Source organism: Oryza glaberrima, chromosome 8, assembly GCF_000147395.1.
Source record: "Oryza glaberrima chromosome 8, OglaRS2, whole genome shotgun sequence".
NCBI classification, from domain to species: domain Eukaryota; kingdom Viridiplantae; phylum Streptophyta; class Magnoliopsida; order Poales; family Poaceae; genus Oryza; species Oryza glaberrima.
In genome coordinates, this window is record NC_068333.1 from 5,082,730 (window position 1) to 5,226,908 (window position 144,179).

Below are 144,179 nucleotides of genomic sequence, written 5' to 3' on the forward strand. Positions count from 1 at the left end.
ACTACACTATTAGTACATGGTCCCACCTGTCATACATACATTTCATCTTGTAGCCCCTGCTGCTGCTGGCTACAAATCTGTAGCCCGCTGCTCATCTCTCTTCCTTTCATCTCATCGATATGTGTTTATAGCTGACATAGCCTACTATTGTACCTGCTCTAATGAGCGGAAGCGATGAGAGAGGATCGAAGGGAGATGAGATTAATGAGCGGAGCCGATAAGGGAGGATTCGACGGCGACGACGCACTACTACGAAAACCATTTTTCGTTGCGGCCATTTTAGGTTTTCACTGGCGGAATTTAGAGCCGCCACAAAGCAAAGGCTAGTGAAGATCACGATTTTCGCTGGCGATTATTGACCGCCAACGATAATTCATTTTCGCTGGTGGTCATCTTAAGCCAGCCACCAGCAAAAATGGATCTTTGCTGGCGGTCATCTTACACCAACCGCTAGCTAAAATTCATTTTCGTTGGCGGCTGTGTTAAATCGGCCGTCAGCGAAAATCTATTTTGGGGCAAAAAAAAAAAAACATGCTGCTGCCTAGCCGCCAGCGAAGGTTTGGAGAAAAGCCCATTGATTCATTTTCAAAATTCAAATCCACATCTAGAGATCTATATTCAAATCCAATTCATATGCATATGGCTGCTCATTTCCAAATTCAAACACAAAATGCAAAATCATCATTAGCACAGATCAAACATCACAACATGCACAAAACATCTGCATCATCTGGATCATATGGAACAACAGGCAAAAAAAAAAAAAATTAGCCGAGCTCGACAGTTCCGTGCCGCCGCCGGCCTCTCGTCGTCGCCACCTCACCGCCGCCGGTGGGGAGGGAGGAGGCGCCGGATCCGCTCCCCGTCGCCCCCTCCCCTGCGCCGCTGACACCGAGAGCCGCTGCCGCCGCCGCTCCCTTCCCCGCGCGGCTGCCGACGCCTCATGGTGGCGGATCCGGCCTCCCCGGTCGTCGTGGCGGCGGATCTGACCACCCCCGTCAGCGTCGGCGGCGGATCCGGCCTCGCCGGTCGTCGACAACGGCGGATCCGGCCCCGAGCTCGCCGCGCATAGAATACCGCCAAGGAGAGGAGAAGACCCCAGTGCCAACCCCGGCGCCTGGAGCGCCGCTGCTCACCGAGGAGGAGTAGGAGGAGAGGGAGAAGGGAGGAGGCAGAGTAGGAGAAGCAGAGAGGAAATGCGGTGTGCATCTATTAATATAGTGAAGGAATTTTTTTGCAATCGGTCTTGGCTGCCGCTAGCGGTTATTTAGGAGGTCCGCTTGTAAAAAGACCTCTATTTTTGTAAGCAGACTTCTTTAAGTAACTGTCAGCGAAAATGGATTTTCGCAATCCCACTCAATTATTTTCACAAGCACATTTTTATTAAACCCACCAGTGAAAATAAAAGTGTAACACTATAAAAAATGATTTTTCTAGTAGTGACGGTGGATCGAGGAGGAAGACGAGGATTCAGGAGAAGGTGTGGAGACGACAGCGGAGGATGGCGAGGAAGACGAGGATTCAGGAGAAGGCGTGGAGACGACAGCGGAGGATGGCACATTGATGGATCGGTGACAGCGACGGTTCTAGGGCGATTGGCGTGAGAGGGGGGGGGGATTTTCTGCTGAGTGAGAGAGAGAGAGGAGGGGTAGAGGCAACGTGATTTTCGGGTGGGCGGCGTGAGAGGGAAATGTGGGATGATCCAAGGTGTTGGTTTCGATGAATTTAGGATGTCGGATTTGATGAATAAGGTCTCTAGGACTGTAGTTCAGTGAATTATACGGTAGATGGAAGAGAAAAGATGCATTTAGTATATTATAGGGTGGAATAAATGAAAATGAAGGATGATTTAGAAGATATTGGATTAACACGAGTATTAACAGGGGTAAAAACACAAGTATAATGTTTAAAAGTAGAGAATTTCTTTATCCTGATACATGGGTAAAGATCTAGTCTTCGGATATATAGTCTTTGAGCTTCTTTTGGTTTTCTTTTCTTTAAGTGCGTGGGTGTGTATCGTGTGCACTTTTGTAGCGCGCAGAAGCCAGGAATATACTCAGGACTTTAGCAGAGATTAGTAAAGCAAGCAACAGTCCTATGAAGTCGAAATTACGACCCAGATAAGGTCAACTTGACACCAGTTCAATCGTCATCTCAGTACACATCTTATACGTGGCGTTGATTAGTCTTCCAAATAATCAATGGCAGTACAAACACATGGTGATCGATTGATTGTCGAGGTCCACTTCCGCTGGAGCTGGTACCTGTCTGGCTGTCTGCAACTTGCTTTTTTTTTGAACGACTTGTCTGCAACTTGCTGGCTGCTGCTCAAGTTGCGCATGGTGCCGACAGGTTGCTGCTTATCTGGAGTAAATGTAAGGGGGTGTTTTAGATCTATAAAGTTTTTCTATGTCACATCAGATATTATATAGAATGTCGCATGAGATGTTTGGACATTAATAAAAAACTAATTATGGAATCCATCAGTAAAGCGCGAAATGAATTTATTAAACCTAATTAATCTATCATTAGCAAATATTTATTGTACCACCACATTGTCAAATCATGGAGCAATTAGGCTTATAAGATTCGTCTCGCAAATTAGTCGCAATTTGTGCAACTTGTTATTTTTTTAGCCTATATTTAATACTCATGCAAGTGTTCAAACGTTTGATGTAACGGTGTGAAAAATTTTGGGGTTCGATCTAAATGCAATGTTTATCTAATATACATATAGCCATACCAAGATTCGATTTTTATAATTTTATGCAGAGGAAGAGGAGAGACGACGACGGAGAGCCTGCCAAGAGATCGATGGGAAGGCGTTGCGGCGGCGGCGGAGGCGGCCATGGTTGGCAGCTCGGCCTGTACTACTGCCTGGTGGTCGCGTGTTCATGTGTTGTAGCAACTCAGGCTCAGGCTCACCAGGCACCAAGAACTGATCCTGTCGAAGGTATATGCTATGTACTACCCCATCCCATAATGTTTTGATCTAACCAACATCATAAAAAAAGAAATGGAGATATATGTACATACAAGTGCTACAAACATGTCAGCTTCTCTTTTCTTTTTTTGTTTCTTTGAGTCTTCAGAGAGATGGAACAGATCAGAGACGTGTTTTGATGTTTGTTTTCTTGTTTTGTCTTTTCGCCGGAACGGAGACTGAACGCTTATCGATTCATTAAGATTAAAAAACAAATTAGTTGAGAATGAAGCGCCTGCTACCAGGCAGAAAAACAGAGGTCGCCGCCTTTGATGTTTGTTTCTTGCGTCTAGCAATTTGGAGTCAGATTCTCCTAGACAAGTTTAAAGACAAATTAGCACCGCAGAGTTGATCCTGTTAGCTTGTTAATCATAATATTCTTTTTTGTGAAAGTAGAATTCTTTTCTTCTTGGCTGTTTCCTGTTCCTTCTTTCAATTATTTTTTTGGACCAAATTCCAGAAGAAACCTCCTTTTTCTCATTGGAAAATAAAGAGTCCTCTTTTTTCCCTCTTCAAGGAAAGGTCACTTAAACCTGCTTCTATTGAAAGCAGAACTAGCCAGATCGATAGTTTCACGATTTTCTTCTACTCTATAGCGTACTAATGCATTACACACAGTTCTGGAAGAAAATTTTAGAGGACAAGTTCCATTATTATATCAGGGTTTAAAATACTCCCCCCCCCCCCCCCCCCCCCTCACAACAACACACACTACATTATTTCGATCGGAATTTTTAAATTTAATATATTCGCAAAATTTTGTAAAAAAGTAAATATTTTTGGACCGAAATAGCCAAAATTTTAGCCATACTGGTGCCTAAAACTACAGATTTAACTCTATTATTAACGCGATGAACAACTTGTGTATTTTAGTAGTAGTACACCTTTTGCACTGTACTTGGTGACTAAAACATGTAATATTATTTCACTTATAGTTGATTATATGCCGTAACATTTAGAAAAAGTATATTTTGTGAATATCTATTATCTTATTAAACGAATAGAAAAAGGAGCCTTCATATTCGCTCTCACAGTCTAGAAATTCTCATATTAAAAAGAAAAAATAGAGTCTATATAGAAATACAGTTAAAAATTGTTGAAATTTGGAATTAAAAAAAAGAATATCGGAAGAGAAGACTAGAGTCCATATAGAAATACAATTTAGAAATAACTGAAATTCGGAATCAAGAAATAAAGAATATTAGAAAAAGAGTAAGAGTCCATATAGAAATACAATTAAGAAATAATAGAAATTCGAAATTAAAAATAATGAAGGAAATAGAGTATAGAGTCCATATAGCAATTTTAAAACTAACTAAAATTCGGAATAAACATAATAAAATTAAAAGTAGAGTTTAGAGTCCGTAAAAAAATACAATTTACAAATAACTAAAATTCGAAATTAAAAAAAAACATGGGAAGAAGAAACTAAAGTCAATATAGGAATACAATTTTGAAATAACTGAAATTCAAAATTCGAAATTAAAAATTAAAGAATATTGAAAGATGAGTTTAGAGTTTACATAAAATACAATTAGAAATAATAAAAATTCAGAATTAAAAATAAATAATATTGGAAGAAGAGCCTAGAGTCTATATAGAAATACAATTTACAGGTAACAAAAATTCGGAATTAAAAAATAAGAAATATTAAAATATGAGTCTAGAGTCCATATAAGAATATAATTTAGAAATAACTAAAATTTGACAATAAAAATAATAATAACTAACACGATATAAAATACAATATGAATATTACACATTAGTAGTTACGTAGTTAGTACAAAATTTAAAATTGTGTTGTCATTTTAATATATTTTAATAATAAATTGAGAAAATATATATATTATTATATGAGATAAAATATAATAATACTAGCCGCGCAATCTGCGTGGGCCACATACTAGTTACTTTTATATACTAGAAGAAGATTAGAAGAAGATTATGAAGGAGATTATGTGTTACCTATTTAAAGAAAAAGCTTGTTGTGTCCTGCCTCCTTGAACCGTGTTGGAACCATAACACAAGCCGGAACACTGACTTGTTGCGTGCCTACCTGCAGAACAAATGAACAGAAAATTAGTAAACATACCCAACACCAAAATGCATTATCTCGTATAAGCATAAAACAAATTATGAATTCTAATTGATTCGATTGGCGTAATGGCATTCTCAACAGCGTGAACCCTTCGAAACCACCAAGCATAACACCCCAATCGGTCAGGAACACCACGGTTGAATCAAAAAAAAAATTATGGGAGAATCAACTTATGACAGAAAAGATCGTATTAATTTCTCAAATTAAGTTGCTCCAAGTCTCCAACCTGTTATTGAATTCCTTAGCGAGCTCTTTCTCTTCGTTATCATTGCCGGTTTGCAATTAGCAAACTCATCATGGTAACCACAAATTAGAAACAAGGATAAAGAAGAGACGCCTGCCATGTGGACTAGTTCCGCTTCTCCCCTCCTGCCCTCTCGTGCAGTGATGGACAACAAAAATTCCTCGATGTAGGAAATGAAGCTTAGGTGGTGTTTGATCAGTGACTTAACTTTATTCTATTTATTTAGATACTAATTTAGAGTATTAAATATAGACTACTTACAAAACTAATTACATAATTTACGAGACAAATTTTTTAAACCTAATTAATCCATAATTAGTGTCTAAACATCCGATGTGATAGAAATTTAAAAGTTTTACTCCCATTTAAACATGGTCTTAGTCTTTTAGTCCTTCCTTTTGCGTATATATGTGTGTTCTTTTTAGTATTGAGGTTTATAATCTAAGAATTCATGTATCTTTTGGTTGTTTATATCTTCAGTATTGAGATATAGAACCCAGATTAATGAAAATTCATGTTCTAAAAGAAAAAATTCACCAGGTCTGTTGCCCTGTTTGGACTATCCTGCTGCCTGCTACGGGTAGCTAAAGCGCTAGTCTTCATCCATGGTCGCCGCAGCTTTGTTTCTTCGTATGTCGTTCTAGAACACGTATTGTATTGACTTGTTTTCAATCTTGTCGCATAAAGGAAAAGATTCTCTAGAAATTAAATTGAATCCGTCTTAATCTAGGGTTAATGGCTTCATGCTACGTGTAAATCAAATGTGTTTAGATACTAGTATGTGCGATGAGGGCAGCTACATAACGGGATCCCGTTGTTACAGATACTTTAAGTAACTCCTCCCTTTCCTTTCTTCTCTATAGGTAAAATTCCACGTGTGCTCCCCCTGGTACTTGGTACCACGTGCCAGAGGCGCGATACCTATCCATTTCCAACTCAGTACCGTGCGCGCAATACCACCTCGCTGGTGCCGCTCCTATGTAGCCGGAGCAGCACAACACATGCAGGTACCTGGTACCTGATACTTGGTTCTAGCTGCCTGATACCTAATACCTGGTATATATCAGTATGGAATCAGCTGCAGAGAATGGTACCTGTAGAATTGGGGGATTCAAGAGGATAGGACAGGGGAATCGATACTATCCATATAAGTCGAAGAAAAAATCAGCAAGAAAACCATCAAGCAAAAAAAAGAAAAAAACACACATAAGGAAGGGATGCAAGCGGCGGTGAAGCACTGCCGGCGTGGGGGTGGAGGAATCAGCCGTAGTAGAATGGAGTTCGAGGGGTACCTGCAGGTATCGAAGGAAGGGATGCAAGTAGCGGCGCAGCACCGCCGGCGTGGGGAGGCGGATGGACGGAGGGGAGCGGCGGCGGTGCAGCACAGCCGCATGGGGGTAGAGGGACAGAGGAGCTCGCGTTCTGTCAGGGTTATAGATACCACATATCCAATAGTAATCGACTAATCTCGGTAGGGCCCACCACATACCATGTCTTATACAGGAACAAACCTTTTATATAAAAGGAGTTCCAGATAAGTAAGGACGAATAGAGTTCTATATGAAAACGACGAGGACTACTTCGATCGTATCCATACTTGACTCCCTAGTTTTACTTGGACAAGGGGCATCTATGGGTATAAATACAAGCCCCCTAGAGGGAGAGAGGACACACCACCATAGACGCACAATACACAAGCCAATATACGTCAAGACAAGTCGTCGGATATCAACATCAGAGATAAGCCTAGATATACCCCATCCGGTACCTACGGAAGCCGGCAAGAGGGATCTAGTGTCATCTCTGATCTCGACGAGTTCGTATTCAAGGAGGAAGACTACCCTGTCGTCGACTACGAGTTAGTTATCCCTGCCGCCAAGTTGACGATAGCTAGATAAGTGTAACGCTCCGCTTCTCGTGAGACGTTAAAAACTAATTCGGCAAAATCCTAATTGCGAAAATTTCGTTCTTTGTGTGCGAGTCTAAGTCGTGCCCTGGATCTCAATTCAAATTCTCGTTGTTCCCTCTCGTCGCCATCAAATCGTCCACCTCAAGATTCCAATTCCGGCTATCAAACTCCGAAATTTAATCGCCTCCTTTTGAATCCCCGCCAAATACCTGTCCCCATTTTCGAAAAATATCAAATTCCCATCTCGAATCCTTTCCTTGAGTCTCCCTTGATTCCTCCCTAAACCCCCGAGATCGAATCTCAAATTTGAAATTTAAACCCAAGCCCCAAATCCCTCCAACTCAAATTCCCTATAAAAGTCTATTTTTCCTCCCTCTATTTTGTGGGCTGAATTCCTTTCCCTCGGCCCATCCCTCCTCTCAGCCTGTTTCCCCCTCCCCTTCGCACGTGCTGAGCACGAGCGTCGTGCCCGAGCCAAGAGAGAGCGCCGCCCTCTCTCTCTCTCGCTCTCTCTGCTTCCCCTCTCCCCGTCGCCGATTCCTGCCACCGCCTTTGGTTCCCGCGCACGCGCCGGTCGTGGCCGACCGCCCGGTCGCCGCCACCGTCAGCGCCTGCGCTGCGCTGCCGCTCGGCCCCGCTGCCTGCCGCGAGCTCTGCAGCGCGTGCCCGAGCCGCTCCACGCGTGTCCTGCCAAAACCGTGAGGCCGAGCTCCCCCCCCCCCAACTCGGCAAAGAGCAGAGCCCCCTTTTTTCCCCCTCCTTTTCCACTTTTGCCCGACACCGCCGGCGTCATCACCTGCCGCCGCCTTGGCTGCACGCGTCGACGACCGCCAGCTCGTCGCCCCTGCATCCCTTGACTGCCAATGTCGGTTTCCCTCCTCCAAACCGACCTCTCCTCCTCGCCTATAAAACCCGAGCCCCCCCCTCAGCGTCTCGACCTCCCACTCGTTTCCTCCCACAACGCCATTGCCACCGGACCACCATCCCCGCCGTGCTGCCGCCGTCCTCGCCTCCCTCCGCCGTCGCGCGTGCTGGTGAAGCCGGCGTGCACACGAGGAGCTCACACGGACTCCGGGCCCGAGGCCGGAGAGCTTGCTCCCGCGCCGCCGCCGCTCGTCACGGCGCCCTGTCCCGACGCGGTAGCCCTCCGTTCCTCTTCTTCGCTCGCCCTCCTCCTCCTTTAACTCGCGTGGTAGCTCGGTTAGCCTTCCGGTGGTTCGTAGGCGCCGCCCCAAGCCCCGCCGCCGCTCGCCATGGCCTTGCCGCCGTCGGCGCCCGCTCCCGGAGGCCGCCTTTCCTCGCTGGACCTCCACGGCGTCGCTCTGCCCCATCCGACGCCGGAAATGAACTCCTTGAACCCCGGAGATGCTCCCATCCCTTTGAATCGAACCCCCGTTGCTCCGGTGAAGTTTCCACCTTTTCTCGCCGCCGGCGTGCGCCGCCACGATTCGTCGTCGCCGGCCTCCCTCCGACGAATCCGATCCGGTGGCTCACTTCCTCTTGTCCGTCCCATCGTTCCAGTTTACTCCCTCTCTCTCGAATCGTCGCGACGAGCTCCGGTGAACTTAGCCGCCGTCCGCCGTCCATCTCGGCCTCCCCTTCTTCCTCCTCCCGCCGGCCCGCGTGGCTGCCACGTAGGCGCCACGTCGGCGCCACCTCGGCTTTGACCGGGCCAAGCCGGTCAGCCGCCCCCTCCCTCCATCTTCCCTCCCGTGCGCGCGGTCCACGGCAAGCCGTGCGGCTGCACGTGGGCCCACCGCCAACCATCCACCCGGCGCGCCGCGCCCGAACCACGCGCACCCGAAACCCTAGCGCCCGCCCCCGCGTGCGCCACTTGCACCGTGCACCGCCTCACCGACAAGCGGGCCCGCTCGGGACCCCGCGAGGTGAGCCCGATCCACCCGGCTCCCCTTCCCCCTCTCTCTCCCCGCGCCCCTCTCTTGGGCCGCCTCCCCGTAGCCCGCGCCGGCCCAATAAGCTCGGCCGAGCCGCGCAAATCCTCTCGGGCCGCGCCAAGCCGCTCGGGAAAGTCTGATTTCTATCCCTCCTTCCTTTTCTTATCCAAAGGGATTAATAAATCCTTTTCCCTTTTTCATAAATCAATTCCTTATTCCCAAAATTCCATGAATCATTTCCTTTGGTCCCGCACGTCAGTGACTGTCAATAATATTCTTGAGAATATTATTTCTATAAATTCCATAAACCATTTCTCGTATTCAGAAAATTCCGATAAATCATTTCCTTGTCTAGAAAATCCAATTAAACTTCCAAAATTCGTATCTCCCGATCCGTAGCTTCGATTGATTCCGTTCCACATCCAGTAATTCCGTAAAATTGAGATCTATTTAATGGCACTATTAATTAGCCTAATAGGATCTTTCTTTTGGTCTTTTGTTTAGGTTTTTGATTGTTTGCGTATAGTTGCTGTCACCGGATTTTCGTCGATCGCGGGTTTTCTCGAAGATTCGTGTAGCTTCGCGAAGACCTTGAGCAAGGCAAGTCACCCTATGATCAATTGCTCCTATAATTGGAAATTCATTATTATTTTGTTTTTAACTTGCATTATTAGAATCACACTTAACTTGCTTGGCCTCGGTTTGTGTGCCAAACCAACGGACCTACCCAGTAGTCGCACTAATTCCTGTAGGCTGTACTACCCTGATTCCTTGTCGCTCCACTCTTGTGGTACCTCGGTATCCGTGCTCTCTGAGCGCGTATACCAAATATCCCACATACATCGTTGATTGTCGAAAAATTGGGAAATGGGTTTGAGAAGCCTTGAAAACCCGACATGTGGTGTCGGTGTGTTTAAAAATAAAATGAATTGTGAAAACTCGCGATGCGGGGGTGGTGCCTGTGTGGTGCTGTCCCGTATTCGCATATAAGGACCGATTCCTGTGGGAAACTCATCAAGCATAACAAAGTGCAACCACAAGGTGGTATGGGACACCCTGGCTAAGTAACTAGTCGGTTCAGGGAAACCTTGCATGCCAATAGTTGGGGAACGCCGGGGCGGGGTCGGTTGGAGCCAACCCAGGTTCCTGGTAAGGCAAGAACACGAAGCTTGCCAGATTACCGATCGAGATGGTTGGAGTTTGATTTGTGAAAACTAAAATGGCCTATATTTATGTGAGGATTTGATCCTTCTATGTGGCATGAGGTAACCCTGGGTCGGCTTGGGAAAGGCTTTGCTGCGAACCTCCGATACCGACGGGTGTTCGGAATAAGTTCGTATCTTGTGGGTAAAGTGTACCCCTCTGCAGAGGTTAACTAACTATTCGAACAGCCGTGCCCACGGTCATGGGCGGATGTGAGGTGGTTCCCGTTGCGTAGATTTGTTTGCCTGTGCTTTGTGAAAAGTTGTTGTGGTATGGGAATCGTAACCAGAATCAGCCTACGTGGCAGATGGATGACCTGAGTGGTCAGAAACGAATCTGTGTGATTCGGGATGTCTACGGGCATCATAGACTAGGCTTCCCGAGTGGAAGCGGATTGCTTTGCTGCTGGGTAGCTGGACTCTGGGAGTCCGAGAAAATGAAAAAGGCTCTGGGAGCCGCTTAATCAAGTGAAATGGCTCTGGGAGCCGATAAGTAATGATCTGACCCGGGAGGTCGGTACATTACCATTTGAGTGGTTGAAAAGCATCTCTTAAGTCGATTTGAGACACAAGTCTCTTTTCGACCCAAACTTAACAAGAAGTAAATCACTTAGTGATTTCAAAATGATTTCAAACAAAGGATTTGCAAAACAACCTTGCCTCTCTTCCAAGCTTGCATTAAACACCTAAATTCCCGTGACTTGCTGAGTACGAAAGTACTCACCCTTGCTCTATATAAATATATATAGTTCCTCCGCCTTGAAGTGAAGATGAAGTGAAGTGAAGATTAGGGTTTCGTCCTGGTTCCCAGCCGTCGCCTGTGGTGTTGGGTGTTAGTTCGTTGGTTCCGCTGCTGCTGCTGTTGTTGGTGTTTCCTCGTCCGTGTCGTCGGTTGCATTCTCGGGTTGTTCTGAGCTGCAACCTAAGTTAAGGTAAATAAGTCCTCTATTTATTTTAAGGATTTGCAATGATTCATATTTGTCACTGTGGGTACCAGCACTATGTCCTGGGACTGGTACCGAAATCGCGGTTTCGTAGGAAGCGGTTCGCGCCGTTATTCCTACGACACGCTCCTATCAGGTGCCGTTGTACGGCGGTGCCGGATTGGGGTGTGACAATAAGTTATACCAAATATTGTATTTGTGTGATTCAGATGAATAAAGGAGCAACACCGGTTTCGGCCAACAGGATGTAGGGCTATTACCTGTCAGATAAGGGGCCCGAACCTGTATAAAAATCTCTGTCTCCATCTCTTTTACCTCAATCTCGCATATACCCTGGTACCAACGATCCCCATACCATCCAAATACCCTAGTCGCAATCTCAAACGTCGATATTGGCGCGCCAGGTAGGGGATTTTGGTGCTTCAAGGTTTCGACGAGATGGGTTTAAGAGATGGATTCTCCAACAACAAGCTACTCGACGACTTCGGCTGTGGGGAGATCTAACCCGACAGGAGTACGTCTTCTGACGAGATCAGAACCATCGCCATCAACTATTCGATCCGGCGAGATCGACCAAGCTTCAAGACGTCGCTGTCATGGATTTCAAGGTTGTCTGTCGTGATGCTTCATCATGGATCGACTAACCCTGCCGCCGCGAAGGACATCGACACCAAACTTTTCATCGTGTTAAAGCCAACCGACTCCGAATATTATGAGGCTAATCCCGAAGCAGATATCTGCTTTGATTAAACTCCTCGGACTCGCAAGCTGCTAAACAGACGGAACACTACAATACATCGCCTCTATTGCCTTTGTGGGATCAGCTTGGACTGCATTACGTACGTGGCTACAATATCATCATACCCACACATATCAGTACAGTGCGTGAATTAAAGGCTCTTTTTGCTGTATATGTTCCCTTACATGTATGGGATATACGTGCGTGCTGATCTCAATGTATTCGATACACACAATCCAAGATGGTTTAGCATCGCTAACAGAGGTAATTAACAAGATTAATTTTTAAAATTAATCTACTAATCTTGTATATATATCCGGCATATATCTACACAGGTACACAATATTTTATACAATTTACTGTACCTATTTTCCAGATTCATATAATATTGTCAGATCCATAATTTATTATGTTTACCTAGAGAATGTATTTTATACAATATCTATTATGTGAGCATTCCCTATATAATAGACCGACAACGGTTTAATGCTGGGCCCCGCTCTATTTTCTTATATATAAATCATGTTATTTTTATAGTTTACATAATACATGATATTTAATCTGCTCGTTATATCCTGATAATACTAGAAGATTCATGCAGTTTTTTGAGTACATATTTGATATTATCTGCTATATATCTCGTCATCTAGAAAATGCTTTTCAGGAACAATTGAGCACTCAAGTAGGTTATGGTCGAGTACACCCCATTATCGAGAACGTTCTCGACAAATGCTGAGTTATCACACCCAACATACCAATAAAGACCAACGACTTATCTCATGTATAGCGCCGGCTACAGCTGGACTATTTGAGAAAATGTTGTTAATGAATAATTCGTCGCAAACGTTGTCGGCTTGATCACCTGACACGATTGCGAACAAACATCCGAATGTGCTATAAGTTAGGTATGTGAGTCATGCTGGCCACGTGAGATGCACATGTAATAACCAACTCTAGCGCCCCTATAGGTGATTAAGAGATGCCTACTCCTGGTTATCGACTAGACAGTTGTAGCGATATCTCACCGCCTATCAAGTTAAATTCACTTGTGGACCGTTGAACTCCATCTATTGTTGTCGAAAACTCCATGTCTCTACGGTCTTACACCGGGATCGACCGAGTGAGTACGACAAATATTGATAAGGGGAATCGTGGATAACAAGAGATGCTTTCACGAATACGATTTGTTTCCGTATACCTATCAGTTGCCTATAGTTGATCGAGATACACCTACTCCTGGTCCTCGACCAATCAGCTACAGCAATCTCTCAACATCTAGCACGACAATCAAAGCTATCGTGATAGTGAAAACCAAGACCGACTAGATCGCCGTTGTCACTGGGGCGACAACGTCCAGGGCTAACGACATCAGGATGACAACGGACAAGGTTAAATGATATCACGACATTACACAATGATGATGAAACTCGAGATCTCTAGACTTCTAGAGGGCCCGAGGATGAGGTAGTAGGTCCAGGAGCCAAACCTCTGACTACGATAATTCCTCATTGTCTTCGTCGTCATTAGGAGGCAGCTCTCGCAGGCCACGAGAATGTTGTCCATCTATTACTCTGGATTTCCTTCAAGTGGACAAGGTACGACTACGACTGGTCTTCCACCAGCAACGTAGCGGTCCTCGCACCACGACTTCAAATGGTCGAGGTACGACTACGACTGGTCTTTCACCGGCAACGTACAGATCCTCGCACCACGACTTCTAATAGTCGAGGTACGACTACAACTGGTCTTCGACCAGCAACGCAGCGATCCCCGTACCACGACTTCTAATGGTCGAGGTACGACTACGACTGGTTTTCTACCAGCAACGTAGCGATCCTCGTACCATGACTTCTAATGGTCGAGGTACAACTACGACTGGTCTTCAACCAGCAACGTAGCGGTCGTCGCACCTCTATTTCAAACGGTTGAGAGATACTCACTTCTGGTTATCAACCAGTAGGATGAAGCGACCTCTCGCACCTTAAACTCCAGTGGTCGAGTTACGACTATAAATGGCCTTCGACCAGCAGTGTAGCGATTCTCCCACTACCTATGTGGTTTGTTAAGTACAACTATACACCTAGTCTTCACCCGGTATGGAAGTCGTCTCATACTTCATATATGTCTACTTTTGTAAGTGTTTATATGTGCAATATTTATCCATTGATCCCTTTTTCTTATATCGCCTTCATCTTGAATTCGGTCATACTGTCCCTTTACACTGTTCTAACAAGCCTCCGAGAAACCTAAGGGAATTTCGGTTGGGAACGCCTAGAGTAGATAAGGTCTTGTTGGATTATAAGAGTCGAACAAACCATGTAAAACCTGATCATGTAAGAGTGCTCAATGGATGCGTATTAACCAAGCCGTGTAATCGGAAATTGATTTTTCCAACTTCACGGCTGGGGGCTAGGATTTGTCAGCTTCAGCATGGTTTGTTATAAGATTCAAGCTGTCTTTGTGGAAAATGGCTTTTCCATAAAAACAGCTGGGGGCTAGGAAGAGTACCAAACTCCGTTTGCTGAGAGCAACTCTAGCGAGAGTACTCTTTTATTGTCGCACGCAGATTCAATTTATTTTCAATTTTTCCACACATATTATATCATGTTACCCTTGAGAGTTCGCTCAGGGGCTATTTCTATTTAATATTCTATCCCGAGTATTGATTTCAGGGAAGTTCTATTCAACATTGTCGAAGACTCCGTGTCTCTACGGTTCTACACCGGGATTGACTGAGCGAGTATGGCAAATGTTCTGAGTATTGATTTAAAAAAAATTAGACATCAGAACAATCAAGTCAAATTTCAAGGCATTGTCGTAGACTCTATGCCTACTCGATTACTCGAGAACGGTTGATGGGGTTCGACAAGTAATATGGAATGAAGCGATGGTGTACCCACCGAGATGGAATTTCTTGACTTCAATCCAAATTCTCGATTACAGCAAGACGGGAGACTTAGTAACATGCTCCGTATCTTCTCGGTCGACATCGGAGATTAACCTAGACAAACCCAATATAGTGCCTACATAGGCCGATAAGAGGAATCTAGCGTTATTTCTGATCACACCGAGAATGGTCAAGCGAGCACGACAATAGTTGTTCCAAAGTCTTCGATTGAGAATCTCAACTCGTTCATTTGCATTGAAGTCGGGGGCTACTGTCAGGGTTATGGATACCACATACCCAATAGTAATCGACTATGCTCGGCAGTGCCCACCACATACCATGTCTTATATGGAAACAAACCTCGTATATAGAAGGAGTTCCGGATAAGGAAGGAAGAATAGAGTTCTATATGGAAACGACGAGGACTACTTAGATCGTATCCATACTTGACTCCCTAGTTTTACTTGGACAAGGGGGCATCTATGGGTATAAATACAAGCCCCCCTAGAGGGAGAGAGGACACACCCACCATAGACGCACAATACACAAGCCAATATACGCCAAGACAAGTCATCGGATATCAACATCAGAGATAAGCCTAGACATACCCCATTCGGTACCTACGGAAGCTGGCAAGAGGGATCTTGCACCATCTCTAATCTCGACGAGTTCGTATTCAAGGAGGAAGACTACCCTGTCGTCGACTACGAGTTAGTTATCCCTGCCGCCAAGTCGACGATAGCTAGATAGGTTATCCCAAATATTGTATTTGTGTGATTCAGATGAATAAAGCAGCAACACCGGCTTCGGTCAACAAGATGTAGGGCTATTACCTGTCAGATAAGGGGCCCGAACCTATATAAAAATCCCTGTCTCCATCTCTTTTATCTCAATCTTGCATATACCCTGGTACCAATGATCCCCATACCATCCAAATACCCTAGTCGCGATCTCAAACGTCGACACGTTCCTCGTCGGCAGGGGCGCGATGATGCGAGTGCTCGCACGCTGCTTCGCGCCGTGCCGCGTGTTACTAAGCCGGCAGGAGCAGCTCCACGCGGCACCGCCTTCCCCATCGCCGGCAGAGGAGGGAGAGCAAGACGCCGGCGAAGCACCGCCGCGCGTAAGTGACAGCGGGGACGGCGGAAGCCGCCAGAGATTCGCCGCCGTGAGCGGCAATGACGCCGATGAAGTCGCCTAGAACACCACCGTTTTTTTAGAGCCACGGGTGGGTGGGGCAAAATGAAACAGGCATTAGATGCTTTTGTTCAGAAAAAATGATTTATACACTAATTAATAGCGGTTAATCGCTATCAGTAATCGCAAGTTAAGTTGTTCCGTTGCAACGGAAAGCCGTGGAGTAGATTTTCTGATGTGCGACGGCATCATTAAGGAATTATTATACTTTGTGCCATACACGACATAGTGCTCTTTAAAAAAAATAAACGACATACTTATATGCATGGTCGATTCCAAAATACGTAGATTGGCATGAACACACGTAAAATGGATCGTTTCTCCATCAGTGTGTTCGATGGGAGCGCAGAGCGTGTGCGAGGAAAAGCATTTTGATGTGGGTTTTTTTTTTTCCATGCGGATATGACCCTCGGATTCAAATGGTTGCCTATGAAAATGTAAACCGGAGTGAAGCTTGTTGTCCGCCTGCGAAGATTAATTTTTCAAGGAGGATCTTTATTTTCACATGCAAACTTCTTAGGTGGTCCGCCTAGAAAAAATATGATTTTGCAGGCGGAAACTTACGTGGTCTACATGCGAAAATCATCCCACCAAAAAAAAATATATCTAAGTCCTTATCCTTATCCTCTCCGCTACTCATTTCCTCTCCCTCCCCCCTCTCTCTCTCTCATTTTGCCACACAAATCCTCCTCCTCGCAGCCTACGCCGCCGGCTCCCCTCCTCGCCTCCGCCGATGGCCGCAATGCGCGACGGCGACGGCAACGGCGATGAGATCTGCTGCTGGCTCCCCTCCTCGCCGCCTTAGCCGACGGGATGATCACCCCACTGCTCTCCTTGGCGGTGACGACGAGCACATCCTTCTTCAGCATCTTCGCCTCCACACACAGGAATTTGGGTGAGGCCAGCTCCGGTGCGGATGCCGGCGCGGCAGTGTGGAGAGGCGGGGTGGAGGGGCAGAGCGGGAGCGTGGCGGGGAGGCAGAGCGGGTCTGCGTGGGGAGGTGGTGCGGGAGGAAGCTCCCCACGTCGCCCGGAGGGGGAGGCAAGTGGCGGCTCTCGTGGGTATGGGTTGGTGCTTCTTTTTTTTTATTCGATGAGATGTTTTTTTTGCAGGCGGTTGAATCTACTGCATGTGAAAATGGAGATGTCACCTATGAAAATGATTTTCGTAGGCCTTTGCGTACAGGTGGTCCTTCCCCTCACACTGCGAAAACTGTTTTTGGCTGCCTATAGAAAAACAATTTTTCTAGTGAAAGCTCGAAGAAAACGAAGCCCATGGCAACGTAGTAGGTACGCTGGGGTGGCTATTTGGCGCGCGCACGCCAGCAACGAAACTGGTGCGCGCGCCAGGCTGGCACCCCTGCACGCTTTTTTCCCCCTATTTTTGTGTTTTTTTTTACTTTCACCTTCTTTTTCGCTTTTTTTCTTTTTTTTCGCCAGCTCTTCTCACGTGTTTCCTTTTTTTCGTTTTCCCCCATTTTTTTAATCGTTAGCCCACAGTGTTTTAAAAATATTGAAAGTTTTCAAATTTTGAGTTGAAAGTTTTCAGTTGGTGTTGAAAGATTTCAGATCTGAGTTGAAAGCTTCAAATCTCGAGTTGAAAGTTTTCAAAGTTTGAGCTGAAAGTTTTTAAAATTTGACTACAATGTTTAAATCTCGAGTCGAAAGTTTTCAAATTTAACTTCAAATATTTTAAAACCGTAAGTTTAGAGTTTCAAATTTTAAGTTGAAAATTTTAAATTTTGAGTGAAGATTTTCAATTTAGGGTAGGGTGAATAGCCAATCCAGTCTTGGAACTTTTACTCATGGGTCAAATTAGTCCTTGATGTTTTACATTGTCCAAACAAATCACTAAAAATCAACATGTGGCTTAATATAGTCTTGGACCCACTTAAAACACTACATGGACATGCCACATCATTCATGCATGTGAAGTCAACATTTAAATATCCATTTCACCCTTACATTTTCTTTAAAAAAGAAAAATAACAATGGGAAAAACATGAAGAAAGCAATCACAAAACGAAAATGCCACATTCTTTAGTTACCAATGCAACATCTTTTTTCCAATGGCCAAATGCCTTTTTTTCTTAATTATTTTTATTTATTTCCTATGGAGAATGTAAGGGTAGAATGGATATTTTAAATGTTGAATTTGCATGGCAGGTGATGTGGCATGTACACATGGCATTTTTAGTGGGTCCAAGGACTATATCAAATCAGACAATAAAGTTTAAGGACATATTTAGACAATACGAAACATCAAGGACTAAATTGATCCTTAAGTGAAAGTTCTAGGATCATATTGGTTATTCACTCTTTAGGGTATGACTTTTAATTTTTATAATTATTTAAAAGTAATTTTCAAACTTTTAGTAAAAAAGGAAAAAGGTTGACTGTAATTACCGGAAACTACTTACGTTCTTTATCCGACTCCTACGCACGTAGAGGTGCGAAAAAAGAAAAAAAACAAAAAAGACGTGGTGGCGTCGTGGCGAATCAATTACGTGAAAAAAATAAGAAAAAAAAGGGAAATTACAGTCATTATTTAAACTAATAAAAGTTGGATGGAAATTTGGATATTCGTGACACGCTTTTCAAACTGCCAAACGGTACGTTTCGTAAAAAAACATTCTATATAAAAGTTCCTCTAAAATATCAGATAAGTATATTTTTAAAGTTTGTAATAAGTAAAACTCAATTAATCAAATGCTAATACCACCTCATTTTACGTAAAACACTTAATTTTTTTCTTTATCTTCATCAAACACCGCTAGCGGTACGCACTTACTATGCCTCTTAGCTATTTAGTTAATAGTATAGCCAACTACTGGCTCGAAATTATTTATAGTCAATTTAATAGCCAATTCATATAATAATAATATATAAACGTGCACTGTACTATTAATACATGGTCCCACCTGTCATACAAATATTTCATCTTGAAGCTCGTGCTGCAGCTGACTACAAATATGTAGCCTACTGCTTATCTCTCTCTTCTTTAATCTTCTCGATATGTGTTTGTAGCTGGCATATAACCTGCTATTGTACCTGCTCTTATCCTGGCGAAAGGCGAACTGAACTTATCCGGAGAAACGCACGCGTGTGGAGCTGTGCGGAAGGACATGAAAATGCACGTGGCCTCTATTCCTGACGCGTATGCGCTAACTAAGATTCCTACGTACGCGAAGTAGACGACGGTAACATGTACTCTGTCTGTTTTAGGTTATAAGACTGTCTAGTATTGCCTAGATTCATACAGAGGTTAATGAATCTAGGCATACATATTTTTTAATAATGGAATAAATAAATATCCCGACCTTTACTCAAAAAAGCTACAACCAATTATTACATAGAAGCGTTTGACGAACATAGTGTAGATCTAATTGAATAGAACACACTGCAAGGAACAATAAAGAATCCAGTCAAACATAAGGAGATTACAATTATTGAAGTCTATTTTTAAATCTCCAACCATAATTGGCAAAAAGTTGCATAACCGTAGTCTCCAACTTCCGACATGCAACTTTCAGAAACTCTTCATCATCTTCACACCTTTGTAGTTGTGCCCAAAACCGAAGCCAATGGGTTGCTCTGAAAATGACCTGCATATAGGAAAATGATGGTGATTTGTCAAAAACTATGTTGTTCCTACTCAGCCATATTGCCCAACAAATGGCAGAAGCTCCAACAAGTATCAGTTTACTCATTTTCTTATCAACTCCCAAAAGCCACCTATCAAAAATATGAGATAAGCTAACTGGAAGATTAATCCCAAAAGAAAACTGAACTGCTCTCCACAGAAACTTCGCAAAATGACAATCGAAAAAGAGATGTTGAATAGACTCATTCTTCAAACAAAACGAACACCTCAAGCTGCCATTCCAATTACGCCTTGCCAAGTTATCCTTAGTTAACACAACCCCTTTAAGCAAGTACCACATAAAAATTTTAATCTTATGTGGTATCTTAAGCTTGCAAATGCACTTATTCCTGTCAATATAACCATTATTAATTAAAGCTAGGTGCATAGACCTCAGCGAGAACAATCCATTTTGATGGAAATTCTATCTAAAAGTATCAGACGAATCATTCAATTGAATATGTACTATAGAGGAACATAACTCATGCCAATAATCAAGATTCTAACCAACTAAAGCTCTTCTGAAAGAAACATTAAGCGGAACAGAAGTATATAAAAGGGAGGAAGTACGAACATAGGTTGGACGTGCTGTTAATTTGCGACCTAAAATCTAGTGTTAAAAATAAAGTACGAAAAAACATCAAAATTAATCTAAAATCGAGATTTAAAATTAAAATTAAACATCAAAATTGATTACCCCCTTCTTCCGGGCGGGCGGCTCACTGTATATAAAGAGATATATAAATGGATTCGTGCGTGTACTGTGTATTTGTGTGGACATGTGAACGCAGCGGCGGCGCTCAGCGCGATCCTGGGGAGATGGGGCACGAAGCCGCCAAAGACGTGGAACATCACCGGCGGCGACCCCTGCACCGGCACCGCCGTCGACGACACCGACATCGACAACAACCCCATCGTCAACCCCGGCATCAAGTGCGACTGCACCTACAACAACAAAACCGTCTGCCATATCATCAAGCTGTACGTATTCATGAGCCTTTGTTTCAACCGCACGCCGGGTGTTCGACGGAATGCCTGAGAGGAAGATCTGGAAAGAGGCCATAGGGTCCTCCAAGATCTGTAGTCTTGTAGTTGCAGGCATAGAATGCTCTCAGACTAATTCACATATCACAATGAATTGGATCTGAAAACTTACAAGAACACCACCCAAATCGTTTAGCAAAGAACACGCTGTTGCATTATCTTTTCTTTTCCTTTTTTTTACTATCATGCAAGGAAACTTTCTGACGTGTTTGTTTATGCAGGAGGGTGTATTCGTTGGATGTTGTCGGTCCGATACCTGCAGAACTGGAGAATCTCACCTATCTAGCTAACTTGTATGTGTCTAATTCTTAAGCCTTAACACCTGTCTTGATGATAAAGCACATTAATTTGTATCACTATCAATCACTGTCAGACTTTTGAAAAATATTCTGCAGTAAATACTAATTTAATTAATCCCATTGAATAATAATTGTTAGTTACCAGGCAAACGAGGATAATAGTAACGTGACCTCAGGTGTACAAACTTGTTGTGCTTGTCTAATTTGCTTAATGTTTTTTATGTTGTTTCAGAAACCTGCAACAGAATTACTTGACAGGCACTGTTCCATCATTCATTGGGAAACTTACTTTCATGCAATACTTGTAAGAGTTAAATTTCAAGTTATCATCAATAATCTGATGGAGTGTACGTTCTCTTAAACATCTTTTTTCTTTCTTTTTTTGTGTTATAACAAAGGACCTTAGGAATCAATTCGCTATCTGGGCCGCTTCCAAAGGAACTTGGAAATCTCACAAATCTCCGATCATTGTAAGTGATCGCTTTTTGCATGGCTTCTCATTCCTCAACAATTGTTTAGCGATCACTTCTGAAGTAATATAATTATATGGAAAAAGGATGCATATGTTCTCACGGAGAAGTTGCCAAAAAAACAATTGCAACGACATCTTAATTGGAGTTTTACCAGATTGACTTGGTGACATCAAGTAATTGTGTAGACAACAAATTCAGATAGAAATAAAAAAAAGTTCAATGTATGAAACGGGATCTTCTCTCTGTTATTATTTGTGCCTGTTCAGAACTCATCGCTTATAGAAGTTCCTCGGCCAATTTGACAGGGAGATATATAAATTAGTCAATCACCTCTATTTTATATTCTGAGTCCCAATTGCATAGCTTTTGCGTTCCCTGAAACGTATCTCCTTTGTGTTTCAGGGGTGTTAGCACGAATAAGTTTGTTGGTCCACTTCCAGAAGAAATACTAACCCTGACCAAACTTGAGCAGCTGTTGGTCTTTGTTCCGCTTGACTAGCACTTCCCTTCCAATATCCATGTGTAATTGAGCAGCAATTAATTTCTCTTTTCCAAGTGCAGGTATATTGATAGTTGCGGTTTAAGTGGGGAGCTGCCTCCATCCTTTTCGAAATTTAGGAGCCTAAAAATTCTGTAAATTCTAAGAACATGTTTTCTGCTTAAATCTTATTTGGCATCATCATTTCATCTCAACTTTATTCCTACATATCCAGATGGGCATCAGATAACGAACTCACTGGGTTCATCCCAGATTATTTTGGAAGCTTTTCAGATATGGAAGATCTGTAAGATGCCGCTTGATTAACTACATTTTCACAATTTATAGAAAGAGTTGATAATTTTCAATCCTAATATGATCTATATATATGTCAATGCAGAAGAATACAGGGGAATAATTTTGATGGTCCTATTCCTGCAAGCCTTTCTAATCTTAGCAAATTAAGAAACTTGTATGTTCTTTCTTTAGTTTATGTGACACGGGAAACTATTTTGATCCCTCGAGGGGCTGTCCCCTTGTTTGTTTAAAAATCATCCAAACGGTTATGAAAAATTCTGTAAAAGTTTGACAACACTCACATGGTATATCTATACAACTTCACAAAAATCTTAAGTCCAAACTAAACTCACATGTCGAGATATAAAAAATACAAATTCAGCGTATGAATAGTAGCGTACTATTTACATCTGAATTTGCCTATTTTTTCCTCGATGTGTAGGTCGAATTTGAACTTGATTTTTGGTGAACCGATAAATATCACTGTACTCTATGTTGTCAATGTCCTTCAAAATTTTTCATAACTATTTGTATCGAATTTAGAAGAAAAAGGTACACGAGGGGACATCCCCTCGAGGGATTAGAATCCACTCCCTATGTGACACTATTGTGTGCTTATTGCAAAGATCATGCTTGTGGTTCATTAATTTCTATATTGTGAAGGCGCATAGGTGATTTAATTGGTGGGATTTCTTCAATGGATTTTCTGTCCAACATGACATATTTGATTGTTCTGTACGGTGACATCACATGAACTTAACAACCTAGTCTTTTGTTTTGGCCTATGTGTGATATCCTAAAGCATTTTAATTATTTTCTTCTTACAGAATTCTGAGAAACTGCAGGATTTATGACAACCTTACTACAGTGAATTTCTCAAATTTTCCAGAACTCACATACCTGTATGCTTTCTCTCAAATTTATTAGAGAAAATTTTGAAATCTTTTTGTTACTTGAGAGTAAAGTAAATGTGACGGTTTTTAACATTTTTCTTAATCTGTGTATGTTTGAAGCAGGGATTTAAGTTTTAATAGTATCACAGGCAAAATTCCACCAACCCTTTTTAACATGAGTATCCTTGAATCCCTGTAAGAAAATCTATATACAATATAATGCCTTTATTAGTTAAATTATAGGTAGTACTTTGGAATTTTCCCAGACTAACAATTTTAGGAACCAGATTTCTTGGGAACAATAACCTCTCTGGGAACCTGCCTGACAGCATAGGCCCTTCACTCAGTACTATGTAAGTTGTTTTATTTAATTTTATTAGTATCAAACATGCACATACTACATTATGCATACTACTATATGCAAAGTTAGGTTATATTTATATTATTACTTTAGAATGATTTTATTTACTTCCTCTGTTTCACATTATAAGGTGCTTTTGGTTTTGAGTAGATTCATGCATGGATTATTGTATGTGTTTCATATATGTATCCAAATTCATATGGATTTTAGTGAATCTAGACGAGAGGTGGGGAGGCCGAAACGTCTTATAGTGTGGAACAGAGAGCGTATTATTTTCTGATGTACCATTGGCATTTCGTTTTCCCTTTCTTGTGATAATATGTCTTCATTTCTCTTACAGAGATCTATCATACAATAGACTTTCAGGAATATTTCCGCCTTGGATTAGCACAAACAATATACATGTGTAGGTTTCCCTTACCTCGTTTCTAAAAGGCAAACACAATCAGCGCATGTCTTCTGTATTTTCAAAATGGATTCTTAAACTATTTTATAATTAAGCTGTGATGCTGAAGTGAGCAAGGAATTTTTAATCTAACTTTCTGCATTGTATTTTGTCTTAGGAATTTGGTGTGGAACAACTTTGTAGTAGATAGCTCCAACAGCAGGTTTATTTTCTTGTGCCTTATAGTTCCTCTTCCGTTTATGCAATACTGAAGCACCTAATCTCTGACTATCTTTTTGAACAATATATTGTGTCTACAGTATTTTGCCTCTTGGACTAAATTGTCTTCAGAGAGATACTCCATGTTTTCATGATTCCCCAGAGTGTGAGCTCTTATCTCTTCTTCATAGAAATGCCTATGTTGGGTAACACTAAACACTTCTGTCACTTCTATGTTTCTGTTAACTTGTAGATTCCTTTGCAATAGACTCTGGTGGTGAGTCATTCACCAGAGGATCAGACAAAAATAGCTATGAACGCAACACTGGGAAATTCACGGATGCACCTAATGCAAGTTACCTAATATACACCCCGTATCAGTTTAACAACACACTTGATAGTAAACTATTCCAGACAGCTAGAATGTCACCCTCCTCATTGAGGTACTATGGCATTGGGCTCAAGAATGGTTTTTATGATGTTAAACTCCAATTCGCAGAGATATTCTTCCCAGATGACCAAACCTGGAAAAGCGTAGGAAAGAGGATTTTCGATATATACATCCAGGTGACTTATTCTTGACTGTAACCATAAATGATAATTTCCACTGTGCATTGTTTGCTAAATTGATTCCAATATCATTCGTTTTCCTTTTGTGAAAATTAAAATCTCTTATCAATGTGCTTGGTGCAGGGAGAGCTCAGAGAAAAGGACTTTGACATAAAGAAAGACACAAATGGAAAATCTTATACTGTTGTTCAGAGGCAGTATAATGTTGAAGTTACGAAAAATTTCATGGAGATTCATCCCTTTTGGGCTGGAAAGGGCACTTGTTGCATTCCTTCACAGGGTTACTATGGGCCATCTATCTCAGCGTTAAGTGTATCTTCTTATGGTACTATTACTTACTCCCTCCGTCCCAAAAAAGTCCAATTCTATGCATGAATCTGGGTCCCAAAAAAAGTCCAATTCTAGGGATGAATCAAATTCATGCATAGAATTGGACTTTTTTGGGACGGAGGGAGTATCTTGCTAAGGAGACAATTCATCGATATCATCATACATTAATCTTATGGGTGTTGGTAGTGTAGAATTAGCATTAGAAAGGAGTTCACCTTCCACAATAATAATAATATGTATCGCCATAAATTGTTAGTTATCAAGAATAGAGATTACTAAATTTGTATCGTATCTATTAGCGATATGAAGGTATCGGTTCAGTTAGGAGTAAGGAATTAGAGGTATGGTTTATCAGGAAAATAGAGATCACAGGGCATGTTATTACTCATGATATTTTTCATGTGAATAGTACCCAAGAAACTCTAGTAGATGAACCTCCCTATATGAGGGCCTCATGCTCCTCAAGGTTGACAAGAGTTTCCTAGCGATTAGGACAAGTCAGATTCCAATGAAAGCGATTTTGCCTTTATCCTGATGTTTGAAGCTGACCCTCTCGATGACGGCATTCATAACAAATTATCTATAATCGTACTCTTGGTGTAGGAGAAGAGGATCCTGGTCAAAGCAAAAACAACACCAGTGGTGAGAACACAAGTAGCGGCAAAAGAGGTTTGGTTGTTGGCCTTGTAGTTGGTGCTATTATTTTAGGATCATTAGCACTTACAGGAACATTTGTTTGGAGACAAAGAAGTAAAAGGCTAGAAGTGGAGATGGAAGGTAATGTGCATTTTAAAAACTGCCGTGGTAATCTCATGAAGAAATATTTAAGTACTTACTTTCTGTGTGATAATGTGAAATATTGCAGAGCTTCTCAGCATAGTGGGAAGGCCCGATATATTCAGTTACAGAGAAATAAAATCTGCTACTAACAACTTTAGTCCTCAAAATATTCTTGGAAAAGGCGGGTATGGACATGTTTACAAGGTCAGTTTCATTTCCTCAAACTCCAAGACAGGACTGCAAATTAAAAACATGTTTCCCAGCCTTAAAAACAGAGCAGTCAGTGAGTCGGTGTAAAGTTTTTTTTGTTTTTTTTTTTTTTGAGGAGAACGTTGGCAGGAGATCTGTCGGAATTTAAATTAGGGGAGAAAATAAATTGTTTACAAAGCCTGGTGAGGGAGGGGGAAACAACTAGAAAAAAGATAAAAATCAAGGAGGCTTGAAAGCCGACCTGCGCAGATCAAGGTCCTGTTTTACAAGGTAGGCTACCTCACAAACCGAACTAACTGAATTTTGGAAAATTCTTCTGTTTCTTTCTAACCATACGTTCCACCAAGTAGTTAGAAGCGAACCTCTGATCGCCTGTTTTTTTTTATAACAGATCAAGCATTGACCCGGCTTTATAAGAAAACCCATAAAGATAACAAAGTTCTTACAGGAAATAGAAAAACTGAAAAAAGCTAAAACATCTTATTGCTGGGGACTCCAGCTTACACCAGAGGCACAAAAGGAACAAGAACAGCAAAACATCTTAACTATGAAACAGCAACGTCACAGGTCCCCTGGCAACGATTGAGGTCTGACTTGCTTCAGCTCTCTAGGATTGCTTCACGCCAACTTTCCAACACTGCCCGCTCCTCCTCTTTTAGCAAGATACTCCATTTCTGTGCAAAGGATAAAGATTTGTAAACCACCTGCAATGGAGATTTTACCAAAATGTTTTCAAACACCTAATCATTCCTAACACCCAATCATTCCTAGTTAACCACAAAGCCCAGCAAAAACAACCTAGTAGAAAAACCCAAAGTCTAATATCCTTTTTAGTTTTCCACAAATCAACACAGTCCCAAAAACTAGTGAGGTAACCAGGGAGGTCCAGGTCCTATTTGACCACACAACAAGAAAAAACTGCTAAAGGGCAACCAAACATAATGTGAGCAGTAGTTTCAATTTTGTTACACATCTTATAAAATTCAGAACCCCCTTTTCACTTTCTTTTCACCCGCTGTTTTGCACAGGGAAGTCTACCCTTCCCCACCAGATAAAGGAAATGCTTAATCTTGAGTGGCAACCTAGAACCTACTCTTCCAAATCTCCCACATCTCAGCATCTTTCACTCCCCCCCCCCCCCTCCCAAAAAAAAAAGTCAGAATCCTATACATTGATTTGGTGGTGAAAAGGTTCTTCTTGTTATGAGGTCACACAATCTGATCCATACCCCCATCTAACTGAACCCCCTGAATCATTGCTCTCAAATGAACCAGCACACACTCTCTCTCTCTCTCTGCTCATTCAGATTCCTTCTAAAATTTGCCCCCATCAAAGATATCACTCACACTAGCTCCCTGTTGATAACTGATCTCATACAATTCAGGGAATTGAACCCTCAAGGGAACTATCCCACACCACACATCTTTCCAAAAATACACAGAGACCCCATTGTGTACCTTCTCTTAATCAGCCTTTCAAACCATTTCTTACAGAAATGCAACCCTTTCCAGAATTGAGACCCCCCATAGCTGAGCTCCCAAAGAAATTATTATTATTCAGATACTTTTTTCCTAAGTTTCTCAAAACACATATCTGGACACCCATTTTCTAATTAATGATCCTTTTACTTAGAAGACAAATTTTCATGACCTTAGTGTCCAAAAAACCCATCCCACCAAACTCTTTTAGTGTGCACAAAGCCTCTCATTTCACCATGTCATATGTCCTCTTCTCCCCCAGACCTTGCCAGTAAAATCTACTTCCTAAAGCATCCATTTTATGGTGAAAACCATCAGGAAGTAAATAGAAGCCCATAGAATACATTGGAACACTGGACAGGTAAGAATTAATTTTTATCTCTCTACCCCCATATATCAAATAGCCACTCTTCCAAGATTGAAGCCTTTTTTCCACTTTCTGAGTGGTACTGTATAATTCCCTCATACAAATCTTTTCCACATGCATAGGCAAAACCAAATCAGTAAAAGGTAATTCACCCACTTTGCAATTCAACCATCAGCAAACTTAAGCTCTGTATTCTTGTTCATCCCAAAACCATAAACCTCACTTTTTTGATAGTTTATTTTCATCCCTGACATTTCCTCAAAACAAAACAGAACGAATTTGAGCACTAGGATATTATGATCACCAGCGTTAACAAACAGAATGGTATCATCAACATATTGCAATTGTGTAAAACCGCCATCAATTAAATCATGAACCAAACCCTCAAGAGTTCCACTTTCCTTAGCTTTATCCAGAATAGCAGCCAATGCATCTCCCACCAAATTGAACAAAATAGGGGACAAAGGATCTCGCTGCCTCAATCCTCTGTAGGTCTTAAAGAAAGGGCCATGTTCTCCATTTATATTTATAGGCACCTTCCCTCCCTCAGTTATTTTTTTTGATCCACCCAGTCATACAAGAGTCAAAGTTTTTGTTCAGCATTACTTCATACAAAAAGTCCCATTTGACTCTGTCATATGCCTTTTCAAAGTCTATTTTAAAAATGACACTAGCATCCCCCCTTATCTTTAAAGTATGCATCACCTCATGCAAAATAACACAACCCTCCAGAATATTCCTCCCAGGGATAAAAGCAGTTTGTGACCAGCTAATAACCCTATCCGCCACCTCTATGAATCTCTGAGTTATAGCTTTAGTAATAATCAAATGCAAGCAAATGGGCCTATATTGCTTGATGGTATTAGCATCTTTGATTTTTGGTAAAAAGAGAAATTACTCCATAATTAACTACATCCACATCTAAAACCCCACTATGAAGATCATCTAGCATTTCCTTAATCAGATCTTTGAACTGTGGCCACATTTGTTTATAAAAACCCACAGAAAACCCATCAGATCCAGGAGCTGTATTGGATTTAATACTTCTAATTACAGCTTCCACCTCATTCATAGTGAAAGGTCTGACAATAGCCATTTTCTCCTCATCAGATAATCTTAACTTATCTGCCCAAACACTGTCATGCAAGTGAACCTCCTTGTAGTGATCCCTGCGAAAAAGCTTTTTGTAATAGTCATAGATGTGTTGTTGAATCTACTTCAAATCTGTGATAACCTCTTCCCCTGTTGCAAGGAAAATACTCCCTCTATATTTTAATGTATGACGCCGTTGACTTTTTATCCAACGTTTGACCATTTGTCTTATTCAAAAAAATTTATGTAATTATCATTTCTTTTATTGTGACTTGATTCATCATCAAATGTCCTTTAAGCATGCATAAATATTTTCATACTTGCACAAAAATTTTGAATAAAACGAATGGTCAAATGTTGGTTAAAAAGTCAATGGCGTCATACATTGAAATACAGAGGGAGTATATGACTCTTTCTTTTCCTCCCATTAGCAGCCATATGGAAGAAAGATGTATTAGAATCCGCTTAAAATCCAATTCTCACCACACCTCCTTTGCCACCAAATTTATTCCTGCACACAAATATTTTTAGTTCCTTTTCCAACTCATATCTTTCCCTCCATTCAGATTCAAACAACTCCCTCTCATCTGATCTCTGATCAATCTCTGTCAATTTATGTTCTGATTCCTTCCTCTTTGTCTGAATGCTACTCATATTTGCACTCTATTTTCTCAACCATCTTATCAGGAAAAGGCATCAAGTAATGCCAAAATCTAAAACCCTTGTTGATATCTGATAGGCCAAACTGAAATTAGTTGTTCTTTAAAACCCTGTTTTTGAAACCAACACATTTTAAATCTAAAGACATTACCTTTCTGTCATGGCTATGGATACCACATACCTAATAGTAGTTAACTAAATCTCGGCAGGACCCACCACATACCATGTCCTATACAGAAACAACCTGCGGATATGGAGGGAGTTCTGGATAAGGAAAGACAACCAGAGTTCTACATGGAAACGACAAGAACTACTCGGATTGTATCCATATTGGTTTCCCTAGTTCTACTTGGACAAGGAGACACCTATGGGTATAAATACAAGCCCCCCTAGGAGGACAGGGGGACAGACAGACTCACCATGAGACGATCAACACGATCACCACGATCGGGATGACCACCTCATCGACGACCACCATGAGACCATGGAAGACACCCACCAGGGAGAACCATGACAATCAACATACACCCACCAGAAGCCACAACATACAAGCCAACATGCGCCAAGACACGCTGCCGGATATTGACTTCAGGATAGGCATGGCTATTCCCCTACGGTTCCTCCGGATACCGTCAGGAGATACGAAAGCGCTATCTCTGATCTCGCCGGGCACGGATTCGAGGAGGAAGACTACCCTATTGTCGACTACGAGTCAGACCTTCAGACCGACATGTCGACAACAGTTAGATAGGCTGCCCACATATTGTACTGGTGTGATTATGGTGAATAAGAGCAACATCGGCTCCGGCCAATAGGATGTAGGGTTATTACCTGACCACTCAGGGGCCCGAACCTGTATAAAAATCCCTGTCTCCATCTCTTTTACCTCAGACTCGCGTATATCCTAGCACCAACGATTCCCATACTGTCCAAATACCGTAGTCGAGACATCACTCGTCGACACTTTCATCCTCTCCTCATCTCTGGTATCCATCCACATATCTTGTATCTAGCAACAAAGGACAGTGATAAGAGCCCACACTAAGTAAGAAAGTAAAAAAAAAAAGGTAAAGGATACTTTTGTTCCCAGATAGCAGAAGTGAACACCCTATCCAAAACTACTCTAATAGGACAAATTTGATTGTTTGTCCAAGTAAATTTATGTTAGGAGTGTAGATGAATCGCTCCCAACCCACACACTCACAAACTCACAAGGAACAGAGAGTAGAGAACAGAGGAAGAACAAAGGGATTCGGTAGGATTAGATTGGATTAATTTCTGCTTCAGTAGGATTAGATTGGATTAATTTCTGCTTGTCATTAACCATAACTTCGTGGCTTTAAATAGCCTTACATCCGAACTAACATAAGCTAAATTAAAGGGATAACAAAACTAACTAAACAACTAGATAACAGCACAGCTATTCTTCCTCCTCACGCGCCACTATAGCGCGTCCGGCATGTTGATCATCCCTATGGCGGCGGAAGGGAATTCCCCATATACCATCTCTCCCTGCCTCGGCAAGCAGCTCGTTCGCGAGCTGGAATTCAGGATATCGCTGTCGAAAATCATCCAGGTCTTCCCACGATGTCGACAAAGCCGGAAAGCCCTCCCATTGAACCAAGAGCTGACGAACCCCACGAGCGAGGCGGGCTCGTAGGACTTGGCGCGGGGAGGGAAGTGCTGCACCATGCTGAACCGGCAGCAGAGCTGGTGGCGACGTTGGCGGCACTCCCACAAACGGCTTAAGCAAGCCCACATGGAAGACATCATGCAGCCGTGTCCCTGGCAGCAACTCCAAATAGTACGCCACCTCATTGACGACGGCGACAATCCGATATGGCCCATAAAAACGAGGCCGTAGCTTCCCCTTCGTCGCATCAGGCAACGAGGCCGGCACACAGTGGCGAACACGAAGCCCGACCCAGTCCCTGACGGCAAACGAGATGTCCCTGTGCTTCTTGTCATAATACTGCTTGGCATGTTGTTGCGCCTGCTCCAAGCGAATACGGGCATCAGCGAGAAAGGCGTCCCTCTCCTCCATTGATTTGGCCACAGCCACCACGCGAGTTTAACTGGCATCATACACGGATGGATGGGGGGGCTCTGCTATAAACTAGGTTGAAGGGTGTCGTATGGAGCGCCGCATGGAAGGAGGTGTTGTAGACATACTCCGCCCATGGAAGCCAGCGGAACCATTGGCGCGGCCGATCGCCCGGAAGCAGCGGAGGTACATGGCGATGGTCTTGTTCACCACCTCCGATTGGCCGTCCGACTGCGGATGAAAAGCAGAGCTGCGATGAAGCTTGGTTCCGGCCGCCGTGAAGAGGGCCGTCCAGAACGCCGATGTGAACACGGGGTCCTGATCGGAGAAGATCGATGTGGGCACGCCGTGCAACCTGACGATGTCCGCGAAGAACGCGCGCGCCACCGTCTCCGCCGTGTAGGGGTGCGCCAGGGTGATGAAGTGGGCGTACTTGGAGAAGCAATCCACGAGCGCCAAAATGACCGTCTTGCCGGCGACGCGCGGTAGGCCCTCGATGAAGTTCATGGCGACGTCGGACCACACGGCCTTCGGGACCGACAGTGGAAGCAGCAGTCCCGCCGAATGCAGATGGTTGGTCTTGTTGCGTTGACACGTGAGGCAGCTCTAGACAAAGTCGCTGACGAGGCGGCGGTCGATGGGCGTGTGGAAGTCGCGGCGAAGTCGGTGGAGCGTCTTCTAGATCCCCTTGTGTCCCTCGTCGTGGGTGGCCACCGTGATCGCTAGGAGCCATGGCGAACCCGGTGGCACGTATACGCTCCGCTTGTAGGTGACGAAGCCGTCAGTGACTGCCCATGGTGCGCCACGTGTGCAGGGGGCAATCTCGTCATGGAGAGCCACTAGCGCCGGGTCAGAAGATGTCGCTGTGTGCAAGTCATGGAGGAGATCGAACATCGGCGCTGACAACGCGCACGTCGCCACCGTGCTTGGCATCACCACCCAGGGCCTCCTCGCTGTCGACGCCGAGAATGCCGTCCTCCGCACCCAGGCCGCCGAGCTCACCGCGCGCCTCGCCTCGCCACTGAAGCTGCCATGGCAGAGACCAACAACAAGAAGAAGAAAATATACTTGCCATTGGGGGCAATATTGTCATTTCGAAAAAATACTCACCACTTTCAGCCGGAAAATAATAAAATAATGCATTCGGTGTCCTACAGCAAATTTCACATATTATGCAGTGTCCTCGGCAGTTTCACATTTTCTCGGTGTCCCTCAGCTAATTACGTGTTTTTTGTGTGTCCTGTAGCAAATTTTGCCTTAATATTTCCAATTTGCTAATGCGCTACACGTCTATACTCTTACACTTATATCTTTTGATGTACTTGATGATACCGTTGTTTGTATGTTCTGTGTACAGGGTAAACTGCTTGACGGAAGAATAGTAGCTGTAAAGCAGTTATCTACAACATCTCATCAAGGGAAAAAGGAGTTCATGACAGAAATTGCAACAATATCCGCAGTTCAACACCGAAACCTTGTGAGGTTGCACGGTTGTTGCACTGAGAGTAATACTCCACTTTTGGTGTATGAATACCTGGAAAAGGGGAGTCTTGATCGAGCAATATTTGGTATTCTTTTCTTTTCTTGATCTCCTAATCTTGAGCTGTGATGAAATTTGCACCAGACAACTTCCTAGGTGCATAAAGCGTTTTGGTATACATGCAAGCAAGACGAACTTGAACCTAGATTGGAGATCCCGTTTTGAGATATGTGTAGGTATCGCAAGAGGCCTAGCATATCTCCATGAGGAATCCAATATGCGAATAGTGCATAGGGATATCAAAACCAGCAATGTCTTGCTTGATGCTGATCTCAATCCCAAGATCTCAGACTTTGGGCTGGCTAGGCATTACAATGACAGCATGACTCACCTTAGCACTGGAGTTGCTGGCACACTGTAAGAATATTTTTCTTGCATATCTTTTCATATTGCCTTCATAACTGAAAACCAATGGATTTATGGCAATTTTAGAGGTTATCTCGCACCCGAGTATGCCATGATGGGCCATCTGACAGAGAAAGCTGACGTTTTTGCATTTGGAATCGTGGCAATGGAGATCCTTGCGGGGAGGACAAATTTTGATGACAGCCTTGAGGATGATAAGAAATATCTACTTGGATGGGTACGTCTGTTAAGGCTTACTTTCTGAACACTTACACATCAAATCATCTTCTTTAATTCATTTAATAAACTAACTTAAATCACACTACCACTATATATAGGCCTGGCGTTTGCATGAGAACAACCAGACACTTGAAATATTAGACCCAAAACTCGCAGAATTCAACCAGGAAGAGGTCATGCGAGTCATCAACGTCATTCTTCTTTGCACAATGGGCTTGCCTCATCAACGCCCACCAATGTCAAAGGCCGTGTCCATTCTTACTGAAGATATCGAGATGGCTGAAGTGGACGCGAATGCGAGGCCTAGCTACATCCCTCAATGGCAGATCAAGAGTGAGAATGATGGCATCATAGCAGGCTACTTGTCAGGATCATCGATACAGCAATCTTCAGGTACCCAAGGGAGTATGCCATCAAGCTCATGCAGCAAACCCAAATTTCACAGGGACACCTCCCCTTTAGCACTGTCGCCTTGTTCTAGCTCTGAGATTGATGAGGGATGATAGATGATGATGGTTAACTCCACAATGCCTCTGTTTTATGGTTTGAGGAGAGGGCTGTGTTCTGCAGTTAGCAGAAGTGTGCCTTAGATTTAATTTCTTGATCGACAGGGTTGCATAATGTTTCTAGTGCTTTTTTTTTGAGAAAATTTCCAGTGCATCCTGATGAGTCCTCCAAACAATATTTTCGAAATGATTGTGAAAAATTGTGAAATAATTATAGAATGTTGACAAAACATGCACGGATGTAAGACACGTCAAATTATATGGTCTGTCTGCTAAGGTAGGGACAATAATGACCTCCATGCTACGATGTGATGATATTTATGCATGTCTCTTCTCGGACCCTTGGTATTAACGTTTGATCATTTTATCTAATTTTAAAAAACACATAATTATTATTTATTTTGTTGTGAGTTATTTATTACTAAAAATACTCTCAATATGATTTATATCTTATGTATTTGCTTAAATACTTTTAGTAAAACAAATAATCAAACATGTATCAAAAGTAAACGGCTTAATCTATTAAAATGTGGAGGAGTACTTTATTCATTAATTCATTTATTCCAGTAAAAAGTTTAGGTCAATTTAGTCAAAACCAGTAAAAGTCCCCATCCCTTTCTCTGTTTTTTTTCTCGGGCGCCAAGGTGGATCTCCTCTCCCTCCTCTCCTGGTCCTGGAGAAGCGACAATGCTCCCATTCGTCCTGCCGCCGTTTCGTCGCTCGGTAGCGGCTCCGCCGCATTCTTCCCGCCGCGCGAGTTGATGGACAATTGCAGTTTAATTCGGCTAATTAAATTTGTTTAAATTTTAAAGTTTTTTTTAAAAAAAATCATTCCACTGTTCCGAGATAATTTGGAACTTTGCCACAACGAAATAAGTACTACTCTATGTTCCAAAATATAAATAAAAATAGGATTGAATGTGACATTTGCTAGTACATCTGATTTTAGTACATTGAATGTGACATTTGCTAGTACATCTGATTTTAGTTTTTTTACTTCATCCATTTTATAATGTAAGACTTTATGTATCATTGACCACATTTATTTAGATGTTAATGAATCTATGTATAGATTCAAGCATCTATACGTATATGGGCAATGCTACAAAGTCTTACATTGTGAAACGGATGGAGTATATTTTAGGGTGGAGGCAATGAGGTACTCCCTCTGTCCCATAATATAAGGGATTTTGATTTTGTGCTTACACTGTTTGACCATTCGCCTTATTCAAAAAGTTTGTGTAAATATAAAAAACGAAAAGTTGTGCTTGAAATACTTTAGATAATAAAGTAAGTCACAAATAAAATAAATAATAATTTCAAAATTTTTTAAATAAAACGAATGGTCAAACAATGAAGTAAAAAGTCAAAATATCTTATATTATAATATGGATGGAGTAGTAAGTAGCAGTAACAACTGGCACACGGAAGTGTGTTTTCCCTTATCTTGTAGCGGCATGATTCTCGACAAAAGCCAGTTGATTTCACTCTCCGCCAATGTGGACAGCCCAATTATTGGTTAGCTGTTCATGGAAAAAGTCATATACCGACTGCGTAGAGAATCTTGCTGCTTATTGGACTTATCTCCTTCCTGTTTTTCCTTGTTAAGAATCTTCACTTTCAATTTATATTACGACCTCCTCACAAGTTTTTCGATTTAAAGAGTAGAGTTCATACCTATGTATATGGTATGTATGTGAAGATAGATTGATAGGAGTAGAAATTTTTTTTCAGGTTTACACATCGAGGCTGTGACTGTGACTGCGAATGACTAGGTCGTCAGTCAACAATATCTCCTGAGCACGTGTTGGTTCAATGAACAGAAATGGCGAAGTCAGCGCAAACCTGCTCCAATCCTCTCTATGTTGCCGTTTTATGCCAGAGATGAATATGCAGTATTGCAGATTATTTGCAGTCTCTTGGTGGGAAGAACGATGATGATGAGGCGGCACCAGATCAGGTTCGTTTCCTTCTCCTGCTGCCTTGGCTTGGCTCTGCTGCTACACTACTCCTTATCATCTGCACGAGCTCAGCCTCAGCAGCAGGCGAGGACGGACCCATCCGAAGGTACGAACACGTACATGCATGTAAACAATGGCATTCGCACCATATCTATATACTAATATACATAGGGAGAGCTTGTTTGGACAAGTTTCTCTCATATATAATCAGAAGTTTTCCAAACAATTTAATTTTTTGTTCAAATTCTTAGAACTTGTAGGTATATTTAGAATCCAGAAAATGAATTAGAAGGTAGAAACCGAAAAACCTGAAAGGAAAAAAAAACTATCTATCAACTAACTGCTCTTTAAAATCTTAAAGAGACCCATATGCATGCTAGCTTATCGATCATCTTGTGCTCATGCAGTGGCAGCGGTGAACGCAATATTCCGGCAATGGGGCCTGAGGGCGTCACCGGCGTGGAACATCAGCGGGGAGCCCTGCAGCGGCGTCGCCCTCAACCAAACCTTTGACTTCGACGTCTCGTATCCCGGCCGTAACCCCGGCATCATTTGTGACTGCTCCCACAACAACAGCAAAGTTTGCCACATCACTAAACTGTGAGATATACACCTTGTTTTTCTAAAGTTTTTCTTCAAACTTCCAGCTTTTTTATCACATCAAAACTTTCCTACACACATAAACTTCCAACTTTTCCGTTATATCGTTCCAACTTCAACTAAACTTTAAACTTCTAATTTCGGTGTGAACTAAACACAACAATAGTACAACTCTATTTCTAGCTAGACCAACTGTTATTTTATTTCCTTTCTTTTGCGGGAGACCAACTGTTAATTTTTAGCAGCCTTCATTACAGCTTCAGCTTGAATTTTGTGGTTCTGGTATACCCCTAGAAAAAAATTGAACATTTTGGTCTACAATGTAGGCTTCATTTGAAGTTTTGTTGATTCTATCATAAATTAAAATTGCAGCCAAATTTCACAAAAAAGATTCAAGAAATTTCGGTCAATTTACTAATCTCCAATTTTTAAAACAAAAAATCATGTTCTCTTTATAGCTCAAGGAACCGTAAGTTCATACTTTTTTGTATTACTTGTCCATGGTTATTCCGAAACGACCTATAGATAACAGAACCATGGAATGGATTTTCACAAAGGTTGCATAATAGAACTAATAGTTATTCCAAAGAGACATTTACATATCAGAATCATGAAATGAATTTTCGCAAAGGTTGCATAATAGAACTATTTCATTATATTGGATCACTAAAACACCCTAAAGTATTTGTTTATCATTATACACCCTAAACTATTAATAGGGAAAATATATAATGCACACTACAATATAATAAAAACCTGGAAAATACTATTGGATCTAAAAATAAACACATGAGATTTGTCCACGTCATACAGAGTAAAAATTTTACTCCCAAATTCAACCATGAGTAAAAAATTTACTAGGAGTAAACTTTTTAATCTGGATGATGTGGACAAATATCAAGTGTCCATTTTATATCCAACAGTAGTAGTTTTCAGATTTCCACTACATATGTGGTTTGCATTAGATATTTTTCCCTATTAATAATAGTTCACTTTACTCTCCTTAGTAGCACGTCTCCTTTTTGTTTCTGTTTATACAATATGCATGCATTTCAAACTCAAACATTTTTACAGCCATAGATGGCACAATTATAAGAGTTCCAAATATTTTCATGACTGGTTGTTTGAATTTTCAGATTGTGAGTTGGCCCTATCAATTCTAGCCCAATTGTTAATTTGTTACTTTTTAGCGCTTAGCATGGCTCGCTGGTGGTTTTTGTAACCATGAAAATGGAGCAAATATTATTGTGTAATAGATTACATGCACACAATTTGTGTAAAAAAGTTGTTAAAAAAACAATTTGTGTAAAGTATCACAAACTTGCATGTTCAAATTCTATCTATAGCGCCCAAGACTCTAGTAGTCTACTTGTGAAAGAGTACGTGTGCATGTGCTACCTAGGTGGTTACGTTGTGACCGAGGGGCGCAATCTAAAGAGAAAACAATAGACGCATGGTGGGATTTTCGGAAGTGTGTGAATGATGAGGCAATTAATCTGAAGAGCTATATCATTCCAGTGGCCTGAAACAAATTATATATGAAAAGAACAAGCATAAAAAACTAAAACTGCAAATAAAGAAATGGCATAGACCAATATTTTCCATTATAGAATTTCTTTGAGATAGCAGCAGCGGATACCCGACCAACCCCAGCCTGTCCTTGCAAATGCACAATAGAATTTTGCTATTATTGTAGATATTAAAAATAGCATTTCCATAGCAAAAACTGCACCTAATTAATATAGTTAGATTTGGCCATACTCCAAAAATTTATTAGGTCTGCCATGTGACAAACAGTTATGTATATACGAAATGCATCTATTTGATTATGATACAATATTAGATTGCTTCTACATCTATCTGCGAAATAGTCTTATGTAGTCTATGCTGGACAATGCTTTTTAACTTGGAATTTTGCAACTTACTGTTCTGCTTCTTGTTCATGCAGGACGGTGTATTCACTAGATATTGTTGGTCAGATTCCAGGGGAACTGCAAAATCTAACCTACCTGACTGAATTGTACGAACTATGACCAACACTTTAAATTTTGAAGTTAAGTGGTACTGGTCAAATATGACAAACTCGTACTAGTATCAGAGAATAATTATGACAAACTCGTCCACTCTTATCTTCAATGTGTGCCATTAGACAGATCAAATGAAAACAGTAGATTTCACTTTGGTTCACCTTCTTTTTTTTTTGCCGATGTTTTAATTTGTATATACTATCCTTTTAACCAATGTTTTTACTTTGGACCAACTAATATTACCTTTCTTTCATGTTGGACCACCCCGACTCTCTTATCAAGTATATAAACGATTTTGAATACACCGGCTTCTACTAATCAATGAACTCCCATAGTTATATTTAGATTATTGCTTTGACATATGAAAAGTTGATATACATATATATGAATAAAATAGTTGAGGGGTGGTCCAAAGTGCCACAAAGGTAAATTTACCCATTCCAAAGTGAACATTTGTTAGATAATATTCACATCTGAACAACAACATCATCACATCATTGTCATAGACATACCAAATGCCACCAAACAATATTTTTCTCCAATTAAAGAAAAGTAAATATATTAGACCAGTTGTCATTAACAACTCAGCCACAGTTATACAAAAGGAAGCCATCTCCTAAAAAAATGATCTGCCTGCAAGCTGATACCACACCATTGACCAATTGATCCTTGGCCACCTTATCAGTTCTTAAGTCAAATATGAAAATTTTGAATTCTTTAGTTCACCGTCTATAATCAAATGGTTAAACATTTTTTTATTTTTCTATAGCAATTCAAATTAGTTAATGGTACTGGTTTAGTTAAACTATAATATGTGGGTTTCCATTAAGATACATATTTTACCTCGGTTTCCATTAGCACACTTTTCAAACGGTTAAAACGGTGTGTTTTGTACGAAAAAATTCTATATAGAAGTTGGTTTGAAATATCAAATAAATATTTTTTAAAATTTGTAATAATTAAAACTTAATTAATCATGCACTAATAGCGTTTTCATTTTATGTGCATAACTTAATCTTCATCTTCATGGGTTTCAAACGATGCCACATGTCAAAACATGTGGTTTTGTGCTGCTTAGACTATATACTGAGGGTTTTATGAAATTTACTCTTAATTTTTATGTAAAAAATAATGTTGGGCAATTGCCTGGCAATAATCTCTTAAAAGTTGCTCTTTTCATAACATCTAACACGATCCTTCCAATTTTCTATTGCATGCAAGCTTTATGTAATGGATGTACACATGCTCTTCTTTTCCTTCCTGCCAATAAGACTATCTTCTGTGTTCAAATTTCTTAATTTATATACTTTAAAATTGTTGTTCTTTCAGGAATTTAGCGTATAATTACTTGACAGGGTCTTTACCATCATTTATTGGAGAATTGACATCATTGGAGTATCTGTAAGAATTACAATTTAAAATTTTTTACATACGTATTTCAACACAAAACTTGCTATTACATGGTACCTTTTGTGTAGCACATTACTTGACATGTTCTTCTTTGAAATACGAGGACTGTGGCATTCAATGCATTAGACGGAGTTTTACCAAGAGAGCTTGGCAACCTCAAGAATCTCCTTTCGTTGTAAGTAGTATTATTTTATTTTAGAAAAATTTTACCATCCTTAAAGAGACACATGTACCATGAGGTACGAAATCTGAGCCATTGAACTGTGATGATCGGATGGCTAGGAAGAATCGGTATGTGTTAGTACCGGCACTCAATCCGTATGGTAGTGACCCTTCCGAAGGGTAAAGCCGTATTTTCGCGTTTAGGTGGTGTTTGAATCTCTTAAGATGAAAATAAAGATTTAAGTGTTTCACGCAAAACGAGGTAATAATAATTAACGTGTGGTTAATTGAGTTTTAATAATTAAAAACTTAAAAAATAGATTAATCTAATATTTTAGAGCAACTTTTATATAGAAAGTTTGAAAAGCGTGACATGAATATAATATGCAAAATTTCATCCAACTCGTCAATGGCAATGAACATTCCCAACCTGGATTTTTTTTTTTTTGAGCACGTCAATCAGCCCCGGCAATAGGGGCGGGCGCTGCATCCATCCAGCGTTGTGGCACTGTGGAGTGCAAGAGCTCGTGCAGGTGATCAGTAAAATAATCGAGAGTACCCGGCCGGCAGCCACTCGCGTGCAATGGGAACGGCGGCGACCGGCTCTCCCAGTGGCGGTGTGACCGCGCGATGGATAGGAGGGATTACTATGGAGGTGCTCTGCCACCGTTATCAATAATGATACCGATAGCATATCTCAAACTTCGTAAAATTATAATGGCATGGTTCCAAATTACCCTATCAATAACTAGCGTGTGACGGAAGTCGGAAAGGGGATTGCGGCGCTATTGGCGATTTGGCGGGTGCCGACCAGGCCAATGAATGCTTATCTTTCTCTAAAGGAGAAAAGCCGATCACGTCCCTCCTGAATTGACGGCTAGGTTAGATTTGTATCTCAGGTACCTCGTACCTTATAGTATCTCATGGTACCTTCTGAAAAATAGCTCGTTATTTTAAGTGAATATCTCTTTTGCATTATATAAAAAAAAGCGTACAAATTAATATTCAAACCATATGGAAACTTCTTGAATTTTTATCTGTATGCGGGTTGGCGAGAAGCTCATTGCCTGTAAGAGTAGTTTGCCAAGTAATAAAACAAAATGTTGGCTTCATACAAGCAATTATATTAATTTCTTTTGATGTTTGATCATATTATATTTGTATTTTTTTTTGAAACCCCATCGTCACTTGTGTTTCAGGGGCATTAGCACAAATAAGTTTGTTGGTCCACTTCCTGAAATACTGGAAAACCTGACCAATCTCAAGCAACTGTAATGCCTTAATTTTCTTCTGCTTCAGCTATTTTCCTGCCTATGTATTTATACTAAATTCAAGGATAACCATTTCTCTTCCCATCGCAGATATCTAGACAGTTGTGGTTTAAGCGGGGAGCTACCATCTGCCTTGTCCAAACTTACAAACCTGAAAATTTTGTAAATTGACTTGTGAACATAACTTCAATTTTCAAGTTATTTGGTACATCAGAATGCCAACATTGTTATTATCGGTCCAGATATGCATCGGATAATGATTTCACTGGGAGAATACCTGATTATATTGGGAGCTTGTCAAATTTGATAGCGCTGTAAGCTATTTCTTGATCGACTACTTTCTCAATTACACATCGTTAATGTTTTCTTGTAGGTGAATGTAAATAAAACTATGTCAAAAATGATAGGCTTCTGGTTTTTATGTTCATTAATTACAAACTAGGAAGATAGCCCGCGCATTCACGTGGACATGCACGGTAGACTATGTTTAAACACTTAAAAGGGTAAAATATTAATAGGAACTTATGAAAGATAATTTTGTTTATTTGGACTATTTTAGCACACTTAGAAAAAAAACAAGTAATTGGAATATTTTCTCTAATTAAAGGCACTCGATTTTTTATGCAGTGGCTCAAACTATTCTTGTTTGCGTAGTGTACGTTTAATTTAGCTATACTTCAAAACATGTCATGGTGCGACTCTGTGTTGTTGAATTATTTCTTTTCCTTTTGGAAAATTAATTTTTTTTAGATAATGTTTTGGAAAATTAAATATGAAAATTTTGCTCCGATACTATTGATTTAATTTAGCTACGCATGTTTGTATAATTTTTCATCATGAAAGTGTGAAGAATATGGCGCATAGAATAACACGTATCTTGAATTAAATAAGACATGTAACTATTGAAATTGAAGATTAGAAAAGGGAAGAGGAGATGAGGAGAGATAGGGAGTACGTACAAGAGGTGAGGAGGAGAACGTAGATGAGCCCAGGAGGGGAACGCAGACGAGGTGGGGACCGGTGTAGAGAGGAGGATTTTATTTTTTTTATTTGATCTAATGTTTGGTAATATTGGACCTACCAATTTAAAGGAAAATTAATTGTTAGATTTTAGACTGCCACTTGGCAACTTAGGAGCGTTTGTAGGAGGACATGTGGCGGCTTAGGAGCTAATCCTTTAATACAGAGATTTAGAAAGAGGCGAGAGAGAACTGTGTCTCATCTAACTGCATTTTTCACAAGGTCTGAAAGGCATTGATTCATCCTCTTAGCGCTAATGGTATGTTGGTATGTATGCATCAATCTAGGAGACTTCAAGGCAATAATTTTGATGGTCCTATTCCAGCAAGCTTTTCTAATCTTGTCAATTGACATATTTGTAAGTGCTTTCATGCTTTTATTTTTTTTTTCACACATGTCGCATGCTTACCACAAAGGTCTTGCTGTTGTACATAACTCTTTTTGTACAGGCAAATAGGTGATCTAGTGGGCGGGAGTTCTTCATTGACTTTTTTGCGAAACATGACATCCTTGTCGACTCTGTATGGTGCACTTACCTTAATGGATAAGCAATTCTACGGTCCTTGAGGAGGTACCATGAGGTACCAAAAATTTAGTGTAAAATTTGGTACCTCATGGTACCTCATAGTACCTAGGTATCAAGAGGTACCAAATTTATAATAGAAAAAGTGGTACCTCATGGTACCTCCTCAAGGACTGTAAAATTGCTCTTAATGGATAGCTATGCCTTGATAAATGTGGAAGAACTTAACTGTATATTTTTCTCTTTCAGAATACTAAGGAATTGCCGAATATCTGATAACCTTGCTTCAGTAGACTTCTCAAAATTTGTACAGCTTCGTTACTTGTAAGAATTTAGCTACCGCAAACTGTAACAACTCCATTACGGCCAATTGTTTGCATTCAATTACTTACATTTACTTAAAAGTGATGTGAGTGCTTTGCTCTTTTTCCACTTGTGTTACTGGAATGATGCAGGGACTTAAGCTTTAACAACATCACAGGCAAAGTACCTACAATCCTTTTGAATCTGAGCTTGCTCGTATCGCTGTAAGGAAATATTTATAGGATTAAATTCCTTCTTAGTTCTGTTTCAAGTAGTATTTAAAATATCTATACATAATTTTATGGGACTCAGATTTCTTGGAAACAATAGCCTCTCTGGGAGCTTGCCAGACACAAAGAGCACTTCCCTTCATACTATGTAAGTTTAGCTATTTGTAAATTGTTGTTCTGAGCATTATACTGACAATATGTATACACACCATTTAGTGTAAAATGTTAAATGGGATTTTGCTTGGCCCATAAATAAATCTTGGGGTGGCAAAGTTCGGGGTGCATGACTCCAGTTATCAGAGTACAAATCTAGCGTCCAACTGTCCACAATTAAATATATCTGGGAACCTATATATAGTTGGTGTAGAGGCAGAAACTACTTCTATATAAAAAATATAAATAAATCTTGCTCTGGTTTTTCCTAATGAAAATATGTCTTGATCATTTACTTCAAAAATATATGTCTTGGTCTTTATTTTCAGAGATCTCTCGTATAACATGCTCTTTGGGGAACTTCCTTCATGGTTGAGCGAAGAAAATTTACATGTGTAAGTTTTTCTCAAAAATTTCCATTTGAAAGCAAACAATCAATGCATGTCCACCACGCTTTCAGTCTGGATTGTGGATTAAGAAATTACAAATAATATGTATGATCATGGTAGCTTGAGACCTTGCTGTTTATATTGTATTTGTCTTAATAGGAATTTGGTGTGGAACAACTTCATGATAGAAAGCTCCAACAGAAGGTTTTTTTCTCTACTTCATTTAACTAGTTTTTCTTCATCTCTATGAAAATATTCTAAATATTTTGTGTATGCAGTGTTTTGCCTTCAGGCCTAAATTGCCTTCAGCGAAATACGCCATGTTTTCCTGCTTCTCCAGACAGTTAGCACTATCTCTTCAGCATTAGCAGTAGCAGCTCAATTTGAGCAACAATAAAATCTGTACACTTATTTGTATGTTCTGTTAACTTGCAGATTCCTCCTTTGCAGTAGACTCTGGTGGTAAGAGACTGATTAGAGGCTCAGATAAATCTAATTACGAACCAGATGATGCCGATCTTCAAGGAGCATCATACTATGTTACGGATACAAAAAGATGGGGTGTTAGCAACTCTGGGAGATACGACGTTGACTCCAGTAATGAGAGTTTCACAGTTTACACTTCGCAGAAGTTTGCCAACACACTTGATAGTGACCTATTCCAGACAGCTAGAATGTCACCCTCTTCATTGAGATGCTATGGCATTGGGCTCAAGAATGGAGTTTACAATGTCGACCTTCAGTTTGCAGAGATCTTCTTCCCAGATAATCAAACATGGAAAAGCGTGGGAAGAAGGATTTTCAACATATACATTCAGGTGGCTTGTTCTTAATGTACCAGTGAAAGTTTTTTTTTTTTGGCAATGGATATACCTGACAATAGCATGGCATAGTTTTTTTTTTTTTTTTTTTACTTAAATTACTGCCAGGACTTTGTCTCATGGCATAGTTTTATTGCACGTTTCCTGTCAAAGATTTTACAAAATCTCCCCTTTACTCTTCTGGATTTACGAGTTCTACTCTCACTGCAGGGGGAACTCAGAGAAAAGGATTTCGATATAAAAAAACAAACAAATGGAAAATCTTACACTGCTGTTCGGAGGCAATATATTTTCAATGTTACGGAAAATTTCATGGAGATTCATTTATTTTGGGCTGGAAAAGGAACTTGTTGCATTCCTAAACAGGGGCACTATGGGCCATCTATCTCAGCATTAAGTGTAGTTCCTTATGGTAATTTTTGCTTATCTAACCCAAGAGCCATGTCATTCCTAGTAATTAATCAGATTATAACATCCATTTTCGTATCATCTTTTCTATTACAGGTAACAACTATGAGGTGGATCAAAGTACTGGTAGTAAGAATACAAGAAACAGTAAGACGGGTTTGGTTGTTGGAGTTACAGTCAGTGCTATAATTTTAGGACTTTTAGCGATAGGAACATTTGTTTGGAGACAGAAAAGAAAAAAGTTGGAGGTGGAGATGGGAGGTAGTTTAACTACAAAACTATTTAATCATTGAAAAAGTGGCACTTGTGTTCTTCGCTTTCTTGCCTGACAATATGACTTGTTATGCAGAGCTTCTTAGTGTAGTTGGAAGGCCTAATGTCTTCAGTTATGGTGAAATAAAATCAGCTACCAACAACTTTAGCCAGAGTAATATTCTAGGAAGAGGGGGATATGGACTTGTTTACAAGGTCAGTTCCATTTCGACCACAAAAAATCATGAACTTGTTAGTTGACTTGCTTACTAAACTAGAAATGGTTCCTCAAAAGAAAAATATAGAACTGCACAAATTTCTGCATGCAGTTATTAGCTTCTCTTTTTTTCTTTTTTTTTCTTTTTTCTTTTGCTTTTCAAGATATCAGTTGTTGTTAGAGCTAATCTTTCCATGTTTAATCAGGAATTTTCATGATGCAAGTGACCAATGGTAGCACTTCAATTGTATGCTTAGTCAAATGTAGCCCAAAAACATCCAAATTATTATGGCATGGTACAATTTGGTTATATATTTTCTAGTATTTTCCAGAGTCATTGTGGCTTAAAGTAACTCCTTACTGTTCATAATCTTCTATATACTAATAACTTTTTATCATTCTGAGTCATGATTTGAATCGTTTGTGGGACAGGGTAAGCTACATGATGGAAGAATAATAGCTGTGAAGCAGTTATCTCCAACATCTCATCAAGGGAAACGGGAGTTCATGACAGAAATTGCAACCATATCTGCTGTTCAACACCGAAACCTTGTGAAGTTGCATGGTTGTTGCATCGAGAGTAAAGCTCCACTTCTTGTCTACGAATTCCTAGAAAATGGGAGCCTTGATCAAGCTATCTTTGCTACTGGTTTGCTTCTCTTGACTTCCTAAACTACTGTTATGATGAAATATACACCATCAACAAATTCCAAGGTGCCTAAAATTTAAGTTCACTTGTAGGCAAGACGAATCTAAACCTAGATTGGAGAACCCGCTTTGACATATGCATAAGCATCGCAAGGGGCCTAGCATATCTCCATGAGGAGTCCAGCACACGGATAGTTCACAGGGACATCAAAACCAGCAATGTCTTGCTTGATAGTGATCTCAATCCAAAAATCTCTAACTTTGGGTTAGCTAGGCATTATGAGGACAACATGACTCACCTTAGTACTGGAGTAGCTGGCACGCTGTAAGAAACTCTCCTGACAATATTATTTTAATTAACCTATAACAGAAAATGATCATTGACATATATTTGGTTTCTTACCTTTAGTGGTTATCTAGCACCCGAGTATGCAATGATGGGCCACTTGACAGAGAAGGCTGATGTCTTCGCTTACGGTGTTGTGGCAATGGAGACTATTGCAGGAAGGCCAAATTTTGATGAGAGCCTCGAGGATGATAAGAAGTATCTGCTTGGATGGGTGAGTTGATTAAGAGAAGTACTTTTCCATGGTTAATCATCAAATCCTCTGTTTTAATTTGTTTAATGAATTGACATCCTAAACTAAACTGATTTTAATAGGCTTGGCGGCTACATGAGCGAAGGCAGACTCTTGAAATGTTGGACCCAAAACTTGCAAAATTCGACAAAGAAGAGGTTGTGCGAGTCATCAACATCATTCTTCTTTGCACTGTGGGCTTGCCTGAGCAACGCCCACCGATGTCGAAAGTTGTCTCCATGCTTACTGAAGATACCGAGATGAGTGAAGTGGATATGAGTATGTGGCCTAGCTATGTGCCTCAATGGCAGAGGAAGAGCGGAAGTGATAGTTTCTTCGCGTCATCGATGCAGCAATCTTCAGGCACCGAATCTAGTATGCCATCAAGCTCAGGAAACAACACAAAATCCCACGGGGAAACCTTCCCACTTATTTTGTCGGCTAATTCTATCAGTGAGTTTGCTGAGGGAAGGTGATAGATAAGTCCCCAAGGGTGCTGTTTTTAAGTTTGAGTGAATCTTGGTTCGTTTTTCTCCTTCAAACATTGTGCCCTTGATTAACTTTCACGAGAACAAGACGTTTGGTTTCATATCTTAGGATTGTAATTCATATCATCAAGTTTGCTTAATTTTTCTTATTTTAGAACAATTTGTGTATTTCTTTTCTTCCATGAAGATCAAACACTGCATGCACATGGTGTTGTAATATCTGGTCTGTAATTCTTGACCAATTACATTTGAAACATAAACAATCTATGGGTACAGTAAATTTTGTAGGAGTTTGCAAATGTATTTGTCACCAATTTTGTGTGTGCTCTTTTTTTGAGTTTGGAATTAACAAAAACATAGGTGGAATTTTCTCTTGGAACGGAGTGGCTGAAAAGAGGGAAATGATCCCTTCCTCCACTTTTTGAAGGATTTCAAGCATGAGCTTAATTTAAACCTTTTATTTCTTTTAGAAAACATTAAGACCTTTTATTAACATTCTCTTGAGAAGTCTAGTGCAAACCTTACTCTCTCTAGTTAAGAAACATCTTCCTTCAAAATTCCTCTAGCACGTTCAAACAGCTTTATCGATCGCACGACATTCGCATCTACAACATAAATATTTTCGCCCACAACAGCATCCTTGATTTGTATAGCTCCACAAATTCAGGTCACAACAGTTCTACATATTTTGCAACAATTGCACCTCAGGTATGAGAAAATAGGACAATGAGTGAGGCAGTATTTTTTTTTCTCTTCAAAATTTGCTACATGACATTGTGGCTTCATGGTTTTAGTTGTTGGACATTGCACAAAGTGAATTTTGACGGAAGATACTCTCTAAACGTGAAAATTAGCTCATGAGCACCATGCCCAATATAATATTCATTTATGATCGAATAGAAGAGAAAAATCACATAAAAGTTCTAAAATATCCCTGAGCCCATATTGTCAGGTCTACCATCTCTCTATCTCTCTTGCACATGAGCCGTAAAATGCAGTAACATGGTGGAGCCACAATCACCGCAAGACTTGCACGCCCACATGGAGGACGCCGCTGAGGTGGCGGCCATGTCGGCGGATGCCATAGCGCATGCCTTTGTCATGAAGCAGTAGGACTATGTGTTGTCAGACGTAACAGCCATGGCACTGCTGGTGGTGTGGGAGTCGGAGTCACCGAAGCCCTCAACGGCTTGGATGGGGGAGGTATGGAGGAGGTGGTCGAAGATGGTGTAGAGCTCCACCGCAACAACCTCGTTGCTCCGTGTAAACCCACCACACGCTTGGATCTTAGGCTACCACTTGCTGGTGCCACTTCTCTAGGTTGGTCGCGTGGCGCCGAGTGGCCTCTAGCTCAATCTCCTTCTCCCGTCGCCACCATTGGCGTCGCATGCACTCGCACCTAGCACCACTGCTTTCGTGCAGCTCCAACCTGACCTGCGTGCATCCACTTGCACTCTATTTGCAGTTTTGCACCACCATGTCGATCTCCATACGCTCCGCTCTTGCTCGGCGTTGTCCACCGTGGCTTGCCTGGCACTTGCATGCTCCAGCACATTCTTGCACCACTTGCTCCTCCTTGCCTTGACTTCCAGAGAGAGAGAGAGAGAGATAGAGATAGGGGGACTTGACATGTGGGCCTAGCCGCCTAGAGATATTTTAAAACTTTTAGGTGGTTTCTCTCTTCTATTCAACTAGAAATGAATATTCTAATATACGCGTTCTCCATGAGCTAATTTTCATATTTATGGAGTGTCTTCTCATAAAAGTCACTTCGTGTAGTATCCTACAGCTAAAACTATGAAGCCACGATGTCCTATTTTATCTTCTTAATTTTTCCGGACATTTAACTTTATGCCACTCTTAGATTTAGTGTTTAATCATTTACCATCTATATGTCTATAATATAACATGTAGATCCTCATGTATGTATGACATATGGGTCTAGGTGACAAGTGATTAATTGCCACATCTAAGAGCGGTAAATAGTTAAATATCTCCCTTTTCTTCCTGTGGGAAGCAAGATGATGTGCATTGTCCAAATATCGCGTACAACAAAAAAGGTAAACTTAGAACAGAAATGCACAATATAAATTTAGAAAAAAGAATGTAATTCAGGAGAAACAAAGCAGAAACTCTATGACAAGTAAAACTGTGACGGATTAAAGAGTTGCACTTATGAGGCTACTCCTCCGGATGCGGGCGAAATGCAGGTAAGGTTCAGCACCACCGCGGCTTGTATGTGCTCTTATAGCTTCTGTGAATGCAAGCCTGATACATTCGGCATCTACTGTTGTCTCAGTAGCCGGAAATAGATCACTACAAGATATCTTATGATAGGTGACGTTTCATTTACGTCATGAAAATTAAATTTTATGTCATGTTGTGAAATTTGTGATGTTCGCGTGACGAATATTCATTCGTCACCTATCATATGTCTCTAATGGTGTTCTATGATGAAAGTTTTTTTTTTTGTTATTAATCTAGTGCAAGCTTATGCCTTATCTCATGTTTTCCCCACAAGGGTTTTTCTGGAGATAAAACAAGGCATGGATTACTCCTTAAACCTTGCAGGTTTCTGATAGAGCAATCACCAATCATATTATTCCTATTTTTCCCACAGGGTTTTTCAAAGGAATTAAAGAACAAGTTGATCTCAAGATGGACTCGATCAAAAGGGGGAATGTTACAAAGGCCATTACTTGGCCAATATTTGATCTCATCAAGGATAGCAATCAAGAGAGTCATGAATCTTGTAACAACCATATTTGAAGGAGAATTTGTGTTCTGTAACAGCCACATTTAGAGGCATGAAACCTCCTTGAATCCTAGGAGAATCCTAGGAATGTAACACACTAAAATCTCCCTATATAATGGGACGTTTGAGATCAGTGAAATTAGAGGTAATTCACACTTTCATGTTCATCCATATTGTACTCTAACACTCATAAACTAACAGCCTCATCTATTCGCTTATGATTTTACTTATCAACCAAAATTTGAATTTTTAACCTTAAATTTAGAGTTGATTTTGAGGTTTTTTATTAAAGTTTATTTTTCAGCCATTGCTTTTAGATCGCTAAGAACACGTATATAAAAATTTTATTCACAAATTATTTTTCATTTGCAAACATATTGTTTGGCTTATTCACGAATAAGCCAAACGATGGGCCGTAACAAGGGTGTGATGCTGTCAATGAAACAGCCATACAATTTCACAAGGTTCCTGTGCTGCACTGCTGAAATAGTTGCAACTTATGTCATGAAATTGCTTTTCCCCTGATGACATGATTGAGAAAGTTGTTTGACAGCTATAATTCTACCAACAGGTAGCTTACCCTGCTAAAGAAAGATCCCTGAGTTACATACATATTTTGATTATATGCTAGTTGAATTGCAAAATAATTGCACTTAGTACCCAATTGGTAAATCTTCATAGATAGGCTGATGAGTTGTGGGAACCACTAACCTTATATTCTGGCGCATATCTGCCGGGTGGGCCTAATGGGCGATCGATCGCCAGGCGATCGCCCAAGCGATCAGATCCCGCCCCCCTCCCCCTATAGGCAATACCTCCTCCCACTTCTCCTTCCTCCTCTCCTTCTTCTCTTCCCACTACAGTACACCACAAATTTTTTTTTAAAAAAACAAAAGTTAGAAAAATTTATGTATAGAAATACTATATATAAAAAATTTGAATTCAAATTCAAATTTGAATCGGGTATATAAACTTTTGACTTATAAACTTTGGGTCTATAAACTTTAGATATATAAACTTTAGATGTATAGAAATAATATATATATAAAATATTTGAATTCAAATTCAAATTTAAATCGGATATAATTCAAATTTAAATTTGAAACGGGTATGTAAACTTTTGACTTATAAACTTTGGATCTATAAACTTTATAGAAATACTATATATAGAAAATAATTGAATTCAAATTCAAATTTGAATCAGATATAATTCAAATTCAAATTTGAAACGGGTATATAAACTTTTTACTTATAAACTTTAGGTCTATAAACTTTAGGTGTATAAACTTTAGATGCATAGAAATGCTATATATGAAAAATATTTGAATTCAAATTCAAATTTGAATCGGATATATAAACTTTTAACTTATAAACTTTGGGTCTCTAAACTTTAGAAGTGTAAACTTGAGGTGTATAAACTTTAGGTGCATAAATTTACTAAAATAGGAAAGTAATGCGGTGCCAAAAAAGAAAACCAGGTGGAGGGAGGGAGGGGGAGGGGGGGCGAATTGATCTCTATCCCCATCGCCAGGCGAGCGATCGCCCATTAGCATTTCCGATATCTGCCTTCTCCAATCACGTTTTGAGAACTGAAATGTCTCCAATCACGTTTTGAGAACTGAAATGTCAGTAGCTAATTTCAGTTCTGCATTAATGAAGATATTAGGCCTTCCAATCAGGTTATATAGTTCTGCATTCATTTCAGGGAACATGGGGAAGAATAAATCATTTTAAAATTTTGATACTGAAAGAGCTGCTGATCCTAAAACTGATGCACCAATTACTATGCCAGCAATTGCACCAGCTTTGATTTACTCTTCTTTTTTGGAACTCCATTTCTCACAGTAGGAGTATAATCTGGAAAATGGGTTTTAGTAATTAGAAAGAACTATAATATGTTCCTCAAGTTAACTAATTCTAGTATTGAGCTTACTTTGGAGTGGTACTTAGTGTAGAGAATATCGGTCCGTAGTAACCTTGAGCAGAAATGCAGCAAGTAACCTTGCCAGCCCAAAACAGATGTATCTCAAGGAAGTTTTTTTTGATACAGTTCCGTTGTATCTTTTGTAAACTGCAGTAAGGGCCTATTTAGATCCCTGGCAAAATTTTACACCCTGTCACATTGAATATTTGGACAAATGTATGGAGTATTAAATATAAAAAATAACTAATTTACACAGATTGTGTGTAAATTACGAGACGGATCTTTTAAGCCTAATTGCGCCATGATTTGACAATGTGGTGTTACAGTAAACATTTGCTAATGACAGATTAATTAGGCTTAATAAATTCGCCGTTTACAGGCGGATTCTGTAATTTGTTTTGTTATTAGACTACATTTAAAACTTTAAATGTGTTCCATATATCCGATGTGACACGCTAAAACTTTACTCTCCTAGATCTAAACACAGTCTAAAAGATTTTCCACCAGCTGTTCTCCTTACATCAAAGTTCTTTTCTTTCAAATCACCCTATGCAAATGCCTAAGTTAGACAAACAAATAATGCTAAGGAAGGGTAAAAACTAGGTAAACAAATTACTGTATTATGTGCTCAATATGTACCTGAACATATATGTCAGAAACTCTCCTTCCAATGCTTTGCCAAGTCTGTGTGTCTGGAAAAGCAAACTTTGCAAATTGAAGAAGAACAGTGTAATTTCCATCCTCAAGCCCTAGGCCATAGTATCTAAGGGACGATGGTGAGTCTGGAACAATTCTGAATTCAACGCATTTTGAAACTGTTGAGAGATGTACATTAGGTGACTTCCATTTGGGGCCTCATTGAATTTTCCTACATTGTTGATACCCCATCATGTTTGCCCCCGTAACATAGGGGGTGTTTGGGAAAGAGGGACTAAACTTTAACCCCATAGTATGACACAAACATGAAGAAGCAAAGACTTTCTTTTTTTTTAATATATAGAAATAGGAAGAAACAAATGTAGGACCGAATAGCAAGAATTAAGCCAACCAGAGGGGGGTGAATGCTTGTGGTACTGGTACCCAAAAACCGAAACTTTTAGCAGAATTAAAAGTTACCCTTGAATCCGATGTAGATTGGTCTAACTAGAGCAGATGCACCGGTCTGACCGGTGTAGTACCTCCGGTCTAACCGCCCAACACGCCGCTATCGCCTGTCACCGCCACCGGTTTAACCGCCGTGTCCCCACCGGTCTGACCGGTGCAATGCCACTGGTCTAACCGCCAATGTAGTCCCATTGGTTGGACCGCCGAACCTGAGCAAACACAAATTAAAGATCTCTCAAAATAAATTGAAATTTTATTACTTTTCTCTGTGTTTACAAAGTGCAACAACAACACTCAACTCTCTCTAAAATGATACCGGGAGGACCCACCCTCCCTCTCTATATATATAGCCGAGGTAGGCAGCCTAAAGTCATGAACCAACCTTATACAAGAAGTCATAATCCCCTATAGGAAACCTTCCCGTACAAGAAACAAACTTTACAAACTCCAATTGTACAAACTTTGGAATCCCCCCAAATTCGACTCCGCATCCCATACGCACAGAATATCTCCATCGTATGCCATATAGAATCTTCACCAACCACGTGCATTAATCTTTAGCCTAAGCATCCCGCATGATATCCTGATCGTTCGGACGTCATATTCTCCCAAGTTGACTCCTGATCCATCACCAGCAATACTCTCCTGAGGCATCAAGACCACCTACACATGCATCAACCAAGAACCATATCTGAGCACAAGTTCTCACCAGCTTGACTCATTGTTAGCAAACAACAGTATTACATACGCATAGTATCCATTTAGAAGTCATAAACATAAATTATCCACAGATATCCAACAAATCAACCCGCAACCAAAACCGACACAGAATCGGCAGGTCAGATCGTGGGCTGGCCGGTCTGACCACTCATGTACCTCTGGTCTGACCGGCTACCACAGCCCGGTCTGACCGGTCATTACCTGTTAGCAACAGTCCTTATAGATCACCTGAAATTTAATCATCTCCAAAACCACTTCGCCAATAATCTCCAAATATCAAAACCAATAATCTCATATACCAATTGTTCGTCACAGAATAAGAATCAAACACACTTTGATTTTACAATATTATAGGATCGTAAAGGGCCTTTCCCACCCTAAAAGCTAGCCATCGAGGTGAGGGGCTCCTCCACTTATATACTAGGTAATTCCCCGCGCTTTGCTGTGGAAATTCCTATGTAACTTTTAATATTTTTTTAATAATTGAGTTAAAAGTAAAAATTACATTAGTTAGTAACAACAAATAAAATTGGTTTCTCAAACTATGTTAAGAGAGAAATACATTTAGTGGACTCTGTATGAGATTGTAGATAAAATATGATATCCCACACTTTGATTATATGGATGAATATATGTTAAGTATTATAAAAATGATATGGATATTTATATGTTAAAAATATTGTGAAAAATAATGTGAAGGAAGATGATTGGATGCTGATTTGTAGAATTCAATGAATTATAGATGACGTTGCATGCTTGCACAAGTTTTATATGTAATTATTGCTAGTGGATGATGAGGTGGCATGTTTGCATGTTGAGTTTTAGGATTAGTGGGTTATATAACTTTATAGTAAGATAGGATTACGTCCCTTGCCCTTCCACAACCAATGTGGGACTATTCAGCAATCTCCCACTTCACACATTGGTATCCCTCAGCCATTCACCACCCCTTCATCGTTTCCCCACGATCCCTCAGGTATGCGGGCCCTGCAGGCACCCACGGTCCATCCGGCCTTCACACACTTTGTTACTCGGGCCAGAGATGTTGAACTAGCCAGACTCCAATACCAATTGTAGGATTGTAAAGGGTCTTTCCCACCCCAAAAGCTAGCTATTGAGGTGAGGGGCTCCTCCACTTGTATATTAGGTCCCTTGCCCTTTCACAACCAATGTAGGACTATTCAAGAAAAAATTTGGATGGTGTATCAAACTTGTACTTGAATTAACTTGGAAAACAAAATCGGTCTGTTGTTCTCATCGCCTTAATGATGGATATTTTTTTGTCTATTCATGGCAAAATATTTGTGTTCTCAACTTTGGCCTTAAAAATAATTACATGTTGTTCTAGCTCTATCCTAAGTCAAACATATCTATCCTTGACCATGAAATTTAGGAAACTCATATAGTTTAATAGCATGCGAGTTGTATATTATAAAAGTAATTCTCACAGTGAAATCTAAAAACAAAAATCTTGTTTTGTTAAACTATACGAGTTAATAAAAACTAAGCGGTCAAAGACAGTATTACAAATCCATTTTCACATATACCCCTTTATTTTTGCAAGCGGGCCAAAAGAAGGCCCAAATGTAAAAATTTATTGGATTCCCCCGGTTAATTAAAGTCGGGCTACGAAAATTTTTTTTTATAGGTGGACCTCCCAAGGTAACCGCATGCGAAAATATTCGGGCTCTTAGGGAGGTGCCTACGAAAATGGAAAAGGCATGCATGCTATAATAGAGATATTTTCGCAGGCGGTGGTATTTTAGTCGACCTGCCGCACCGATGTACACGTAATATAATAGGACGCAACCGACGCTTCCACACACCTGCTCGTTTTCCCTCAGCTCTCCTCTCCTAGTTCTTATCTCCTCGGCACCAAGGATGCCGCCTCGGCTCCTCTTCCCCCTCTCGTTAACGACGGATGGCAGCCTCGGGAGCGGCGGCGTCAGCGGACAACTCTTATATAAAGATCAAAATTAGATGGAGAGAGTATCATCTTAAGATCCTATCAGAAATTACATATAAAAGCACTTAAAATTATTGTGAACAAATTTGGTACTGTAGCAGTTCATCTGGGACGCCCACGGTAGATACTAGATAGGAAAGGTGATGATCCAACCCTAATAATGCCACTGCTGTTTTCCTGTCTTGGCAGAGGACCCAAGTCCTATTAAAATGTTTTTTTTAGCTTTATTACTCAATAACAGAGTCCTCTAGCTAACAAATTTCTCAACAATTTTTTATAGAATCGGAGCTTAATGTGTTCGAAAAACAAGTAAATACATTTATTCAATAAAACTACAGTGGCATACATGCCACTGGCATCTGCAAAATACAAGTACTGTTCTATAGATGAGCATGAAAAAAATTCAGAACAAGTAAATCCCATATATCTGTCGCAACTCAACAGAGCAATACACAACAATTCCATACGCATGAATAATGTCCCAAATTGCCACTTCAAACTAAGACCAGAAAAGTGGTTTGCAACTTATTTGCATTCACCTTCCATTCCACCGTATGTGACCCCGGTTATTGTGGGACAAGGGGTGTGAGGGGCGATCTCCCTCTGCTCTCTGAGCTCACCAGTAGTAGATCCGGAGTAGTTGGTACTGACATAGCTGGTATTCCCTCCCGTGAGTTGCCACTCAGTGATGTAGCTCGGCTTCGTCACAACCTCAGCCAATTCAATATCTCCGGTAAGAATCGCCATGACCTTGGACATTGGTGGTCGCTGGTGCGGTGACCCTTGGGTGCAGAGGAGTGCGGCATTGATGACTCTGAAGGCTTCCTCACTGTCGAACTCATTGAGTTTTGGGTCTACAATTTTAACTGCTTGCTCCCTTTCATACAGCCCCCAGGCCTATAAATCGACATACGCACATTATGTTTATAGTAGTTTCAGGGGTAGGATTAGCCAATGTGTTCTCTTGGATGCAAAGACCATTGATCAGCTTACCCATTCAAAGAGATAGATCTTGTCATGTTCAAGGGAATTGTCAGTGTTTGATCGGCCAACAACTGTCTCCAGCGCGACTACCCCGAATGCAAAAACATCAGCCTTTTCTGTCAAATGGCCTCTCATTGCATACTCTGGTGCCAAGTAGCCACTTGTAAAAGGTAAGATAAAGTTAAAACTATGTCAGGTTTTAAAAGTTAACTTATATGAAGATCAAGGGTGAGATGTTCATACAATGTGCCAGCGATTTTTGTGCTCATATGGGTCTTCTTCTCATCATAGAGCTTGGCAAGTCCAAAATCAGAGATCTTGGGTGTGAGATCAGTGTCAAGTAAAACATTGCTAGCTTTTATGTCCCTATGCACGATGCGAACGCTGGATTCCTTATGAAGATAAGTTAGGCCTCTTGCAATACCTAAAATGATCTCGAAGCGCGTAGGCCAGTCTAGGTTCAAGTTACTACGTCCTGAAGATGGAGGAATAAGGCCTTGAGAATTGAGTTGATGATATAATGCAAAAAAGATAAAAATCTTGAGAGTGCATGAAGCAAGATGCTCCTTGAAGGGTATGTGAGAAAGGGAGACTAGTTTGTGCCTTGTGATGAGCAGAACTGAACTTACCAAAGAGTGCTTGGTCTAAGCTTCCATTTTCGAGATACTCATAAACCAACAAGGGCTTGCTACTGTCAATGCAACAACCATGCAATTTCACAAGGTTTCGGTGCTGCACTGTTGAAATTGTTGCAACTTCTGTCACGAACTCACTTTTCCCCTGATGTGATGATTGAGAAAGTTGTTTGACGGCTATAACTCTTCCATCAGGTAGCTTACCCTGCCAAAGGAAGACCTTTGAGTTACAAACATATTATGATACCAATTAAGTGGGAAACACAGCTGGAATTAGTTCACAATAATGTAAATCTTCATAGGAAATTTTATGGAGTAAATCGGTGAAACCTCTAACCTTATAGACTGGCCCATATCCACCTTCTCCAACCATGTTTTGAGAACTGAAATTCTCTGTAGCTAACTTCAGCTCGGCGGTACTGAAAATATTAGGCCTTCCAGCCAGGTTGTATAGGTCTGTATTTTTCCAGAACAAAGAAAGATAATAAGTCATTTGAAATTTTGATGTTGAAAAGGTGCACTATTAAATAATACCTTCTTTCTTCCTTGCCACCTATCTTCTCTTTTTTATCAACAGAAAGATTCCAGCTAATGCTACCGATCCTAAAATTGATGCACCGATCACAATTGCAACAATGGCACCAGCTTTACTTTTCTTTTTTGGAACTCCATTTCTCATGGTTGGAATAAAATCTAGAAAAAAGGGTTTTAATAATAAGAATAAAATATAATCATCTAATGAAGTTAATTACTCAAGGATTGATCTTACTTGGGGTCACACTTATTGCAGAGATCATCTGTCCATAGTAACCTTGAGTGGGAGTGCAACAAGTGCCCTTGCCAGCCCAAAACAAATGGATCTCAAGGAAGTTTTTTGACACAGTTGTGTTGTATACTTTGTTAACTCTAGTAAAAGATTTTCCACCAGCTGTTTTCCTTATATCGAAGTTCTTTTCTTTCAGATCACCCTATGCAAATGCCATGTTGGAGAAGAGAATATTTTCAGAAAAATAAAAATAAGATAGTAAACGAATACTGCATATGCAACACATATTTACCTGTAAATATATGTCAAAAACTCTCCTCCCATTGCTTTTCCATGTCTGTGAGTCTGGATAAGCAAACTCTGCAAATTGAAGAAGAACATTGTAGTTTCCATTCTCAAGTCCTAGACCATAATATCTCAGTGATGATGGTGACATCCTTGTAGTCTGGAATAGTTCTGAATCCATGGCATTCTGAAACTGCTGGGAGCTATATATTAGGTAACTTCCATTTGGGGCTTCAGAGAATCTTCCTACATTGCTGACACCCCATCTTATTTGGTTGGTAACATAGTATGATGCAGCCCCAAGATTTGTAGAATCTACTTCATATATAGTATTATCAAAGCCTCTTATAGTTCTATTACTGCCACAGTCTACCGCGAAGGAATAGTCTGCAGTTAAGATATGCAAAATTGTAAACATTATTGAAAATCATGAGTCCTTTACTCCTTTAACTGCTAATGATGAAGTGAAAAGTTATACATTCTGGAGAACCGAGGAAACATGGAGTGTCTTGCTGGAGACAATTTAGTCCTGTGGGTAGAATGCTATGCATACAATGGAAAGTTGGAAACAAAGGCAAAACAAATTATGAGTAAGGTTTTGTCAAAAATAGATGCTTGCAAATGAAATTTGATAAATACCTATTATTGTTGCTACGAATATTGAACTTGTTTGCCACCAAATTCCTTGTACAGGATAAAACATGTAAGTTGTCAGTAACAACATCATACAATCAATACCGTGTTTTCTTATTTACCATACCTATAAGAACTTTCAACTTACAATTGCAAATTGCTCTGGGTAGCCCATGAAAGAAAGTTTCCAGTGAGTTGGTTGTATGAAAAATCTCTGTAAAATGGTTAAAGTTACTACATATCGAATGAATATATCATTGAAATGCTCAAATTAAATGATTTGCACTATACTACTATGTTCAATTGAATGGCGTACAAATTGTTTAATGAGGAGCTCTTCGCATCTGGCAAGCTTCCTGTAAGACTATTGTTCCCAAGAAACCTGAATTTTGAGGTACAGTTCAAGATGATGAAACATGCGCAGCAGCTTAAGGGGTGTTTTTATAGTGTAAAAACAATCTAGAAAGGAACTCCTTACAAGCATACAAGTTTGTCCAGATTGAGGATGGACTGAGTAACTTGGCCTGTGATATTGTTAAAGCTCAAATCCCTGTGCCATAGAATAGGAAAATTACTCGAATAAGCCTTCACATTAAACTATAATAAATAATAACTAACAGAATAGAAAAGTGATACTATGCCACAAAAAACATACAGCACGGTTAAATTTTCCAGCTTAGAAAAATCTACTCTTCTGATATTATCAGATATCTTGCAGTTCCTCAATATTCTGAAAGAACAAAAGTCCAAACTCAGAATGTGAGAACTTTTTCAGTAAATAAAACTGTAAGGTGTTTAAAACTGAAAAGCATGTTACATGCATACAGGATATTCAAAGATGTCAGGTTACTGACAAAGGCCAACGAAGAGCTCCCGTTTACAATATCACCAATCCGTCTGCATATGTATATTTAGGACATAGGTTATCATGACAAGCTTGGCATGCCCAACCATTGGGAAGCAAATTACTGAAGAAAAAAAGTACTTACAAGCTTGTCAAGTTGGTTAAATTAGAAAAGCTTGCTGGAATCGGACCTTGAAAAGAATTTCCTTGAAACCTCCTACAAGTTCAATGTAACAAGTATACTATATTTCAAAATCTTGTGTAGATCCGTTAAATATAGTAAAATGAAAATGTATACATTTTGTTGGATTTCTGTTGAGAATGATGATCAGGAAGTCAAAATTTTATTCTCCTAATTCAAATGAAAACAATACATGCAGAATTGTTCAATTGGTCTACTTTGTAGGATACAATACCACTGGTTATATTTAGAAGTTGGCAATATATCTTACAGATCTTGCAACATTGTCAAGCTCCCTATATAGTCAGGTATTTTCCCTGTGAAATCATTATCCGATGCCCACCTGCATGAATAAATTATACAGAATTTGAGCATATGGAAGCTCAATTAATACAAGAGATAGTTGTCTCTGTTACTGAGACTATACAGGGTCTTTAGGTTCTTAAGCTTTGAAAACGTCGAAGGGAATGGGCCACTGAAGCCAGAACTATCGATATACCTGTTATTGAAACATTAGAGTAATTATCATGTTCAACAATAGTTATATAGCTGGCCCCAATTTTAGTTCTATTAGAGGAAATATTTGGCAGTTAAACGGGGGGCATTTTACAATTGTCCGAGTTTGGTCAGGTTGCCCAAATCTTCAGGAAGTTCACCAGTAAAATTGTTTGATCCTATGCCTCTGAAACAAAATGAAATAGTTCAGGAGTGACACAATTTACTTGCCTGCGCTGCAAATAGTAGAAAAGAAAAGTGAAACAGTTTTCCTGATGATACACAATATTCATTATTTTCGGATTTCATTATGGTTCAAGTTAATGAAACATCACTTGAAAAGGGAAATTACGTTGTCTTGCCTAAGATATGAGTTATGCTTTTATTTTTGGAAATTCTCCTTGAGAACTTGTGCAATTATATTTTGCAGATATAGTTATACTACTTCAGGAGTGACGAATGAATTGTTGAGGAATAAGCCATGCAAGAAGGGATCTCATACAATGAGCGAAGATCCAAGAGTTTTCCAAATTCCTTTGGAAGTGATCCAGACAACGAGTTGATCGCTAAGGTCCTTTGTTTTCCAAAATAAAAAAGAAGGAAAGGGTTAGGAGAAAGTAGCAACAGATGGATTTGGTAGAAGAATTTATAATTTGAAATTAACTCTGACAAGTATTGCATAGCAGTCAATTTCCCAATGATTGAAGGTACCGGCCCTGTCAAGTAGTTTTGTTGGAGGTTCCTGAAACAACATAAGTACTAAGAAACATCAAGAAAATTAGCCAAACACGTACCATAAACTTGTATAGAACAACAGTTGAACAGCGTTTGATGGCGATATATATACATAATGTTCTTGACAACAAAGATAGGGATGTTACGAATTAGACAACATACAGGTTGGTTAGATAGGTGAGATTCTCTAGCTCTTGTGGTATCGGACCGACAACATCCAACGAATACACCCTCCTGCATAAACAACACGCGCGTCAGGAAAATTCCTTCAATGAGTGCATGACGATCACTAAATTAAGAAAAACTATGCGGCAGCATGTGCTTTGCTAGACGAATTGGCTGTTCTTGCAAGTTTCAAAATCCAATTCATCGTCACATCATATCAGGCCACTCCACGCTTGAAAGTACAGCCAGATTTTGGAGAAGTTCATGGCCCCCTCTCCTTTGCGCATTCCGTCGAACACCTGTGGTGCAGCCGGCGGAATCAAAAGGTTCAGAGTTACGTACAGCTTGGTGATGTGGCAGACGGTGCTGTCGTTGTAGGAGCAGTCGCACTTGATGCCCGGGTTGATGGTTTCGCTGTTATCGATGTCGGTCGTTTCGTCGATGGCGATGCCGCTGCAAGGGTCGCCGGTGATGTTCCATGTCGTCGGCGGCTTCGTGCCCCACCTCCCCAGAATCGCGTTCAGCGCCGCCACTGCATTCACATGTGCACGCACCAATCCATTTCTTCATGCAAAGACTATGCCCAAAAAAAACAGAGAAAAAGCAACTGCGCCAAAAAAAACATAAACATATCCTTTTCAGCAACGAAGCATGCACCAGGTTTGCATAATTGCACTACCGGTTTCACGGTTAAGACTTAAGACAAAAGGCAAATCTAAATGAAATAAGTTTACTTTGGTCCCTTTATTTGTCGCCCAGTCCGATTTCACCCCTCGGTCGCAAAACCGGTACGACGGATACCCCAACTTACAAAACCATTTAAATGATGTCCATCGGCAGTATTGTGTCTGGTTTTAAGTGAGGTGGGCAGGTGGCACCTACGTGTCTCCTTTTGACTAGGTCTTTTTCCAGCGTATCATTGACGTGACGCTTACGTGGCAATTAGATCCGCAAAAAAAAACCGTGAGACCCACATGTCGGTTGCACACACATATAATAAAAAAGAGTAAAGTGCATTGGCAGTCCTTAAACTTGTAGGGTTGTGTCATATAGGTTCCTAAACTCTTAAAATGCATATCCAGATCGCAGAACTTGTCAAAGTGTATCATCTAAGTCCCAAATTGACACATCCCCTCTAAGATCCTACGTAGCGCTGATGTGGCAATGCCACATGGACGTGACGTGTCCTTTTCTTTTCTTTTTATTTTTTGTTTTCTTCTCATTCTTCTTTTTTTCCTTTTTTTCTGCACGGGTCACAGAGAAAGGAGAAGAAAGGGAAAAAAAGAAAAAAAGAAAAAGGGAAAAATTTAAATGGGTCCCAATTGTCAGTCAAAATAATGCCATGTCATGTCCGTGTGGCATGCTACATCAATGCCACGTAGGATCCTGAAGGGGTTGTGGCGATTTAGGACCTAGATGACATACTATGACAAGTTCTGGGACTTGGATATGCAATTTGAGGGTTTAGGGAACTAGATGATATACCCCTACAAGTTCAAGGACCGCCCGTACACTTTAATAAAAAATGGTGGGAAAATGGTGGGCCCATGTGGACCCACACATCATCCTCACAACCCTCTTCTCTCTCTATCCCCTCTCTCTCCAGCCGGCTGAGAAAGGTGGGTGGCTCGGCCGGAGCGGGCGACGGTGTGTAACAGCCCTTCCTCCAGAACCGCGTAGCCAGCCCATCCGACGGGTGGGCCCACTTACACACACTACTCCACTTACACTTTCATCATCGCTTCGTGTAAAAGGGTTAACCCCGGAGTGATATGATTGGATGGCAGAGGCCTTATAAGTGCTTCCACCCTTGCCAAACCTAGCATGGTGGTACTAAACATGCGCACACAGCTCACATGGGCCACATAGGCCTCATCCTAATTGGGCCAGGATGTCACACGGTGGGACGAAGCGGCGGCAAAGCAAAGGGGCGGAGGCTACGTGGGGCGGAGCCGAAGGGCGAAGCGGGGCAGGCAGTGGACAGGATGGGTGACGGGAGGGGCAGTGCTGCGGCAGCCAGAGCAGGCCGGCCGGTGGAGTGGTGAGGACCATCATCATCAACCGCTATAGCACTCGCCACATCTATCATGCTCGCCGGTGACCGCTCGAGCAGGTAGGAGGGGCGGAGCGGCCGAAGCAGCGGCAGGACGCAGCGGAGTAATGGGGCGGAGCGGCGGCGAGCGGATGCCGTCACGGCCGTCAACCTTGCCAAGGTGGGAGAGGAGCGGCGGAGCCGGGTAGGAGAGGAGACACGAGCGGAGAAGCGGAGGATTCGACGGCGACGACGATGACGTCGAAGCGGTGTGCACGCACAAGGCGCTCGCACTGCTCAACTACGCAGTCAAGTCAAGTGATGCTACTCTGGCCATCGGCTGCTCCGCCCTGCTCGTAGCCCCGCTCCAGCCGCCGCCCAACCCACTTCGCCGGCTAGCCGCTACCCACTCCACATGAGAGAGAGGAGGGGGGAAGAGAGGATAGAGAGAAGAGGGTTGTGAGGATGACATGTGGGTCCACATGGGCCCACCATTTTCTATTATTTGTGTGCGCAACCGGCATGTGGGTCCCACGGGTTTTATTATTTTCCGCATCTAATTGCCACGTAAACACCGCGTCAATGACACGTTGGACAAAGACCTAGTCAAAAGGGGCCACGTAAGCGCCACCTCAATCAAAACCAGACACAATACTGCCTAGAGATCTCATTTAAACGGTTTCGTAAGTTGGGGGACTTGTTGTACCCAGTTTTGCGGCGAAGGGATGAAAATCAGACTTGGTGACAAATAGAGGGACCCAAAGTGAACTTATTCCAATCTAAATATGGCATCCGTACTGTTTAGTGCACAGTTTACTTTTTAGCTAGACAATTACTCCCTCCATCCCAAAATAAACCAACATAAGATGAGATGCGATATTACCTGATGTAATAAATCTAGACAGGTGTTTGTCCAGAGTTATTGTCTTAGATAATGTCATATCTCATCCTAGATTCGTTTATTCTATGACATAGAGAGTATATCTTATAAACTGGGTATTATTTTTACGATCCGATTACACGTTATATTTGTTTTTATCAAATCTTTATAAGAAGATATTACACGATTATATTATGATAATATATATACATGTTGTAAATTACCTTTTATCATATCTATAAAAATAAATTCAATAAAGTCTAAAAGTAATTTACATAAATTATAAAAGTAACTTAACACGAAATAAAATTAATTTATCATGGTACTAAAAGTAAATCATTTGTGAGGGTAAAAAATATAAGTCTATCTAAAATTAAACTTAATCAACACAAATCACAGAACTAACTAAAACAAGTAACATTACATAAAAAAAAAACTAAAACAACATATTCACACATTCTGAATGCCTAAAAGGTAAATCATTTCAATCTAAAAGTAATTTTAGATAGACTTATATTTTTTATCCTCACAATTGATTTACTTTTAGTACCATGGTAAATTAATTTTATTTTGTGTTAAATTACTTTTATAATTTATGTAAATTACTTTTAGAAAAAGTGACATATTCGCACATTTTGAATGCCTAAAAAGTAATTTATTTCAATCTAAAAGTATTACGTATATGATAAAAGTAATTACACGTATAATAAAAGTAATCCACCGCCGGTCCACGGGACCGACGGCCTAGATCGCCCTCGGGGCCGATCGGACGGGCGGCGATAGAGGCGGCCGCCAGGCTCGGCTCGGCATCAAAGCCGGCCGGCCGGCCAGGGCTAGCGGCGACGGCACGCGGCTGACGGCGACGGCGACCGGCGGCACGGGAGGCGGCGGCGGCGGCCGAAGGCGACGGCGCGCGACTTGAAGCGGCGGCCCGGCACTAGGAGGGGAGGAAGGGGAAAAGAGGGGAGGGATGCCTCACCGAGGGTGGCCGGCGCGGAGGAAGACGACGGCGAACGGCGACGACGAGCCACGGGAGGACGACGGCAACCGACGGACGGGATTCGGGGTGCCCTAAGGAAGGAGAAGAGAGAGATTAGAGGGAGAGAGATGAACCACGGCGATGGGAAACCATGGCCGAAGGCGGCGGACATGGCGGCTCTCACCGTCGCACGGTGAGAACGGCGCTCCGGCGGCGAACCTCGACGAAGGAGGGGTGGACGGGGTGGATCTCGGCCACGCGAACCCGACGGCGGCGACGGTGCGGTGTGGCGGCGAGCCTAGCGGCGGCTAGCGGTGGCCGGAGCGACGGGAAAGGCGGCGGCGGGTGGGGGCACGGCGCGGGAGCGATGGGGAGCACGAGGGGGTTCGGCGAAATGGGGAAAAAGAGAAAGGGGGCGACGGCGAAGCTTAAATAGGGAGAGAGGGGAGGCGGACGTGGCCGGGAGAGGCGGGAATCGCCGGCCAACGTGGGGGAGTGGGAGAGGAGAGAGAGAGGCGGGATTCGAAAATCGAATCCCGGCCATCTCGGGCGCGGGCGCGGGCGGGAGAGAGAGGGGAGGTGGGCGCGGGAGGCGCGGCGCACGACCGGGGCGGCCGACGTGGCCCGGAGGGGGCGGGACGTGGGCGCGGCGGCGGTTTCGGCGGTGGTGGCGACGTGGGAACGGGCGGCCGGAGGAAGGGGACGACCCCGACAGGTGGGGCCCACCTGTCGGCGTCCCGGGGAGAGAGGAGAGGCGGGCGGCCGGCCCGCGCGGCTTAGCTGGGCCTCGGCCTTCGGCCGGCCCAGCGGGAGGAGGGGGAGAAAAAAAAGAGGAATGGGCCGGCGGCCCATTCAAAGGAAAAAGAGAAAAGAAAAGAAAGAAAAAGGAAAAAGAAGGAAAAAGGATTTTTCCTGGGATTAAAATTGCATGTGCTCAATTTTAATTGGTTAAAATTATTTCTAGGGCTCTGAAAATTCCACTAAAAATCCTGTTAGTGAGTTTTGACATGTAGAGCTCTAGAAAAATTCCACATGCCAATTCCGATTATTATTTGCATTAATTTATTAAGGTTTTCTCTTGATTTACACAAGTATTTTCTTGAGACCATTTATAACTTCAATTTAGGCTTGGGAAAGAACTTTCGGGTGTGACAAATATGTTGACACCAATAACTTTGCGGAAAGACTACATTTATTTTTGAAAATATTAATGGAATCCATTTACGTACCAAATTGCCCAATTGGCTATGACTGCCACTGCACCTACTGGCACTGCTATCATACTATAGCTTAGCTACTGCATTACTTCCTCCGTCCCTTAATATAAGAAATTTTGATATTTTGGTTGCACTGTTTGATCATTCGTTTTATTTAAAAAATGTTAGAATTATTATTATTTTTTTCTTACTTTATTATCCAAAGTACTTTAAGCATAACTTTTCGTTTTTTTATATTTGCACAATTTTTTTTAATAAGACGAGTGGTTAAACAGTATAAGCAAAATGACAAAATCCTCTTATATTATGGGACGGAGAGAGTATATTTCTGCAACTGATGAGAGTTAAACTACTGTTAACTAATTAGTTCCCTGTTATCACGAAGGAACCCTCCTCGCATCCGATCCAGATTTGTTGTTCTAGCCAGTGTCACATCTCCACATAGGCTGATTTTTTTTATAGAGGAAGTATATATTACAGATAGCTCGGAATCATCGTGTGGGGTGATTTTTTTATTTCGGAACTGTTTTGATTGTACACCTTTGATTGTAAAAAACATGAGCACATTTCACAACCGTCACTACTAAACAAATGATTTTTCTAGACAAGCACCACAATAGGTTGTAGACGGCCTATAAGTGCCGGCGTCTGTAAAAATCGACTCATTTTCGCATACGGCTCCTTAAAAGTCCCGTGTGCAAAATTTTATTTTCGTAGACGGCCCTCTTAAGCAACCGCACGAGAAAATATGGCTATTTTTCTAGACAGGCCTCTTAAGCGACTGCACAGAAAAATATATTTTCGCGGACGGGCCTTTTAAAGATCCACCCAGAAGTCTGAGTTACCTCCTATTTCCATCTCAGCGTATTAAAAAAAAATTGAAACCTTACTTGTGAGTTCCTCTCTCCCCTATTTTATTCTCACTTCCTCCCCTCCTTTCATTCTCACCTCCTCTCTCTCTCTATCCCTCACTCCCTCGTAGCAGCGGGAGCGGCCGATGGCGGATCCTGCGGCAACGGCGATAGCGACGGCGGGGGGTGGCGGGCGACGATGGTAACAGCGGCAGTGGGCGGTGGCCAGCTTGGCACTGTCGCCGACAAGGAGGCGCACGACCGGGAGCAGGCGGTGAGGCCGCTAATGAGACGGCAAATGGGAGGGGGCGGGCGACGACTGGGAGCGGGCGGCGGCGGCTCGACGTGACCTCGGGCGATGGCCGGGAACGGGCGGCGGCGGCTAGGCACGACATCGGGCGGCGCCACAGCCGCCGACGAGGCAACGACCGGGAGCGGCACCATCCCCGTCACTCGCCCTGCGCTGCCGACAAGGAGGAGGAAAAGGAGGCGGTCGGGAGGAGGAGGATGAGGAGGTGGCTCGATCTGCCGCCGCTATGAGGACCAGATCCGCGCCGCAGCCGCCACTGGGATGCTAGCGTTTCAGTACTTTTGCAACTTGTTTTTGGATTTTTATTTTTGCGTGTGGACAACATAAGAACCCGCACACGAAAATAACAATTTTCATGTACGGGTGCGCCTCCCGCAAGCAAATATATTGACTTTTGCTGACCCTATAGTACGTGCGGGCTGTGCTACCACACGCGAAAACCTCTTTTGGGCTGTCTGCAAAAAAAAAATCACTTTTGAATTAGTGCGTCCTAGATATAGAAAGAAAATAACATATTGAACTTATTAAGCACAGTCCAGTGTGATTATATATTCTTGCAGTTAACGAAACTTGCGTGCTCGTATTTTTCCTAAAATTTGATCTTAATTTAAAGTGTACCCTGCTAGCTCTATGTAAAGCTAGCTAGCTAGGCCTCTAATAAGACATGTGTCTGTAATTTGGATATACCCACGTACTTTCCTCCGTCCCTAAATATTTGACGCCGCTAATTTTTTTAAATATGTTTGACCGTTCGTCTTATTAAAAATTTTAGGTAACTATTAATTATTTTTCTATCATTTGATTCATTATTAAATATACTTCTATTAATTCTTTTCCTATCATTTGATTTCATTGTTAAATATACTTTTATATATATATATAATTTTATATATTTCATAAAAGTTTTTGATCAATATGACGAACGGCAATGGCATCAAGTATTTAGGGACGGAGGGACTGTATGACTCTGAGTCTAATGTGTAAGTGTAGGTATGCGTCCTAGACGATCGAACTCGGAAAAATAAAATATCACACCGGCCACAAACGGATATAAATCTTAATTATGGCCATATGGCCAAGCCCAGATGTCACGCCGCTAAAGTATGTAAGTGGCCAAGTGGGACATGTCTTAATTTAAGGCTCACGATATCACTATAGTTATTATAGAGAAAACTTATGCATCTGACTTATTTATTTAATTTCTTACTGAATATGAATATGAAATGAAACTAGCATGCCATTTACATTCAGATTTTATATTACCATTTTAAATTTCAAAGTAAAAACCGGTCCCTGTAGGTTTTCCAAAAACTAGCAAAAACAGTTCTGTGCAAAACTGCTCGGATTCACAAACCGGTGTCCAACGGTTTCATGGAAACCAATAAAATTCCATATAGTTTTCAATCGGTATATATTGCAAACATTGCATAATTAATTTCATCCCTGCTGGGGACATCGATGTGGCCAGATCAGTAATCTATCAGGTCGGGGGTCAGGAGGCCCTCGTCCACGCCCGTCATCTTCCGAATACTCTCTTCGTAAAAAAATAAAATCTATGATTGAATGTGACTAGCTAGTAGTATATATAATAAATCTAGATAATTTAAACAGATTTATAGATATATATATATATATATATATATGCAGATTAATTATATTATGAACTCTAGATTTATTTTAGCAGAGAAAGTACGTTAAACACAAAGGTAATTATAGCATGGAGGCACTGCAAGCTGGGACTATGATACTTTGGCTGAGTTTAGTTTCAAACTATTTCTTCAAACTTTCAACTTTTCTATCACATCAAAACTTTCCTACATACATAAACTTTTAACTTTTCCATCACATCGTTTCAATTTTAACTAAACTTTTAATTTTATTTTAGCATTAACTAAACACACCCTTTAGCTAGTAATCCCATCGACGACCTGAGGGTTGACGCGATGGTGTGCATGCATGTGTGATACTATCAAATTAATTAACGAAACGACATTACATGGCGTACGGCTATGTTTGGCCGCGTAACGGGGAGTGGTTAGTTGTAAGGAGGCTCTCTTGGGCTCTTGGCTGTGTTTTGCATGACTATGCAACTAGTTTTTTTAAGCTATATATATTTAATATTTAGTTTTTTTAAGCTATATATATTTAATATCTTGTGTAGGTGTTCAAATCTTCGATGTGATAGGATGTAAAATTTTAGTGTGGGATCTAAACAGGCTCATAGCTACCTCTCGTACACTTCAACAAATATACTTTGTATTGACATTTTTCTAATACGATAGAGACATTTTTAAAATGCCCTCTTGTACACTTAAAAAAATATATCTTATAAAGACATTTTTCTAATGCTATAGAGATATTTTTAAAATGCCTTTACAGTGCTATAGAGATATTTTGAAGAGTGTCTACGAACTAAGAGGTATTTTATAAAGTGTCTCTGTGCAAATAGAAGCACTTTGTAGAGATATTAATATGTTGTAATAACTATAGCAAATCAATATAAAATATTATCCATTACCAATCCTTGAACTCATAACCTCATGAGTTCACTATTTTTATCTTCAATGCACTAACCATCTCCACCTCATATAATTACATGTAAATATGTGATTTGTGTTACTTATATCTAGTTACGTGATATATTTTAATATTTGGAAAAATGCCTTTATATCGTTTTAAATGCCTTAAGAAAATACCTTTACATATGAGCAAATTTTAAAGTGCCGAAAAGATGTCTCTACAAGATAAATTTAATAAAGTATACTAAAAATGTCTCTAAAGTGTTTCTAGAGTAAAAATATTTTAGGCGATTTTGAAAGTGCCTTAAAAAATGTCTCTAGACTATAAAGCTTTAAAACTTAGAGGTATTTCGAAAATTGTCTCCATAAAGAGTCTCTTTATAAGGATTTTGGTGTAGTGGTACTACCATGAGCCATGGGCACTGCAGCTAGCGACTCTTTAATTTGTTGAAATACTTTGCTCACTAGGTCAATCAATTAATGACGACATGACTCATCAGCTAGTTGAATCATATCAATCCGATCGACGACTTGACCCCAGGGCCAGATGCATGCATGTACTGTCCTACATTGAGAAAGACAGAGCTGTAACCGCAGCAACACGTAGTGAAAGGATGAATTAATTAGTTTAGTCAGTTGATCAACTTCTTCAAGCAGACGAACATGAAGGAAGTATTTAATGAGCAATTAGGGGAAATGGATTCTAATCCCTCCATGGGATATGTTGCCTTTGTTGAATTTATAAACACATAATGATTTAATTTATTCTATAAATAAAATATGACATTAATTATAGTTGTAAACTAGTATGAACGTATCATTAGATTTACACATGTAAACTAGATAGTAAAATATGAACATATCAAATATGTGTAACATGTTAAACACGTACCGAGGGTACCGGAAGACCGGTTGCTCAGCAGGAATTACTCGCGGTTGCGGGCGTTGACGACGGCGCTCAGCACGCAAGCGAACAAGAAGACGAGCCGTTGTGGTTGAACAGGGAGTAGTCACGCAAAAACCTTATTGCTACCTTCTCCCGATGCAGGACGCCGAAGGCAGAGATTTCGGAGACTTGCTTTTCCGATCGCCGGTACACGCCACGACGAGCGGGATGGAGTAGACTACGAATGACGGTATAGTATAGAGGAGCAGGCAAACTCTAGATTGATTTCGTATGTAGCGTGGAGGCGGCGGCTCAGCTTATATAGAGATATCAAGACGTATGCATGATCTCCGCTCCACGTAATCGAACCAGATAAGTCGCGCAAAACTTATCCGGACTCCACGCTATTTCACGCACCGGATTTTTCGGAGTGTTTCCAAAACAAAAAAAATCCAAATTTCCCACAGGAAAACAAAACTGCATCTGGGTGAGGAACCAATTTTGGCGAACCATTCGACGCGTACGTCATGCACACGCACGCCTCACCTGGCATGCCAGGCGAGGCAAGCGCGCACGTGTTCCCCCTCTTCTCTCCACATCACATGATTTAAGTGGCTAGGAGAGCATGCTCCCTTATAAGGAGGTCTCTCTCTCCTAGAATAAGCAAAGTGGTACTGAGCTCCAAATCCATGCCATCCCATGAGGTAGGCTTTTGTGATTTTCCAAAGAATTAATCTTCGAATGGGTAAGGCCCATCTATTAATTCTAACAATCCCCCACCAAATCTCAAAATCCCCCTGAGATTTGCCTTTTTCATTGTATTGTTTATATACCATTGATTTGATGGAGACCGATTAAGGTTGAACATCTACCTAGAACTCCAAGCTATACTTACTCACAACCCGAACAATGGACTACGCCTTGAATTGCAAGTCTTGTGCAAGCAAGTTTCACTCAGAGTCTGATCTGGTACTAGACCGTCAATAGACTACCCCTCGGATGGAGCGTATAAGTCATACTCCTTGGTCTATTAGTAAGCTTCCTAGAAGATTCACCCAAAATCTCCATAGACTGCGACCAATAGTCAAGCCTCGATATGAACCGACTTAGGGCAGCCATGCATCCGGTGACACACTGCACATCCCTAAGCTTGCTGGGCGGGCGCATCCTCTCTATCACGCGTATCTTCTCGGGATTAGCTTCTATGCCTCGTGACGAGACTAGAAACCCGAGAAGCTTGCCCGCTGGCACACCGAACACACACTTTTCGGGGTTCAGTTTCATGCGCGTGGACCTAAGGTTATCGAAAGTTTCAGCCAGATACTGAAGCAACGTATCTTGGTGGCGCGTCTTTACCACCAAGTCATAGACGTAAGCCTCAACATTGCGCCCTATCTGATTACTCAAAGTAATGCGAGTCATGCGTTGAAAAGTAGGACCTGCATTCTTTAAACCGAAAGGCATAGTTGTATAACAAAAGGTGCCCACAGGAGTAATGAAAGTAGTTTTTTCCTCATCTTCCTTAGCCATGCGAATCTGATGGTATCCTAAATAAGCATCTAGAAAATACAAAAGGTCGCACCCCGCAGTGGAGTCGACTATTTGATCTATGCGTGGTAAAGGGAAGGGATCCTTGGGACATGCCTTGTTGAGGTCCATGTAGTCGATGCACATCTGGAGCTTGTCGTTGGCTTTCGGGATGACCACCGGGTTCGCCAACCACTCTTGGTGGATGACCTCTCGGATGAAGCCGGCCTCCAGGAGCCGCGTCACCTCCTCGCGAGTGAAGGCTTGTCGCTCCGGGGCCTAGCGTTGTACCTTCTGCTGGATGGGTCGCGCATCCGGCCGCACGGCGAGACGGTGCTCGATCACCTACCTAGGGACCTCGGGCATGTCCGACGGTTTCCAAGCGAAGACATCGGAGTTTGCCCGCAAGAAGGAAACGAGCGCGTCTTCCTATTTGGCGTCCAAGTTACCGCCAATCTTGGTGGTCTTGGACGGATCGCCACCAAGGGCTATCTCTTTGACGGGCACCTCGTCGCCCGAGGTGATCTGCTTCTTGGAGGCGTGTGACGTGGAGGCCTCCGGGGCTCTGCCGCCCTCCTCTGGCCTAGAGGCCGCCGCCAGGGTGTCGGCGCGCTGCTCTGTGCAGGCCAGGGCGATCTTCACATCGCCGCAGATGGTGATGGGGCCGTTGGGGCCCGGCATCTTCAGATGGAGGTAGGCGTAGTGGGTGGCGGCCATGAACTTCACCAACGCGGGCCTTCCCAGGACCGCGTTGTAGGGCAAATTTAGGTTTGCCACATTGAAGTCCAGCCGCTCACTGTGGAAGTTGGTGGGGTCGGCGAAGGTGACTGGGAGCTCGATGTGACCCAGAGGCCACGTGTGTCCCGGCGTCATGCCGATGATCGGCAGCGACGGCTGAAGCTTCATCCCTGGGGCCTTTATGGCTTCAAAGGCCACTGGCGAGATGATGTTCAGAGCCACCCCGCCGTCGATCAGGACGCACCACAGCTTGACGTTGTACACGGTCAGGGAGACCACCAACGCCAACTTCCCTCCACGGGCAAGCACCGTGGGGTGATCGCTCTAATCGAAGGTGAGCTTCACCTCCGACCAGCGCGCCCGGCAGGTCACCTCGTGGGTTGGGGCCGCATCGAGAAGTTTTCGCTTCATGGCCTTGAAGCTGCGACGGGAGGCGTGAATGCACGCCCCTCCATCGAGGGTGGCGACGGTTTGCTGAGGCTCCTGGAATTCTAGGTCCTCACTGTCGTCATCTTCATCGGTGGGGACCTTTTTCTTGGTCTCCCCTTGCCGGTTGCCGGCGGAGGTCGCGGGGGCCTTGCCCTCCCGGCGACTCTGCCGCCTCTCCTCATCGGTCTTCCTGAAGCGCTCGGCCAAGTTCTTGACCGTGCGGCAATCAGCAAGGTTGTGCCGATAAGTGTTGTGCACCGAGCACCACTTGTCCGCCAAGCGGCTTTCGCCGGGGGTGGTGGTGCTCGGCTTGCCGCCGCCGGCCTTCTCCTTTCGCGGGGGCCGGGAGGCACCATCCGTGGCAAGGACGTGGCCCTCGTCATCGGAGCGGGCCGGCTTCCTCTTCTTCCTCTTGTCCCACCGCTTGGAGCGGGAAAAAGGCTCGGGGGCAGCCGCAGCCGCTGCGCCAGAGCCAGTGGAATTCCAGGCCCATGCCTCCTTCTTCCGAGCCACCTTATCCGCCAGCTGGAAAAGCTCGGCGGTGGTCTTGGGCTCCTTGGAGGCAATTTTTTCGAGCATGCGGTTATGCCGCACGCTGTCCCTGAACGCATAGACGACCGCATGTGCTGGTATGCAGGGGATAGTGTTGCGGACCTAGCAGAAACACTGTATGTACAACGTGCAGGTCCGCCTCCTCTCCCGGGCGAGGGTACGTGCCCTGGAAGTTTGTGACAATTTGCTGGCATAGGTCCTCCCAGGAGTAGATGGAGTCAGGGGGCTGGGTCATGAGCCAGCCTCGCGCCTGACCCTTGAGGGCCATGGGAAAGTAGTTTGCCATGACCCGGTCATCGCCCCCCGCAGCCTCGATGATCGTGGTGTAGATCAGGAGGAACTCGGAGGGGTTGACGCTGCCGTCATACTTCTCGGTGAGGTTGGGGCGGAACTTCGGGGGCCACCAGACGTTCCGGAGACTCGCCACGAAGGCCTTGCACCCCGCCGCACTGGACGGGGGTGTGAGGGGCTGGCCGCCTCGCGCGGGGGGACGCGACACTCCGGATGAGGAGGCGCCCTCCCCCATGCGTGCAGCACGACGCTCATCCCTGCGGCGCTCGATGTTGATTCGAGCGTCTTGCTCCCCATAAAGACTATCGTGATGAACTCGGCTTCCTGAGGGCCTCGACGATGTCTAGGCTATCGATCTTCGTGAAATCATGGCCGACTGTCACACCCCAAAGTTCTTTCCCAAGCCTAAATTGAAGTTATAAATGGTCTCAAGAAAATACTTGTGTAAATCAAGAGAAAACCTTAATAAATTAACGCAAATAATAATCGGAATTGGCATGTGGAATTTTTCTTGAGTTCTACATGTCAAAACTCACTAACAGGATTTTTTAGTGGAATTTTCAGAGCCCTAGAAATAATTTTAACCAATTAAAATTGAGCGCATGCAATTTTAATCCCAGGAAAAATCCTTTTTCCTTTTTTTTCCTTTTTCTTTCTTTTCTTTTCTCTTTTTCCTTTGAATGGGCCGCCGGCCCATTCCTCTTTTTTTTTCTCCCCCTCCCCCCCGCTGGGCCGGCCGAAGGCTGAGGCCCAGCTAAGCCGCGCGGGCCGGCCGCCCGCCTCCCCTCTCTCCCTGGGACGCCGACAGGTGGGCCCCACCTGTCGGGGTCGTCCCCTTCCTCCGGCCGCCCGTTAACACGTCGCCACCACCGCCGAAATCACCACCGCGCCCACGTCCCGCCCCCTCCGGGCCACGTCGGCCGCCCTGGTCGTGCGCCGCGCCTCCCGCGCCCACCTCCCCTCTCTACCGCCCGCGCCCGCGCCCGAGATGGCCGGGATTAGATTTTCGAATCCCGCCTCTCTCTCTCCTCTCCCACTCCCCCACGTTGGCCGGCGATTCCCGTCTCTCTCGGCCACGTCCGGTTCCCTCTCTCCCTATTTAAGCTCCGCCGTTGCCCCCTCTCTCTTTTTCCCCATTTCGCCGAACTCCCTCGTGCTCCCCATCGCTCCCGCGCCGTGCATCCACCCGCCGCCGCCTTTCCCGCCGCTCCGGCCGCCGCTAGCCGCCGCTAGGTTCGCCGCAGCACCGCGCCGTCGCCGCCGTCGGGTTCGTGTGGCCGAGATCCACCCCGTCCACCCTCCTTCGTCGAGGTTCGCCGCCGGAGCGCTGTTCCCACCGTGCGACGGTGAGAGCCACCATGTCCGCCGCCTTCGGCCATGGTTTCCGATCGCCGTGGTTCATCTCTCTCCCTCTAACCTCTCTCTTTTCTTCCCTTAGGGCATTCCGGACCTCGTCTGCCCGTCGCCGCCGTTTGCCCGTGGTCGCCGTCGCCGTTCGCCATCGTCTTCCTTCACGCCGACCACCCTCGGTGAGGCTTCCTCTCCCCTCTATTCCCCTTCCTCTCCTTCCTAGCCGCCGCTTAGCGCCGCCGCCTTCGCGTCGCCTTCGCGCCGCCGCCTCCGCCGCCGTTTGCCGTCGCCGGCAACGCGTGCGTGCGCGCGCCGTCGCCGTCACCGTGGCCGGTCGGCCGGCCTTGAGCCGAGCCGAGCCGGGTCGCCGCCGTTCGTCCGATCCGCCCCGGGGGCGATCTGGGCCGTCGGTCCCGTGGACCGGCGGTGGACCACCCGCGTGGTCCCGGTCCACGGTGGACCGCCTCCCCTTTGAGCCGCTGCCGAGTGGGGCCCGCATGTCGGCGCCGCCCCCCTGATGACGTCAGCCCTGGGATTTATTGCGCAATAAATGATTTAAGGACTTTTTGTTATAGTAATAAACACAGTGAATCTTCTAAAATTCATAACTAATTCATCCGTGCTCCGTTTAAGCCCATTCAACTCTCAGTAAATCAAGAAAAATGTGTAGAATCCATTAATAATGAGTTTGTTCTCTGTTTCAGTAGTCTTATAGCCTGTTTGCAATGTTTGCCTTGTATGTCGCTAGATTCCGGTTCTTCCGACGCTCTAGTGTACTTCGAGATAGTCGCCGAGGTTCCTCCAGCAGCAGAGCAAGGCAAGTCATGCTTGTCACTTGATCATGTTGATCCTATATTGCAAATGTCCTAATGTTTTCTTTCAAATACTGCATTTTGTTTTGCAATAATACTACGGGACGATTACCTATTATTACAGCCATGCTATTTTGATACCATGCTCCTTCGTTAGCTTGGGTTATAACATGAATAGATTTTGGACTAGGAATTGCTTAGCCATGCTTAGTTCCACTAGCACACAATGGGGAAAGCTCACTAAAATATAGACTTTAGGTTCAATTGGTAAGGTTGGTTAGTACCACCGTTTTGGTGTTGGTTAATTAAAATGAATCACATGGTGGGCTGTGGGTGCATGGTTTTGCTAGTCGCACCCATGGCAGTTAAGGACCGGTTCGCGGGATGCCCTGGAAGAACTTATCGTACTTACCACAAGCCAGCGTGGGCAACGGCTGGGCTTGTAGTGTAGCTTTCCTCTAGTCGATGCATCCAGGCAAGGGTGGGCGTGATGGAGCAAGGCGGGCCCTGCGACGGCCTCTGTCACTTCCGGATTCACCTAGGCACGAGAGGGGACTGCCCGTTGCCCGCTGGGGACGGGGGTGAAACCTGAGGTGTGGTGTGCTTGGCTAGAGGGGGTTATGCGAAGGGTCCTGTCACGGCCTCTTTCCGGTATGTCATGGTGGCATGTCGGCACACGGAAACGTGTCGTGGGGCTGTGTCTTGTCGGTACAGTTGTACACCTCTGATCAGAGTAAAACTATTCGAATAGCCGTGCCCGCGGTTATGGGCGGTCAACCAGATTCACCGTGATTAGTCTCACCCTAGTTTAGTCTAATGAAATTGGATAGTATAGGTGGATGGTTGGGCCTGTTGCAACGTGGGATAGCGTTGGACAGCGGATGATCAATATTAATATTATTACAACTGTTTAAATCTTCCAACTTCTGTTTATAAATGCTCGCTTTATGCAAATGAACCACGCTAGCTCTCCTTTAATAATTCCCTGCATCATACCCCTATTCCGGTATGACTTGCTGAGTACAGTGGGTAGTACTCAGTCTTGCTCTATTTTTCCCAACCCCAGAGTACGAGTATGTGTCAGATGGAGGTTTCTCCGAGGAGTAGGCTTCGTCTGTGCCGTCGAGGATGCCTGTGGAGTGGTGTTCCCGCTGCAGTTCTAGTCAAGGCTTAGCTCCTGTTGTCTTTCGTTTTCCGCTGCATTTATGTAGGACTTTTATAATGTTTGTAAGGCGTGGATCTGAATGTCAACATTGTCGTTTGTGTACCCCAGCCAGTCCTGGACGGGGATTTTAATGCACATTCTGCTTGGAATTCTATTCGGGAATTTCTGGGCGTAACAACGACCGACGAGCCCTCCTCGCCAACGAGGTGTGGGCAGTGGAGATACGTGAGGTACCAGTGGTCGCGGGCCGACCGTCGGCGGCCAGCTTTCGCTGCGCGGCGGTGACCAGGTTGGCCACGTCGTCCAGCCACCGCTGGACCGGAGTCTCCGGCTCCGGGTTGATGGGAGATGCCGCAAGAGGGCCCCCACCGCCTGAAGCGCACCCTGGGACGTGCCGCCATCGCCGTAGGTGAGGCGGCGATGCACTCCGGCGTGACGTAGCCTCCCCTCATCAGTTGGCGGGGAGAGAGCCGAGCCTCCCGATCGGTCGGGGTTCTCCCGCCGCCGAGGGCTGTGGCGAGGGGGAGTCGGAGAATCGAAGCGGCGGTGGCGGGGATCGCGACTCCCACTACCATCCTTACTCCCGGAAGGAGTGGAGGTGTACGTCACCACCTCTTCCTCCACTATCTCAACCATGGTCGTTGAAGATGGAGGGAAACTTGGGGCGAAAGAAAAACGGCTCCTTCACAAACGCGCGGGCTTCCCTCCTACCTGGCGCGCCAGTTGTCAAGAAGTGATCCTCTCTAGTGGGAGGACGTGAGGACCCCTTTGTGAGTTCGGCCAGGGGATAGGGCGCGATGATCAAGAGCGTATCTTCGCCATGGATCGGGCTAGTGTGGTGGATGGCGATCAAGAGGTAGAGGGATTATCCAGGTTCGGGCCGCTGGGAAGCGTAATACCCTACTCCTGTACGTGGATTTGTGTTTATGCTATTACAAGAGATCCCAAACCCTAGAGAGACGGTTGGCTGGTCTTCTCCTAAGGTTCAAGCTCCCAAGAGTCGTCCCTCTGCTCAGTGGGCAAGGTCCTCCTTTTATAGTTCAAGGGGATACCACATGCACCGCCTCTACAGCACTCATCCTTGGAGGGGGCCCACATCAACCCGGGTTGAGCTGCCACCCATGCCTTAGGCCGGAAGTAAGGTGGCCACTTGCCCTCAGGTGGGTCCCAGCGCCATCTTCGCCTGACATGGGGGACGTCCCCTGTCATTCCCTCATAAATTCCTAGAGACTTTTGTTGGTTCATGCACAGGGGATGCACCGGTCGTTCATTGATCTCTGGCCGTTGATGGGACGGGAGATACCTGCCCCCACGCCACCTGACACAGGGCGGGGCGTGGGTGCGCTGCCGCCCGGCCCATCTGCCTATGACTGGTCACAGGCCGGTCAAGGTCATCTGACGCACGTCAATCACTTGGGCGTCGCACGACCAGCCACGCCGCATTAAATGCGGCAGGAGTGGTTGGGGCGTTGCCCATAAATGCGCCTGGCAGCGCCCCTTCCTTCGCCCACTCAACTGCAACGTGGCAGCCGAGTGAGGGCCTCGGGCTACGTCACCCTGAGGCCCCTTGGCAGTTACGAGCGCCTCATGGCTACTCATTACCCGTGTGCCCGACTCCCCCCTGAGAGGAGGGGGGCCTAGGCCACGCGGCCGCGCGGCTAGGGGAAAGGACCCTTTCCCCTCAGTGTGGGTACCTCAGGCCCATATCACCGACAGGCGCCATAGCACACGCCTTTGTCACGAAGCAACAGGACGGTGTCATCTACCGTAACGGCCATGGCACTGGTGGTGGTGTGGGAGTCGGAGTCACCGAAGCGCTCAACAGCTTGGGCGAGGGTGGCATGGAGGAGAAGGTGGTTGAGGATAGCGTAGAGCCCCATTGCAACAACCTCGTTGCTCCATGCAAACCCCCCACACGCTTGGTTCTCGGGCTACCACTTTCTAGTACCACTCCTCTAGCTCAACCTCCTTCTCCCGTCGCCACCGCTGATGTCGTGCGCACTTAAGCCTAGCACTGCCGCTTCCGCGCAACTCCAACCTGTGTGCATCCACTTGCACTCTGTCCGCACCACCTTGTCGATCTCCACGCACTCTGCTCCTGCTCGACGTTGTCCACTGTGGCCTGCCTAGCACTGGCATGCTCCAGCATATTCTCACACCCCTTGCTCATCCTTGCCGTGACTTCTAGAGGCAAAGATAGGGGAACTTGACATGTGGGCCTAGCCGCAAAGAGGTATTTCATAACTTTCACGTGGTTTCTCTCTTATATTCAAAGAAACAAATATTTTGATAGACATGGTGTCCATGAGCTAATTTACATATTTATAAAGTGTCTTCTTATAAAAGTCACTATGCACGGTAGCCTACAACTAAAACCGTAAAGTATCGATACCCTATTCTTGGGACATTTAACTTAATCCCTCTATTAGATTTGGCATTTAATCATTTACCATCAATGTGTCTATTACATGTAGATCTTATATGTGTATGACATGTGGATTCAGGTAATAAATGATTATTTGCCACATCTAATAGTAGTAAATAATTGATGGGATAATTATATTTTTGCCCCTACTTTCAAAAGCTTTTGTGATTTTGCCTATTCTTTCTAGGGTTTGTGAGTTTACCCCTTCTTTCTAGGGTTTGTGGTTTTTTAAATGAAGCTATGGTTTGCCCTTACTTTGGATGATCATTTGGTGGGCCTAGAATAAAAGTGTGAAAATAATAGATGAAATTGCAAAGAAAGTAGAAATGGACCATTATACCCATTCTGTGGCACCATTCACCCGGTCCCCTGCTCTGAAACCAACGACATGGCAGCTGCGCCGGCGGCTGGGCGGGCCGAGGCGAGGCGAGGAGCAGCAGATGCCTAGAGCTGGGGTTGCTCTAGGCATCAGGCTACGGCCGCGGCTGCGCGAAGCATCCCAGCGTGGCCAGGAGTGAGCAGGTGCCAGGCGGTGAAGGAGGCGCTCCGGCGGCGGCAGTGCGCGAGCTCGCGGCGGCGGCCCTGGCAGCAGCACGCCAGCGCGCGACGATTTGGGCGACGAGGCATCTCGTCCACGGGCAGCTTGCAACGATTGTTCTCTCTCTCTCTCTCTCTCTCTCTCTCTTGTTTTCCCAATCACTACAAGGAATTATTTGGTGATCTTTTTCAAGGTGAATGTGATGAATACTTTTGGAAGATTTTGAACCCGTTGCAAGTTTGTGAAAATCCTGTCAAAAATCTATCAAAATTTGTCAGTGTCTGGTTAAATTTAACGAAATATACAAATCTTGTTAGAAAAAGTATGTGCAAGTGTTAAAGGGTGTATATGTCTTTTTATAGCTGAGTTGGCACCGTTAAGTCATCTTCACAGAGTAGGGTAAACCGGTGCTTGGTTTGAAAAAGGTAAAATCACAAACCTAAAAAAGAGGGATAAAATCACAATTACATATAAAAGTAGGGATAAGAATGTATTTGCCCCATTGTTAAATACTCCATCTCCCTTTCCTTCCCGTAGAAAGCTAAGATGATGGATGTGTTCAAATCCGGCCCACCATGCTAAACGGCCCGTTACAGATGAAAGCGGTCGATCCGATCCAATGGTCAGTCCAGGCTGCAATGCTATTTTGGTCCTCTAAACTTCTCCCCCAGAATCTGGGCCTTTCGTTCCACATGGGCTGCCCATTTCACCAAGACAGGCCGATCCCCGGCAAGATTTCCAGCCCATCATTTAATTTGTTTCCATGCTTACTCGAATAGCCTCTCAACTCTCAATTGTGTCCCGTCCCGTGATTGATTTGCATTTGATTCGGCTTCGGTTCTTTTTTGCCCCTGATTCATATATATGACTATGAATGAGCAGGCGCGGCGCCAGCCCAAAATCCAATCTGTCCGTTTTTTTGAAGAAAAAAAAATTCAACTCGAGGTCACCAACGGATCGTTGTCCAGTATGTTCTTTTGTTGTTAATACTAGTAAACAATCTATGTCCAGCATGTTGCCCATGTATGCAATGGCCAGCTTCTTATTGCAGTGAATATCTTTAACTAATTGTGCATCCAGGACTTTACTTAATTTGTTACCAGAGATGCACGAACAACTACGAGCAGTGACTCCTCCAGTTCTGTAATTCTTTACGTTTTGAACAATATTATCCAAAACGTCAGTAGCTCACTACTAACAGAGAGAACCTTGTTAGTGCCAGGTCATAACTGGCATCACATCAGTGCTCTGCACATTGATTTGTGCCAGTGACCATAGCCAAAGCCATCTCCTGGAATAGTGGAATGAGCAGAGCCGCGGCATGACATGGAGCTGATGAAGAAATGCGAAGGGCACCTACCATTCAACAGAATGTTCTTCAAGGAAACGTTGCTGCAGCTTGAACTAAAAACATGAATGCATCCCCACGCCATTTCAAGATAGAAGGTAGCCGATCAGTCATTCTGAAAGTTGATGAGTTTCCAATAGTCAGCAAGGTAAGCGTACAACCAAAAAGAAATTGTAGAACAGAAATGCACAATACAAATTTAGAAAAAAGAATGGCAAGAATGTGATTCAGGAGACACAAAGCAGAAACTCTATGACAAGTAAAACTGTGCCGGATTAAAGAGTTGCACCTATGAGGCTACCCCTTCGGATGCGGGCGAAGCGCAGGTAAGGTTCAGCACCACCGCGGCTTGTATGTGCTCTTATAGCTTCTGTGAATGCGAGGCTGATACGCTCAGCATCCACTGCTGTGTCAGTAACCGGATGTAATTGGATGTCTCGGAGTCGTTTGTTCAGTAGGTGCTCAATGCCAACTGGTGCGGTGCCGCTCCATTCAATATCTATGTAAAACAGAATGATCTTTTGGAGATTGGGCATAACCCCTGCCTCAAAGCACAGGTGTGACATATCTCCACCGCAAAAGAATTCAAGACACTCCAATGCTGGGAACCCTGCACCGAATACGAGGGATGCGCTGCATGGAGCCAAACGCTTCACGCTCAGGCAGAGTTCAATGAGTGAAGGCAGCTCTCCAAGGAGCCGAACCTCATCAGTTGACATCTCTGTAACATCAAGAACGAGGAAGCAGAGGTTTTGGAGGTGACCATTGATCCATCTAGGAACTCGACGCAACCTCCATCCTCCCAGGTGGAGTCTCTCAATATTGAGAGGAGGATTGGACAATGAACCGAGCCGGTTATCCTCATCATACCAGATACATTCTGCAAACTTAGACATGCGCAGAGATATGAGCTTATGAAGTTTTCCAAGGGAAGTTACCAGTGCATCAATCTCTCTCTCTGACAGAGCCTGTTTACTGTACAGCTCAAGGTCCTTTAGATTGGTCAGCTCACCAAGGCTAATGGCGCTCTTGATATCTAATATCTCAAATTTTTGGAGAGTGCATAGGGACTTCATGCTGCCTATCTTCCCATCAGGTAGCCCTATACCACTTGGAACAATCAGGTGGGACAAGCGGGACAAATGAACAATATCTGATGGCAAACTGTTCTCATTTGTGCAATCTATTTCCAATGTTGACAAATATTGAAGTCCTTGAATTTCAGTAGGAAGCTCTATTACGAGCGCATGATGGAGGCTTACAATCTTCAAATACCTCAACTGGAATAATTGCCCAATTGCGGTCACATCAACTCTTTCATTGCCTCCTGTCCCGGTTTTTCCCAAGTGTAATATCAACACTCGGATATACTTAGACAGTGACAACAAAGACAGGGATACTCCAAACAGCTGAAGTGATCTGAGTTGCAACAATCTACGAGCAGTTGTCCTTGATATTTTGGTATCTCCTGAATCACCAACTCTAGAGTCGACCAATAATCGACGGACTTTGAATTCATGTTTTCCAGACAATTCTTCTAGATTGTATGCCACACAGATAAAATTATCCTCTGCACACCTACTTAAGATCAAATCAAGCATCATATCATGTACTCTACAAGAAACTACCTCCCCATATTTGGTTTCTTCTGGTTGAATTAAGCTTCTATTGATCAGCTCATTGAAATAACTCTTAGCAACTTCATCTGAACTCCCCCCATGGAAATGGTAGACAAAGCCTTCAGCCAGCCATTGTCTAATCAAATCATCCTTCTTGATGGTGAAGTCCTCAGGATAAATACCAAGGTATAGGAAGCATGTCATAAGATGACGAGGAAGATCCTTGTAGCTAAGGTGTAAAATTTGCCTCATCCCTTCCAACGTGGGATTTGTGCCAGACCCCCATGTGCCAATAGAATTACGAATACTCTCCCAATATTCTTTCTTGTGTGGTGCAGGCTGATTAGCCAATAGGCTAGCAATGGTAATGATTGCAAGTGGTAAACCGCTACATTTTTTCAGAATCTGAGCGGAAATTTCTCTAAATTGGGAAGGGCAACCATCTTCCGAGCCAAATATCCTGTTAAAGAATAGCCATCTTGAGTTTTCATCACTGAGGGGCTCCATTCTGTAAATGAATCGTCGATGATTGCAGCATACCCATCTAGCAACATCTTCCGATCGTGTGGTCACAATTATTCTACAGCCCATGCCATTTTCTGGAAAAACAGACCGAATAATATTCCATGTAGGTGCATCCCACAAGTCATCAACAACAAAAAGGTACCTGTTAAATTAAATTATCAAGTGCCATACAATTCTTTGGTATGTGCGATGAATAATTGAAATATATCAACAAATTCAACAATTAATAAGCACATTTGGTTCAAGGAAATTCATGAGTTTTTTTTTCCTTGTACTAACCATGAATTATATTGCTAAATTAGGATATTCATTTAGAACTCAAACCTAAATCGCACCAACATCTGTGCGCTATGCTAATATAGACCTAGATATTTTTGCCCCTCAACTCTGGCACATGACCCATTTAAGAGAAGAGCTTTACTTTTCTAGAAGCCAAAAAGCTGGCAAAGGATGCCTGTCAGCTCCAAACAAGTAATTATGTAGAGCAAAACAGGCACTTTAGATAGAAAACTTCTTAAAACCATATGAACCCTTGAAAACATAGAACGGAAAAAGAATTAATGCCTACCACTATTATAAGTAAATGGATACTGACCTTCTATGCTGTAGATATGCTCTGATGTTGTCAATGATGTCTTTAACTTCACAATATTCAGAAGACAACCTTATCGGAAGTTTTGATTGTATTCCTTTGAGAAATCTTGTTACATCAGGCCTTTGGGAAACTGAAACAAATTCCGTGGTGTTGAATTGCTGTCCAATTTTTTGATAAACCTCCTTGGCGAGCGTAGTTTTACCCAGACCTCCAAAGCCAACAATTGGTAGGACCATTATTTGTTGATCCGCATCTGTCAACCACTTTATAACCTGTTCCCTTGGGCCTTCAATACCCACAAGATTAGCGGCTTCACTGTACAGTGCTGGCAACCGAGGATCAATGGCCACAAAACTAGAACTAGGAGTGCCGTCTAGATTAAATTTGTACCTCTTGTGCCGTTCATTTATCTCTATTAGCTGAATCTTGAGATCCTTGATATGCTCGGCAGTCTCAAGACGGGCCCTCAAAGTTCTGAGAAAGTGAGAAACCTTATCGATGAAGCCAGCTTCCACATCACCACCTCCCACGTGGTGCACAAAGTCATCGATGCAATCTTCAATATCATATGCCATCTCCCTGACCTGGTTCCTCCAAGCCTTCACCACTGGATCAAGTTCATCTGCATCCTCTAGCTTCTCGAGTAGCGCGCTCATGGTTGGGAGCTCATCTTTAAGGAACACAATATTTTTTGACATGCCTACGAGATTGGTGCACTTGTCCTCCACCAGCTTAGTGAGCTTCTCAAAAAGGGCACCTATCACACCCTTAGATGCACTCACCGCGGTTTCTGCCATTGCCCCTCCCAAATATTTTCCTCTGCAAATACGGAAGCAGGTTAGCAAGCATATGACAATCGACTGGTTCTTTAACAAATTGCAACTGGTTTGGAGCTTAGCTCACCGGCTCTCCTTGAATTCGACTAGGAAGCACCAGATCAGGTTGAACCCAAGCAGCCAGCAGCAGAGCAAACCAGCATTTTCGAAGCAGAAACCTAATAATCAGACAACCAAGAAGAACTTAAATGGAAGAAATTGGGAGAATTCGCCATGAAGAATGAACAAAATCACCATCCTCTGTGCTCTACACTTCCCTTGAAACAGTCCCTGACTTGGCTGAATAAGTCCTCAGTGGAGAGTACACATGATGTAGACCCAAGCTTGGGGTTGGTGAGCACCACAACCACAAGTTCTCTGAATTTCTGTAATCTCTAGCACGTATCGAGCTTTATCATCTTTGACCAGTCCTGCCTGTATTTCTTTCCTTGAGCTACACTGAAACGGTTAAATTTGATGATTTGACACTATATTTGTTGCCGCTTTGATCATGTTAACACTCTTGACAATAACATGCGGGTCCATCTGAGTTGATTACAGTGGGTCACGATGTCGAATAATCGAAGCCCAATTTGTGGTGTCAAAATATCACAAATCTCTGAGGACAGATCATGTGGGTGATTCTTCCACGAAAGCTGATTTTAAGAGGATTCTCTGGGCAGCTAGCTAGGGATTGGTCCGCTCCATTCATCTGTACATACACTATACTTCACAAACCAAACCCATTAATCAAAGGCAACACCCGAACCAGCCCGCCCCAAGTGCCAAATTAAAGCTAATCCAAACCGATCCAAACAAGCTAAGAAATGGATTTAAACCCATTCTGAAAATCAAGATTGGATGCTGTTGCCTGCTTGCTGATGGCCGAGCGGGCGAGAAACGAGGGCAAGGCAGCGCGCACCAACCACCGCGTTCTACCCGGACGTCGGCGAGGAGTACACGACGATGAGGTCGAGGTCTGAGACGGCCGCGCGCGGCGAAGGGCTTGGCAACGGCCGACGGCCATGCCCAACGCCAGAGTCCCGAATCGAGGAGAATGAGATGATGATTTAAAGGAATAAGTAAGTCTATTTTGCCTCCCTCTTTTTTTTCTTGTTTTCAAAGGTGGGACCCGCATATCAGTGAGATATAGAAAAACAAACATGGTGGACCCCACTCGTCAGTTCCTTCTCTTCCCCATCTCTCCCCCCCCCCCCCTCTCTCTCTCTTTTCTCGCCGGAGGACATGGCCGGCAGTGGAGAAGCAGCTCACCTGCACCGGCGTCTCCGCCGCGCGCATCAAAATCCAGCGCAAACAGCCAACTCCTCCCTTCCTACTCCAACTCCAGTCGGGTGCCATGTATCACCACCACCATAGCAACCATGAAGAAGGCATCAATGGCGGCGGCGCTGTTCCCGCTCTGCCTCTGCCTCCTTCTACCGCGCGGCGTCTCCGCTCCCCTGGGTGCCACCTCCCCGGGGTTTGCTCTCTCGATCAGCAACAGATTTCGCGCCAACTCGCTCCCTCCGCAGGCGCTGCCAACTCGCCGGCGCTGGCCTCCTGGAACACGACGCATCGTAGGACGGGAATCATGGGATGGCGTATCGAGGGAGGATAAAAACCATCTGTTTGTCATTTGATCTTCTTCGAAGTCAAAATTCTTCGCGTTTGACTAAATTTATAAGAAAAATTAGAAATGTCTATAACGCCGAATTAGTTTTATCAAATTTAACATTGAATATATTTCAATAATATGTTGGTTTTGTATTAAAAATGTTTAAATTTTTCTATAAATCTATCTATCTATTATCTATTATATTATTAAAACAGCTTTAAAAGGAGGCACCACGTTCGCTGTGGGAGCTAGAAATTTCCACATTAATCGGAGAAAAAGAAAAAAAAGAAAAGGAGAGTCCAAGTAGAAGTACAATTTAAAAATAGCCGAAATTCAGAATTAAAAATAAGCAATATTGAAAGAAGTTTTCATATAAGAACCCAATACGAGATTAATCAAAATTCGAAATAAAAATAAAATAAATTCCAAAACTAGAAAAGGAAATGAGAGTCCAAGTAGGAATACAATTTAAAAATAGCTGAAATTCGGAATTAAAAATAAAGAATATTAAAAGAAGAGTCCATATAAGAACCCAATACGAGATTAATTAAAATTCGGAATAAAAATAAATAAATCTGAAATTAGCAAAGGAAAGTAAAAGAGGAGTTTAAGGAGGAATACAATTTAAAATTAGCTGAAATTCGGAATTAAAAATAAGCAATATTGAAAGAAGAATCCACGTAAGAATCCAATACGATATTAATTAAAATTTAGAATAAAAATAAAATAATATCCAAAATTGGAAAAACTAAAAGAGAGTTCAAGTAGGAATACAATTTTGAAACAACTGAAATTGAAAATAAAAAATAAAAACATTAAAATAACACAATACGGTATTAACTAAATCTGAAATTAGAAAAATAAAAATAAGATTTCAATTAGGAATACAACTTATAAATAAGGCAAATTTTGCTACAGGACACCCAAAATTTGTGTAATTTGCTGATAGACATCGAAAAAACGTGTCATGGTTGAAAGACATTCTAAAAAACTGGTAATTTGCTATAGGACACTTTCGGCTCAATTGAAGGGATGCATTCCAAAAAAAGATGAGAATGCCCCTCTGGTCACATGCTTCAAACATGGTGTTAGAGTAAAAAATTAAGAAATTTTCCAACTCTAAATTTGCCATAGCCCAAAGTATATCACTAGCATACACCATATTTCATTTTCACTCTAGTATCGGCTCAAAAAGCTTTTGACCCTAGGGTCATTCTTGTCTTTTTAAAAAAATTTCTCTCCGATTGAGCCGGAAGTGTCCTCCAGCAAATTACCTTTTTTTAGAGTGTCTTTCAGCCATAACACGTTTTCACGATGTCTATCAGCAAATTACACAAATTTTGAGTGTCCTGTAGCAAATTTTGCCTATAAATAACTAAAATTTGTGATAAAAATAAAGATTATTAAAAGAAAAAACCATCTAAAACACATGACGAGTTAAATTAAATAACATGCCTATAAAGGAGTAAAGTGGTGGCAGTTGATACGACATATAAAAATTATTAATAAAACACCAAATAGAAACCTAATGATGATTAAAAGGAGGGACGTCAGGCAGGCTGTGAAGCAAACAAGTAAAGCGGTTGCCGGGACTTCTAGAAAGTGAAAAAAAAAAACAAACCCCATTGATAATCATATTCGATTTTTAGAATCTCAATGACAATAAAAAGGAGAAGTAGCGGGCGGGGTGTATAAGAGTATAGTTGCAGAGTCACCGACGGTTGACGAGACTTCTAGAAAATAAAAAAAGAATTCCAACGATAGTTATGTTCAATTTTTAGAATCACAATGACAATAAAGAGTAGGCGGCGGATGAGCTGTAGAGGGGCATAGTGGCATCGTTTGATGGGACTTCTAAAAATTATAAAAAAATAAAACTACAAGTTCAATTTTTAAAGGTTCGGAACTTCTAAAAATTAAAAAAAAACCAATGATAATCATGTTCGATTTTAAAATTTCAATGACAATAAAGAAGGGAGGCAGCGGGCGAGCTGTAGAGGAGTGAAAATGAACCAAAACGATAATTATGTTTGATTTTTAAAATCTTAATGACAACAAAGAGAAGAGTCAGTGGATGGCCGTAGAGGAGTATAATGGCAACGTTTGATGGGACATCTAAAAATTATAAACATGAAACCCAACGTGACAATAAACGCTAAAAACTATAAAATCCAATTTATAAAGGTTCCAAGAAGAATGAATAGAAATAGTGGTAGATCGAGCAAACAAATAAAGAAGGAGATGGCATAAGGGGTAGCAACTGGTGTGACTTTTAAAACTATATAATTAGAAACACAAGGATGATAAGGTTTGGTCTTTCAAAATCTTAAGACAATGAGATAACTATTTAATAAATTTTAAGTAAAATCATACTAAACAATATATAATTTTGTTTGGGTGCTAGCCGTGTAACTACGCGGGCCACCAAGCTAGTTTGATTAAATTTAAAGAAGTTTGATTAAGAAAAAAATCAAATAACTTAAAATATTAAAACGGAGGGATTACTTGATTTAATTATGTTCAGGAGGAGGGGTTGGGAACCCCTACTCTCTGGCACGCAAAACAAAGCACGCATTAGCGCTTGATTAATTATGTATTAACTAAAATAAACTTAAAAATAGATTAATATGATTTTTTTAAAGCATCTTTTCTATAGAAAACACATCGATTAATAGTTTGGAAAGCTTGCGTGCGGAAAATGAGGAAGGTGAGGTGGGAAAAAAGGGAGAAGAACACATTATGTATCTCCATGTAACTCTCCTAGAGCAAAATCAATAGTGTAGCCAGCTGCTAGCTGCACTCATGTTATGTTATTTTGTAACTGATACTAGAGCCAACTTGTACCATAGATTAGCTATTATGCCACAACATCTCATTATTCAACCAAATAATTCTGCACACGCAAATCAATATACACAACCAAAACTAAACTTAATCGATGTGGTCATATGTGTTGTGCCATATACATTTATCTCTCCAACCATATAGAAAAATATACAAGTCATAGGAATCAGAAATATGCATTCGATGAACTACAAATGGCATTCAACAGGGGAGAGGAAGAAAACAAAAATGAAAGAGATTAGACGACGAGAACTCAAATTAAGAGCTTGTTTGCTGCTCTCATCACTGATGAGATCCGTTGCACAGTTCGTAGATCCATCAGCGTTGCCCTTGATGAGGTCTGTCGTGGCCTTCCAGGAGGCCGGCAGGAGGCCCTCCTCGACGCCACGTCGTTGTCGTCGACATCTCCACGTAGAACCGCCGCTCCCCGAGGCGGCGACAACTTAGAGCAAATACTATGGACATCTAAGCACAAGCTATAAGATGACACATAGGACTAAATGATAAAGTGGAGGAGAGAACAAGGATGAGAGAGAAATAGTCACCTCTCATGCAAGGAGCAACCTCTACACAAACTTTAATAAACAAGTGAGAGTGTTAGAGATATTGGTAATTGTGTGATAGAGGTAACCTATAATTTAATGATGTATGTCATGCATGAAATTGGAAGATCTAGTCACCTCTACTAATAAAACTTACTGTCCACCCAATCCTCAAGGCCGGCCCTCGTCTTTCCCATCGATCGATCGATCTCCTCCGTTGCACGCATGAGGAGCTTGAAGCACGCGACAGCGGGCTATTGGTTGGCACTTGGCACTGGCAGGCCAGTGGTAGCATGGGAGCGGTGAAGGAGCTCCAGCACCCCACCCAAAAGCCATCACCAATGGTGCGGGAGGACCAGACCGGCATCGAGCTCTGCATCTGAAGAACGAGCTAGGGAGAGGAAGGAGAAGAAGAGGAGATAGCTAGATATGTCACTGACAAGTGGGACTCACAAATTATTTTTATTATTTTATATGACAATAATAGAACAAAACCATGGTTCAAAACAGGACTCGATTTATACTTGTTTTAATAGCTGATTTGCACTCTATATAGTCTATACTCGGTTTTGTGTTTAAAGGGCACAAATGAAACTCGATCGACCGAGGGACCAAAAGTGGACTTTTTTTCCTATAGCAGTATATGACTCGAACTTCACCAAATCAACCTTTTCTGTACGCTACTGGCTCGCAATTAAGCGGCTGCTCGCTGGGTCGCTACCCTAGTTGTACATGCATAGAAAATCATGATCATCTGCTATATATACACACACACATACGTGTAGAGTCGTTCAATTCTCATACGCTTAATTTTACTCTATATTAATTGTTGAAATAATTTTATGCATGCTCAATTGGTCAAGTCTTGATTTAATTTATTGTCAACGTATTAGTCCTTTCTCCTACACATCTAACATAATTTAACCCATATGACTAACATATTACCATGTCTTCGTGACGACAAAGGTGGCATCTTAATTAATTTGCTCGTACGCTGCAACGAAACAATCAACACAAATACTATGGGCTATGATCAAAACCGTCGCTAGCAGGCTAATATATATATATCCCAACGTGAGTACATCGATCCAAAAAACTAGGTAGCTCGAACATCACTCTACATCGATCCAACAATTCCAGCAGGTTGCCCAAATGCATGGCCATCTTGTTAATTACTCCCTCCATTCCAAATTGATCTACATATAATTTTTTTAGATTATTTCTAAATAATCTATATATTTGTATTCATTTATTAAGTCTATTCGTTATTTGTGCATTGCAGTAAATGGACATTGATGCATGTATCCATGCACACAAATATTTATAACCCACATGCAATATCTTGATTTGCTATTGGCTAGGAAATAGTGGAGATGGTGCATGTATTGAGTTTGTTGCTAGAGTAAATATAGTACGAGAGATTTATTAACTTTTCTTGGTCTTGGTGTATCTATGAAATATGTAGATCAATTTGAAATGTAAGGAGTATTACAGTGGTTGGTTACTTAACTAAGCCTCTAGCTACGATCGACTTGTCTCTTTCTTAATTGACCAGAGATGCATGCATGCACAACTAGTATAGCAGGTAGTAGTGGTACTGGTCGATCCAAAACTTTATGTCGCAGTCTGTAATGTAGACGCATGCATTCAACTCATGGATGGCTTACTTCTTCTTCTCAGGGTAGTCGATTTAGAATTTTAGATATGGGCACAATTGAAGTCATATTTGGCATCATATATATCCCCGATGCATGTATCCTAGGAACTGAAACTCCTGATAATATTTTCAAACAAGTCACTGTCCACCAGTTATGTCAGAACTCAAAACTAAACTAATTAACCTCTTGATTCTTGTAAAGCCAATTACTGAAACAAAAAAAGAATGCATATCTGTGCGATGACCTGTGCTCTTGGAATTGGTTCATGTTCGGATCAAAGTAATTAAGTACCGTACTGTTATGAAAGTCAGAATTACTCTACTAATTAACAAAAGAAGGTCAACTTGAGACCAGTTCGTCGTCAGTACACGTCGTCTACACGGCTTTTTTCGCGTTGAATATTAATCTTCCAACTAATGGCATTACAAACACATGGTGATCAGACAATTGAATTCTCGGAGGTCCTCTTCATCTGGAAACTGGAGAGCTGCTGCTGCTATCTGTCAGCAAGCAACTTGCTGATGGTTGCTGCTGCAAGTTGCGCATCCATGCTGCCGACTGATGCTTCTAGGTATCAACTTATGTGTGTACATATATACATTCGTTGGCAGGCTTAGCTGCAGAGAATTTCAGGGAGAGGAGAGACTGAGAGGTTAGCCAAAAGAGATGGGGAGGATGATGCGTTGCAGCGGCGGCGGCGGCGGCCATGGTTGGCAGCTCCTGTATTGGCTGGTGCTCGCGTGTTCTTGGGTTGCTGCAGTCCATGCTCAAGCTCAGAAAGCAGCAAGAACTGATCCAGTCGAAGGTATGTTACTACTTACTACCCGGCGTTAATTTGCATACATGCATGCTAGCTTCTCTCTCTCTCTCTCTCTCTCTCTCTCTGTGCTTCGTTTTATGAGAATTCAGGGACAGGGAGACAGGAAGGAGACATACATGTTTGATGCTTGTTTCTTGTGTGCAGCACTGCAGCATACTGGCATTAATATTAGCATATGTTGTTTGCTGGTTGCAATAGTTGAAAGACGATTTTTTTTTGACGAGTTTAAAGGCAGATTAGCAGTTTAGTACTGCAGAGTTTACTATCAAGTTCTCGGTTGTTTCATGTCCTTCTTTAGATTATCTCTTTTAGACCAAATGTCTGCACAGCCTCTTTGTTTGTGCTTACCCGTACGACTTATTATAAAAAAAAATTATGAGTATAGGTATCATTACCGATTCCTATAAAATAAAACCACAAAATGAACTCCAAAAATTAAGTTACAAGTTTTAAACATCGAAATATAAGAATATAAACATAAGCACAACAATAAAGATATTTTTTCCTCGTTAAGAAAGAGACCTATTTTTTCCTATTAACTAACTTTTCGTGTGTAAAGATCAGGATGTTCTATTCCATTATGTAAAAAAAACTAACTTTTTTTTTTGTCTTAGGTTGGTGACTAAAAATGTTTCTTTTTTCAAGAGAAGGGTATGACTGAAAATGTTGTTATCTTTTGTTTCTGCTCTTCCTCTGTTTTTTTTCTTCTTAGTCTCTGCATATAACCCTAAAAGATGTGGATATGTATATAATGGTGTGGGCACGTGTCCAACACAGCGGCGGCGCTGAACGCGATCCTGGGGAGATGGGGCACGAGCCCGCCCAAGACATGGAACACCACCGGCGACCCCTGCAGTGGCACCGCCGTCGACGACACCAACATCGACAGAAGCCAGACCATCAACCCCGGCATCAAGTGCGACTGCTCCGACAAGAACAACACCGTCTGCCACATCACCAAGCTGTACGTATCCAGTATCAAACAACCCAATCTAAAATTCGTTCCATAGAAGATTTGAACTCAGGACCTTGGGTACTACTCAGGTCACTATAACCACTAGGCAACATGCCCTTTCGTTCATGCGCTGTGTTGCATATTGTGCTTCTAGTTACTTTCGTTCATGCAAAGAATTTTTCTGACGTGTTGTTTATGCAGGAGGGTGAACTCGTTGAGTGTTGTTGGTCCGATACCTGCAGAGCTGGAGAATCTCACCCATCTAACTAACTTGTATGATGTCTGATTCTTAAGCTTAACATCTATATCTTAATGATGAAACATATCTTTATCACTGTCAACCACTTTAAACTGTTGACAGTGTTTTGCAGTAAAAAATAATTCGATCCCATGTTTTGAGTACTCAATTGTTGGAATAAATGGATAAGTAGTAATCAGAACTCAGCTATACAAGCTTATCGTGTTCGGCTAATTTGTTTGATGTTTCTTATGTGGTTTCAGGGACCTCCAACAAAATTACTTGACAGGTCCTCTGCCATCATTCATTGGGAAATTGACTGCCATGCAATACATGTCAGAGTTAATTAATTTCAAGTTATAGATTTAAGTACTATCCATCCGCCTGTGCTTTCTCCTAACCTTCTTTCATTCTGTTTTTGAAACAAAAAAGGACTTTAGCAATCAATTCGCTATCTGGACCACTTCCAAAGGAACTTGGAAATCTCACAGATCTCCGCTCACTGTAAGAGACACCTTCTTGCATGGCTTCTCATTCCTAACAGTTGATTAGTGACTTCTGAAGTTATATAGTTATATGGCATAAAAATAATTGCACAAGTTCTAAAGGAGAAGTTCCAAAAGAAAAGCATAACTCAGATGATAGGCATGTCAGTGCAATTGTCCTTTTCAAATGGTGATTCATACGCTTAAATCCAAATGAAACCTAAAATTGGTGAATACTATTCCACTTTTCTGCTGTTTGCAGTGCAGACACGTAAGTTTATGTCACTCCTGATCTATTTTGTTTTGTTTCAGAGGGATCGGTTCGAACAAGTTTACTGGTGGACTTCCTGAAGAATTTGGCAACTTGACAAAACTCGACCAATTGTAAATGCACTCCCCTTTGACTATCAAAGTCTACTTCTAAAAATCCTAAAATGTGGACAAGTAATATCTCTATTGTTGAACATGATAATTACTAAATGTTTCAATACAGGTACATTGACAGTTCTGGCTTGAGTGGTCCAATCCCTTCGACATTCTCAAAGCTTAAGAACCTGAATACTCTGTATGTTCAATAATAGAGCCACAATTGAAATATTAATTGTTCATTCATATGCTTAGATTTGTTGTTCTCGCAGGTGGGCATCGGATAATGATTTCACAGGGAAAATACCTGATTATTTAGGAAGCTTCACAAACTTGGAAGAACTGTAAGATTTGTTGTCAACTTCTAAATAAAATATTTGTTATTGTATCCTGTAGAGGAGATGGACATAAATTGTGCAACATAATTATTCTGCAAATATTCTTCTCATTTTGAATTACGAGAGTAACATTTTCACTTTCCAGTCCTTAGTCTCAACATAAATCCGACGAAATGAGTACATTGGCATTTTATTTAAGAGAAATACTATATTACAGGATACGCGACTCAAAACAGGCATGTAAACACTGAGGATATCCATAATACCTTCATAAAAAACCACCGACACCTTTTATTCCTCGAGACATCTATGGTGCCACGATAATTTTGTAAAAATACAGAGGATAACTATGGCATATAAGAAACGTTAAAGATACCTTTTCTTGCTACCATGACGTGGCTTCTCTTTATTTAACTGATCTGTACAAGATTTCTGGATGTGAACATACTTCTTCTTATGTTAAACTAGAGTGTGCATATTCCTAATTTATCTTAAAGTACGAACTTGTAGGAGGTTTCAAGGAAATTCTTTTCAAGGCCCGATTCCGGCAAGTTTTTCCAGATTAACCAAATTGACAAGCTTGTGAGTTTTTTTTTCCTTTGGTGAAATATGTCCCTCAATGGTTGGGAGGGCCAAGCTTGTCATCATAACTTATGTGCTAAATATCCATATGCAGACGGATTGGTGATATTGTAAATGGGACCTCTTCATTGGCCTTTGTCAGTAACCTGACCTCTCTGAGCGTCCTGTATGTGACATGCTTTTAAGTTCGACATTTTACAGTTTTATATACCGAGAAAGTTTTTATTAACTGAGTTTTTTTTCTTTTAGAATATTGAGGAATTGCAAGATATCCGATGATCTTGGGACAGTAAATTTTTCCAAGCTGTCTGGATTATCCTTGCTGTAAGTTTTTCATACATAGTGACACTTCCTGTTTCTATAGGCAATTGTTTATTATAGTTTAATGTGAAGTGTTTATTCGAGAAATACTGCTATTCTATGGCACAGGGACTTGAGCTTTAACAATATCACAGGCCAAATTCCTCAGTCAATCCTCAATCTGGACAAGCTTGTATACTTGTAAGGAGTTCCTTTTTTTTCTCTGAAGATTACTTCCACTACAAAAACAATTCACAAGCCAATGTTTCATCATCTTGAACTGTACTTCGTTTTAGGTTTCTTGGGAACAATAGCCTTACAGGAAGCTTACCAGCTGTGAAGAGCTCCTCACTGAACAATTTGTACGCCATTCAATTGAACATAGTAGCATAGTAAAAATAATTTTCAGTGCTGCATTGATATTCATTTCATATGTGGTAATTCTAGCCATTTTGCAGAGATTTTTCATACAACCAACTCACGGGAAGCTTTCCTTCATGGGCTACTGAGAACAATTTGCAACTGTAAGTTGAAAGTACTGATAAATATGGAAATAAGGACACACTCAGTACTGATTCTATGAAGTTGCTGCCTAACAATCTACACGTTTTGTTTTGTTCAAGGAATTTGGTGGCAAACAAGTTCAATATTCGCAGCAACAACAATAGGTACTTGTGACATTTCATTTGCAACCATATATTTTAACAAAATCTTTGTCACAATTTTTTAAATTTTTGTTTCCACTATACGCACAGTATTCTACCATCAGGACTAAACTGTCTCCAGCAGGACACTCCATGTTTCCTTGGCTCTCCAGAATGTATACTTCTTCATTCTTCATGTTTTGTAGCAGTCAAACAGACTCACGAATTTAAATAGTGATTATGATTTTTTACATCTTAACTGTAGACTATTCCTTTGCGGTAGACTGTGGCACTAATAGATCTATGAGAAGTTCAGATAATACAATCTATGAAGCAGATCCTACAAATCTTGGAGCTGCATCGTATTATGTTACCAAGGAAACAAGATGGGCAGTCAGCAATGTAGGGAGATTCTATGATGCTCCAAATGGAAGTTATATAATATCTAGTCCCCAGCAGTTTCAAAATGCAAAGGATTCAGAACTGTTCCAGACTGCGAGGATGTCACCATCATCACTGCGCTACTATGGCCTAGGACTTGAGAATGGAAATTACACTGTTCTTCTTCGATTTGCAGAGTTTGTTTTTCCGGACTCACAGACTTGGCAAAGCAATGGAAGGAGAGTTTTTGACATATATGTGCAGGTACATATATATTACATAGGGAAGTAATTCATTTACCAGCTTTTTCTATTTTTTTATCTGAAAATATTCTCTTATCCTGCTTGGCATTTGCTTAGGGCGATCTGAAAGAGAAGAACTTCGATGTAAGGAAAACAGCGGGTGGAAAATCTTTTACTGCAGTTAACAAAGTATACAATGCAACTGTGTCGAAGAACTTCCTTGAGATACATTTCTTTTGGGCTGGCAAGGGCACTTGTTGCACTCCCACTCAAGGTTACTATGGACCAATGATCTCTGCCATAAGTGTGACCCCAAGTAAGCTAAATCATTAAAAAAATAACTTCAAGAGAGGAATATATTTGATTCTAATTATTGTAACACTATTTCCAGATTTTACTCCAACGGTGAGAAATGGAGTTCCAAAAAGGAAAAGTAAAGCAGGTGCAATTGCTGGAATAGTGATTGGTGCATCAGTTTTAGGAGCAGCAGCCTTAGTTGGAATCTTTCTGTTGATTAAGAAGAAAAGAAAAACTGCGCAGCAACAAGAAGGTATCATTTAGAAGTACAAGTATTCAGATATAAAATTTTTCAAATGATTTACTCTTGGCAAAATCCTTTGCATGTGCGCTGGAAAAATAAAGAACTGTACAACCTTGCTGGAAGGCCTAATGTCTTCAGTAATGCTGAACTAAAGTTAGCTACAGAGAATTTTAGTTCTCAAAATATGGTGGGAGAAGGTGGATATGGGCAAGTCTATAAGGTTAGTGCCCCCCCTGACTCAATCCGTGAAACTTCTCTTACTAAGTTGAACTGCCTTTGCAATTTAATTGGTATATAATCAAAATATGTATGTAACCTAGAGATCTTCCTTTGGCAGGGTAAGCTACCTGATGGAAGAGTCATAGCTGTCAAACAACTTTCTCAATCATCCCATCAGGGAAAAAGTGAGTTCGTGACAGAGGTTGCAACAATTTCAGCTGTGCAACATCGGAACCTTGTGAAATTGCATGGCTGCTGCATTGATAGTAACACACCCTTGTTGGTTTATGAGTACCTCGAAAATGGAAGCCTAGACAGAGCACTCTTTGGTAAGTTTAGTTCTGCTCATCACTAGCACCTATTAAGTTCCTTGCTTCATGCACTCTCGAGAATTATCTTCTCTACATTATACCATCATCTTAATTATCAATACCTTATTTCTACATGTTTAGCAAGCAAAAGCTTTAACCTAGACTGGCCAATACGCTTTGAGATCGTTTTGGGCGTTGCTAGAGGCCTAACTTATCTTCACGAAGAGTCTAGCGTTCGCATCGTGCATAGAGACATCAAAGCCAGCAATGTCTTACTTGACACTGATCTCACCCCCAAGATCTCTGACTTTGGACTTGCGAAGCTCTATGATGAGAAGAAGACCCATATCAGCACAAAAATCGCCGGCACGCTGTATGAACATTTTACATGCTCTTATTCCGAGTTTATGTTCAAAACATAACCTAATATTTTTATCCTTACTTGACCTTTTCAAGTGGCTACCTGGCACCTGAGTATGCAATGAGAGGCCACCTTACTGAAAAGGCCGATGTTTTTGCATTTGGGGTAGTCGCCTTGGAGACTGTTGCTGGTCGACCAAACACCGACAACTCACGTGAAGAAGATAAGATCTATCTCTTTGAATGGGTAAGCCTATATATTGATGATCTTTGAATCCAAGAGAAAACATCAGCTGATGCTAGTCCCTAAAGTAATGTAAGCTGTGCATTTGCTAATTTACAGGCCTGGACACTATATGAGAGGGGGCAAGCACTCGGAATCGTAGACCCAAAACTCAAGGAATTCAATGAGAAGGAAGCCTTGAGAGTCATCTGTGCCGCACTCCTTTGCACTCAAGGGTCACCGCACCAGCGGCCATCAATGTCCAGAGTCATGGCTATCCTAGCCGGAGATATTGAGGTGACTGAGGTGGTGACGAAGCCGAGCTACATCACTGAATGGCAGCTCAGAGGAGGGGGTGACACTAGCTATGCCACCAGCTCCTACTACTCTGGATCTACTACTGGTGAGTTCAGGGAGAAGAGGGAGACCGCCCCTCTCAACTCGTACCCAGGGATAGCTGGACGCATTGACGAAGGAAGGTGAATGCAGAGCTGCAAAGTGCAAACCATTGTTGTTCCTGGTTTCAAGTGACAATTTTGGATATTATTCCTGCCTATATAATTGTATGTTGATGTAAGTTGCAGAAAACAAATACGAAAGTACTTATTCTGATTTTTTTCTATGATGACAAAACCAGTACTCGTAATTTCTAAACCCGATCTTCCACAGCATCTCCCAACTCAGTGGTTATGTTCTTCATATTGGTCATCTCTATTGCTGAGGATGGCAACAGGATCTTTTTTTTTCTGACTAGTAATAATGTCTTTACGTTGTACTAACAGGCTAGGCTTATACAATTAGAGATATGCTAGGAGGGTGATTGAGAATAGAACATTGGAACCGGTGGTTACTTTTCGCGTACCATACTCATTTTAAGGTAGTAGTGATAAATGGTTACATGACAAATCCTCATTTGATCTCGCGCCATCTCTTTGTGAGCATGTGACAAGGAGAATTGCTAACTGAAGAACGCGTTATGAAGCGCTAACAAAAACATTATGGTAGGTTTACCAACCCCAACCCTCTGATGGAATATCTTCAACTTTGGGAAATTTGAACCGGGATTAGGCTCACTCTTGGAGTGGAAGAGATCAACACATATGGACAATTGGACACCACGTCTTCTTCAGATCAGGTGTGCTTACAAATTACAAGTTACAACTAGATCAGCTTACGGTCATTTGTGTGTGTGTGTGGGGCAGGGGGTGGAATAATTTGAGCATTATGTTGGGATACGTGTAGGCTACGATAGCATAAATCAAAATTTTCTATCGCGTAAACCAGGAACCATGCAAGTATTAGATCATAGATCGTTACCACTCGACGTACTGCGCAGCGGAAGAAGACGCTGAGAAGTCGAAGGAACTCTCGCGAAGTAGCGCGCGTCGATGTAGAGGAAGTAGTCGATCGCACCGGCTCGACCTTCTCCTCCTCGTGCGTTCTCCTCGCCGTACTCCCATGCCAATCAGCACCGCAAACCAGCGGTGCCTCTACCGGTATCCACACGTACAGGGACGGAACGCCACGCGCAAATGTGCTAGCACTCGCGCGTGGCTAGGGTTTTGCTCGGGGAGGGAAGTGACGGCTAGGGTTTCTCACGTGATACAATACCTCCGCCGGTCACACCCCTCACGAATATATAGGATCCATCACTCAGGCCTCCAAGGCCCATAGGACTCCTATTCGGATCCCTATCCAAATTAAGCTCATATTGGATCTCTATCCAATCCCCTTATTCCAGTCCATTAAGCGTGCGACCCTGTAGGTTCATATATACTCGGCTGTAACCCGAAAACTCCTTTTCGGTCCACGCGTCAACAGCGGCCCCTAGCAGAACGTATTGACCCAGGGCATACATAAAGATCATATCGGCTGAACCTCTAGTGTATACTTATATGAACCCCTTTGCCTCATGATATCGATTAAGCTCAAGGCTAGATATGTGCCATCCTCTAATAGCTCAATCATTCACTCGAACCTGTTGATAGATTATATAACTTATGATTGACTCCTCAATCACCTTTGGCATGGCCATGCACTTCCATAATCTACAACATCGAGGGGCCCAGAGATATCTCTCCATAGGAGGGGCAAATCGGGCAAATCTCATCTTGATTATTCATATCTCACTACATGTTTCATAGCATACCCGAAAACTACTTTTATAACTACCCAATTACGGAGTAGCGTTTAGCAGTCCCTAAGTAAGCTACTACACATGTTGGGAACCATGATAATCTCAGGTCTAAGGATTCAACACCAACACTAAATGAGATCACTGATGACACAACACATATGGCTCTTGCAATGTCTCATGTTGGGTCTATCCAACAACATGTTCACTAACATGTGTCCACATTATTAATTTGGTATCTCTATAGGAGACATGATCATCAATTAATACATGTGCTGATCGTTTAAACATATTTGTTCCACATATGATATTTGATCAGGGATCCTTTAGAAATAGCAACACATAACATAAAGAGTCTCATGAAAGAATCATATATTCATTAACCAATAATGAGTTTATCTATTTCAAGGAACAAAGTCGGATAAATATGTAAACATAGTATGTGATACAATCATCTCTATGATTGCCTTTAGGGCATATCACTAACACCTTAATGGAAGGAAATTTGGACAAGATGGGGCTCCATTTCGCTGCAGAATTTCAGTGTGGTTAGCATCGCTGAATCGTTGTTGGACTGCTGACCGATTGGGTCGTCGCAGTGTCTTGATCACCATGAATAATTCACACTATGTGTGTGGTGGAGGAGAACGTGCAGCAGTTGCTGACTACTTCATGTGTGTATTGACAAGTGTGCAGTGTTTGCTTCTGATCTGAGCTGTTCTTGGTTGGACTGCAGCATCAAACAACAGGGCCAGATGACGTTGTTTTCAGCAAGTAGTGGCGTCAGGCTTTGCAACAAATCACTAAGCAACATTGGTTAGTACTATTGGTCGCTTGGTGGATATGAAACCATAGGAATTTGAGGGCTTCAACTATTAGAGATGAGACCAAGTTGTGGTGTATTGCATTGGCCAAAAGATCTTAGAAGCATTTTCATCTTCGCCTTAATGGGTGTATAGGAGTCTTTTTGTCATTTTTTAAATATAATGATATGTAGATTTTCTACATAACAAAGAATTAATTGGACAGCTTTACAAGGCTGTATATATGGATCATAATTATGCAATGGCTTTCTTGCAATGAAGTTCTTTAGTCTACAGAGAATAGAGGGATTTGCTACTTCTGACGAACTCAATGTTTGTAACAACCAAAATATTAATACCCAAAGCCCTATATAAAAAGAGATACGATCAGTGCTACTATGTGTAAAACATGTACGACGACCATAGTAGGTTGCGTAATATAACATTATTAAACAAGGTTGGCTATATCTTGGGGGACAGGGGGGAGTATTAACTTCTAATTAAGCTGGTGTCTTGCCAAAAACTTTATTAATATTTAGACAAGATTGTTGTTTAAAAAATAAAATTTAGACAAGATACTTGCTCAAATGCCACCATCTGTCACTGTCAATCTACATGTTTGCTGGTGTTATGAAATCACTGTCAAAGTACCTAACGAGCGTTCCATTGAATTTGTCAAAACATAACTATTAAAGCACAGTGTCCAGCAAATTATAATAATACTGACAATTAGTAACAATTAAAAAAGGTACTGCAGTCCTTTTCGGTGTTTACTAAAGCAGCAACATCCATATCAAATCCAAATGAATCGCCATCTTTCAGAAGAGTACGTTGGCTCGAGTAAATAAATGTTTGAGATAGTACTATATGTTGAATAAACTATAGCCAAATTAAACTAATACAGACAACTATTAGCAAGTTACTTCTGTCCTTTTCAGGGTTAACTAAATAACAACATCCAAATATGCCCAGTATAATCCAAATCAGTCGCCCTCTTTCAGTCGAGTATATTGTCTCGAGTAATTAATGTCTGAGAAATAAATAAATAATAAACTAATGTTTGAGAAACCTAGAGACTTTCAATTAAATCTTTTTTTATTTGTTTTTTAAGGGCCGATAGCTATCAAGATTTCTCAACACTTATATATCCGCTGATCTATGTGGTATAGTTACACACCTTACACGGATGTTGTAGCCCAATTGGTACTAGAAAGTAGAAACCACAGTATTAGTTGTTCACTTGGAAAATAAGTAATCTCAAATTTAATTATTTAGATTGGTTCACCAAAGTAGGTTGCTACATATTAATTTGTTACGAGTATATATATTGCAGGCATTTAATTTTCACATGGTTGCTACAGCATTATTCTTCCAAACTTCCTACGCGTGAGTCATGTGAACCAAATACATGAATAGTGAAAAATCCAAAGAAATTGCCAATCCTATAAAAATCCATTGAAAACCCCAATGGTGTCAAACTAGAACAAGAATAATGACCAGTACGTACTAATTATCTAATTATTGACTGATATAGTAACTAACATGATATAATTCAACTAGCATTCAATAATCTTCCTAGGGTCATGTGATTTCAGGAAACACAACATAGATATTTCACTAAAAAACCCAATGAACCGAATGAGCCTATAGTCAACTGTTGGTAGCAGATAGCACTGTTTGTTCCTTTCAGCTAGAGATCTTTTTGTCGTTCATATAGGCACAAGTCATACAACGAGCGTTCACATTTTAGATTTGTATAGTCAAATATGAAAATCTTGAAATAAAAAAAATGAAGATTCAATATATACAAACAATATTAATAGTTTTTTCACGAATAATAAGGACCCTATATATACTTTTACTAATCTTTATAAATATACGATTAAAAAGATATATAAAGTCTATAAGTGTAGTAAAAATTGTGCCAGTACTATTCTCGAATCGAGGCCGAGTCAAAAAGTATAGAGGGAGAGTATACTTAACATTTCCATCATGCATCCAATGGGAATCGAGGCCGAGTCAAAAAGTACTTGATATCATCAATTAATCCTGGGAAAATTGAAATGCTTAACATTTCCATCATGTGCATATCCAATGGGATAGATTGACGACGTCATGTCAACTAATAATTTAATTTCTACTAACGTCACTTAGTTCATATGAAACCTTCCTAGCTTAATTGCTACTATCATGTTAAAATTAATATTGCGTAGCTGAGGATAAACATTTCGACACTTGCCGCTGTTTGTGATGTGCATTGCCTGTGTCATTACAAACACTGTATAATGCTCCGCGCTTTGTTACGGATATACTCCCTCCGTTTCGAAATGTTTGACACCGTTGACTTTTTAGCACATGTTGACCGTTCGTCTTATTAAAAAAATTGTGAAATATGTAAAACTATATGTGTATATGAAAGTATATTTAACAATAAATCAAATGATATGAAAAGAATAAATAATTACTTGAATTTTTTGAATAAGACGAATAGTCAAACAAGTACTTAAAAGTCAACGATGTCAAACATTTTGGAACGGAGGGAGTATGTTAGATAATGGAGAAATGATGAAATGATTTGGATTGGAATATTATGAAAATGATTTGAGAATGATGATTTAATTAGCATGTGTATGTTTAGTTTTAGAATGAAATAAGTTATAGATATAATTATTATATGCTTGCATGTTTAATGGGTTGATGTGGTATGCTTGCATGTAGATTTTAGGAGTGCTAACAAATACTATGCTTACATGTTGAGCTTTAGGTACGTAGTGGGCATTAGCTTTATAGAAAGAATGGATTAGATATACCTCTCTAATGGCAAATTTCAAAGGAGAGCCTCTAAATTTGGGATTTTCATATAGAGCTAGAGACATTTTTAAGGTATTCTAAAAATCACCTATAATATTTTTTATTCTAGGAGACAACTTTAACACATTATATATATATTTGCTAAATAGAGGCAATTTTATGCAATCATATGCAAAGGCATTGAGGTATATTTTAAATATATATAGAGGCATTTTTAGGAGGTTAATTTATACCAGATAGGGAGATATAAGCAACATGACACATAGATAAACAAGTCATGAGATTAGGTTGAGATGGTTAGTGCATTGCTGATATTTATGATGTTTTAGGTCTCCGAGCTCAGGGATTGGCACGGGAATATAATTTAGTTTCTCTTGCCTCCAAAGTTATTTGCTATGATCTTATAAGAATAAAAATGCATATGTGGAAATGCTGCATAAAGACATTTTTATAAAATATTTAGTCATTAACTATGACAACTCATTATGAAGCATTGTTAGAATGCCATATTAAAATAATGTTTTTTATAATATTCATAAAACGTCTCCACAAGATGTTTTTGTCGTAGTGCGTATGAATTCTCATTATTATTGGGATGTTATCTTTTTCATCACGGTCGTCGCACGGTTGTTTTATGGTTTGCATCACGAAACTAGCCAGGCATTGGCCCTCGCCACCACCCTCCACTCAAGTGTCCCAGCAGGGCCGTCCCTAAGGGCGCGTGGCCGGAGCGACCGAACATGGCTCCCATTTTCCAGGCCCCCTAGGCCTAAGACTCTGAGTATACATGTTCAGCCTAAGAGCAAGTTCAATAGTATAGCCAACTACTAGCTCCAATTTATCTATAGCCAATCTAATAGCTCATTCATACAATAGTTATATACTAGACTATTAATACCTGGTCCCACTTGTCATACACACACTGTGTCTTAGAGTCTATGCTACAGCTGGCTACAAATCTATAGCCTGCTGCCCTTCTCTCTCCTCATTTATCTTCTTAAAATATGTTTGCAGCTGACTTATAGCCTGCTATTGTACATGCTCTAATAGGAAATTAAGGATCTATCAGATGATCAGATGATGAGCCATCATATGTGATACGTCTATTCGTTTTCCATTTTTTCTCGATTCTTCACAATCGCTCGTCCGTCGTTCCACCTTCGCTGCTCTCTCCTCTAGCCTCTCGGTCTCGCTCGTCTGCACGACTGCATCCGCTGTCTGCTTGCTCACTTCCCTATGCTAGATCAGCGCCAATGGTGGCTGCCGGCCTACCGTTCTGCCGTACCTATCGGCTGCCGCTGCCATCTGTTTGTCTACCCCTCTGTCGGCTGCTCTCATCCTTTGCTGTGGTGTACTGTGGTTTGCTCCTTGATTTGTCCTGTGCTTCAGCGATTGACCGCTCTCTCATGATGAGTATTGAATTTTAATGTATACGTTATTTGGTTTATCTACTATATGCACAGGGCCCCCGAATTTCACGGGACGGCCCTGTGTCCCAGCAAGATTGAGTGGCTGAGCATTAGGACCGAGATTGGCACCCACCCAGCCATGCACAAGTCCTTGAGAGAGATTGGAGGATGACCTCGTCATTCTTCCGCGGTGTACATTTTAGAGTCCAGTGCAACAGTAGTAGCCACAACGATGGGTTGCAAGGAGCCGATTGATATAACCCACAGAAGGTCGCCTCTTGGAAAAAAAATATCGGACGACCCCGTCGTCGTCCTTCCCGATCGATATGTATATGATGATGATGATGGATGTGATCGATCACTAAATTAAACCCAGAAACACACGCTGATAAAAGTACATTAATTTGTACATATATACCTGTCACAAGAATCGATTTTTAGGCAGCAGAGAGACAGACAGACAGACAGACAGAGTGATCAGAGCGAGCTAGCGAGACACAGAGAGAGACAAAGAGATGATGAGGAGACGCAGCAGCAGCAGCAGCGGCCATGGTGGTGGTCATCAGCTCATCCTGTGGCTGGTGATCGCGTGCTCATGGGTTGCAGTAGCTCGAGTTCAGGCTCAGAAGCCGGCAGGAGCAACAACTGATCCAGTCGAAGGTATGTATGTATTTTATATTTTATCAGTTGATTACATGCATTCACAGATTACGGAGACACCGCTGCTCTTTTCTGCTGGAGAGATGTTCTTGGAGAAAAGACATAGATTTTCATGGTTGCATACATGCATGTTTCCTCTCGTCTTTCCATTTTCTTTGAGACTTCGGAGTTCAGAGAGACATGGCTTATGAGTTATGACTTATTACTACTACATGCTTGATGATGCTTCCTTGTTTGTAGTAGCATCTAGCATGGGTACAGCTGATGCAACTTGCAACAGATTACAGTTGAAACTGTAATATTTAGGGATCTCTAATTCTTGGAGGTTCAGAGATGGGCCTGGATCTTCTTTCCTTTTCCTTGCGACTTTAGAGAGACATGAAACTTACTACATGTTTGATGAGTTGATGTGTAGCATTTAGCATGGATATAATTGATGCAACTTGCAAATTGCAACAGCTTAGAGACAAATTAGCAGTTAGCAGTGAGAGTTAATCCTCGGATTCCTCGGATATTATTAATTCGTTCCTTTCTTGGCCGTTTACTGTTTTTTTTTTTTTAAATTGAAGAGAAGACCAAAGGTCAGAACACCCACGTTTTTGTGATGAACAGTAAAAGAAAAAGTTCAGAGCAAGAATTCCATCATTACGGCGATGAACAGCATCAGACATCTTCTGTTTTCCAAGTTCAGTGATCAAGTTCAAGTTTGATACACCATCCAAATCTTTGCTTCTTCCTGCTGTTTCTGTTTTGTTGACTAATGGAGGAGAGGAGTTCTGTTTGGTGTGGTTGGTGACCGTTAAAAAGTCAATTTTTTCTCTCTTTCTGACGTTGTTTTCTCGCCTCTGTTTTTTTGCTAGTTTTCTCTTCACACATACTTCCTTCCTTTCAAATTAAAGTCTTTTTACTTTTTTCTACACAAACTTGTTTGGTCAAATTTACAGAAAAAAATAGAAACATTAAAAATTGACCTTTTTCGTAGATAAACTTGTTTGATCAAATTTACAGAAAAAATAGAAACATTAAAAATAATAAATTAGTTTCATTAAATCTAAGATAGAATATATTTCGATAATAAGTTTTTCTTGTGTTAAAAAACTAATATGTTTTATTTATAAATTTAGTTAAAGTTGTAAAAAAAATCAAAACGACTTATAATATAAAACGGAGAGAATAAAAGGTAAAAAAATTGATTGGATTCGTGTGCAAATGTCAACGCAGTGGCGGCGCTGAACACGATTCTGGGGCGATGGGGAACGAAGCCGCCCAAGACGTGGAACATCACCGGCGGCGACCCCTGCACCGGCACCGCCGTCGACGACACCGACATCGACAACAACCCCATCGTCAACCCCGGCATCAAGTGCGACTGCACATTCAACAACAACACCGTCTGCCGCATCGTCAAGCTGTACGTATCCTCCCCTGAACTCAAACCTCTCGTCTCAGCTGCAGGCAAGGTGTTCGACGCATTGCCTGACTGAAAGAGAGAGGCCATGCGATCCTCCAAAATTAGGATGCTGGTGGTTGCAGGAATGCTCTGGGATCAAGTGATGATGAATTGAATTTGGATAACTATCACCTAATTCATTTAGCAAAGCATATATAGTTTTTTTTTTTACTTGTCATCAGAGGAATTTTACTGATGATGTTTATGCAGGAGGGTGTACGCGCTGAATGTTGTCGGTCAGATACCTGCAGAGCTGGAGAAACTCACCCATCTAGCTAACTTGTATGGTGCCTAACTCTTTATCCCTCTGTCTTGATGATGGAACACATGTCTGTCTTAACATTTGATGATCAAACACAATCTGTTGAACGATTTTTCTGCAATAAATAGATACTATTCAATCCCATGCTTTGAATATTCAATTGTCACTTACCAGGCAAAACAGAGATAAATAGATATCAGAAATCAGGTATACAATTCTTTGTTGTACTCTGTCTAACTTGCTTGGCGATTCTTATGTTGTTTCAGAAACCTCATGCAAAATTACTTGACTGGTCCTGTTCCATCATTCTTTGGAAAATTTCCCATGCAGTACTTGTAAGAGTTAAATTCCAAGTTATATATTTTTATACCATCCAATATCTGCTGGTGCTTTCTCTTAACCATATTTCTTTCTTTCTTATTTTATTTTTAAAAGGAGCTTAGCAATCAATCCATTATCTGGACCACTTCCAAAGGAATTTGGGAACCTCACGAACCTCATCTCATTGTAATATATCCCTTCCACAATTTCTCAATGAGAAAATTCTAAAAGAATTCATATGTTACTTAATCATTTCAGTTTAATTTTCCTTTCCAAGTGTGTTTAATATGCTGAAACCCAAATAACGAAATCTCAAAAGTGGTGGATATCATGGATCAACACTATTGCAGACAAATAAGTTATGTTACTCAACTATTTCCTTTTGTTTCAGAGGCATCAGCCTGAACAATTTTACTGGTAACCTTCCTGAAGAATTGGGCAACTTGACCAAACTCGAGCAAATGTAAATCTCCCCCTCCCCCCTTTAATTAACCACCAGAACGCTACTTCCGAAAGAACTGACAAGCAAGATCTAGATTGTTGAACATGCTAATTACTGTGTTTCAATAACAGGTATATTGATAGTTCTGGCTTCTCTGGTCCATTCCCTTCGACAATTTCAAAACTTAAGAAGCTGAAGATTCTGTACATTCAAGAACCGAGCCACAGTTATTATGTTTATTATGTTTTCATATGCTCAATGCTATATATGTTGTTGTGCTTGCAGGTGGATATCAGATAATGATTTCACAGGGAAAATACCTGATTTTATTGGGAGCTTGACTAACTTGGAGGATTTGTAAGATTTTTGTCAACCTCTTAACGTAATCATTTATTATATCCTATCAAGGAGATGAATAGAAATCTTGCAACATAACTTTTCTGTATGTATTCTTTTCATTTGAATTAAGAGGACAACATTATTCATTTTTTAGTCCTCACCTTCGACATAAATGCTACGTTATGAATAAATTTGCATTTTCTTTATCTATTCATGCAATATGTTGAAATGTATATCTTAAGGTGGACTTTACATCTTCCTAATTTCTTAAAGCATGAACTTGTAGGAGGTTGCAAGGAAATTCTTTTCAAGGTCCGATCCCAGCAAGTTTTTCTAAGTTAACCAAGTTGACAAGCTTGTAAGTATTTTGTTCTTTGGCCACATTTGTCCCTTGACTGTTGGGAAGGCCAAACTTGTTTTAATAGTGCTAAATACACATATGCAGACGGATCGGTGATATTGTAAATGGGAGCTCTTCATTGGCCTTTATTAGCAACCTGACGTCCTTAAATGTCTTGTATGTGACCTGCTTTTAAGTTCTAACGATAAATATTATTGTTTTTTTTCATTGCAAAGTACTATCCGAGTAGTATTTTCTGAGACAACATATTCTTTGTTTCAGAATATTGAGGAACTGCAAGATATCTGATAATCTTGGAGCAGTAAATTTTACTAAGCTTTCTGGATTAACCTTGCTGTAGGTTTTGTCTTTGTGGCATACTGACTGTTTATGTTATTAGTTATTGTTTCTCATGGTTTCATGTGAAGTGTTTACTCAAGTAATATTGCTAAACATATGGCACAGGGACTTGAGTTTTAACAATATCACGGGCGAAGTTCCTCAGTCCATCCTTAATCTGAACAACCTTCGATATTTGTAAGGAATTCTTTTATGGAGATTATTTCTTTTCTGTTATAGAAATACATCTTAAGCTAATGCCCATGTCTCATCGTCTTGAATGGTAACTCAATTCAGGTTTCTTGGGAACAATAGCCTTACAGGAAGCCTGCCAGATGTGAAGAGCTCCTCACTAAACAATTTGTATGCTAAAATGATTTTCAGCATTGCAATGATATATTCATTTCATACGTTGGTAATCCTAGGCTTTTTGCAGAGATTTTTCGTACAACCAACTCATGGGAAACTTTCCTTCATGGGCTACCAGTAACAATTTACAACTGTAAGTTAAAGTTCTGAAATTTCAGACGAATATATATTGATTTAGACACTCCCTACATTATGTGAAATTGTTGCCTAACAAGTTAGACGTATTCTTTTGTACAAGGAATTTTGTGGCAAACAAATTTAATATTCGAAGCAACAACAATAGGTACCTATAACATATTTGCAAATATTTATTTTTGACGACACCTTCCTCATAATTTTTATTTCTTGTTTCTGTTATACGCACAGTATTCTACCTTCAGGACTAAACTGCCTACAGCAAGACACTCCTTGTTTCCTCGGTTCTCCGGAATGTATATTTTTTCACTCTTCATCGATTTTAGCATTTAAAAAAAGATCTCAGGATTTTCAATAAAAGGTTATAATTTTGTTCACCTTAACTGCATGCAGACTATTCCTTTGCAGTAGACTCTGGCAGTAATAGATCCGTGAGAGGTTCAGATAATAATGTGTACGAAGCTGATGCTACAAGTCTCGGAGCTGCATCATACTATGTTACGGGGCAAACACAATGGGGTATCAGCAATGTAGGAAAATTCAATGAGGCCCCAAATGGAAGTTACCTAATGTATAGCTCGCAACAGTTTCAAAATACGTTGGATTCAGAATTGTTCCAGACTGCCAGAATGTCACCATCGTCCCTGAGATACTATGGCCTAGGGCTTGAGAATGGAAATTACACTGTTCTTCTTCAATTTGCAGAGTTTGCTTATCCAGACACAAAGACTTGGCAAAGCATCGGAAGGAGAGTTTTTGACATATATGTCCAGGTACATATTGAGCGCATAGTACAATAATTCGATTACTTATTTTGTACCCTTTATTAACATATTTGTTTGTCCAACTTGGCATCTGCATAGGGTGATCTGAAAGAAAAGAACTTTGATGTAAGGAAAACAGCTGGTGGGAAATCTTTTATTGCAGTTAACAAAAGATACAACGCAACTGTGTCAAAAAACTTCCTTGAGATACATCTGTTCTGGGCTGGCAAGGGCACTTGTTGCGTTCCTACTCAAGGTTACTATGGACCAATGATCTCTGCACTAAGTATCACTCCAAGTAAGCTCAGTAACTGAATTAGTTAACTTGAAGAATGAATTATAGTTTTTTTTCTGATTACTGAAACATGTTTTCCAGATTTTACTCCTACTGTGAGAAATGGAGTTCCAAAAAAGAAAAGTAAAGCTGGTGTAATTGCTGGCATAGTGATTGGCGCATCAGTTTTAGGATCAGCAGCCTTACTTGGAATCTTTGTTTTGATAAAGAAGAGAAGAAAAGCGGCAAGGCAGCAAGAAGGTATCATTTAAGTGCAGCTCTTTAGGTGCCAAAATTTTCAAATGAGTTATTCTTTCCCATGTGTTGTGAAAAAAAATGCAGAACTATACAACCTGGTTGGAAGGCCTAATATCTTCAGTAGTGCAGAATTGAAATTAGCTACAGACAATTTCAGTTCTCAAAACGTGATTGGAGAAGGCGGATATGGGCCAGTATATAAGGTTAGAGGTTCCCACAAGTCGTCAATCAATCTGAGGATTTACCTTATTGTGTACTAACTACAATTGTTTTGCAACTCAACTGGTGTATAATCAAAATATGTATGTAACTCAGGGATCTTTCTTTGACAGGGTAAGCTGCCTGATGGAAGAATTATAGCTGTCAAACAACTTTCTCAATCATCTCATCAGGGGAAAAGTGAATTCGTGACAGAAGTTGCAACAATTTCAGCCGTGCAGCACAGGAACCTTGTGAAATTGTATGGCTGTTGCATTGACAGCAGCACACCCTTGTTAGTTTATGAGTACCTCGAAAACGGAAGCCTAGACCGAGCACTATTTGGTAAGTTCAGTTGTGCGACCTTCTTCCTTTCATGCACTGTCAAGAACTTTTCTTCTCTACATTATACCATCATCTCAATTCTCAAGGCCTTATTTCTCCATGTTCAGGACACAGTAGCTTGAACCTAGATTGGCCAACACGCTTCGAGATCATTTTAGGTATTGCAAGAGGCATAACTTATCTTCATGAGGAGTCCAGCATTCGGATTGTGCATAGGGATATCAAAGCTAGCAACGTCTTGCTTGACACTGATCTGAGCCCCAAAATCTCCGATTTTGGACTTGCCAAGCTCTATGATGAGAAGAAGACCCATATTAGCACGAAAATCGCTGGCACATTGTATGCACATTTCACCCTTTCTTTTCTTATGAGTTTAACTTTGAAGTCTAAGCTAATTTTATCTTGTCTGACCTTTTGAAGCGGCTATTTGGCACCCGAGTATGCAATGAGAGGCCATCTGACTGAAAAGGCTGATGTTTTCGCATTTGGAGTTGTTGCTCTAGAAACAGTTGCTGGCCGATCAAACACCGACAATTCCCTTGATAATGACAAGATCTATCTCTTTGAATGGGTAAGTTGATCAATGGTCTTTGCATCCAAGAAAATACATTGGCTGATTCTATTTCTCACAATCAACACATTGTCCATATGTTAATTTATACTAGGCTTGGGGGCTATATGAAAGAGAGCAAGGAATCAAAATCGTAGACCCAAAACTCGATGAGTTTGACAGTGAGGAAGCCTTCAGAGTCATCTATGCCGCACTCTTGTGCACTCAAGGGTCACCACACCAGCGACCACCAATGTCTAGGGTCCTGGCAATTCTTACTGGAGACATTGAGATGACTGAGATGGTGACGAAGCCGAGCTACATCACTGAGTGGCAACTCAGAGGAGGGAACACCAGCTATGTAAGCAGCAACTACAGCTCTGGATCTACTACTGGTGAATTTAGAGAGCAGAGGGAGACTTCCCCACTCACCCCTTCTCCAACGATAACCGGAGTCACATATGATGGAAGGTGAATGTAAATATGTTCAAATCGCTTCTGGTTTTAGCTTCAAGTGATATTTTTGGACATTGTCGAGTTGCAACAAATATATGGATTTTTTGTTCTGAATATTTTCCATACTCATAACCAAGTCATCCTGGAAATTTGTATATGCCAGTTGTATTTGCATGAGTGCTTTTAAATTCATTTAGTTTTGATTTTTTTTTTTGAGAAATGACTGACGAATTTGTTGGCTACAGCACACTTCTGTAATCACAGATGCTTGGCACTGCATAAATTAATTAAAATGAATGGCAAATGAATCAAGTGACAGTTATAAGGTTGTATGGACCTCAGTCCTACGAGGGGCAATGGCTTTCTTGCAGCAAAGATCTTCAGTCTATGGCAAAAGAGGGATCACTGCTTCTGAAGAAAGTTGTGTAATACTTCAAAATTTCTGATGTGGAGTATCTATACTCCATACTCCTAAAATATTCTAATGGTGATGGTGGTGAATCTGCTACCACCCACCACCACTAGTCCACTACCATGTGGGTCCCTCAAACAGTCTCACAACCCTAAGCCATCAAACAATGAAAATTTATTTTACGATGCAAATAATTTTATTTTAATTTTTTAGGCTTTACAATGTACGGTTGGATCCTTTTTAATTCCCGTTGCAACGTACGGGCATTAAGTGAGTTGATATAAATATTAATTAGTTAATCCTTTATCGATCTTTCTGAATAGTGTGTGAGAAATCCAATTTTGCCGGAGTAATTAAACATATGTGGTAAAAGTTACATGTTCCAGAATAGTTTCCAAAGAATGTTGATAAATCCTAACGGATGGCAGAATCAATTTTTTACAAGCTATGTATAACTATATTTCCAATATTTTTTTACAAACATATTATTAGAACAAATCGATACTACATATATGTGCATTGACACTGAAAAAAAAAGCACAAACAGAGTAACTGATCAACAAGCCCGGATGCATGTGTATCCATGGCGAAACATAGCTAATATATATAAGAATTTTGCAAGGTGCGATAATTAATTCCAGTTACGCGGCCAAACAAAGTCATATGTTACCACCATCATGTAACGGTGGGCCATTAAAGAAGCCAATGCCAAGCTCGTCCCGTTGCCGTTGAGGACGGGTGGCTACTGATGTCGTGCCGCATCGCTGTTGAGGAAGCCAAGGCCGACCGGGCCACCTTTGAGTAAGCTGAGGAGGCTGTCGTCGAGGACGAGCGTGAGAGGCCACCATCGAGGATGAGAGTAAGAGGCAACCGTTGTCGAGGATGAGAGCCCCATCACTACTCGTGACGAGATAGGGGAGAGAGATAAGGGAAAGAGAGAGAGAGAGAGGGAGAGATGAGATAAGATTGGAGTGTGTTGTGGAGAAATGAATGGGTTGGTGGTGTCTAGTGAGCAAGTAAAGATGAGAGAGAAGGGTTCGGTGGGACCTTCCTAGATGAAGCGTTGGGGATATGGGGCTCACGTCAGATGGATGATACAAAGCATTTTTGCGAGACATGCAATTATAGGAAATATACTAAGAAAATATTGACCAAAAGTCATTAAAGGAGATACTATAAGGATTTAAAATTATGTTTCAAAGTTTGGACTTCCTACTGAATATCTTCAAAGATATATAGATACGAGAGACTGTTATGAATATTTTGTCACCAATGATCTCAAATAAAAGAAATTTTAACTACAAAGTTATAGACCCATCGAGCTCTATAATTTTGATACAAAGCATGTCTCCATCCGAGGCCGTTCAAAAACTCAAAAATTTTGTTTTTCTAAAACAAAAGATTTGAGAGCTTGTAGTGAATATTTAGGCCCCTTTGTCATATCTAACTTAATGAAAAATTTACGATTTCTCTTAAGTAGTATTACTCCTGTTTCCTAGGGGTTCCTTGAGAGAATTGTCCTTAAGATTTTTGGACAACCCCTGTAAAAATTACATAAATTTTAAGGCGGTATGGAGGGTCCTTAAAAAAATGCCTTTAAAAACATGCATGATTTCACATACAATTTTCTTAAGTACCAATAAATTTCTATAGGTTTTCACAGTCAGTTAGAAATTTAGGCTGTCACTGAAAAGGAAAGAGTAGGATTGTGAAAACCTTTTTTTAATTAGTGTGCTTAACCTAATTGTGGGAAACTATTTTAATCCCTGTTTGTCTAAAAACCATTCAAATAGATAAAAAAGTTCTTAAAAAATTGACAATATTCATGCAACATATATATCACTCCGTAAAATCTTAGGTCCAAATTAAACTCAATTTACAAATTATGATATAAAAAACAAATTCCTTAAATAGTAGTGGTACTATTAATTGGTATTTGTCTTTTTTTTGTCAATGCGTAGGTTGAATTTGAAAATGATTTTGTTGGAATTAATACTAGATATCACTATACTCTATGTTGTCAGGTTACATGAGACAATAGGGGTGTAGACAAGTGTGGGGCAGCTAGGATTTAATTAAGCCCTAGTCTTAGACCCAACATCCCTGTTGTCCAAATTTTGGTGTTAACACCTATTAAAATCTATCAAAATGTTAACTCTTAAGAGATAAAATAATTTGTTAAGAATACATCATCAAGCCCTAAGCTGAAAGTGATAATATCTTGGCTCCATCATTGCAAGGGAGCGTATCCATCGAAAGATTAGAATCCATTTCCCCTAATTGCTCATTAAATACTTCCTCCATGTTCGTTGGCTTGAAGAAGTTTCCTTTGAAATATATGCATATCTGCTCAACTGACTAACAACCTCATCTTTTCACTGTACATATGCTTATCAGTCAAAATTTGGATTTTCAACGTTGATTTTGAAAAAATTTTCTATTGTAGTTTATTTTTTAGCATTTGCTTTTAGATCGTTGAGAATACGTATATAAAAGTTTTATTCACAAATTTTTTTATTTACAAATATGCTATTTCGCATTTTCCTCATATCAGCCAATGGGGCTGTAAACTAATTAATCCATCCTTTCAGTACTTATTGCTGCGATTACAGCTCTGTCTCTTTCTCAAAGTATGACAGTAAATGCATGCATCTGGCCGGCCTGGGGTCAAGTCGTCGATCGGCTTAATTCAACTTGTAGTAGCTCATGTCTCATTGATTGACCAAGCATTTGCTAAAAAAAGAAACGCGAATATTACGAAATAATCTAATATTAAATAATTAGAAGGGGTGAAGCTTTAAACCCAGATCGTCTAGCACACCACCTTGTGAGGCTAGTCGGAAGACGTACCCTAGGCGTTTCTCAACCAAGCATTTGCTCACTGCTCATGATGCTTACATGAAGCCTAGCAACACCCTTCCATTTCAACAAAGAGTGTCGGTAGCTGCAGTATATATGTACGCGTGCACATGGCTAACTTGTGTGTGTCTCATGGTAGTACGAGGTAGCTATGTTGTGGATGCAGCTTCTGCGTGCTAGCTAGCTAGGTCAAGCTTAACAATCGGCCGGCTATATACGTGCTAGTATTAATTCAGTGGTCATGGCTAGCTAGTGGCATATTCGCGTCAATGCTGTCTGTCGACGGGGATACCCGTATGCCGGATAGTATATAGGTATTGGGGTTTGTTGGTACGAGGATCTATATACATGATGCGACATCAAGCAAATTAGCAAAATTTTGAATCGAATGTTTTGATTACTTATAAAAATATAAATCTATTGTTAGATTTGAATTTTGCTGCTAAGAACCGGTAGTAAGTTACTGACAAGCGAAGAAAGAAGGGATAGCGTAATAATCCATCAAGCCCAGATGTATCATCCCTAGGCAAAATACAGAGAGCCTCCTTCCAACCAGTCCGAATACGCGGCCAAACATATATAGCGCCATACACCTAATGAACAGTACTCCAATATACTTCTAGAATATAAGAATTTTTAGTGTTGGATACGTTTATTAAGAAAATAAATAGAATTAAATGGAGAAAAAAATATGATTGGATAAGAAGTGAAAGTATGTGAGAAAATTGAATGGTGGAGAGTTGTAATTCATTAGGAAAGAGAATGTCGACAAAAAAGTTGTTATATTTTGAGATAAATTTTAAAGTCTAAAATTTATTATATTTTCAAACTGAGAGAACTTTGATACACGCGTGCATTCTACAACTATGGGTCAAGTCGTCCATCCGATTCAACTAGGTCAAGTCATTGTCCCAGTGTGCAGGGCCCGCCCGCCGGTCCGATCATGCTTACATGCACTATATATCTCAATTTCAAAATGTACTCCCTCCATTTTAAAATATATGACGTTGTTAACTCTTCACGTAATACATGTTTGATTATTTATTTTATTAAAATAATTATATAAATATCAATTTTTTGTCACTAAAACATCAAATAAAATATAATTTTAACTTATACTTTTACATATTTATATTAATTTTTAATAAGATGAATGATCAAACGTTATGAGAAAAATCAACGGCGTCATACATTTTGAAAAGAGATAGTACAATGTTATTGACTTTTACATTCGAACATTTGTTTTATTTAAAAACTATTTACGCATCATTTATTTTGTTTGGATTTGTTTTATTATTAAAGATATTTTAACCTTGACTAATATTTTTAATAGCTGTACTAAAATGTAAATAAAACACCAATATCTAAAAGTACAAATGCATCATGCATTATTTATAAACAGAGAGAGTACTAGCTAGCAGCCTAGCAAAACCATTCCATTTCAACAGAGTGGCCGCAGTACACGTACGTATATATTACATTCTACATCGATCGCTGGGGAGCTATTGGTTTCTGCTACATATATGTTACTCCCTTAGTCCCATATTAATTATCGTTCCGGGTTATTTAACATAGGCTAAGGTTTTAGAAAAAAATATTATAGTACCTTTTATTATGTGATGTATAGTTCAATGTGGAATTAATGATGGCTGAGTGTACACAGAGAAGTGAAATTTTGAATTATAAGTGATTGATGGGACAAGTAATACTTCTTTATGATCAATTATTTCAACATAAAGTTTGAATTAACGTAAAGAAACAATTAATTTGGAATAGAGATAGTACTCCAGCTTAATTAACAACTGGCCTGCCACTTGGTGGTACTAATTAATTTCAAAATGGATCGTTTGTGTACGTGATCATGAACTGCCAACTAAAAGGAGATCTGAAAACTATATGAAAATCAATTGGTTTTAATACATGAAAGCTATATGAAAGCGCTGGAGACTGGTTTACGAAAACCGAGTGGTTTATCTGGTTTTTATACAAGATGATTAAAAGTACATTTTGCCTCATTATCTAAAAAGAAAGTACATTTTTCCTTGTACAGTAATTTCGAGTACCAAATACGACCTTTACACGTAATTTCTGATAAACTTTTATTGCTGCGTATAAATTCTGATAAAATTTTAATATATATACGAACCAACGACTAATATGTATAAATAATATTCATACATACTCATTGCATCGACAAATACATACAATCTTTAGAGCAGATGAGTACGATCAAAAAATAAAAAAAATCCTAAATCAGACATAAATTAAAAGATAAATTAAGATTTGATACGTTAAAATAATATCAGTACATTTTTTTTTATGAAAATGCACTCATATAATTAATATTTCCAATACATTTAGAAATATATTTGTAAAAAATATTAGTAGCTATTGATAAAAATATGTGCATTTTGACAGGTGAAAAAGCACGGGCAGAGTAATATCTATATATATTTACTACGTGACACCCCGTGGTAATTTACTGTGAAATTTATGGATGAATATATGTTAAATATTATAGAAATGATAAAATTTGAAACATTGCGAAAATGATGTGAGAAAAATGATTTGACATACTTATATATTAAGCTCTACGTACATTGCATAAGATTTAAAATGCTCTAAAATAGTACGGACTAATTATTAATGAATGATGATATGTAAAGCTGATCGATTTACATGTTAGCCATTAGCTTCTAATATTTGTTAGTGTTTACCAATCATATAGAAAGTATAGTTATGCTATGCAAAACACAGCCAGAGAGAGCCTCTCCCTGCAACTAACCACTCCCATTACGCGGCCAAACATAGCCGTACGCCGTATGTAGTGTCGCTTTGTTAATTAATTTGATAGCATGACACATGCATGCACACCTCGCGTCAACCCTCAGGTCGTCGATGGGAGTACTAGCTAGCTCAAGTGTCGTAGTACCAGCGTGCAGTGCCCCCATGATGGTAACATGCTAATTACCTTTATGTTTAACATACTCCATTCATCTAAAAAAATAACCTAACTAAAATTAATGTGACTGACATCCTATTACCATGAATCTGGATAACTAAGAATCTATCCATATTCATTATATAAGTCACGTCCAATCATAAGTTTGTTTATTTGGATGGAGGGTGTAGTTGGGAAAACGACGGGCGTGGACGAGCTCCTCCCGGCCCCGACCTAGCTAGATAGATTATCGGCCTGGCCACATCGATGTCCCGAGTATGGATGAAATTATGCAAGGTTTGCAATGCTGATCGAAAACTATATGAAATTTTATTGGTTTTCATGAAAACGTTGGACACCGGTTTCTGAATCTGAGCAGTTTTACCTGGCTTTTATACAGAACTGATCAAAAATCATATGTCAACTTTTTGCTAGTTTTTGGAAAACCTACAGGGACCGGTTTGTACTTCAAAATTTAAAATGGTATTGTAAAAATCTGAATTTAAGTGGCCACACGAAACAGCTTTGCGCCCTCTGTAACGCCATCTTCGAGGACTGCAACAACCTGCAGTTCACCAATGTGCCTACACCAATATAGGGTTTGGTCTTTGCTTCGGGACTGGATTAGGGTGGACTTCCGTCTCCGGGCCATGGCGACTGGCTGCTCGCAGATTGGTGGCAGCAGGAGCGTCGCCATTTTCGGACAAGCTACAAGATGGCGTTCGATTCACTCTTCTTGATGGTGTGTTGGCTCCTCTGAAAAGAGCGAAACAGAAGAGTGTTTGAACACAGGTTCAAAAGGCCGGAGCAGCTGGTCAGTGATGCGAACGAAGAAATCTCTATTTGGAGGTCCGTCGAAATTTTTCAATCCTGAGAGGAGTACCTTTACCTTTGTTTTTCTTGTCTTTCGTTTACATGTTTTGAGAGTGTTGAGCCACTCTCAACTCGGCAGATTAATGTTATAGGACCATACTCATGTAAAAAGCTTCTATAAATCTTAATGAAATTTGGTCCATCTTTTTCCTTCTGCTGACCCGGGAAAAAAAATCATGCGGGATCAGTAATTGAGGACAGAGAAAACCCCTGTCTTTCATGCAGACATGCCGTATACATATTATGTTTGATTAGCCCTAGGTTTTACTTTAATGTTTACCCAATTAAATATCATCGGTTGTACTACAGAAGTATTGGTAAATATTTTACTAGTATATATGGACACAATGCATGGATCGGATGCGAGGGAGGGTATACCTTCGTGACAACAGGGAACTGATTAGTTAACAGTAGTTTAACTCCTCTGATCAGTTGCAGGAATGCAGTAGCTAAGCTATAGTATGATAGCAGTGCCAGTAGGTGCGGTGGCAGTCATGCCAATTGGGCAATTTGGTACTAAATGGATTCCATTAATTTCTTCAAAAATAAATGTAGTCTTTTCACAAAGTTATTGGTGTCAACGTATTTTAATGACAAGTGCTTATTCATATTTCCGGCACATGCATGTGGCACCATCGTACTAGTATATATTTTCAATTGATTCTTTGGATCAGGTCATGTCCAAAGGTCACGTTGCCTCTTTTTTGATTTTCCGACATTATTGGAACTAATCTTTCGTCGTGGTACACAAAACCACCAATATCTTAGTTAGATTAGTACTAGTTCTAAAAGTCTAAGTCTTTAGAAATATTTTTAGTCTCGGTTGGTGTTAGCAACCGGTACTAAAAGTACATCTTTAGTATCGGTTGGTAACACCAGCCGATACTAATGCTTGATGATCTTTAGCTCTAGTTAGTAAGACTAATCCGAACTAAAATTTAATTTTTAGTACTGGTTGGTAACAGTAACCTAGACTAAAGATATTTTAAAAGTATCTCAAAAGGAGTTGATTTCTAATGTGTCGAGATGATTTCTAATCTCTTGCCTACCATTTGTTCACAAAACGAAGAGTTTCAAAGGACTCTTATCCCTTTAATACACCTTGCCTATATACCCACCTAGCAATACTACTATAGTGTTAACGAGAAACTCATTGCTCTTTACTTCTTATTACTAAATTTTGGATGGCTAGAAATCAAGTCCTTTTGACAGAGAGTATGAATTATTGTTCTTTCGTTTATAAGGGACTTGATCGCTGTCCACCCACCCCACGTCAACTGTCATGCATGGGAAAAAAAAAGAAATAAAGAAAACACTAAGACAGATTATTTCTTCGTAGTCATTTAAAGTAGTGCCCCCATTCGAAACTAAATACTACCTCCCTTCCATAATAAGCTCATTTTTCACACATCCACACATACCAATAATAAAGCAAAATAACATCCTCCAACTTACCGAATCCTAATGTAATTGTTCCCACTTTATCTATTACAATGTATTTGTCCACTTCTTTTACAAAGTCCAATGCAATGATAACTCAAAATGAACTTACTTAGGACAAACAAGAAAATCAAAGATAAATTTATTTTCAGACCAAAGAAATAGTTCATTAAAAAAAACTATTTGTTCCCCGTGAACAACTTATAGGATAGCATTCACTACTACAAAACATCACATAGAGACCTGTCTTATCGGTTTGCCTAAAACCATATCACCTATGAAGCTTTTTCCATCTTTTACCTATAACCACTCATTTATACCGGTTTGTAATAAAAACCGACACCAATATTCCCCCAAGTTATAGGTGCGAGTTCTTATAATAAATTAGCATCTATAAGTGCAATGTCATAGGTATAGGTTTTTTTTATCATAAACCGACATATATATAGGCATCACACATGTGCCAATTCGTAATTAAAAAAAAGGACACTTATAAGCCCATAGGTGCTAGTTTACGTTTAAAACTGGCACCTACGATGACACAACTCGTATATGTGTGTTTTTTATCTAACTTTTTCATATAAAATCGGATGAACATAAATTTTATATCAAATTTGTAGATCTCAACAAGGCTTATCTATGGTGTTAATTATAGATTATAAGCGTTTGTAGGTTAGATGATAAGGAGGCTTAGAAGGAGAGAGGTGGGTTGAGTTCAAATATTGCTTGAAGCATGCCCATGAATATGGGTTGAAAAAGTCCTGTGACTCGTGAGAAGTTAAATATGACCATATAGGTCCCTAATAAAAATATTATTTTTTTCGGGTTTTTAGCACTAATATAAGGGGTGCACCCCTAGCACCTATATTGTCACATATGTCCAATGATCCAAGTTATTGGTGTTGAATAATAGCTGTTGGCACCAAAACAGATACCTATGGATTATAACAACGTGACTATATAGTAGTGACTATTGGTAGTTTGCTAGAGATGCTCCATGGCTAATTTTTATAGGCCTGTTCATATTTTCTACCGTTGATTTTCTTTTAGTTATAGGATAATAAACACTGTTATAAAATATAATGATAAGAAAGTTTCATTTTTTTTCACAAATCATATTCAATTTCACACTATAAATATAAACCGTAAGCAGGCTTTTGCGCATATTTGTGACCTTGTAGTTTACAATGTTTTGATGCTTGGATACTCACATTGTTATAGTCAAATATTTTCATCTGCTTAATAAAATTCTTATTAAGAAGTGATGACAAATACTATATCCATTCTAAAATATAGCAAACCTAATAGCTAATTAGACAATTTGAGTACTACGAATCTGAAAGAGCGTCAAATATAGACATTTTTCCTAGTAATAAGGTAGTGATGATAAGAACTATTTGGATTATCTCATCTACTCACTCTGTCCAAAAAATCCAACTTATAATGAGATGAGACATAATCTAGTTCAACGAATTTGGACATATTTTTACTCACTACGTTCCAAAATAAGTGTTGAACTATAGGGCTGTAATTATTTTGGGACAGAGAGAGTATCCAGATTCGTTGTAATATTTTAGATTGGTGTTTTATGAGACGTAGAGAGTACGTATGAGCGCCCTAAAATACAGAGCCTCCCTTTTCATATAGTTGCATCGTACAAACACACCATCTATATATTTAACAAGCTTCCGTGTTGTTTCGGCAGCAGAAAGAGAGAGAGAGATGGGTGGTGTTAGTGGTAAGCTGGTGTGGGTGTTGCTCGTGATGTGCTCCTCATGGCTGATCGCCGCTGTTCATGCCCAGCAAGCGGCAACAACTGATCCAATCGAAGGTATAATCAAAGCACGTAATCAAATCATGCTGCTATATATATATACACACGTAATTAGTCTTGATATCAATGCAATGCGAAGCTTAATTATTGTACTTATTATTACTCTGGTACTATACATTCGGTGCAGTGGCGGCGCTGGAGGCGATCCTGGGGAGATGGGGCAAGACGACGTCGCCGCTGTGGAGGATGAGCGGCGAGCCATGCCGCGGCGTCCCCGTCGACGGCAGCACCGACCTCGACGGCAACCCCAAGAACAACCCCGGCATCAAGTGCGACTGTTCCTACAACAGCGGCACCGTCTGCCATATTACCCAGCTGTACGTATACGCTCCCATCCTGCTTCCTTGGCTCTGTTCATCTGCACGCACACCAGGTGCTCGACGCAGTGCCTACGGGAACAGGAGGCCATTGGCGTCTGGATATATAAGTTCTAATGGAAACTTAACTTGAAATTGCAACTTTTGATCCTCGCAAAAAAAAAGAAAAAGAAAAGAAATTGCAACTTTTGCAAGACCACACCACTGAGCATATGCATAGGACCACAGGTTTCAGTTTCACTACTTAGGAATAGAGGAGCCTCATTTATGTCCCCCGAAATTCTGTTGTGGGTCCGAATTTCATTTAGGAGTAAAGCATGATGACTTGTATTTTATTTTTACTCCTCCAATCGGGAAACCAGGTTATTTCAACACCCCCCCCCCCCCCTCCCTCATGGCCAGAAAAATCTGATCTCTTTGGCAGGGTTTACCATTTTATTTTAAATTGAAAACCGATCATCACAAGCTGAAACCCGGCAAAAACGGATGACTTTTGGTCAACGCCATACGAAAACCAGCTAAAACCGTTTGGCTTCCACAAATGACTGACCACGGGCAGTTTAAAAAAACCGATCGGTTTTTGTTAATACTGCTCTTTGGTCACTGGTCCAAGTACTGGAATCTGAGGTTCAGCTTCCTGCAAGATCTTTAGTTCTTAACCTTCCACAGCTGCCATCTGCCTTCCATTATAGTTGGATCTGGCTGGGATCCGGTTGAGTAAGTCCAGGCAGCCCTGGAGAGATCAAACTAATCAATCGTCAATTTTGTAATTCTACGCATGGTGCACAACCATAGTAGAAATTAGACCCAACTCCCAAGCAGATTTTCTGTGACCAAACAATATTGTTGGGATGTGTGTGTGTATTTTTCCCATTTTTCTGTGGGGGACCAGGGCTGTCTATGTGTGCCTGGTCAAGAGTTAGCTCATATATTGGACTAAATAGTAAAAAGTATATATGATCTAATGGTGTAGATTGATTTAATTTTTTATTTAATTAGATTGCAGTATAAAGTTTGAAAGGGTAATTTTGTCTTTTCTTGGTTATTCTATAATCAAATCGTGCTATCGTCACGTGCTTTATCATCAAATGGCGCTCAGGATGCTCCTCCCCTAGTGCACGATAAGATCCAGGACCGGGTACTCTCAATTAGATTCAATTTAAACCAAAAATTACTAAAGTGTTGTTTTATTTTCTATCAAATTCCTAATATGCCCTTTTATATACTGTCAGTATATACTGGTAGTATATTGTACCGTAAAAGTTCTCTAGAAATTAGCTCTTATCACAGCCATTAAGGAGACAGGTAAAAGGACTTGTTGATTTGCCTTGGGGAGATGAGGCATGGGCATGATGATAATTAAACCAAGGGTTATTATGGGTAGTTCAATGGTAAAATAAGTACTAAATTGCTACTATATTAGAATAAAATTTGAAATCTAGATGCTATATTTTGGGATGAATGGAGTATTTTTCTCATGTGAATAATTTTCTTTTTTTGTTTATTTATTCAGGAGGGTATACGCATTGAACGTTGTCGGTCAGATACCTGCAGAATTGCAGAACCTCACCTACCTAACTTACTTGTATGGTATCTTGCTTTTCTCGGCTCTGCCTTTGATGATGAACTACTGTTGGATATATACTACATATTCTTAATATCTTGCAGCAAGACATCAATTCAAAGTGAACCTCATGTTTGAAATTCATCGCTGCTAATTGACTTGATGTTTCTTGTTCTTTTCAGGAACCTGGATCAAAATTACTTGTCAGGCCCCATACCATCATTCATTGGGCAATTGACTGCCTTGACAGAATTGTAAGAGTTGTACTTTAAGTTTTCCTGCATTGTCCTTATTAGTTAGTGTTTTGTTTGAATCATCCTTCTTCCTTTTGTAATAAAAAAAAGGCACGTGGGATTCAATCCACTCTCAGGATCACTTCCAAAGGAACTTGGAAATCTCACGAACCTCAATTTGCTGTAAGTGTTCCCTTCTTGCACAGATTAATAATGGTCTAAAGTATTTCATTATATGGAAAAATCTAGATGCATAAGTTCTTTCTACAAATTTCTAGAAAATCACAACTAAAATTTAAGCACCAGTGTAATTTTACTTTTCAAATGGTGTCTTATAAATTTGTGTGAAATCCAAAATGTGAATATTGTGGATCAAAAGGCTCGTCAGCACATACAATGCTACTTTTCTCAACTAGTAGCATTGCATGCACGGAAATTATATCACTCTTGAACTATTTTTTTTTCAGAGGCATTAGTCTGACCAATTTTACGGGTGAACTCCCTGAAGAATTGGGCAACTTGAGCAAACTTAAATATTTGTAAGTTTCTAAATTATATCACTCCTGAAATATTTCATTTTGTTTCAGAGGCATTAGTTTGACCAATTTTTCTGGTCAACTTCCTGAAGAATTGGGCAACTTGACCAAACTTCGACAATTGTAAGTTTGTAATCCCCCTCTTTCTAACTTGAAAGATGCTACTTCTAGAAGAACAAAGTTTAATTTGGACCAGCAAGATACTTACAGTTAAACATCAATGATTTCTGCATTGTTTTAATAACAGGTATACTGATAGTGCTGGGTTGAGTGGCCCATTCCCTTCTACGCTCTCAAGGCTTAAGAACCTAAAACTCCTGTAAGTTCAAGAAACAGAACCACAGTGGTCATGTTCATTTTGTTTTTATATGCTCAACACTAAACATGTTTTTATGCTTGTAGGCGGGCATCAGATAACAATTTTACTGGAACAATACCTGATTTTATTGGGAGCTTGTCTAATTTGGAAGATCTGTAAGATTTATTATTAGCTTTTTAACACATCATTGATTTTATCCTTACCACAAGACAAGTGGAATTGCAACAGAAATTTTCTGCAAATGTTCTATCTATTTTAATTCAAACTGTAGCATTTTTTTTTCTGTTTGGTCATCACTTTTAAGAAATGCGCATACCTCAACAGTGTCTTGATATGTAGATGTTACTTTTTCCTATATTCTAATGGACCTTAAATCTCCCAACTTTTGTCTTTCTTAAATTATGAACTCACAGGGCTTTCCAAGGTAATTCTTTTGAAGGACCGATCCCAGCAAGTTTGTCTAATCTAACCAAATTGACAACCTTGTAAGTACTTCGTTCAGTGGCAACATTGTCATCCCCTCTTGTCACGATAACTGGTGTACTAAACACAAATGAGCAGGCGGATTGGTGATATTGTAAATGGGAGCTCTTCATTGGCCTTTATCAGCAGTCTGACATCTCTGGATACCCTGTATGTGACACTTTTAAATTCTAACTATACATCTTACAATTTTATATATTGACAAAGATATAAGTTGTTAATACCAAATATTTTTTTACAGCGTACTGAGGAACTGCAAGATATCTGGAGACCTTGGAGCAGTAGATTTTTCGAAGTTCGCAAACTTAACTTTCCTGTACGTTTTTCATTATGGGTCATAGCACAGTCCATGAAACTTTTGGTAATTTTTCTTAAATTTCATGTGTCTGTTCAAGTATGCTGTCTTCTGGCGCAGGGACTTGAGTTTTAACAATATCTCGGGGAATGTTCCTAAATCAATTCTGAATCTACAAAAGCTTATATTCCTGTAAGGAATTCTTTCTGGGGGTTATTACTATCTACTGAAACACATGTTATAATTGATGACCACGTTTCATCATCTTGTCTTCTTTCCAACTCAGGTTTCTTGGCAACAACAGCCTAACAGGAGAATTGCCAGATGGGATAAGCCCTTCGCTAACGAACTTGTGAGTAAACAATTCATCCCTGTAATACAGCTAAAATTAGAATGATGCATTTATTTCATGTTTGCAGAGATTTCTCATACAACCAGCTCACTGGTAGCTTTCCCTCCTGGGTTACCCAGAACAATCTGCAATTGTAAGAAGAAAGTTCTCAAATTTGTGTTTCCAAGGGAAAAAATATGTTATACTCAACCTTTTATTTTTTACAAGGAATTTGGTGGCAAACAACTTTATTCTTGGCAGCACCAACATTGGGTACTTATGGCATTTATTTGTACATTCATAAGTTTTTACTAATTTCTCTCTCACCACTTATAATTTCGAGTCAACTATCTCCACAGCATGCTATCTCCAGGGCTAAACTGCCTCCAGGAAGATACTCCATGTTTTCGTGGTTCTCCAAAATGTATATGTCTCACTTTTCCTCAACCATAGCAGCTGATATATTGGGTCTTGAAATTCTAATACTATTATAATTTTGCACGTCATGACTGCAGATTATTCCTTTGCGGTAGACTGTGGTAGTAATAGATCTATCAGAGTTTCGGATAATACTATGTACGAATTGGATTCCACAAACCTTGGGGACTCATCATATTATGTTACAAGTCAAACAAGATGGGGCGTTAGTAATGTAGGAAAATTATTCCAGGCCCCAAATGACAGTAAGATAATACATAGTGGTGAGAAGATCCAGAATGCAGTGGATTCAGAACTATTCCAAACTGCAAGGATGTCGCCATCGTCTCTGAGATACTATGGCCTTGGACTTGAGAATGGAAATTACACTGTTCTGCTTAAATTTGCAGAGTTAGGTTTTCCAGACACGCCAACTTGGCAAAGCTTAGGAAGGAGATTTTTTGACATATATATCCAGGTACAAATTGAGTCAATTATATAGTAATTTGTTTACTGAATCTTTTTCTTATTTATATCAATGTATTATTGACATTTCTATAGGGTGAACTAAAAGAAAAGGACTTCAATATAAGGAAGATGGCTGGTGGAAAATCTTTCACTGCTGTTTACAAGAGTTACACAACAACTGTGTCAAAAAACTTTCTTGAAATCCATCTATTCTGGGCTGGAAAGGGCACTTGTTGTATTCCTATTCAAGGTTACTACGGACCATTGATCTCAGCATTAAGCATCACTCCAAGTAAGCGTAATAATTAAGTTAACATAAAAATGATTGCATTGGATTCCAATAAATGAAATCCTCTTTCAGATTTTAGTCCTACTGTGCGAAACGGTGTACCCAAAAAGAAAAGTAAAGCAGGTGCAATTGTTGGGATTGTGATTGCTGCCTCGGTTTTAGGATCAGCTATCTTATTCGGAATATTTATGGTCATAAAGAAGAGAAGAAGAATGGCAAAACAGCAAGAAGGTAATAGTTTTTAATAATACAATAATTCAGACATCAAAATTTTAATACGATTTATTGTTTCTGGTGTGCCTTGAAAAATAAATGCAGAATTATACAACCTAGTTGGACAGCCTGATGTCTTCAGTAATGCTGAACTCAAGTTAGCTACAGACAATTTCAGTTCTCAAAACATTCTTGGGGAAGGTGGATATGGTCCAGTCTATAAGGTTGTCTATTTCCACTAATTTAGTACTATGCAATTTCAATTGATTTGTTTTTAAATTTAACTTTATTGCAAACTTGTTGGTCTATGCTTCGAAATATACATGTAACTTTAGCAATGTTCTTCTGGTAGGGTGTGCTACCTGATGGAAGAGTTATAGCTGTAAAACAACTTTCCCAATCATCCCATCAGGGCAAAAGTCAGTTTGTGACAGAGGTTGCAACTATTTCTGCTGTGCAACATCGGAATCTTGTAAAATTGCATGGTTGCTGCATTGATAGTAACACACCTTTATTAGTTTATGAGTATCTTAAGAATGGAAGCTTGGATAAAGCATTATTTGGTGAGTTCACTTTTGCTCAAAACCAACACCTACAAAATTGTATTTTTCTTCAGATGCTCTTTGGGAGAACTCATCTCTTCATTTTGCCATCATTTAGTTCACAGAGCCTTAAAGTTATTTTTTTACAGGAAACGGTAGCATAAAACTGGACTGGGCAACACGCTTCGAGATCATTTTAGGAATTGCAAGAGGCCTAACTTATCTTCATGAGGAGTCAAGCGTGCGCATTGTTCATAGGGACATCAAAGCTAGCAATGTCCTACTTGACACAAACCTCACCCCAAAGATCTCTGACTTTGGACTCGCCAAGCTTTATGATGAGAAGAAGACTCATGTTAGTACAGGAATTGCGGGCACATTGTAAGAACATTTCACCATTTCTCTTATGTTTGTATCTTACAAACAAAGCTAACTTAAACTTATCTAACCTTTTGTCAAGTGGTTATCTGGCTCCTGAGTATGCGATGAGACGACATTTGACTGAAAAGGTTGATGTTTTCGCATTCGGGGTGGTCGCACTAGAGATTGTTGCTGGTCGGTCGAACACCGACAATTCTCTTGAGGAAAGTAAGATCTATCTCTTTGAGTGGGTAAGCTGATTTAATGATCTTTCAATATAATCCAAGATCATATTAGTTCATTCATTCATATTATCTTCTAGTTACTAAAGATTTGCCTATGTTAATTTACAGGCTTGGAGCTTGTATGAAAAGGAGCAAGCACTCGGGATTGTTGACCCAAGACTTGAGGAATTCAGCAGGGATGAAGTGTATAGAGTCATCCATGTCGCACTCGTCTGCACACAGGGCTCACCCTATCAGCGACCACCGATGTCAAAGGTTGTGGCAATGCTAACTGGAGATGTTGAGGTGGCAGAGGTAGTGACGAAGCCGAACTACATCACCGAGTGGCAGTTCAGGGGTGGGAATACCAGCTATGTTACCAGCCACTCAGGATCAACTACCCCTGAGCTCAGCAGGCAGAAAGAGATTGATCCTCTCACTCAATCACCAACAATCACCGGAGTTAGCCATGAGCATGAGGGAAGGTGAATGCAAAGTTGAATAGATGCAGGTGATCTTGGTTTGAAGTGACAATACTATATGCTATTCGTGCTTATGTGACTATATGTAAATGTGAATCAGAGCAAATAGCGGAACTTATTTATTCTGAAGTCTGAACTATGTGTCATGATGATAAAAGTATTGCTCCTTGTAATTTGTAATGGTGAAATATAGTGCTATATACTAGGATGTTTGGAGTTGATCACTGCGTTTGCATGTTTGTGAACACGTTCATTTAATCCAGTGAAGTTTAATTATAGGGTGCCTTTTTTGCTATAGTCTAGAGAGAATGGATCTTAATAATTACAGAGAATCGTTGTCCTTAACTCTGCTATTCATAAGCGATTTTGGATGGCCAAAGAAGCATAGAATTTACATTTCGCTAGTTATAACTTACAACGAATTAGTAACAATAAAAAGTCTTCGAACTTATTAAATTCTCCTGTCCTCACTTCTCACTATGATCTTTGACTAGCTACTTTTTCAGATCACGTTTAGATCAGTTTGTGGAGCCGTGCAGGTTGCTGGTAAGTGTGGATGATTATTCTAACTTTCCAAGGGATAATTGGTTTAGTGACACCAAAAGATTATGTGTTTAGAAATTAAATATACCGTCGAAAAGTTGCCGTTACACCTAAAATGCGTAATGCTTCGGTGTTATCAAACAAAATTTCCCCCTTTTTTTTTCTAGATAACAGGGTTTTTATATGTACAAGTCGCAGTTGACATGCTTGCATGGATCTCTTCCAGCTATGTCACCATCAGTTCTTGATGGGGATGAATTAGTCCATATGTCGTACAAATTGTAACCTTAATTCTCCACTCCTCTCGCTATCTAGTTGGATACGGAAATGATACCTTAGCAACTTAGATTACAATATCTATACATCGATCATATGTTTAAGGTCTTACCTCGTCTTGCGACTTGCAGTCTATGGTGAAGCAAGAGGAGTGGCTGCCAAATTGGACCACGTGCGAGCATCTACGGTGTCTGATGTTGATGTTTTATGATGGTCAACACAGACTCACCTAATAACGATTCGCAGTAAAAACAATAGAGTTGCCAAAATTAAAAGATCAAAACTAGTTAGTGGAGTCAATTTTAAGATTAATTCACTTTCGTGGAATCACAAAACTAATTTACGAGTAAATCAGAAGAGAACCATATTCGTATTTAAATGACCACTAGCTTTTGAGCAAACTAGCAAAGGATAACCTCCTTGTTTTTCAACACAAAACGACAAAGATCAACTTAACTCTAGGGTTGCTAGAGCTTAACTATGAGAAAGAATAGACTCTCACGAGCTACCATCAGAGTTCACAAAACCAATTGGTTTTAATGAAACCGATAGGGAGAATAGCTACTTTAGTCCCTAAAGTTTCTCTGTAGGATCAGTTTAGTCCCTAACATTTTAAATGGTCCAAAGAAATTCTTAACCTTTGTCATAAAGCCTACAATAGTCCTTGGGTCCACCAAAAATCATCATATGGATATGCCATGTCATCATTCATGCAAAATCTATGATGAATTGTCCAATTTACCCTTACGTATATCATAGAAAAATAAATATAAGGGTGAATTAGACATAACCATAGGAAAAAAAAATACTTCTTTTTTTCACCCTTTTGAGGTATATTTTTGCTCTTACATATGCCATATATTTTTTTTAACTTATTCCTTTTTTCTCCTTTTCCTATGTGTAAGGATGAATTGGACAAATCATATAGATTTTGCATAGAAAGGTGACATGGCATGTCCATGTGGTGATTTTGGTGGGACCAAGGATTATATTAGCCCACATGACAAATTTAAAGGACTTGTTTGGACAATATGAAAGATTAAGGACTAAAATGACCTAGGAGTGAAACTTTAGGGACCATATTAGCTATTCTCCCAAACCGATATTGTTGTCGGTTTGGGAAAGCGATATTTGTACAATATTTACCGAAAGTTGTTGGTTTACCTTTTTTTATTTTGTTCAGTTTTCAGTAAACCGGTGGGAGCGGTTTTCACTTGAAAAGGTAAACCCTGGCTACCATACATGCACGCGGAACAAATCTACGCAATACTCACATGAGCTGCATCTCACCATATAAGTGATCAGCACCAACACAAAAAAAAAAAAAAAGACTCAACTGATCAACACATCACCATATATATCAAATTAAACACGGCAGCCTCATCCCAACTAATTTCCTTTCCTCGGTGGATCACAAATTCCTACACGCACAAACTTAATTTGGTCCCTCAAAATGACGATTGTTCCAGCTATCACAAATAATTTGGCATTTCCCTATAAAACTAATTACTAGCCAAATTATGCCACAAACATCTAGGGAAATTGGAGGGCCTGATGAAGGACGAGCCATATCCACCGTGAACTCCTCGCCGGCCGGAGCGGAAAAGCTCCGGCCGGCACGGCTACTTCTTCTAATTGAGTAGGCAAAAACATCTACTGGTTGAGATGAAGCTCAAGGCGCGCAAGGGATCACCGAGAAGATGCGATACAGCTTAATTAGAACGTGCCGCCGGCGCCGACCAAGTGCTCGACGATATGTCGGGGCTCTGGCGTGGCCACTGCGCTTCTCCTCCTTGGTGGCATGGAGATCCTAGACTCCGTGACAAGATCTTCGCTGCCGCCTCTGGCATCTTCAATGGCGGCGCGGCAGAATCGCACCCGCAGGTGGTGATCGACACCCCACGCCACGCACAACCAGCTGCTGGGCTGCTCGGTTTGGGCAAGTCCCGGGTCGAACACCTAGATGGCAATTAACAGTGTGCTTTGAATTTTTGTGAGTAATAAAGAGGGAATTTAGATAGAGAGAAAGAAAGGGGATAAACTGCAAATGCAACAGCCGAGATTTGATTTGAATTACGAGATTGCAACTGTGAGTGCAAAATGCGCCGCTAGAAATTGGGTTTTGATATTTTATTTTTAATATTGATTTAAACACTCCAATGACACCACTATCGAATTTAATAATGACTTATTGGCTTGACTTATTTGCATGACAACTTATTTTCGTAGTTGGGTTTTTTGAATTTCATTTGGATTATTGCCATTTTGGTTTTAGTATTACGATGGAAACAAAATTAACTTTCCAAAATAGATTGAAATGTTTATATTTAACTTGTATTTTGTATGTTACAAATTGATAATTAGCTTTCCTTTCATTGGGTTGCTCTTGCTGTAGATATGGTCCAATTTACTCCCCTGAAATATCTTATTGAATCGATCCTCTAAACTATTTTTCGACTCATTTTACCCCCTATAGCTAAGTTCACTTTACTGGTTAATCACATTTTTCTTATTAGTTTCTCTTTATACGAATCATATTTTAAGCTTAAATTTGTAAAGCCATAGATGACACCATTATTTAAATTGTAAAATAGTTTTAAATTTTTTCATGACTATTTTCTTGAAATTTAAAACCTCTACGTTTAAATTCGTCTTAGTGGTTACAACTTATGTAAACACCGATTAAAAAGTTTCAAAATAAAATATTGAGAGATAAGTTATAATGTATATATCAACACCACCAAATTTCCCTAAATATTGAGAGATAAGTTATAATTTATATATCAATCCCACCAAAATTTCATTGTAAAATATGACCTATACAGAGAGACAATTAGGACAAATATTGTTAGGGAGTAAGACGAATCATTTTCAATATTTTGGGGTATAAGATGAGCCGAGAAATTATTTAGGAGGTTAAGTGCTCCAGTGCAAAAGTTTGGGGAGTAAAATAGACTTTTTTTTCCTCAATGTAATGAGTTAACACATTAATATATATAATATGAATCTCCCGTTGTAATCTTGTAGCGGGGGATTCACATTATATATTGCTCAACTTTGATTTTGGACTTTAGTTTATTTTCCATTTGGCTTGGAGATTTCTATTATTTGAGTTTTTCATTATTTTGAAAATATCATGCAATTATGCAAACATACATACTAAAAATTAACAAAAATGATTGTATAGTTTTATACGACATTAACGAAGATGCACGCGGATTGACATTCTAGTTAAACAGGTGTGATAAAAATATGTATATCAGAGACCGCACATATATATTTGATGATGTGTATGTCCTATAAGCAATACGCATATCTAAGTTTGATCACACTTATAGAAAAGAAAATATGTATATTTATATCTTATAGGAACTGTTCACTACTGAATTTTATCTTTTTTTTTGTTTCTCCGAATGTACAATAAATCTAGTCTTTCATGTATGTATATAAACTTATGGCATTATATTCTACGTTACCAATTTCTTAAAACTTTTTTACATTATGTGAGCCACATGTAAGCTATAGATACTTATTCACCTAGATGCAAAAAATCGTGGTCCGGTATTTTACTGCAACCCTCCATTAGTTTGAACACAGAGAGAGATGTCGTTGTTGTTGTTGCAGTAGTGTGCCCTTGGCCAACTTGTGTGACTGGTAGTTGGTATAAGTGCGTCAAGTAGGATGAAGAGGACAAATAATGAATTGAAGCATTGATATGATAAGTCGTAGAAAATAAATGAAGCATCTAATAATAACTTAGGAGTAAAAATTTTATATATGTGTCATAGCTTTTTAAAAGCTAAAGCTGGAAAATAGATCACAATGAAAAACCCTCAAATCAACTCTAGGTTATGTTTTAAAATTTACATTTTATCAGCGGTTGATAAACCAATAATCATATATATTTATATTAATTGGACACTCCGAGAAAGCTCTCACATCAATCAAAAAGATATGGCCATTGGTTAGTTGGCTCAAATTATTAGAACCTTATATCGCATTAAGAATTTATATTAAACACAATATTTAATAGATTTTTAATTTTTACTACCGTATGGACTCTTTGGATTTCGCTATCCTACAACTTGTATGTATGAAATTCCACCCATTTGAGCTCTCAATTTAGTAGATTATTTTTTAATTCTGAAATCCAAAATTAATAATTAGTAGGTTAATTGCAAATGCGCTATGCCCTACGGCTACAGTTAACAATAGGTGCCGACAGGCAGTCATCGAAATTCGAAAGTGGATAATTTAAAATAATGATTTCCATTCCTTCAAAAATAAATATTTTCTTTCTATAAAGCTATGTCCACAAATATAAGGATTTTTTAACAGATAAAATATAAGGATTTTTGTTATGTATCTAAGAGCACATTCTATAAATATAAATCCAAGTGCATGTATCCAGGTGCGTAGTAAAACATCCTATCCATGGACATGGACGGAGGTACTGCTTCATATTTTCAGCATATCTAGAGCGATCTTATTTTCAGTTGATTCATTGGATCGATGTCATGTCAAAAAGGTCATGTTGCATCTTTTTTTGATTATTTTTTCCACGGAAAATGATGTAATCTTGGACCACTCTCTGTGACCTGTGTTATGACTTATGACTGTGCTGCAAAGGGGAGTATGAATTATTGTTCTCAAAACTAGAGATCACTCATGCTCCAGGAAGCCTTGAATTTGTCTTGATTTATACTGAAAGTAACCTGGATTCATAAAATTCTTGTGTTCGAAGCGAATGGTTGAGGAATTATCGTTTCATTGAGAGAGAGATTTCATCTCAGCTAGAAAAGTTAATACATAAAAAAATGTTGCTAGATACCTCATTGAAGACAGTTTAACACCAATGGGAAAAAAATGTTGCAACATATACCTCATTTTATTTCAACATTGCAGTATTAAAAGAAATCTTTTATATATGCTCCTTTTAAAAAAGCATCAAGATGTACAAGTTATTATAGTTTAGGGGTTTAACTTGGTCAGGAAGAGGATGGGCATCATTGTCAGGAAGACAACGGTGTGAAACCTATCATGAATGGTAGCCTCCCGAGACTTGAGCTAGAGGACCTAGCAACACCGAGGCGTCAACTAGCCAGGGATGCAAGTAGGCAATCAATCGACCATCTCTATGAGAGCACGCGTGCTAATTTAGTTTAACGAGTTTCAAATACTACCTATGTCCTAAAATAAGTTAATTTTTCATCCATCACACACATACCAATACAAACATCAAAAGATTAGAATACCAGTCACTAGATGAATAGAAGTCGGGGTACTCAAAATCGTTCATATGCTTGACAAGAGAGTCGAGATGATCCAAAGTAAAACAATGACAAGATTATTCGATTCAGATTGAAAACATTGGTTAAAAGATAGTTCAAAGCGAAACATCGGTAATAAAAGATGATTTAAAGTGAAATTTGCTCATTATTATGATAATAGCTCGTTTGATTTACGAGGTTGGCAACTAATTAAGGCTTATTTAGTTCCCAAAACAAAAAATTTCACGCAGTCATATCGAATGTTTGGATACATGCATGGATTATTAAATGTAGGCAAAAAACAATTACACAGATTGCGTGTAAATTGCGAGACGAATCTTTTAAGTCTAATTGGGCAATGATTTGACAATATGGTGCTACAATAAATATTTGCTAATGACAGATTAATTAGGCTTAATAAATTCATCTCGTAGTTTTCTGGCGGAATATGTAATTTGTTTTATTATTAGACTACGTTTAATACTTCAAATATATGTTCGTATATCCAATGTGGCAACAAAACCTAAAAATTTTTCCCAACTTGTTTAGGCCTAAGTAATGCATGGATAGCAAAGACCCTGTCTCGCATGTGGTATGTATGATTAATTTGTCCCGGCCAAAATTTTTTTTTAACGCTTACAAGGTTAATATCATAAGTTGTAGTACAGTTTTAGCAAATCTTTTGTGGACAAAAGCATCGGCCAATAGGAAAATAGACATGCTTGACAGCAGGGAAATAAACTCATACTTTAACTGTTTAGTTGCAAATGCACTATGTATTGCGGCAACAATTAACAATGGTTGCAGAGAGGCCGTCCTGCAAAGCAGGTAATTTAGCACTAAAGGTTCCATGCCTCCAAAAATAAATATTTTCTTTCCAGAAGGTTATGGTGTCGACACATTGTAAGAGCAAGTGCTGATTCATATTTCCTGCACATGCTGTTTTCACAGTTGATTCTTTGGATGTCATGTCAAAAGATCAAGTTGCCACTTTTCTGATTATTTTTCCTACAAAATGATGTAATTCACTCACTATGACGTGTTATGACCCATGACTGAACTGCAAAGGTATGAATTATTGTTCTCAAAAGACTACTTCCTCCGTTTGATAAAAATAAACCTAGGGGATATACAGTTTAGATTTGTAGTATTAGAATACGTCAAATCTTATATTAGATTTTTTAATGGGACAAATAAAGTAAAGACATGCTCCAAGAATAGTACTAGTATTAGAGTACGTCAAAATTATCTTTTAAATCACTAAGAACATGTAATAAAAGTTTTATGTTGCTTTAATTTGTTGTAAAACTTTTATTACTTGTTCTGTCAGTCAATAAGTCGTAAAAAATGAACAAATTAAAGCAACGTAAAACTTTTATTACATGTTCTTAGTGATTTAAAAGATAATTCTAAAAACAAACTATAAAAAAAATTAAAATTAAGTTTTAAATTTAAATTTTGGCTACGGCTGATAACCTATAAGTCAATTAAATGATGTGGTTATCACCAATGCTATTTTTTTTTTTTGCAATAAAGGACCAACTAAGGATAATTTCATTTCATTTCAACATATCATTATTATAAAAATATCTGTTATACTCTTTAAAAATGTATCAAGATGTACCATATATATAAGTGGATGTATCAAATTTCAGTACTTGTATAGTATCTCTTTGTATATATATTTCTGCTTTTTTTACACACTGCACTATATAATGTCAAATTCATTCATTTGTCAATAAAATCTGACAGAATATAAACACATGCATGCATGGTAAAAAATAATCACAATGATGTAGGCTACCAATATATGTACCTATATATAATGTTGTGGAGTATGTACTGCGACTGGAGAGCTACATATATATATATATATATATATATATATATATATATATATATATATATATATATATATATATATATACTCCCAACACAACTGCAGCCTTTGCAAGGCGTTTCAAAAGCCTCCAAAAGTCATGGATAAAAACCTTAAATTCCTTTTCATGCAGTGATAAAAGTCGTTGTCTTCGTCACAGCATGAGGGAGATACTTGGGTGCTACTCCTTTGGCTCCTAGTCATTTGTTGTACCTACTGATAAGATAAGAAGTTCATATACATCCGTTTGCCAAAAGGATGACGTCCTAATTAATAAAAAAACATGTGAGTAAAACCTTGAAATCTTAAATTATTAATAGGTATTAACACTCTTTCACTTGGTTATACTCTTAGCAATTTTTATAAATGCATAATTTGAAAATTCAATGGTACACTACCAGACTCTGTCGATGTCGTCCAAAGCGCTAAGTAAAAAGAAGGAACGTGAGAAGTAATTATACTAATACTTTTTGTCACAGACAAGATATAGTCATTTTCACGCTATAAATCGTAGTAAGATTTGTGCGTTGGCGACCGATATACCTCTCCGCCACCAAATAAATCAACTTTTATACACGAATCTACACATAGGGTCTATATCCGTATATAAAAGTTTGATGATACGCTCACATATACAGTACGACAAATCGATGACATATATCAGCATAAATCAAACTATACGAATTTTCCTTACATCAGTAACCTATACACTCCTCCGTTCCAAAATAAATTAACATTTATATACTAATCTAGATGTATGCTACTCTCTACGTTTCAGGTTAGAAGACGTTTCAAGTTTAATGTTATTATTTTTTTCTACAAACTTGGTCAAACTTAAACTTAAAGCAGTGTGACTTTGACCAAAGTTAAAACGTCTATAGCCCTAAAACGGAGGGAGTATATATATATATATATATATATATATATATATATATATATATATATATATATATATATATATATATATATATATATATATATATATATATATATACACACACGTATCCTATGCACACATGCCCTCGCGTGTACACACCGTGTACACCAACTAAAAATTATCACAAAAAATTCTAGGAAAATTCATACATGTACTTTCAATAGTATTACATCTACGTGCAAAGTCGCATCTTCAAATTCATTCTACATAGAGAATAACAAAAAAAATAAAATTCTGACAAAATTGCAACCTTAAAACTGTCAGATTTTTTGTTTTTTTGTTACGGCTAAAATATAATGAATTTGATGTTAAGATTTTAACCCTAGGTGTAATACAATTAAAAGTATGTGTATGATTTTTTCTAGATTTTTTGGTGACATTTTTTAGTTGGTGTGCACGTGTGTACACGTGAGGGCTTGTGTGCATATGATATGTTGCCATATATATATATATATATATATATATATATATATATATATATATATATATATATATATATCCACATATTCGCGTATAAAAGTTTGATGTTGTGCTCGCATAGTACGATGAATCAACAACATCGATCGATGTGCTATTTAACCAAGCTAAGCTAGATATAGATAGCCTCCGTGTGTTGTTTCCGGTGAGAGAAATCAAGAGATGGGTGGCCACGTCATCGTGTGGATACTGCTCTTGGTGTGCTCATGGCGGATTTCAGCTGCTCAGGCTCAGCAACCACCAAGAACCGATCCTGTAGAAGGTATAGCAATCAGTCAATCAATCATGCCATACACGCGCGTAATCAATCAATGTTGCCGCAATTGATTAATTTACTTCTCTTGTTGCCTCAATCAACGCACTTTTGATGTAGTGGCGGCGCTGGAGGCGATCCTGGGGAGATGGGGCAAGACGACGTCGCCGGTGTGGAGCATGAGCGGCGAGCCATGCCGCGGCGTCCCCGTCGACGGCGTCACCGGCCTCGACGGCAACCCCAAGAACAACCCCGGGATCAAGTGCGACTGCTCCTACATCAACGGCACCGTCTGCCATATCACCCAGCTGTAAGTGTTATGTTCTTTTCTGGTTCTTGTTTGCATGCACGCCAGATGCTCGACGCAGTGCCTACAAGAGAGGCCATGGCGTCTGGAATCTGGGATATACGAGTTCTTGTGAAAACTAACTTGGAAATGCAACTTTGCAAGACCACCACTGCAACTATGCATAGGTTTCACTTGGGAGTAACTTTTTTTATGTCGCCAAATAACTGCTCTGCTGTTCAAATTTCACCATGATCACTACTTGGAGTAATTAGAGTAAATTATTTTTTGTTTTTACCCCTCGAACTTGCGAAACCAGGTTAATCTGGGACCTTGGTCACTGGTCAGTAGTGAAATCTGAGGTTGACAACACATCTGTACACAACTAGCTAATGCCCACTGTTTTCTGCCCTCTTCTCTCTACAAGCTACAATCACGAGTGAAAATTGGACCTAAGCAGAGTTTCAGTAACCAACCAGACATGGACATGCTTGTTGGGCTGTGTATGTGTGTTAGTGGCGCATGAGTATGGTAACATACTAACATATGTGCATGTATATTTGGAGTAAACAGCAAGAATTTTCGTACTTATTTCCAATTTTTCTTACTCCTTGTTTATGTAATTCAGGAAGGTATACGCCTTGAACGTTGTCGGTCAGATACCTGCAGAATTGCAGAACTTCACCTACCTAAATTACCTGTATGGTATCTAACTATTATCAGCTCTGCCTAGATGCTGAAACAACTGTAGGATATGTATTAATATCTTGCAGCAAAGCCAGCAAATTCAAATTCAAACCCATGTTTGAAATTCTTTGCTGCTAATTGACTGGATGTTTCTGGTGCTGTTTCAGGGACCTGGATCAAAATTACTTATCTGGCCCCATACCATCATTCATAGGGCAATTAACTGCCTTGACAGAATTGTAGGAGTTATACTTCAAGTTTTATGTTCTTGTAGTGTCAATCAGTTGGTGTGTTGTCTGAACCATCCTTTGTCCTTGTAAAAAAAAAGGCATGTGGGATTCAATGCACTCTCAGGACCAATTCCGAAGGAACTTGGGAATCTCACGAACCTCAACTTGCTGTAAGAGACCTCTTCTTGCATAGCTGGTCAATTTTCAACTATAGATTAATGATGGTCCAAAATATTTAGTTATATAGAAAAATCCAAATGCATAACTTTTTAGAAAATTCTAAAATTCACAACTTATGTATATAGGCACCTCAGTGTAATTTCACTTTTCAACTGGTGTTTCATATATTTGAGTGAAATCCAAATTGCAAAAATTGTGGATCAAAAGGGTGTGTTTGGGGTTTGGAAAGTGGTTGTGTGTTCGAGGAATAATAAAAGGCTCATCAGGGCAAACAATGCCCCTTTTCTCAGCTAGTAGCATTGCATGCAAATAAATTATCTCACTCCTGAAATATTTCTTTTGTTTCAGAGGCATCAGTTTGACCAATTTTACTGGTCAACTTCCTGAAGAATTGGGCAACCTGACCAAACTTCAACGATTGTAAGTTTGTAATCCCCCTCTTTCTAACTTGACAGATGCTACTTCTAGAAGAACAAAGTTTAATTTGGACCAGCAATATACCTATTTTTGAACATGCATGATTGTTGCATTTCATAAATAACAGGTACACTGATAGTGCTGGCTTGAGTGGTCCATTCCCTTCGACATTCTCAAAGCTTAAGAACCTGAAGCTCCTGTACGTTCAAGAACAGAGCCACAGCTGTCATGTTCATTTTGTTTTCATATGCTCAACATCAAACATGTTTTTGTGCTTGTAGGCGGGCATCAGATAACGATTTTACAGGAAAAATACCTGATTATATTGGGAGCTTGACTAATTTGGAAGATCTGTAAGAATAATTATTAACTTTTTATCACATCAATGATTTTATCCTATTCACAAGACAATGGAATTGCAACATAAATTTTCTGCATATGTTGTTTCCGATTGAATTCGAACTGTAGCGCGTTTTTTTTTTCTTTTCAGTCATCACTCTGAACAGAAATATGCATACCTGTATGCCATTACTCTGGTCCCAACAGTATCTTAATATGTAGAGGTTACTTTTTCTAATATTC

At 40.5% G+C, this 144,179-nt stretch overlaps 6 protein-coding genes and 2 pseudogenes across 10 annotated transcripts in view; 6 read left to right on the top strand and 2 right to left on the bottom strand.

Moving 5' to 3' along the window:
* The first annotated feature begins 2,757 nt into the window (after positions 1-2,757).
* On the top strand, positions 2,758-34,664 carry LOC127782254 (probable LRR receptor-like serine/threonine-protein kinase At1g56130). Of its 3 annotated transcripts, XM_052309375.1 has the most exons (24): positions 2,758-2,953; positions 20,532-20,721; positions 21,006-21,077; positions 21,316-21,387; positions 21,482-21,553; positions 21,959-22,030; positions 22,118-22,189; positions 22,270-22,341; positions 22,435-22,506; positions 22,995-23,066; positions 23,159-23,233; positions 23,348-23,419; positions 23,512-23,577; positions 23,926-23,991; positions 24,149-24,193; positions 24,291-24,355; positions 24,443-24,756; positions 24,883-25,084; positions 25,693-25,866; positions 25,955-26,073; positions 33,078-33,291; positions 33,383-33,617; positions 33,693-33,843; positions 33,944-34,664. In XM_052309375.1, exons 1-24 carry the CDS (start codon positions 2,767-2,769, stop codon positions 34,346-34,348), a joined length of 3,156 nt encoding a protein of 1,051 aa, XP_052165335.1. In that variant the 5' UTR covers positions 2,758-2,766; the 3' UTR covers positions 34,349-34,664. The 3 variants fall into 3 exon arrangements, with proteins under 3 accessions (XP_052165335.1, XP_052165334.1, XP_052165333.1); XM_052309374.1 differs by lacking the exons at positions 33,078-33,291; positions 33,383-33,617; positions 33,693-33,843; positions 33,944-34,664 and adding an exon at positions 29,886-30,533; XM_052309373.1 differs by lacking the exons at positions 23,926-23,991; positions 33,693-33,843; positions 33,944-34,664 and having other exon boundaries at positions 33,078-33,413.
* A 1,266-nt stretch (positions 34,665-35,930) lies between these two features.
* Positions 35,931-48,097, top strand: LOC127782246 (probable LRR receptor-like serine/threonine-protein kinase At1g56130; annotated as a pseudogene).
* An 8,608-nt stretch (positions 48,098-56,705) lies between these two features.
* On the bottom strand, positions 56,706-75,450 carry LOC127782066 (probable LRR receptor-like serine/threonine-protein kinase At1g56130; annotated as a pseudogene).
* Positions 75,451-81,861: 6,411 nt separating this feature from the next.
* On the bottom strand, positions 81,862-86,698 carry LOC127782253 (disease resistance protein RGA5-like). Its single transcript, XM_052309372.1, has 4 exons — positions 86,496-86,698; positions 85,593-86,411; positions 83,143-85,139; positions 81,862-82,968 (listed from the first exon to the last, which is right to left on the bottom strand). Exons 2-4 carry the CDS (start codon positions 86,387-86,389, stop codon positions 82,964-82,966), a joined length of 2,799 nt encoding a protein of 932 aa, XP_052165332.1. The 5' UTR covers positions 86,390-86,411; positions 86,496-86,698; the 3' UTR covers positions 81,862-82,963.
* A 6,978-nt stretch (positions 86,699-93,676) lies between these two features.
* LOC127782248 (probable LRR receptor-like serine/threonine-protein kinase At1g56130) lies at positions 93,677-100,770 on the top strand. The gene is made up of 24 exons (XM_052309364.1): positions 93,677-93,871; positions 94,664-94,850; positions 95,043-95,114; positions 95,343-95,414; positions 95,512-95,583; positions 95,877-95,948; positions 96,058-96,129; positions 96,203-96,274; positions 96,779-96,850; positions 96,945-97,016; positions 97,100-97,174; positions 97,280-97,351; positions 97,447-97,512; positions 97,609-97,674; positions 97,774-97,818; positions 97,906-97,970; positions 98,060-98,439; positions 98,535-98,733; positions 98,809-98,967; positions 99,060-99,178; positions 99,296-99,506; positions 99,630-99,861; positions 99,945-100,095; positions 100,192-100,770. Exons 1-24 carry the CDS (start codon positions 93,733-93,735, stop codon positions 100,552-100,554), a joined length of 3,105 nt encoding a protein of 1,034 aa, XP_052165324.1. The 5' UTR covers positions 93,677-93,732; the 3' UTR covers positions 100,555-100,770.
* Positions 100,771-107,634: 6,864 nt separating this feature from the next.
* On the top strand, positions 107,635-115,045 carry LOC127782247 (probable LRR receptor-like serine/threonine-protein kinase At1g56140). 2 transcript variants are annotated; one of them, XM_052309362.1, is made up of 24 exons: positions 107,635-107,888; positions 109,110-109,299; positions 109,549-109,620; positions 109,867-109,935; positions 110,036-110,107; positions 110,313-110,384; positions 110,495-110,566; positions 110,649-110,720; positions 110,989-111,060; positions 111,148-111,219; positions 111,325-111,399; positions 111,508-111,579; positions 111,679-111,744; positions 111,818-111,883; positions 111,989-112,033; positions 112,117-112,181; positions 112,279-112,658; positions 112,749-112,947; positions 113,026-113,184; positions 113,266-113,384; positions 113,514-113,724; positions 113,832-114,063; positions 114,145-114,295; positions 114,390-115,045. In XM_052309362.1, the coding sequence occupies exons 1-24, from the start codon at positions 107,744-107,746 to the stop codon at positions 114,747-114,749; spliced, it is 3,108 nt and encodes a 1,035-aa protein (XP_052165322.1). In that variant the 5' UTR covers positions 107,635-107,743; the 3' UTR covers positions 114,750-115,045. The 2 variants fall into 2 exon arrangements, with proteins under 2 accessions (XP_052165322.1, XP_052165323.1); XM_052309363.1 differs by lacking the exon at positions 107,635-107,888 and adding an exon at positions 108,460-108,573.
* Positions 115,046-124,977: 9,932 nt separating this feature from the next.
* LOC127782067 (probable LRR receptor-like serine/threonine-protein kinase At1g56140) lies at positions 124,978-132,383 on the top strand. Its single transcript, XM_052309133.1, has 24 exons — positions 124,978-125,086; positions 125,217-125,406; positions 126,920-126,991; positions 127,153-127,224; positions 127,315-127,386; positions 127,791-127,862; positions 127,987-128,058; positions 128,142-128,213; positions 128,472-128,543; positions 128,620-128,691; positions 128,783-128,857; positions 128,957-129,028; positions 129,123-129,188; positions 129,256-129,321; positions 129,396-129,440; positions 129,527-129,591; positions 129,683-130,062; positions 130,146-130,344; positions 130,414-130,572; positions 130,660-130,778; positions 130,907-131,117; positions 131,246-131,477; positions 131,557-131,707; positions 131,810-132,383. The coding sequence occupies exons 1-24, from the start codon at positions 124,978-124,980 to the stop codon at positions 132,167-132,169; spliced, it is 3,075 nt and encodes a 1,024-aa protein (XP_052165093.1). The 3' UTR covers positions 132,170-132,383.
* Positions 132,384-141,621: 9,238 nt separating this feature from the next.
* The window catches only part of LOC127782252 (probable LRR receptor-like serine/threonine-protein kinase At1g56130), a 6,817-nt gene continuing 4,259 nt past the window's right edge, over positions 141,622-144,179 (top strand). Inside the window, exons 1-8 of one of the 2 annotated variants that reach the window (XM_052309370.1) lie at positions 141,622-141,806; positions 141,918-142,107; positions 142,712-142,783; positions 142,938-143,009; positions 143,099-143,170; positions 143,529-143,600; positions 143,725-143,796; positions 143,879-143,950. In XM_052309370.1, the coding sequence (XP_052165330.1) occupies positions 141,707-141,806; positions 141,918-142,107; positions 142,712-142,783; positions 142,938-143,009; positions 143,099-143,170; positions 143,529-143,600; positions 143,725-143,796; positions 143,879-143,950 (722 nt within the window). In that variant the 5' untranslated portion in view covers positions 141,622-141,706. The remainder of the gene's footprint in view (positions 141,807-141,917; positions 142,108-142,711; positions 142,784-142,937; positions 143,010-143,098; positions 143,171-143,528; positions 143,601-143,724; positions 143,797-143,878; positions 143,951-144,179) is intronic. The other variant, XM_052309371.1, reaches the window with a different exon arrangement.

Coding starts and splice junctions, on each gene's coding strand:
- LOC127782254 (XM_052309375.1), top strand. CDS start 2,767: ATGCAGAGGAAGAGGAGAGACGACGACGGAGAGCCTGCCAAGAGATCG. Junction 21,388..21,481: donor CTTACTTTCATGCAATACTT/GTAAGAGTTAAA, acceptor GTTATAACAAAG/GACCTTAGGAATCAATTCGC. Junction 21,554..21,958: donor CTCACAAATCTCCGATCATT/GTAAGTGATCGC, acceptor TTTGTGTTTCAG/GGGTGTTAGCACGAATAAGT.
- LOC127782253 (XM_052309372.1), bottom strand. CDS start 86,389: ATGGCAGAAACCGCGGTGAGTGCATCTAAGGGTGTGATAGGTGCCCTT. Junction 85,140..85,592: donor GCATATCTACAGCATAGAAG/GTCAGTATCCAT, acceptor TTAATTTAACAG/GTACCTTTTTGTTGTTGATG.
- LOC127782248 (XM_052309364.1), top strand. CDS start 93,733: ATGGGGAGGATGATGCGTTGCAGCGGCGGCGGCGGCGGCCATGGTTGG. Junction 95,949..96,057: donor TTGACAAAACTCGACCAATT/GTAAATGCACTC, acceptor GTTTCAATACAG/GTACATTGACAGTTCTGGCT. Junction 99,862..99,944: donor ACAAAAATCGCCGGCACGCT/GTATGAACATTT, acceptor GACCTTTTCAAG/TGGCTACCTGGCACCTGAGT.
- LOC127782247 (XM_052309362.1), top strand. CDS start 107,744: ATGATGAGGAGACGCAGCAGCAGCAGCAGCGGCCATGGTGGTGGTCAT. Junction 112,034..112,116: donor ATTCGAAGCAACAACAATAG/GTACCTATAACA, acceptor TTATACGCACAG/TATTCTACCTTCAGGACTAA. Junction 113,385..113,513: donor GATATGGGCCAGTATATAAG/GTTAGAGGTTCC, acceptor TTTCTTTGACAG/GGTAAGCTGCCTGATGGAAG.
- LOC127782067 (XM_052309133.1), top strand. CDS start 124,978: ATGGGTGGTGTTAGTGGTAAGCTGGTGTGGGTGTTGCTCGTGATGTGC. Junction 129,322..129,395: donor ACCCAGAACAATCTGCAATT/GTAAGAAGAAAG, acceptor ATTTTTTACAAG/GAATTTGGTGGCAAACAACT. Junction 129,592..129,682: donor TTTTCGTGGTTCTCCAAAAT/GTATATGTCTCA, acceptor TCATGACTGCAG/ATTATTCCTTTGCGGTAGAC.